Below are 108582 nucleotides of genomic sequence, written 5' to 3' on the forward strand. Positions count from 1 at the left end.
CCAGGAGGCTCCTGGGCTGCATCAGGCTCCCCACATCAGAGAGGCGGCAGCGGTGAGGTTCACAATCATGTCAGTTGGGCAGAAAAAGACATTTGACAAAAATCTACACCTATTCATGCATGACAAGACAGCTACCACTGTGGTCATGGACTTGGTAGGGTTGCAGGATTCAAGCTCAGTATAAAAATCAATTGTACCTCTAAACATCAGTAGAAACACACATATATATGATCTTCATTTTCAACAAGGCACCAAGATAATGAAGAAAGGGATGTCTTTTGGAGGAAGTCCTGACGAGGAGCAAAGGTCGCAAGAGCACCCGCGGTGGGGGCGGTGAGCTTCTCCAGCACCTCGGGCCCGCAACAAGAAGGCCCAACCCACTGTCACATTCCCAAGGTTCCACCCGATGCTGCAAGACCAATAAATAAATAAACAAGGAGAGAATATTAAAAAAAAAAAAAAGGAAAGGAAAAGTAAGTGTGACAATTTGCATGTGATGTAAGGATACATATACACACAAATGTGCACTTACATATGGGATCTTAAAAATCCACCTCATAGAAGAGCAGACCGTGGTCACCAGGGGCTGAGTGAGGGGAACATAGGAGATGTTGATCAAATAGTACAAACATCCAGTTATAAGGTGAGTAAGTTCTGAGGATCTGATGTACAGCATGGTGACTGGTCACCAAGACTATTGTATACTTGGAATTTGCTAACAGAGTAGACCTTAAGTGTTTTACGCACGCGCGCGCGCGCGCGCGCGCACACACACACACACACACACACACACACACACACACACAGTAGCTATGTGAGCTTACTATGGTGATCATTTCACAATACACGTGTGTCAAATCATCACATTGCACCCCTCAAACTTACTAGGTATTATTTGTTCCATCTCAGTAAAGCTGGGGGTAAAGTGATACAGTGACTCGCCTAAGACTGAGATCTAGCAAAGAGTGTCTAGAATGCAAACAGTCTGGCCAACTGCAGAATCAGAGCTTTGAGGCACAAAACTTCCTCAAACACCCAAAAGAATGGACGCAAAGTCAGTAAAGCAAAGGGAGGAAATAACACAACGGATGATAAAGTTAATACAGAAAGCCAATAGCATTCCCAGAGGCCGTTACAGTGGTGAGGATGGGGAGCACATTCAAAGTAGCAACACAATTTCTCTGTTAAATACTTGTGGTTAGTCAAGAAATGTGTACAAAATGTATATTGAAAAAACAGCATATTTTGTAAAAGACTATAAAAAAACTTGAATAAATTGAGAGATGTAAGCATACTATCAAAAGCAGGAACCAGAGATGGGAGGTCTGGTAGGTCTGAGTGCATAAAAATATAAAATGTACAAAAAATACAAAACCCCACCATGCACATGCTTGTAAAGCAGGTGATGACATAAACCACAGTAAGGGTCATAAAAGTGGTGCAGCTAGACAAAGAAACGCTGCTCTCTCCACAGCCCTTTTATTTGTTGAAATGTTTGGTCGGAGATGAACAGGTTGGCTAAAGCAGGGGATCACGGCTGTGACGATGAATCTCAGACGTTTCAACCGCGCGTCCACTGGGGCTCAGGAGGATGTGCATCTACGCCTCGGGCACAGCAGCGAGAAGTGCGACCAGGTCTAAGAGCCCCACGGCAGGCTGCTAGCCACATACATTTTGGTGATTTCCAATGATGAAAAACCACAGAGACTTTAAAATGACGTTTTAGAAGAGTTTTTAGTAAAATTAGGAAATGCTAATGATACTAAGTAAAAAGAGCATGGTACAGAACTGCATGCATAGCAGGAGCACATTTTGTGAAGATCTGCAGTGACGTGACATACATATTTATGCATTTACATATGTATTAAGAGGTCAAGAACCTGTGCTTATCTGTACATAACAGTGCTTATCTCTGGATGAATTTAATTTCCTTGTATTTTTTTAATGGTCTGTAATATACATGAATTAATTTTATAGTTAGAAATTCATTGTAAAAAATATTGTTTGAATTTTGGAATGACATCTTGATATCTTTTCAAATATTTGTACTAATCTCATGCTTTTCAGTGTTAACGCAAATTATGGTGCCACCTTTCCATAGATATTAGATCTGCTCCATAAGGAGACGTCTGGTTATAGTAAGTTTACCTGTAATGGGAAATCACACTAGACTTTAAGTAGGGCTTGCCTGTACTTTTGGAGGATTTTGTTAATAAAATGAGTAGCACAAGACACCAACCTGACGTTTTCTAAATGGTTTTTGTACCCATGTCAAGGGCCCCTGGGGGGAGCTGCAGTTTTCTGTTTTGGCCATTATCCATGTATTTGTTTTCCACATGTTACATGTGTTTTCGTGGAGAAGATGGAGTCACCCACTTCCTTAAGTCCTGGGGCCTGGAGGGTCATACAAAAGGTCTTGGGTGGTAAGTGGATGGGTACTTTCTATTTTAAAGTTACTATTTTATTTCAGTGTATGTAGGATCAGCATAGCCAGTGCTCCAAATGTGTGACTGCACACACACTGTTTCAGGTGGCACTGAATGTATTTAAACTGAAGAGTGGAGTCTTTAATAGATGCATTGGGTAAATAATCATTCAGATGGCACAGATATGGCAAGCTTCTAAGTTAATATGTGGGAGACTGAAATTTGGGAAACATTGCCATGTGAAATAGTGCTTGGGCTTCAAGTCATGAACACAGTGCACTGTATCTTTGTTTTCATAGCTTGTAAATACCTTTTCATAGTACTTTCCATAATATGCACCACTTTCATTTAAGAGACGGTCTTAATTTCTCTCTGCTTAGGTATCTTTTCATCCTTCTTTTTCTTGGTTGCTTTCCATATTATTGTAATAAGATACACTGAAGTTTTGTAGAATTTATTAAGTGCATTGTTACTTCCTAGATTCAATTATAATCATCTTCTAATTACTGCAGTTTTTAAATAGCATAAAACCCCACCTCAGCAACATAAGTGGGGTCTGAAATGTCCAAACGGCAGGTTGTGAGGTCAGATCACCTCGAGGCTGAGTGAGGATGCGAGCTTGGACAGTACGCGGGCCACACCCAGCCGGACCGTCCTGCGGCCGAGACACCAGCTAGCTGACTGGATGTCTGCAGCTTCCAGGAACTCCCGGCAAGCTGGCACCCATTTCATTGCCTGATTCGGGGAGGCTGGACTGGGAAAAGGTGGGTACCCAGGCCTGACCCCTCGTAGGACTGAAGAAGGGGCAGCCGGAGCCAGACCCTGGGTCGCCCCTGCTTGACAGGAAAGGAGGAGATGGGCCCGGACAGGCCTCTCAGGCCTGCTACATTTGAAGCCCCCACTGGGGACATGTGGCAGAAAGGCCATACATGGAAACTCTAATTATTTAACATTTTCCCCAAAGTATTTTCATTTCAAAAGTCTAAGGGATGAATTTCAAATATTCAGGTTATTGCCCTGTGTCTGCTTCTGTCACCTCTTATGTCTGTTTATAAACACCTCTCGTGGCATTCCTATGATCCTTTCCTTATTTAATGTAAAAACTTGTAGCTGCCTGGATTTGGGGGTGGATTGGAACCTTCCTTTTAAAAATGCTTTAGGGCAAGACTCACTGCCCGAAATAGCAATGCCAAGACTCACTTTCAGTTAGGAAAGTTTCCGGAGTTAACTTTTGAATCATTCATTTGCATACTGCTGGTAAGCGGTTGAAAATTCTGTGTTGCCACGTGGCCCTGCTTGCTTATTAATTACGTGATCTTGTACGATATTTGTCTCTGCAAGCCTCAGTCTCCCTCTCTGTACACCTGATGCAAGAATGCCTGCCTCTGGGCACACTGGGAAGACAGTGTGTGCACCAAACATCCGACAGATGGAGTCCCGACCTCACAATCTTCATCACCACCACCGCCCCTGACACAACCACCACGCGTATCTGCAGGTGAGCCTGTGTGATCCATTTTGTCCACGGTTCTGTCTGTACTCTCACCTTTAAGGACGTGTCAGCACTTTGGGAGTGCCACCCACCCTGTGCCTCTGCTGGATGTTTTAGAGCATCTGTGATGATCATGATCTTAGTGCCTGAATCCCTGGGACCCACCTCGCCTTCACAGACATTAACATCTTTCTCTCTCTTTTCAAAACAGTCCATGTACATCCACATATGCCTGAGCAGCAGCCTGGGGGCTCCCAAGTGCCTTTCCCACCTCCCTCTGCAGCCCCAGTGGAGTGGGTCATTGGTCACTGGGCCAGGGATGGCCTTTTTCTCTGACTCTCACCTTGGAGCGCGCCTTGCCAGATGTCGGTCTGCTGTCCTTTCTTGGGGTGCCACTCCCACTGGTCTGGGTTTGCAGCCCAAGGAAAGCTACCTTTGGGTCATCTCCCTGACAGTCTATTTCTTTTGTAAGTGCTACAAAGTGACAGGCTCCGATAAGGCCCTCTAAAGTTACAGACAGGCCCTCTGTTTTTGGAGGTAAGCATATTTGGAATACAGTGAATTTTTCAAAGCTGTATTGTCTGTCCTCCCACCAGAAAGCCAGACAGCCAGGGACTATTGTTTGGAAATTTATGGGGACTCTGCTATAACATGCAAATTCTTTGGCCACTGAGGGCCACCTCATAAGGAAAGTATGCACTGGAACAATGGAGGTGTGGAAAGGATTCACATGATTTCCAGGAATAACATTAATAAGCCAAAAATATTAGTTCTCACTGAAGTTTACTGGTGGGCTGTAGTGATGATCGGCCCTCTGGCACTGGGCACTTCAGCACGTTGAGGCCCTTTTCTGTCTCCTCAGCTGTGCACAGGGAAGGCCCAGGTGAGTTGTTCATCTGCTCTGAAGACAGGAAAGGGCCTCCGCGCGGCCCTGCACAGGTCTGTGGACTCCAGGCCACTGCTTGTCTGCATGAACGGTGAGCATGGTGTGGTGGAGGTAAAACACACAGAAAGCGGAGCCAGACCAACAGCAACCTGCACGCACACGAGCAGAAAATGCATGCAGAGGCCATATCTCTTGGGGAGTTTGCATTGTAAAATGTCATTATAGGAAATCTGGGGGAAACACAAGAGAAAGAAGCAATAATTTGGAGTGCCATCCACTGGACAAAACCATGGTGAACATTTTTGCCATATTTTCTTTGAGAACTTTCTTGGAAAAAGTGTATCGCCTAGGACACCTTACCATGCCTCAGGCGTGGATGGATGAATGTCACTGACCCTGGACAAGCATCACTTGATTTCTTCTCATCCTCCGTCGGGAGAACTTACCACAGCCCACTTGATAATCTCTGTTAGACATGTGAGTTTTATATTTTCACTATTATAAATAATGCTACCCTATAATGAATATTTTTGGGCATAAGGATTTTTTCCACACATTGAATTTCTTCCTTTGGGTAAGTTCCCAGAGATAGATTATTGGAATGAGGGTTGTTTTTAAGACTCCTGATACATATTACCTGGCTCACCTGACACTAGCCCCAGTGCTTTTAGTTAAATAAGATTTATTCAAGTATTGAAACACTTGTGTTTTGTTGAGAGTTTTGGGGAGGAGTTTCTTCTACTTTGCAGAGATGCTAAATAAATAGTACAACACTTGGTGTTTAAGAGTCTGCTGTGAGGGTTATGTTTTTTTCCTGTATTTATGGAAATACTTTGTGCATTCAACACACAGGGTGCTGGGAAAGAGGCTCAGAAAGAAGTGAGCCTAAGTCTCCGTGAGTGAGGGCCAGCCCCCCAGGGGCCCCAAGGCACCAGCCAGGTCAGACCTAATGCTCATGGGGCAGGTGGGAGGGGCACACGGCCCAAATGCATGGTGCAGAAGAGGCACAAAGCATGCCCACCTCGCTGTGGCGGGACAGTGGGCAGCCCTTCATGCCTGCCAGGGCTCACACTGAAGAAACAGAGAGCTCGCAAGAGTTATGACATTTTCCCCAGGAGCTCTGCTCTGGTTTTCAGTGATTCGTTGCTTCCAGGTTGAACAGCTCAATATGTTTTGTTTCCTGAACCAACCCTGCAGGTTCCACAGAGCAGAAGAGAAGCGGGGAGGTGCTGGGGCAGCAGTGGGGGTGCAGGCCCCTGGTGCCAGGCCTGGGCGGATGTCGCCCCACTCCTGCCAAATCGGAGGCCCTGTGATGCCCTGGCGGCTTCCAGCGGGCGGGGTCCCCACTGCTCTGCCCGCGGTCCTTAATCGTGGAAGAGAGGCTTCCATCCTCCTCCAGCCTGTGGGTGGTCATGATGAAGTCCAGTCCTGCCCTGCTAGGGCCCAAGGTCCCATGAGTGAAGATGTGTTCTTGTTCCAGCCCCTTTCAAGTTTGAAATAAGAGCCCCAGGTCCCATGAGCCTCGCGTGGACAGCTCAGAGCACCTGAATCCCTGCTTTGCTGTGAGCACCGAGAACGTAGCTCAGTGCAGGAGAGAATGCTGGGACATGTGCTGCTCAGTTTTGAAGCTGCCCCAGCACTGACCCCTTTCAGGGGCAGCCTCCCGCTAAGGGGTCTCACGCATCTCCCACTGGGGTGACCACGGATCTTGCCTGTAGAAGCTCCGAACCTCAGGCTCCCACACCTGCTCTTTCTTCACAGGCTCTTCCCATGGATTATTCTGAACCACCCCTGGGGCCTCCTGTGCAGGTTTCTCAGGGCTGTAGACACACTACCAGCAGGATGCCATGGACACTCGATCTAGAAAGTGGTCAGGAAATCAGGGCCCCGCACCCTGACTCAGCCTTGGCATGAGCCCCCACCAGCAAACTGGGCATGTGCACACTTGGGTACATCCCTTTCAGCTGCTCTGTGATGGGAGGAGGGCGAGGAGGGCGGTGCAGGAGGCTGGGGGCCACATTTCCTCCTGAGAAATAGAACGTTCCGCAGAATCGCGGTGCACACTGCGGGAAAGGGGCCAGGCTGAGTGCAGATGCCGTCCAGCTCCTCCAAGTTCAAAACCAGGCCAAACTGACCTTTGGTGGAAATGTGGGTGCCTGGCTGCCTCTGGCAGGTGGTTGGGCGTACTGAGCAGGGGCACCCTGTACCTTGTCAGGACTGAGGGTCACACAGGACTCTCAGCTTTGCAAATCGTACAACTTGTTACACGTAAACTTTACCTCCAAAGCCCTACCACCCAGAGGTGGCTTGACCAAAACACCCAACTCAGCCCTGCTAAGAACTTCCAGGGTCTTTCCTCTAGGCTGGCTTCTCGCACCCAAACTAAACTCTGCTTAAAGCTCTAGGGTGTCGGGTGGCTCTTGAAAAACGGTTTCATTCCAAACAGCTTTCCTCTCTTCGCTTCCTGGGCTGGATTGTAAACAATGAAATGGACAGTAACCTCAAAAACAAGCCTGCTAGCCTTCCATCTTTTCCCCTTGATCGTTCGTCTGAAAACAGTCTCTTAACTGCAGGGAAGCAGCGTGTGGGGCCACCCCCAACCCGTCTCCACCCACACAATTCACCACTCTACAAATGTTACACAAACAGGGCCTTGGGTCCGTGCCTCTAAGCCTGGCTTCCTCCCTCAGCCTACAGCTGCTGAGACCCACCTGTGGGTGTAGGCTGGTCCATGGTGTGGATAGACAGGTGTTCTCTACTCAGGGTGAAGGGCATCGGAATTGCTTCCAGTTTTTGCAATTGCAAATAAAGCTTCTACAAACTTATGTGTGAACATGGTTTTATTTTTCCAGATCAAATGCCAAGGAGTGTGACTGCTGTTGTATGGCAAGTGAGAAGCAGCCCCACTCTTCTCCGAGGTGGCCTACCTGCCACTCCACCCGAGGGGCAGAGAGAGGTCTGGTTCATCAGCATCCTCACCTGCATGGTGCTGTCATCGTCTATCTTGGCCATTCTGACAGGTGTGTGTAATCTCTCGTGTTTTTATTTGCATCTCCATCACTGCTGATGATACCCGTGAAGGGGCTGTTCATATGTTCATATCTTTTGCCCATTTCTAGGTAGATTGTCTGTTTTATTGCAGCTGAATTTAGAGAATTTTTCATATATTTTGGATGCAAGTCCTTTGTCAGATCTGATTTGCAAGTATTTTCTCTCAGTCTGTGACCTGTCTTTTCAGCCTCTTAATAGGATCTTTTGCAGAAGTTTTAACACTCACCTATTTCAATGACTTCACCCAGTCACTCAAGCCCACACCACCTGCAGTAAGGCCCACCCCCCATTCTTCATATCCATCCCGTCCTTCCAACATTCAGACCCTTTGCTGAGCACCTACAATGTGAGGGACATGGAGTGTGAAGCCTGGCGAAGTCCACGTGCAGAGAGTAATTGTGACTCAAGGGACCAGCAGGTGGGAGGGACCTGAGTCAGTCCTGGGTGGGGGTGCAGGACAGGGTTCCAGCGGCTGGAGCCCTTCGCTGAGGTTGGAAGGATGGATGGAATGGGGCTGTGGTGGTTGAGTGGGGGAGAGGCCGTGGCAACATCTGAGGGCTGAGGCCCCAGGCTGGCTGCATGGAGACTTCAGTCCAGGCCCTGCCCTACGGCCGCCTGTGGCATCACGGGTCAGAGGCCCCAGCCGCTCATAGACACGGGCCTGGTGGTACCATCCCCTGCTGACTTCCCAGCGGGGGAGCTGTGCGGATCAGGAGAGATGCCCCCGTAGGCCCGGAGGGAAGACTCACTCCTGGTCCATCTGCCGTGCCGACTGCCTCCCTTCCTTCTTCCTTCTCAGCAAAGCACACTGTCCCACCATCAGAGAGTGGGACAAGGGGAGGAATGTACCGGCCACCGGTTCCATCTCTCCACTCTCTGCAGCAGAAACCTTATTTTTTCTTCCAAGTTTTCCCATCTGATAACTGGTGGGAAATTGCCATCTTAAATAGCAATCCGTGATCCTGAGATGAACAGCAGATTCTTGCTAGTGCAGTGTGAAGCCAAATTGGGTGTAGGCTGGAGTGTGTTGGCTCATCCGAGGCAGTTTAGCTGTCTTAGTGCCCCAAAGACATCCCTATAAAACAGGGTCTCATATGAGGCGGCTCCAGAGCCAAGCCACACGTCTTTGCACTGCCAGGCAGCCCCCAGGCCTTTCTTCCAGGAGACACGCTCCCACGGGCCCTTGGCGCGGGCAGGTTGGGTGGTTTACAGCTGGGGAGGGAAAGGAGGTGGGTCATGGGAGTGGCAAACCTGATCTGATTCTACTTTTCAAAGTCTGTGCCGCCCGGAATGACTCACTCAGCTTGACCTTGGACACCTCAGCTGTGGAACAGGAAGAACACTGCTTACGCATAAGGCTTTGTATTGAGGATTCAAAATAAAATACTTAAAAGATAAATTGCTCAACAAATGATATTAGGGCAACCAATTTTCCATTTGGGTAGATCAAAGCTCCTGCTCTGTGCTCTTCACCCCATGTATTACAACACATTTCAGACAGATCAAGGATTTCAGTGTGAAAGAACAAAAAGAGAAACACAACAGAAGGAAATAAGGGCCCAGATTTTTGTGATCTTGGAATGAAGCTGCTCTGAGGAAAATTCAGATACAAAATCCAGGGGCACTGAAGGAAAGGCTGACAACCTTGACTCCATGACACTTTTTAAACTCTTCATGGAAAGAAGCATGATAAAGAACAGAAAATCTGGAGGACGTTCGCTGTACTCGACACAGATGCCATCCCTCCAACATGAAAGGAACCTGGTGAAGTGCAGGCTGGCTCTGCAGGGACCGCCACGAATTCTGGACATGGTACAGAACCAGTGCTCACGGGCACCGGAGGGTCCACAGGCAGGACACGCAGGGGTCCCGGTGGCGACAGGGCTCTGCATGCCCAGCTTTTGGACGTCAGTATCCAGACTCTGACATCCCCCTGGCTTTGCAAATTGTAACCACTGGAGAGAAACTGGGTAAAGAGCAGGGAAAATCTATGTTACTTTTTACAACTGAGTGTGAACCACCAATTATCTCAAAGTAAAAAGATTTAATTAAAAAAATCAATTTTTGTAATTTACAGGATTACAGAATAAAGGATTCATTCACATGATCATCTCAGCAGATGCACAGAAAACATCTGACAAAATTTAACAAAGATTCAAAGATTCATGATTTAAAAAACACCCAGCAAACTACAAGAACCAAAACTAGAAGAATATAACAAAATAGAGGGGAATTATCTCAACCTGATAAAGGGCATTTAAAAATCTACAGGTAATATAATGCTTACCAGTGAATATCAGACCACCCCCACTATTTCTTTCCAGCATGTCCTGGAGGTGACACGCACAGCAATATGGCAAGAAAGACCTCCAGGTAAACAGAAACCTCACACCTACAGCTATGACTCTATGTATCTGGTTCCTTTTATCTGCCGTGTCATATCAGCTCTCAACAAAAAGTTACAAGGCTAACTAAAGGCAAAAACACTGTCTAAACAGATAAAACAAGCATCTGAACCAACTCAGATATGGCAGAGATTTTCAAATGATCAGACCAGGAATTTAAGATTACCACAATTATTAAGCAAAGGGCTGTAATGGGAAAAAAAGGACAATATACAGCAATAGATGGGAAATGTAAACAGAGAGCTGGGACCTCTAAGAAAGAATAAAAAGGAAATGCAAGAAATAAAAAAGCATTCTAACAGAAATGAAGACCTTGATGGACTCACTACTATGAAAGAATCAGTGAGTTTGAAGATATGTCCCAAAATATTTTGAGATTAAACAACACACTAAATAACAAATGGGTCAAAGAAAAAACTTCCAGGGAAACTAAAGAACTATTTTAAACTAAATGAAAATGAAAATGCAGCTTATAAAATCTGTGGGATGCAGCAAAAGCTGAAAGGGACCCTCAGGGCAATGAAGGTCATATTAGACAAAAAGGAAGATCTCAAGTCAATCATCTAAGCTTGCACTGTGAGGAACAAGGAAAAAGATAAGCAAGTTAAAGCCACAGTAAGACTAAAAGAAGTAATAAATCAATGGAATTGAAAACAGGAAAACAATAGAGAACAATCAACAAAACCGAAAGCTAGGTCTTTGAAAAGATCGATGAAATTGATAAACCTCTATCCAGAATCACCAAGAAAAAAAGAGAAGATACAAATTACTAGCATCAGAAATGAAAAGGAGGCCATCAGTACAGATCCTATGAACATTAAAAAAATTATAAAAGAATGTTGTGAACAGATCTATCCCCGCCCATTTGAAAACCTACATAAAATGGACAAATTCCCTGAGAGACACAGGCCACCAGAATGCACACAGGGGGAGATGGATAATGTGAACAGGCTCATATCTACTAAAAAAATAGAATTAATAATTAATGATCTTTCAAAACAGAAAGCACCAGACCCAGATGGTTTCACTGGTGAATTGTACCAAACATTAAAGGAATGAAATATACCAATTATCTGTAATCTGCTATAGAAAATAGAAGCAGAGGTCATGTTTTCTAATTCATTGTATGAGGCCAACATTACACTAATATAAAAATCAGACAAAAACATTATAAGAAATGTGAACATAGATGCAAAAATCCTCAACAAAACATTACCAAATTGAATTCAACAATGTATAAAAGGAACTGTGCACCATGACCAGGTGGGACTTACTCCAGGTGTGCAAGTCTGTTTGACATGTGAAAATCAATTAATGCAGCCGTCACATGGCAGGCTAAAGAGGAAACATCATATGAGCCCATCAGAAGGTACAGAAAAAGGATTTGATAAAACTCCAACACCCATTCATTTGTCATTCAAAAGTCTAATCAAACTAGAAGGGAACTTCTTCAACTTGATAAAGAACATCTACAAAAAAAAGTCAGCTAACATCATACTTCACAGCGAGACACTCAACGCCTTCTTCCTAAGAGCAGGACCAGGAAGACTTGGCATTGCCAAGGTGTCACTTCTCCCCAACTTGATCTGTAGATTCAGTGCAATCCCAGTCAAAATCACAGGGCCCTATTTTGTGATTCTCAATAGACTGATTTTAAAGTTTATATGGACGGGCGAAAGACGCAGAATAGTCAATACGAATGTTGAAAAGAGCAAAGTCAGAGAACAGGTACTACCCGACTTTCAGATCTGCTTTGAAGCCACATTAACCAAGACCATGTGGTATTGGTGAGAAAGCAAATGGATCAATGGATCATAATGGGCAGCCCAGAAATACAGCCACATAAGCACAGCCACCCGATCTCTGACTGAGAAGAAAGGGTGGTCTCTTCAATACATGGAGCTGGAACGACTGGACATCCACATGCAAAAAAAAAAAAAGAATTAGACATGGAATTTAACCTAGGAAATTAAAGATTTTTGCTCTCAGAAAGACATTGTTAAGAATGAAGATAAGCCACATTCTGGGAGAAAATATTCGCAAGCTCACATCTATAAAGGGCTGTCAAACTGTACCAAGAACTCTTAAAATTCAACAGTAAGAAAACAAATCACTGCTTTAAAGTGGGCGAGAGCTCCAGGGCTCTGGCTAGGCAGGGGCCCCTGCTCAAAAAGGAGTGGATTAGACTCAGGAGTGACCGGGGATGACCTGGGACAGTGGCTTCTGAAATGTCTGCTGGCCTCCGTCTGGTCCTGGGTCCAGGGTGGGGCTCACACAGCAGACCTTCCTGGGGGCTGCAGGCCGAGGTCAGGGTATGGTAGGGTCGGTTCAAGGGGCCTCTTCTACACTGTGCCTGCAGGGGGTGAGGACTCCTGCCAGGACACCAGTCCCCCCCGGGTGCCCTCATGACCTCATAAACCCTAGTCCCTCTCAAAGGCCTGCCCCTTGGCTCCGTCACAGAGGCCCCCACATGGACTTGGGGACACATTCAGGCCATGCCACCTATAAGCGCAGATGCTCGGCAGAAGGTTGAGTCTAGGGCTCAGCGTGGTTGAAACCTGAGTGGGGTTGCCAGAGGCCTTCCTGCCTCTCTCTGAAGGTGGCCTACCCTACATCCCTGACCAAGCACCCCCTCATCAGCCCCGAGTGTTGGTGGGGCCCCCCTGAACACTGGGTGAGCCTCAAGGTCCTTCTCCCCAGCCACCCCAGCCCCCAACCCTGTCAGACCCTGGCGCAGGACCCTTCCAGCTTCCCATCCCAGTCCACAGTGAGGACTTTACCACCCAGGTAGCCTCAGGCTATGTGCACCACCACCCGAGACCTCAGAGCAGCCCCCACCCCCCACCTGCGGTCCCAGGCAGGCCCCCCCACTGCTGGGAAGCCCCTGGGTCAGGCATCTGCTTCTCCAGAGCCTCGCTCCTCCTGCAGCCCACTTCCTCTATCCCACACAGGTGTCCCTTTCCCTGGCCAGACCCCCAGAAAGGCAGGAAGGGGCCGCCCTTCCTGGCACATGGGCAGCCAGCTACGTCTCATCCCGCTGTGGGTAGCACACACGAGCCCCGGGTTAAGATCCACCCCGGGGAAGGGTGAACGTGGGGAGGTTCTACGCATGGTTGCATGTGTTTTGCCCCTTGTCTGCAGTCTCTCTCTGGTTCCTGGAAAATCATGTGAACAGAAAGAAAGTCTGAATCCATGAGTGAGCGAGGGAACCGGGAGGGAGTTGAGGCTGAGGGCCAGGGTGGGCCAGCACCTGAGAGGGCGTCCCGCTGCAGGAGCAACTGCGAGCACTGGCTTCCGGGTGCCAGGAGGTCCAAGGGACGGGCCGCCCAAGGCAAGGAGAGGGTGCTGCGCCCCCATCGCAGTGAGGCAATGGCAGCCGTGCGGTTACCCCAAGCCCGGGGACTGACCCCCCACCCCACGCAGCGGCCTCTGCCGGACAGCCCACGACGGATGCCAGGATGTCTGTGTTCTAAAAGCCATTCTCACCTGATGTGCAGGCTTTATTGCGCTATCACTTCTGTGCTTGACAACATTTAGTGGTTCATCTGAGCTTTATTTCAACATGTAAACTACAGCACAACAGAATCCCAGCGCACCATCTGAAGAGAGACCTGGACCTCCCTCCGCCTTGGTAATATGCCTCTCAGATGCACAGTACATATTTTTACGTAGCTCGTGTGGTACCCTAAGTCATCCACATCCAAGGCCCAGAACTGGGGAATATGTCACCTAGTCTGCAAGAGGGACTCTGCAACGGGATTGAGTTTCTGAGATGGGAGGCGACGTCACCATCCAGGTTGGTCAATGCACCCACGGTCCTCACAAGGGGAAGAGGGCAGTGGGCAGTCAGGGCTGCAGTCTGGAAGGCGGTGCACTGCCTGTTTGATAAAGGGGATGAGGCCGCGAGCCCAGGAATGCAGCACCTTCAGGAGCTGGGAAAGGCCGGGAGTGCCTGCTCCCGGAGCCCCGGAGGAAGCAGCCCTGGGACGCCTTTACGTTAGACTCCTGACCTCTGGAATGGTAAGAGTAAATCTGCGCTGTTTTAAGGCCCCCAAAGGCTAATTCTTTCATTCAATAAATGCCACACAAGGGACACGACTGTGAGCCCAACAGCCTAGAGCATGGACGGTGGCTCATGTAGATGTCCCGCCACGGGATTCAGGTCCTAGGCTCATCACGTCATATATGTTCAGGCAGCAGACTGGGCTGATGGTTGTATGGGGCTGGGGTGTTGGGGGCGACACAGTCAGAAACACACAGACCCCAGGGAGAGTGTGCCCAAGCCACGTGGCAGCAGCTGCTCTCAGAACAGCCCAACACTGTGGCCGCCAATGAGGTCAGGTTCCAGCAGGACCTTTAGCGTCCTCTTCACAGGATGTGGCCACTCATGTTAAGAAAACAGCCCAGCCTGGGCACGGGGCCCCTGTGCCCCTCCAGCCCGTACCCCATGCTCACAAAGCCTGCGTCATCTCCGCAGAGCGCCCTGCCCTGCCCATGTGCTATTGCACATAAGGTTCAGATGCTGTCTCAGCTTAACTCGAAGACCTTTTCCAGTAAAGCAAGTGGCTTCTGCCCACAAGAAAGAGGCCTTCAAAAGAGATTTCTATTTATACTTAACACTGTTTATTTAGCAGACAGTATCAATAAATAGACAAATATTCAGAACATGTAACTATTGTTTAAAATAGTCCTGTAATTAATAGCAAATAAATGGTATTAATATCAAACTATTAATAATATTAATGTTAATATTTATGGTGCATGTTATAACTACTTCGTTAATAAAATAACACTTTATTATTACATTTCTGACATATATTAAAATATAAATTACTACATATTTATGTAATATAGTTAATATATAAATGGCCTTAAAGGACATTAACCCATGTTGTAGGTGACCCAGCCACATTCCTCTTTTAATACCTGTGGACATCCAGTTACTTAAATTCTCTTTGAACCATCTTATCAACTTTCTGGTTGCTTCATTAATGAGTTAATAACTCCTGGACACTTGTTCATTCTATATTTGCAAGAGACTCGGGTCTTGAAATTTTTGAAACTATGCTTTGTCATCCCTGTGAGCAGAACCCTCAGCTGCAGGTGGGTCGGGGCAGGACACCCCCAGTGAGGTTGCAGGGCCACAGGCCTGCAGGTCCCATGAAGCCTCTCCCAGCTCTACCCTCCTGCTGCCCAGCACTGGGCCAAATGTGCCCGCGTATCAGTGCTGAAGACCTGCCCGGTCACTCAGAATGACCTCAGGGAGGTTGCAGATGGAATTAGTCAGCATAAGGCCGTACTGGGGTGGGTGGCCCGGCCACGTGGCCGGGTCCTCCTCTGAAGAGAGGTGAAGCTGTGGGGTGCCGTGGAGGCAGAAGCTGGGAGGGGTGTCTCTGGCAAGCACCCCACACATATGCCAGAAGCCACGAACGGGCAGCTCATCCTGGGCCTCTGGAGGGAGCCACCCAGCACCCTGGATCTGGAGTTCACCCCCAGATTGAGGACAGACTCTCATGTCACAAGCCACCTGGCAATGGTCCTGGGTTCCTGCGGCCCCAGGACACAGACACACCCAACAAGCCGGACCTCTAAGGCTGGGCATCTGGCGGGCTGTCCTTGAAGGTCAAAGCCGGCTGTGTGCCGAGCTGGCGGGTGCCTGGTGCTGCTGCGCAGGTCTGGACACTCTCCACGCTGTATTTCCAGACCTCTTCAAGCTCTGTGTCAAACCGTTTTTTTTTAATTAACTGAAGCGAAGCCCATCAGTTGTTTAGAAAGCAAGGCTCAGCGGACAGCGCTTCCAGGAGACGGGATGATTCACAGGACTCCCTGGGAAGAGTTGTGGTGATGCTTCACCAGCACCCAGGATCCAGTGTCTGCCAACACCAGTGGGTGGGCTAGAGCCGAGGTCATCTCCCGGCTCGCTCGTTCACCTCCCACCCCACGCTGTGCTGGCTTATGCGCAGCTGTGAAAGGCCAGTCTACTGCGTCCCCTCTGCTGCCAGACAGAGGGCCAGCCCGTACCCCATCCCGCACCCCCTCCCCAGGTCAGAGGGACCCAGCCTGGGGGACCACTGGCTGGGATTCGCTGAACACCGCCCCTCATCCACAGCGAGGCCTGGAGGGTTTCGGGGACCCGTGGACCTGCTGGGTGACTGTCAGCGACCGAGCAGGCCTCCCGGGCCCGGCCAGGCTCCCCACGAGGATTCTCCCTGAGTGCAGCACAGCCCTTCCACGGCACAGAGCCCAAGGCGAGGCCTGAAGTGACCACAGTCCTGGTGACCTCGGGCTCCCTCACGGCCCTGGGTCTCCGATTGGGGTTCGTCAGCACTTTCTCCAGGAAAAGTCCACGGCCACCTGACTCCTCCCGTGTGAACTGCACAAGCCGCCCCAGTCTTCAGAGACAGTGGCTGGGGAAGATGGCCACTGGTGTGTTTCTAGATGAATAAGCTAACATGTGACCTTTCACAGGGCCTGACAGCCGTTACAGAGCAAGGGAGGAGGTGGTCTGGCCGTGCACCCCAGCAAAGCATCCTGACCCCCTTTGTCATCAGGCCTTTTAACCTGAGGCCCGAATCAGGCCGTGCCCACCAGGGGACCCCAGGGACGTTTTCACAGGAGCGTGTGGCAGGTGGGGTGGGCTGCCTCGTTCTGCCGCAGCCCTCAGGTCCCCACCAAAGTCGTCCTTGTTAAGGGCTCCTGCTCTCCCTTGGGGGGCTGCTTGACCTGTAAATTATATTTGTCATGACAGTGAGATACGCTTACTGTAAGAAAGTCAATAGGCGCAGAAATAAAAAGGGGAACTTTCCCTCCGTTGCCCACAGGCGACTGCTGCCAGCAGTGTCCCCAGGCATGTCTGTGGCCTGACAGTCACCGCTGTAGTGTGTTCTGCACATGTGTGCACTATGGGGCCCCCTGCTTCTTACATTTTTGCCCAGGACGAGCCCCGGAGGCCCCATGCCAACTCGCCCGAGACTCCCCTGGCTCACCACCAGATGGGGCCCTGCCCTAGGGGTGGCATCTCTCGGCTCTGTGAGCCCGGGTGCTCAGGGTCCCCTGCTCTGGCCTGTCTTGGTGACACTTCACAGTCATCCATGTGCTCCAGGGGGCTCCCAGCGCTTCCCAGGCTGGACCACCAGTGGGTGGGATGAGATGGCACAGCAGGCCCACCGCCTGATGCTTGCCTTCTGCTCTGGCATCAAAGCAGAGACCAGAGGCCCCTGGGCTGTGCGGCCATGGCCGAGCTCAGCCAGCCACCACACTCCCCAGGGGATGCGGTATGTGGCTCCCAAGTCCAGATTCTCACCTCCCAGGAAGGCATCTCAGGTGCAAAGTGAAGACTCGTAGCCTATGTCCCAGGACTACCAGGTATGAAGCAGGAACACCACCATGAAACATGCAGCATCCTCAGGAGCTGGCCGGGCGTGAGTTGCTGTCACAGCGGTGGGCGTGCCCCCTCCTCGGTCCCGACCCGGTCACCCCTCCTCTGAAGCCCCTGAGCTTCCGTACATGCTTTCTTCTGGTGCTTGAGGGGGTCAGACAGGGTGATGGAGGAGCCCTAGGCCAGTCTGCTGACCGGCTTCCCTCACGGAGGCCGATTCCAGGGCCTCCTGATTCCAGGGCACCTGATTCCAGGGCTGCTTGTGGTCCGAGGTGGCCTCAGGGCTGGGAAGTGTGCACCTATTGGCCTTAGAGGGTGGTGCTGACGCCTGCATTGTGCAGACAATTCCACATAAATTGCACCCACATAAAATGTCACACGTGCCTCTGTTGATAAACTTGGAACAGGAGAAAAATAGGGAGGAGGGTGGAGGGGTCTGTGCTCCAGCTGGGGCATCTGGCCCTCTCTGGCAGCACGGGGGACACGGGGGCTTCTGAGGCTGAAGCACCATGGGACTACTGTGGTCTGGATGGGACAATCCTTCCAGCCCTGAGCTCAGCCGTGGCCACTCGACCCAGGCCCTAGGAGCCTCTGGTTTCCACCTCGATGCCAAAGCAGAAGACAAGCGTTAGGTGGTGGCTGGGATGCCCTGTGGCTTGGGTCATAACACTTAGACGTTTGGCTCCTGTGACGTCAGGCATAAGGCACCGCTTTGCAGGTCAGAAGCCCCAGAGCATTGCTGTCACCCACTGGGCACCTCTCCCTTCCTTTTCCTAAGGCTGCAAGATAGTGTTTGCGGATGGGCAGCAGGAAAACACGCGAGGGACCTCAGAGCGCAGGACGTCCCTGCCGGGATCCTCGTGAGGATCAAAGTCGCAAAGCCTTGTCACTCGGGGTGTCACTCGACAGCATGCGAGGGCTTGCTCACCACGTTCTGAGGACCAGGTCCCACCCAGCGCCCTGGGCAAGGCAACCTTGGGACCCCATTCCACAGCCAAGCCACAGGCTGACCCGCTTTCAGCGCTGGGCTGGCTGGTGTCTCACCACGGAGACGGTGGTCAGCAGCCCAGGATCTGCTGTCAGATCTTTGCCTGATTCACTGAAGCATCTTTGCCTGTGTCCTCCTCCTCTAAGCAAGGCTTGGCAGCAGAGGCAGGTACATGGCTGCATGGGCAGCATGGCTCTTTTGGGGTGTGGCACGCAGCGCCCCAATGAACATGGTCTCCTGAGTCCGGCCGGCATGGCCTGCCATGCCGGTGTGGCTCCTGGTTAGCTTGTCATCTGTCCACTAGGGAGGATCCCACATCAGGTGTCACCCCTCCCTGTGGCCCAGGTGACTCACAAGGCAGACCACAGGATGGCACATCCGAATGAGTGTGAAAGGGCCATGCACCCCCAGCCTGGCTGCCCACCTCCCAGGGGACAGCCACAGACCCTGGAGCCAATGTACTGGATGGCACACGCGGAGGTGACACAGGTGAGACGGGTGATCGCACGCTGTCTGCGGTCCGACTCTGCGACCCTGGGGTCAGTAGGGTAGGAAGCAGAGGTTGGCAACCACATCTCTGACATCCTGGGATAGCACGTCCCCTTCAGGAAGTCCCGGAAATGTCACTATTTCAGCAAATGGCAACTAAACAGATGGTCGGTATTATGCTAGGACGTCAGGAGCCACAAACATGGAAGAAGGGAGACTGAGGGGGTGAGGAAAACCACACACAAGTGGGTGCACACAGCACCCACCCCGTCCCACGGGCACGAAGGTCCCAGGGCCCCTCCCTTTCACAGGCTCCTCTCAGACGCAGCCCTGCTCCGAGCACCTCGCGCCTCCTGACCGGCTCAGCTGCTTCCCTGCACCTGATTCCACCAGCCCACCGCTCCTGCCCTGGGCCCTAGACCCCGGCCTTCCTGGGGCCAGGCTGCCCTCATAGCCCGGAGAAACAGAAGCTGACCACCCCCAGGCCTTCCCAGGGCCCGGCCGCCAAGGACAAAGGGGGACACCAGCGGCTGTGTCATGGTTACCATGCTTTGCTTTAACATCCAGCTGAAGTGGGTTCAGAGTTACTTAGCTAAGGAAATTCATCTAGGATACTAAATGGATATAAAAAGAATATTTTCTAACAGGTTTGCAAAATATATGTCTTTGTCACAATAATAAATTAGAACCCACCTGCAGTTCGGTGGGGCAGTGGATGGGAAACCCAACACCCCCTGCCTGCCCGCTGAGACGGGGGCACCAGATGTCACAGTCCAGTGCCCAGTAACGTTTCCTATGAGCTGTGGGTGTGCAGCAAAGGGCTTATCAAGCCCTACAAAGCAATTTCAGGGCTTCAGACTTTTCAGACATACTTCTAAGCCAACTTACATACTTTTCTAACAAATAGTTTTATCGGCCAGAAGGGGAAAAAATGTTTTGAATAAAAGTTATTGTTCTGGAAGCTCTATAAACTGTGAACTCTCCAATCACGGCACGGTTATCTACACCTCCAAGACACAAAGCTATTCTTCTAGATAAGGGCCATCTGTTGCATTTGTCTGCCCAGCAACTTTTCCCTTTTGGAGCTCTGCCCACCCCATAGGCCGCTGATCATGCAGCACATTTCAGTGCACACACTCACGTGGCCACAGCTCAGGCGTGGGAGACCAGCTGCACCAGGCCACCCACACTCACACCTGAATTCCAGCCGCCCTGGAATGCATGTGCATCCTCTGGATGTGTGGATATGTGCCATTCCTGTGCTGCCAAAGGAAAGGCTGACTGCAGAAAAGCAGGTCCCTGTAAGTGGAAGCTGAGTCCGGGCACACTGGGTGCTAGGGTCCATGAGGCCTGAACTTTTCCATCACCCCAACAAACACAATCCCATTTGCGCTGGTTTCTGTACATGCGGGACGCACCTGATTAGCCCACAATTGAAATTTGCACATCCAGTCAGTCACCCCTGGCCTCATGCTCTGTCCCAAGTGCAAGTGCACCAGGACAACTGTGGCAATAGTCACGCTCCACAGCACTGCCCCAGTCACCCCTGCTCTCGGCACCCCAAGGCCTGCAAGTCTCAGAGCTTGCTGGAAGCCCAGGTGGCCCCAGCTCTGTCCTGGGCCTGGTACCGTCGAGTGTCTGCCCCCACAGGCTTCCTGTGGGACAGCTCGTCCTTTAGTTCTTGTGTGCAAGACCTGAATATGGGAATGTTCTGGATTGAACTCATACCTGGTAAGTGAACTAAAGACATTTGGAGACATGCAACAGCCGAGAGAAGGCATCACCAACAGGCCTGTGCTAGAGACCCTTGAAGGGCTTTAGGACAGTGACACCAGATGGACTCAGGATCTCCTCAAAGGGACAGCACAGGACATGGTGAGAAGATGGGTAAGCAGAACAGAGTTTTTCTTATTATCTAAGTACTTTTAAAAGAATTTCTTACAGCAAAAACAATGGCAGTGTATTATAAGGCTTCTGCCAAATTCAGGTGCCCACTAAAGTCAGCTGGCAGCGTGAGACAGCACAGCAGTTACAGGGAGTAAGCCAATGACGGAAATAAAATTTGATCACAAAAAATACTCGTTAATCCTAAAAAAGGCAGGAGAAGAAAGGGAAGAATGGACTAGTAGAGAATGAATAATTGGGTAGTAAATTTGGACCCAATCATACCAATAATCGTATTAAGTGAAAATGGTTAAAATACCCCAATTAAAAGGCAGATATTGTCATGCAGGAAAAAAACTCTCTACTGCCTAGTTTTAAAGAAAACACTTTAAAGAGTCAAACAGAGTTAAACAAGGGGAAAGATATGCCATGAAGACACTGATCAAAAAAAAGGTGGCATAGCTTTCTTAATAACCAAATGAATTTCTAAGCAAACAACAGTAAATTCATGAGGATAAAGGGGCCACAAGTATGTAACAATCCTAAGCATCTGTGAACCAAATAAAAGAAGTTCAAAATACATGGAGCAAAGCACAGTGGAACTGTCAGAAGCAGACAAACCCATACTTACAACCGGGGGTTTCAACACTCCATTCTCAGTGATTCGTGGACATGTGGACAGTCAGGGAGCAGGAGACTCGACAGCGTCTGCACCCAGCCTGACCTGGGCACAGCCACGGAGCATTCCATCCCACAGGGGCTCAACACACATTCCTTTGAAGAGCGTGTTTACCAAGATAGGCTCTGCTGTGGCCACAAAACCAGTTTCAATGAGTTAAAAAAGATTCAAGTCATACCAGCATATTTTTTTTCCACAATAAATTAAATTGTCATTTGATAACATAAAGGTATCTGGAAACTTCCCAAATTGTTGGAAACTAAAGAACACATTTCTAAATAACCCACGGGTCAAAGAAAATATCAAAGAAAATTAGTATTTTGAACTGGGTGAAAATGACTGAAACAAACGTGGGATTCAGAATGTGTAGGATGCAGCTATCGGTGTACTGAAGAGAAAGTCATAGCCCCAAACATCTACAGACGGGACAGCACGGGACATGCTAACATAGCAAAGACAATGGCAGTGTATTATGAGTCTCGACTTGGAGGTTTTTCACTTTACCATGGTACAAAAGCAATCTGTGTTCAGTAAAAACCATACTTTGAATTTTGATTTTTATCTTTTCTGGGCTAGCAACATGCAGTAGGACCCTCTCTGTGATGCAGGGAAACAGCAGCACATGGTCATGAGGTCCACAGCCATTCTGTTCTTCACTCCAGGACAGCATTCAATATGTTACATGAGCTGTTCACCATGTATCATGAAATAGGTTTTGTGCTGGATGACTCTGACAAACTGTAGGCTAATGAAGTGTTCTGAGCATGTTTAAGGTGGGCTAGGCTAAGCAGCGGTGTTCAGTAGGTTAGGTGTATTAAATGCATTTTTAATTTATAACATTTTCAACTTGAAATAGGTTTGTCAAGATGGAGAGAAGAAGCTAGACCTCAAGTCAGGTCAGTGACCTCACCTTCCATATTAAGAAACTAGATAAAGCAGAGAAAATGAAATTCAATGTAAACAGAAGAAAATACTATGAAAATTAGACTGCATAGTGATAAAATAAAGAACAGAAAAATAATAGAGAAATATCAATAAATCCAAAAGCTGGGTATTTGGGATCAAGAAGTTTGTTGACTCTCTAGCCAGAGTGATCAGGACGAAAGGAGAAAAGGCACAAACTATCAATATCAGGGCTCAGGGATGAGAGGCATTGCCACTGTGGCTCCACAGATGTTAAAGGGCTATTGTGGGACGAGCTTGTGACAATGTATCCAACGACCTAGGTGAAGAAATAGATAACCTGATAGCCTTACATCTAGTAAAGAAATTGAGTCACAGGTAAAAACCTTCCCAGAAAGAAACCTCCAGGTCTGTATAGCGTCACTGATGAATTCTGCAAGTCACTGAGGAAGAAATTACACAAATTCTATACAAACTCTTCTGTGAAACTGAAAAGGAGGCAATATTTCCAACTCATTCTGCAAGGCCGGCATTTCTTGGATACCGAACCAGATATAGTAGAAGAAAATACCCTCGTAACCACAGGTGCAAAGATTCTTAACAAAATTTTTGCAGATTGAATCAAACAATAATTTAAAAGGGTAATAAATCGTGACCAAGTGGGGTTCATCCCAGGGCAGCAGGGTTGATTTAACATTGGAAAATCAACCAAGGTAATTCACATAGTAATGAATGGAAAACAAAACCATATGATCTTCTCAATAGATGCAGAAAAAGCATTTGATAAAATCCAATATCCATCCCTAATTTTTAAAAAAAGCTCACAAAAATTTGGAAATAGAAGAGAAATGCCTCATCTATGAAAATCCTACAGCTAACATTATACTTAATGGTGTCAGACTGAATTATTTCCACCTGGATCAGGAACAAGACAGGGATATTCACTGCCACCACTTCTGGTCATCACTGCAGCAGGAGGCTGCCAGACAGTCCACAGGGTTAGAGAAGGCGGAAGGAGCTCCCAAGTCACAAAGGAGGAAGTAAAGTGCCTGAAGTGCCTGTATTTACAGACAGCATGATCATCTACGTAAAGACTATTGAGTCTACCAAAAACACGCTGAAACTAGTAATTTAGCAAAGTTAACAAGTTGTAGGATAAATGATAAATATATAAAAATCAAATGTTTAAACAATCAGAAATTGAATTAAAAACATTCACAATAGGATGAAAAAACATGAAATATTTAGGAACAAATTAAAAATGGATCATAGTTCTAAATGCAAAACTCAAATCTACAAAATATCTGAGAGAAAATCTTTGCAATCTTGGGTTAGGCAAATATAACTGAAAAGGCAGAATTCATTTAAAAAAAATAATAAATTGCACTTCAAAATTAAGAACAGAGAGAAAGAACAGAGTTTCATTCTTTAATAGAATGGAAAGACAAGTCATAGACTAGAGGTAAATATTTCCAAATCATACATTTTAATAAAGGACTTATATCCCGAATATTTAAAGAACTCTTAAAACTCAACAAATAACTGGAAAAGCAAACATCCCAAGTGAAAGAGAAAAAGATAAAAAATTTAAACTGACAGTTCACCACAGAATATATTTGAATGGCAATAAGCATATTAGAATTTGCCTGACATTGTAAGTGATTAGGAATCATGTTCAAGCCACAATGAGATGCCAACTATACATCTGCCAGAATGGCTAAAATCATATAGCAGGTGTTGGTGGGGATGTGAAGCAAGCAGAACTCTCATAAACTGCTGCTGGGAAAGTAAAATGGCAAATGGCTTTGAAAAAGTTTGTCAGTTTCTTAAAATGTCAAATACCTATTGTATGGTCCAATGATATTTCCCGGATGTTTCCCCCAAGAGAAATGAAAGCTCATGTACATACAAGAACTTGCACACAAATGTTCAAAACGTTCATCGTTGCTCTACCGGTAATGACCAATTACTGGAAACAAGACAAATGTCCACTGACAGGTAGTGATAGACAACTTGGTGGCATATCCACCCAGCACAACACTACCGAGCAGAGGGGGACGGACTGTGGATACATGCACCAATGTGACGGATCTGAAAATATGCTTACTGAGAGAAGCCAGAGCAAAAAAAGGTACATACCGTATGATTCCTTTTACATAAAGCTCCAGAAAATGCAGCCTATTCTGTAGGGACAGGGAGCTGGCCTGCAGTTTTGGCTGGGGTGGGGCAGGGATGCTCCCATTGGGAGGAATCACCAAAGGGAATGAGGAAATGTGGATGGGTATGTTCTTAACTGGATCACGATGGTGGTTTCACAGGTGTGTACGTACATCATAGATCTATCAGAACTTACGTATGCAGCTTCTTGTATTTCTGTTCTACCTCAATGAAGCTGTTTAAAAAAAAACAAGGAGAAACCAAGTATGAAAGATCCTGCACAGGGTCTTTTGAAGATGAAACAGCAGGTCCTCAGCTCCCATTTATTGAGTGGCTGCATGAATGAAATGCCTTGTAAGTCCTCACCCACCGTCATTACAGAAGAGAGAGAGAACTCTGATTCCCCACGAAGCCCTCGTGTCCCCCACCCCACCTCTCCCCCACACCCGTCACCTTTCCACCTCCTGACCACAGACGGGCTGACTGTTGGTAAAGTGCCAATGCCTGATGTCCAACCTTCCTGTTTCCCCATTGATGTTTCAGGGTTTATAATATAGTGCCTGACAACTCTTGCTAATTTCGGAGCACACTGTCCAAATGGCTTCTTATCCATTTTCCACCTCTGTCTCGGAGCACATTTCCTGCTTTAATAACTAGGTTGAAAATGGAGTTCGCTAGGGTCTGACATTGTCATTGCATTCTGCATTCCATGGGCATCAAAACCAAAATGAGTGAGTGTACGTGAATGCGCTTTACTAAACCGAGTCTCTACATAATAGGCGGTATGGCGGTTACTGGGATACAATCCAGTAGAAGAGGTGAATGGGGAATATGGGGACGGGGAGCAGGTCCAGGGTCCAAAAGGCTCCCTCTGACCAGGGCCCTGCGATGCCCGCTCACGTGGATCAGCCCCAGTGCAGACCCTCCCCAAGGAACCTGGAGCGGCTGTGCCCACTCTCACTTGGGTCAGACGCTGAGAACTGCACAGACTCTACAAACTCTCTTCTCCAGACACAAATAATGCAGGAAATAATTGTAAACAATGCCTAGAGTTCACACACTTCTTGAAATCTACCACGGGCCACCGGTTTAGAACCCCTAGGAAGAATAATAGAAGTAGGATTAACAATTAAAAACAGGTGTAAGCACCAATTTGATAATTTATTGCCCCACCCAGATTTTTTACATCAGTGCCCCTCCAAGAACAAGCTGCAAAATTGATATAATAAATCCTCTTTCCAAGCGCCGCGGCTGCCATCACTTGCTCTTGGAGTGGCTAGGGGACAAGGGGGGCCTCGCGCCTCCAGTTACCGCGTGCAGAGGACCAACCTGTCAAACTGCCCGTTCACGCTGGGCAGCCCTCTCTGGAACATTCGTGCCCGGGACTTAATATGCTGACTCTACTCGCCTCGCCTTCAAACACCGGACCTCAAAGAACCCCCCTGCGGAGACCCCTCCCTCTCCCGCCCGGCAACGAGGCGGGGCCGAGGTCCGCAGTCCGCGCGGAGCCCACCCGGCCCAGCGGCGGCCCGGCCCCTCCGCGCGCGCCTGGCGCGTCCAGCGCGGCTGTCCGCGACGCTCTGGTTTTGTTTGGATTTTGCCCGTGACTTTGCGAAATCTTCCCGGACGAGACAGAAAGGCTTGGTCCCGGCTTGAACTTCAGCTTAAGTATCTAGTGGGAAACCTCAAGATTTTCAATGTCATCATTATGGAAAACAGATGACAAAAGAGAACAATCTCATCCCACTCCCAGGGCTCCGCGGGGACTGGGTTTGACCTCCGTGTACCTTTTCTTTAGTTGTCTTAAACCTTGAGAATGATTAAAGAATGAAAAATCCAAAAAGGATGTAGCAGATTTGGGCGGGGGCCGGCGGCGGCGGGTGGGAGGTTGAACTCGGTAAATGATCGGATGGTACCTGGTCCCGTGGCGCCTGGGGGTCACTTCTTCTGCCCGTTAACCCGTTCTGATTAAACAAACCCAAGCCCTGGCTGGAGGAAACTTCCGGAGGCGCCGGTCTACGCAGGCCCGTCTCGCGGACCCGCCTCTCCCAATTCCTTAGTCTGCCAAGCGAAGACCCGCACGGCGCCCGGTGTCCTGCGAGGAGGGTCCTGCCCGCCCCTCGCCCCTCGTGCGCCCCTCGCCCCTGCGAGGAGGGTCCTGCCCGCCCCTCGCCCCTCGTGCGCCCCTCGCCCCTGCGAGGAGGGTCCTGCCCGTCCGCCGCCCCTCGTGCGCCCCTCGCCCCTGCGAGGAGGGTCCTGCCCGCCCCTCGCCCCTCGTGCGCCCCTCGCCCCTGCGAGGAGGGTCCTGCCCGCCCCTCGCCCCTCGTGCGCCCCTCGCCCCTGCGAGGAGGGTCCTGCCCGTCCGCCGCCCCTCGTGCCCTCCGCACCCCTCGAGCAGGGTCCCGTCCGCCGCGCGCCACCCGGGCCCCCCGCGGCCCCGTCCTGCCCGCCCCGCCCCCGGCCCCGCCCGCGCCCCGCCCCCGGCCCCAGGCCGCGCCGCCGTCTCCGCCCAGACCGGCTGCGAGCGCCGAGGTGCCGCCGCGATGTGACCTTCAGAGCCGCGCGCACGGGATGACCGGAGCCTCCGCCCCGCGGCGCCCGCGGCTCGCCGCGGCCTCCCGGGCGCTCTGACCGCGATCCGCCCCGGCCCGCGCCCCGCCCGCCCCGCCATGCCGCCCGGGCCCGCCGCCGCCCTGGGCGCCGCGCTGGTGCTGGCCCTCCTGGCCTCCGAGTCCGCGCACGGTGAGTCCCGCGCGGGGCCGGGCGCGGGTGGGGCGCGGGGGCCGCAGGCCGGGGCGGGGACGGGGGCGCGGGGCGCGGGCCGCGCTGACGGCCTCCCGCTCTCTCCCGCCGCGACCCCGCCCGCGCCGGGCGGCAGTGGTGCTGCGGGCGCGCGAGGCGGCGCAGTTCCTGCGGCCCAGGCAGCGGCGCGCCTACCAGGTCTTCGAGGAGGCCAAGCAGGGCCACCTGGAGCGGGAGTGCATCGAGGAGCTGTGCAGCCAGGAGGAGGCCCGGGAGGTGTTCGAGAACGACCCCGAGACGGTGAGCGCGGCGGGCCCTGCGGCACCGCGTCCTGGGGACGTGGTCCGTGCGCGCGCTGGCGGGGCCGACCCGGGACCGTGCGTGCGGAGGCGGCGAGTTCGGGAACCCGAAAGGGCAGGGTCACCTGACTGCCCCCCCACCCAGCCCCCTCGGCACCTGCGAGCCCCGGGGGCCCCAGGTCTCCGTCAGCTGTGAGCGGACGCGGGGTCCTGCGGGGACCCCGCCCCTCGCTCCCTTCCGCAGACCTCTGCAGGCGTCCGCACCGGAATGAGGTGGTCCGGGCAGAGCCCTGGCTCCTGCCGGGCCCCCCAGCAGGGTGGGAGCCGGGGGCCCCGGGGCGCCCAGCGGGTCCTCACCAGGGGCAGTGGGAGGTTTGCCTGTCGGAGGAATGGAAAGCGGAGAAATCTGGAATTGCTTGAGGCAGCAGGTCCCAAAATAAGATGACTGGGATGGTGCTGGAGGTGGGGGGACCGGGAGTCAGGGTGAAAAGAAGGCAGAGCCCCTGTGTGCGCCCCGTTCAGCGAGGTGCCCTGCGGAAACGGCTGGTGGCCTCAGGAGCGCCCCTCACTGCCGCAGGGTGGATGTCCGCCGGTAACGGCCCTGGGGACTGCCGGGCACTGGGCAGCGCGCTGCACGGAGCAGCCCAAGCGTGGACCCCCCTCTGTGCCCTGTAGGGGCGGGGAGTTTGCCTGAAAACACTCGGGGTCCCCGGGCGCCTGGGGCCCTGCGTATAATTCTGCCAGGGCAAATGACTCTGGTGGCAGGAGTGGCAGGAATGGGGACAACTTGCGGAGTGTCCCTGGGTACCGCGAGTTCAGGGTGAGGCCCAGGCTGTTTGGGCTCTATTCCCGTTTTTCTTCTAGAGATTTCTGGGATGTAATAGACATGGTATACAATCAACAGACGCTCAATGTGACCCACGTAGGCTTTTATTTTGACATATTTCTGAGGGTTAACAGGACGACCCCTTTTAAGCACCTTTCTGAAACAAGATTTGGAAGATGGCCTGCGTGTGGCTCCCTGTGGCACAGCCTACGCCCGCCAGGCTGAGCTCAGAAAGGGTTCTTTCTCACGGGCACCCAGGTCGGCCGCAGGCTTCAGCCCCACTGCGCGGAGCCGTCTGCTGGTCCTTTCTGGCCTCGCCTCTTTTCCCGGTGTTTAATGAGGAACCGGATGCCCAGTGAGTCATGCCCTGCAGATTTCTGAAAGTCCAGCAGCAGGGCTGTGCGTTTGGCCACCCGGGGTCCCTGGTCCCTGGCCAGCCGAGGGCTGGGCGACAGGTGCAGTGCTCCCAGACCCCGCGGCCCCGTGGCCAGAACGTGCGCTTGTGGGCTGAGAGAGGAGGCTTGCAGGTGACAAGAAAGGGCAGCGTCGCCACCACCCACCGCCTGCCCGCCCAGCCCGTTGCCCAGAGTGCCAGGCCCTGACCTGGCTTTACCTTGCTGCCTAACCACCCTGCTGCTCTGCCCCAAGATCGATTCCCTTCTCTGATTTTAATTACTTTTATGTTTTGATTATAACTATTCACAAAGAAGGAGGAAGCGCTGCTGACTCCCCGGGGCCACTGGTCTCCTGTGTGTTTCTGCGCAGGCACCTCGCACTTCCTGGGGTGTCCCGGCTCCCCTCCCCTTGAGTCCCCCGGTTGGTGCGGGGGGGGGGGGGCCCTCACAGCCCCGTCAGGCGTTCATAAGCTCCTGTTCACATCAAAGCCGGCCATGATTTCCCGTCCCCGCCCCCTACGGGTAATCACATCTCCCTTACCAGCTTCCTCATCGGAGAGGCTGCTTCTGCGTCTTCCCTTTGTTGAATCGCAAGCCCTTCGCTTCAAACGACACGTGCGTCTGTGCGGACCTTTGTACAGACGGTTCGCTCTGTCTGGATGTGGTCCTTGGTCCGCTTTCCTTCTAAAGAGGCAGTGGAACGCTGGGCGGAGCCGGGTTAGGGTCAGGGTATGGGTCAAGGTTAGAGTTCAGGGTTACGTCGGGAGGGTGCTTTGAGCCCAGCTGCTCTGGTAGACCACGTGTCTGTTTTCCCATCCATTCCTGTCCTTTCTTTGGCGAGATTCAGGATCGAAGGGGGTGGAGATCCTCCGAACACAGTTCCCTGCCTCTGTGCTCCAGTGTTAACAGCATCTTTAGAAGACGTAGTAAATTACCATTTAGTAAGTCACCATTAGTTCCTCTGGTCCCAGATGTCTGGTGCTCATGTTTACAACCAATAATCCTTTGCCTTCAAATACAGCTTTTTTTATTGTGTGGGATGAGGCCCCTTGGTGGGTCCGGGTGAGGGGCTCCTGTTAACCTAGTTCAGGAATCCCCCCGGGGCCTGGTCGTGTGGCCGTCACTGGGCCTGCAGGGCCAGAGTTCTGATGGGTGACATGATGTGAGGCCGCCGGCAGAGTCAGCACTTCCTGGGCCTCGATCCTCAGCCGTCTCAAGGGTGCTTATAGGGCGCCCGTCCTCGCCAGCCAGGGCCATCGTCAGGCTGGTCCCATCTTGCTGTCCACCGTGTTAGGACTCTGGAAGCACCGGGCTGCCCTCTGTGTGTCTGGCAGTCACCTGCCTGGGTATGACCCTGCCTCTGCCAGCTGGAGGAGAAGGCTGCTGCCTCTCTGAGGATTCGGAGGGTTCGAGGCCTTGGGAGCAGGTGTAGAGCAAGCCCGGGGAGGGGGGAGCCTGGCTGCCACTGGCTGGTGGGCCTGAGCTCCTGGAGCCAGCTCTGCTGCACCCTGCTCCTGGGATCGGGCTGGCCGCTGGCTGAGCATGACTGTGTGGTAAGGGAGCCCCAGCTTTCAGACCCAAAGTCCTTTTTAGGAGGGAAGGCACCTGTCAGCTCGGACAGTCTGTCAGCACAGGGCTCCTTCCTGACTCCGGGGGCTACCATGCACCTGTGCTGGGAAGGAAGGGAGGGAGGGGCTTCCTGGTCCCCGGGCATCCGCCACCTGCATCTTTCCTGGGGGCAGGTGGTCCTCCCACATTCGTTCAGGCCCCAGGTGGCCCCAGGCTACCCACTGCAGCCACTGCTGACCCACTGTGGCCCGCCTCCCGGCTCCTGGTGTCCTGCTGCACCTTCTCTCTCCCTGGCCTTCCCCTTGGTCTGCTTCTCACTCGGAGGAACTCAGGTGGTCAGCCCCAGGTGTGTCCCCTAAGCTTACCGCAGGCCAGCCCAGCAGACACCTCTCTCCTTAAAGCCTCAGAGGCATCCTTAAAGACGCAGATACCATCTCAGCAATCACCCTTTGCTTCCAGTAAGGATTGTAGGCAAATGACTTATAGCCCACGGCTGCCCAGGTAGCTCCCACCACCCCCCAGCACCTGCTGGCAGGAAAGTAATTCTCGGCCATGGTTCTGAGCCCACCACCTGTTCAGTCTGAGAGACAGACAGCAATATTTGCAGACTGGCTACTAGGTACCCAAGGGTATCACAACAGAGGCACCTGGCGCCCGCCCACAGCTGGTACTCAAGCCCCAGCCCATTTCCATCTCAGTCTGTCTCTGTCTCTCTACATCTCTTGGTCTCTGCCCCTCCATCTCTTTCTCCACTCCCGGCCCCTCAGGCGTGGGGGACCCAGTGGAGGTTGGGTTCCCCACAGTGGGGGTGGGGGTCAGTTTCAGAACCCTGCTGGTCTTCTCCTGAACTGTGTCTGCCCTCCAAGGATCCTGTCTTCCTGAGTCCCAGATTCTTTGGGAACAGCTTTGGGAGGGGCATCCCCTACAGAAGTAAGAGCCCCTCCTTCAAGTCACCCCTTGTTGGGGTGGCCTAAGGGCCTCATGGGGTAGAAGAGGGGTCTCAGCAGGGGGGTGGGAAGGGTGAAGGAGGGGGACCTTGTCACCCCCGTGACTTACCTCTGCAGCATGGGGCCCCTGGCCAGGACCTCTAGGACAGCCTCTGCCCACCGGCTCCTCACGCGCGTCCCTGCCTTGAGAGCCAGGCCTTCGTGCCCAGACACATGCTCACAGGTGGGCGGAGGCTCAGAGGGGCACAGCCACACTCTGATTTGCAGCTGTGAGTCCAGTGACACGGGACACAGGTCCCCTGGTCCCTGCAGGCCCAGCCTCAAACCACAGGGGGCCTTGAGGAAGCCCGCCATGGGTGGGACGCCTTGAATTGTTGTCCGACAGGTTGTACTTCCTCCCATCTTGGCCCCTGCACTGCACAGCCTGCGCTGGTCAGACCAGAGCCAGTATGCGGTTCCCCCCACACCCATGCCTGCCTTCCCCAGGCCGCCTGGCGTTGCCTGTGCGCCCACCTGTGTATCTGTTTTGATCCCAGGAGTCGGAGGGGCTTAGCACCAAGCTGTCTGGTGTAATGACAGGCCAGGCCCCATAAATGGCACCTCACCCTCGAGGTGGGCTCAATGGAAAACCAATTATGGACATTTTGTGAAACACCCAATGTCTGCCTTTGTTATTCAGGAATGAAACAGCCTTGGAAAGAGCTGATGCTGTGGCCTGTTTCTGTAGGTCCCGGGGGGCCAGGACGCCCCAAACCCAGGCTCTCATTCTGCTGTAGCGCTGCTGCGGTGTCAGCAGGTGTCCCGATGTCTTCCTGCTTCGTTTCCCCTTGTTCTTCCAGGTCGAAGTTGGGGGCTGTTTCTCTGTGCAGTAGCTCCTGGTTTGAGGCCAGTCGTTGATGCCTCTTAGCGGACGTTACCGTGTGGTGGTCTCCCTGTGATGTGGTCTCCCCATGAGGCTGGCATGTGTGCCCTGTAAATATGGATCCTGACAGAGTGCAGGTCCCTAAAAGTTTCGTAACAACGGTTGAAGAGGGCTGGGGGTGGAGGGCACAGAGAAGGGCCCCGCCCTGCTGCCCCATGAGGGTGCAGGTCCGGCCTGACTGCGGGTGGACAGCGCTCAGGAGAGGCAGGGGCATGTGGCTGCCCCGCTCTCTAACGACGCACTTGTCTTCTCACACTTTCAAGTTGCATGTGAAATGTGTTTCCTGCCATGTTAGTGCCTCTGATAATAAAACACGTTTTTTTTCCCCTTTTGCCCCCGACCTACAGGCTAAGCCCTGCTTTGTGAGGAAGCCCTGGCACGCTGTGCTCTGTGGCATGGCTCTGCTGGCCAAGGCCAGCCCTGGGGCGGGCTTGCACCCTGGCCACACGGGCCCCAAGCGAGGCGGGCGGGCTTTCCAGGCGCTGGCAGGACCGCCAGCTGCAGCTCCCAGAGACCCTCTGGGTGGACACAGGCTCCCTGAGCCGCGCCCCAGACCGAAACAGAAGCACGTGTGAGGAGGTGGCTGTGGGCAGTTGTCGGGGCCGGCGTGCGGCTTTGTGCCTCCCATTTGCTCCATACCAAACTCCCTCAAGTTCAGACAGACCTGCTGTTTGTGCTGCAGGAATCGCCCGAGTTTGCACGATGGATGGCTGGAGCCACGCCATCCGAGTTACTCCTGACACATGCCACGCCCATCCCATGCCAGACGTGTAGTAAAGCTCAGGCACACACACCTTGGTTTAGCTCAGATCTGGGAACCAAAATGCACTCAAACTTCCCTTCCAGAACAGACCAGACTTCAGCTGCATTGCCACAGATTCTGTCGGAGGGTCTGGCATCACCTCCTTTGGCGGGCACCTTGTGGAACAGGCCCCCCGGGGACCTACTTAGGGACTGTGAGGGTGCTGGGAACTCCTGACCCCGAGCCCCACGTGTACCACTAGCTTGGGCACCTGTGCTCACAGGACCTCGCGGGCTCTTGCAGAAAGGCACCGTTGTCCAGGAGGTGGCCCCAGTACCCACACCATCTTAGCCACCAAATCATTAATCCTATGCTCTGTCAGGTGTTTTGATTTGCTGTTTTGTATGACGGGAAAAGATGTTTTGCTTTTCCCAAAGAAACATGAATGGGCAGCAGGACGAGACGGGCTGGCTGCACTCCGGGCAGAGAGGGGGTGGGGGCCGGCAGAGCCTGTGGGCTGCCGGGGCACCCGCCCCCGACCCACCTCCCTTCTCATCGCCCGTCCGACTCTCTCCACCCGCAGACTGGCTGCCTCCCTCCTTCCCTCTTGCTCAGCGCTGCCGGCACAGCCCTTCTAGAGTCCAGACCCAGAATCTCCTCTGCTCTCAGCACTGCCTGTACGATGGCTGTGTCCCAACGCCTGCAGTTGTCGCCTCTGCCTGTGGCTATCCTTCCATCCTGTCCACACAGCCCCTGACCGGCCACTGTTCCTGGCCACACGGCCAGCAGCCGAGCACAGTCCCTCCCCTGCAGCCACGCACCGGCTGGGCCTGTGGAGGCACCAAGGCCTCTCCCAGCTCTGAACTCAGGGGCCTCTTCCCCGCCTCAGCGCCTCAGCCGCTGGGTCTGCCGCGCCCCCACCTGCCCAGCCAGCTCACAGGCCAAGCCAGGCTGCTGTTTTGTTCTCTTCCATTCCTCTCCACACCAGAGGCCCTGGGGGCACACGGGTCCCTCCTTCACACCAGAGGCCCTGTGGGCACATGCTCTCCACCCCCAGGACAGCAGGCAGCATTTTGAATGCCCTTTGCTATGTAGCCCATGTATGGACAGGTTCTGGGCAATGGGACCTGGACACCTTTGGGGACTGATTTGCTCCAGACAGGGCGTACGAAGGGCTGGGCACCTAGGAATCCCTCCATGCATTAACACCAGGTTGAACAGAGCTCTGTGGGTGGACCTATGGAAATCTCATTTCCCTGAGAGAACGTGGCCGGCCGAGCAGAGCGGGTGCGCCACCCCACCCCTGTGGAGAGGGGGCTCAGTGTTTCCTGAGTTCTTTTCCTCTCCTGCCTGCAAGCATATCCCATCCACTCCAGTGAGCAGGGTAAGAAGAAAGATATTTGCTGATCCCTGCGCTGTTGACAGTGCCATGAGCGCCCAGCGGCCCCGGCAGACCTCTGCCAGGAGGGCACACTAGTCCAGGAAGAGGCCGTTTACAGGGAATCCACTGAAAACAGATCAAATCACATGGAAGTTTAAAAATTAATCTTGACTAATGAAACTAAATTATGAAAACAAACCTGTTCCATCTCAGGCTTTATAAAATTTGGATTAAAAATGCAATTAGGCACTAAAGTTTTAGAACAAAGAAAGATTGAATTGAGAATTGGAGGTCTGGAGCATAGTTTTTCCAAAACAGTAATGATTTTTAGAAAGCCAACATTCTTCCACCATAAATGGAGATATTTTTGCAAATATGTCTGCCAATGTCACCCATCTGCCCAGAGGTTTTCCTAGTCCCTAGGTGATCAGGTTGCTGCCTTTGAAGCGGTAGTTCCGTGCTTCTGTGGCACTTGTGGAATTCTCTGTCACTGTTAACTGACCTAAACCCGTTTGTCAATGCCTTTGCCACGGATGTGGCCTAAAACATTCTCACTGACTAATGAAATCCTGACATTTGGTAGATTTATAATTTTACTTTGCAGGTAATTACAAATCTGTTACACTAATGAATCAAATTCATCTAGCCTGTTATTTTCGACTGCATAAAGTTGAAAAATGCAAACAGGGTTTTAAAAGAGAAGTTTAATTTTCTCTGGTGTAAAAATTTTCTCTGGGAGGCAGGCTGACTAGGGCTGGTCAATCGTGCCAGGGACTCACATTACTTATTTGTCTCCTTAGCACTGGGGTATGGCCTGTCTTCAAGGCCACCTCACATACCAGACAAGATGCTATAACACCAGCCATCACATCTGCATCTAGCAAGGAAGGTGTAGAGTCAAGGTCCTCCCAACTCTTTTTCCTCAGTTCCAATCTGCCTTGTATCTCATTGGCCAGATTTCAGTCACATGACCCCCCCACCCCACCCCCCTTTTGCAAGGGAGGCTGAGAAGTATAATCTTGTTCCTGGGTGTCTGCAACTCTAAGGGCCAGTGTTCTGTGCCTAAGGATGCAGGGAGAACTGGGGCAGCCGGGCAGCGATGAGTCTCTGTGTGTGGGAGCAAACCGGTTCTACAAGGCTAATTCCTGTGAATGTTTTCACTTCTGGTGACCAGTACTGCTCTTAGCCTCATCAGACAATTGCACAACTCACCTTGCACACCGGCCTTTTCAACTCAACAGCCTGTGCCCACCTTGTACCCCAGCCCTCCCCTGCTTCCCACGTGCGTGCCCCATGCTGGGTCTCGTGCAGGTGCAGCAGCTTGGCATCGGGGGTTGAGCTGTGGAGGGACACTTGGGCCTCCTGCATTCGCTGTGCTCTGGAATCACTGCCCAGGGTGGGTGAGAAGCAGGTGATGCGATGGTCAGGTACAGAGCGTGGGCAGAGCAGTTAGGGAGGGACCAGGGCCCTGAGCCTCCAGAAGAGCACGTGTGTACTCGCGTGGCTGGAACCGTTCCCTAAAGTGGCCACAGAAAGGATCTGGCCTGCCAGAGGCCTGGAGCCAGGCCTGTCCCTGCTGCACTGTGCCTGGAGGCGTAGAGCGGGGTGGGGCTGCTGCAGGCACCCTGCCCTGGTCATGCTGTGCTGCAGCCGGCCTGGGCCAGACCCGGGCCCTCCCAGCCTGCACCTCTGCAGGAATGCCCAAGAATTTGTTCCAGCTGGAGTGCTTCCCTGGGTCTTGTGGAATGCTTAAGGAGGCACCCGCTTGGAGAATCTTAGGAAATGAATTTGGTAGAAAGAAAGGAAAGGTGGATTTTGTATGAACAGTGCTCGGATAAAATGCATGGAGCTAAGTAGTCCATCGCCAGGTTAGGGGCCCTTAGTGGCCCATGAGTCAGATGAGGGGGCCTGTGCGTGCCTGTTTGGGGGGCTCTCCACCCTCGGGTTCTTAGTGAGTAAAAGCCGCAGTACTGGAATTCCAAACTGACACGGCTCTGCCCAATTTCTGTCTCAGAAGTCAGGCTTGTCAGTAAGACCACACTGAGGCCAAAAGGTCAGTAAATTGTTTCAGCTGCTTTCCACAGAAAATGTCCTATATACTTCCCAACAAGCAAAGTTATTGTGAGACCTAAGGCTCAGCCTGCTTTGTCAAATAATAAAAATATCCTTGGACACAAAATTTTAGGCAGTTATTTATTAATGGAAGTAATAAATTTGAAAGATAACCATTTGTCATGTATGAGTCCCTGTTACATTTTGTAAATGCAAGATAAAAGTCCTAGATATGCCACACCAAAAACATGTATGCACAGCTGGCCTCGGCATGTCTGCCAAGCAGTGTCCATGTTCATTAACCCAGTGCTGGGAGTGCAGACAAATCCATTCAAGCACCCGGAGCAGGAACCCAGGACACTGTGTAAACAGTGAATGGCAGCATCGACGTGGGAAGCCGATTTGATTCCCTAGGTCTCCCTGGCCCTGCAGGGACATTGCTCAGCATTAACGTAGTTTGAGCAAGAAGGCATTTAGTGACATCAGTTGCCTGGTTCGGGAACCTTCCCAACTGCACATGGCACTTGGAGTCCACTCACACTCCAAGCCCAGGTGATGTTTCCATCTTGATAATGTACATTTGGACAGACTTGGCTCCTGTTGTTTCTGACCATTTTTGGAAGAAGTAGAGCTTAATAGTGAGATCACCCAAATGCTCCCCAAGCCAGGGGAGGCCCAGGAAAGAGCCCCACAGGGTGGCCCTGTTTGGGGCTCCAGAGCAGTGGGCTGGGTGGGCAGCTGGCGAGGAAGGGGGCCCAGATCAGAGTGCAGTGCAGAACAGATCAGAGCAGAGGCTGCATCTGCTGGTGACCATTCCACAGGGACGGGCTCCCAGCCAAGACCAGCACCCTAAGCCCCATGGGGACAGGTGCCCCCAGGACAGGCACTGCTCTCCTCCTGGGCTGTGCCCCCAGCAGTGGCGACAACTTAGTTGTTGACTTACACGCCTGAGTCTGATCACCGCCTGCAAGGCCCTTGGGGTGAACAGAGGAAGGGAAGTTAGGTAAATGGCAGGTAAGCTTGAGGAATCACAGCACTAATACTTCCATATCAGCACTATGAGAGCAAGAAAGAGACAAGCCGAGAGCGTTGGTTTAGATTTTTTTCCCAGGTCCTTACCTATTTTACAAATTAAGATCCAGCGCTTTGTCCAACTAAGTGAAAATTCCCATAGGTGTGGTTAACTTGGGGGAGAGGAACATGGTTTTTCTATCAGTGGTTTTCACAACAGTAGAATTCATTATTAAAACATTATGCATAACCACTAACCAGCCTCAATTTTTGAAAAATCTAATACACCTTTCTGGAAAGTTGTGGTAATGGAAACATTTACATGCAGTCGGGTGCCTTATTCAAAGTTCTCAATTGTTTGCAATCCTTTCTTCCTACAACTCTTGGTTTTCTAAATCTGAATGGACACTTCGCATCCACCCTAAATCTTACGTTTCAGAACCAAAGCCCTTCCTTTTGTGACAAAGCCCCGTGGCCTTTCCTCCTCTAAAGCAGGAGGGTGTCACCCCTGGCTTGCGCCAGCCCCACCTTCTGCCCCGAGGGATGCCCGGAGCGCGGGCCGCCTCCCCCGCCTCTCCTGTTCTCTGAGTTGGCCCGTCTGTGCCTGAAAGCAAAAGGAAGAAGCAGACCAGACCCTCGAGGGCCCCTGAGTGCCAGCAAGGAGGGGCAGCCCCCCGACTCCCAGACCAGGCCTCTGTCACATCTGCAGTGTCACCTCAACTGCCACACAGCTGAGATACCAACTTTTTAAAAAGTTAGATCTTTGCTGGAACATCACCTTCTAAAAATGCATCTGAGTGCATCTCAGCAAGTGTCCGACCTCTGTCGGGGTGGGGGTCCTCTGGCCAAGCGTGCAGGGAAGGGGCCACAGGTACCAGCCAGCCCATGCAGGCGGCGCCACGCGGAGGAGGCGTGGCGCCAGCGTGGGTGTCAGGAGCACCTCCGCTATGGCTCTGCTGCGCTGGCAGCTGCCTCTAGGTCTCAGCGTGCCCTCGGGGGCCCTCCCTGGCTACCAGGCTTCCAGATCTTGCCAGACTCCGCAATTCTGTGATAATGGGGTTAACCTAAAAGGCCTTCCTTGGTGGTGGCTGCGGGGACTGAGCAGAACCACGTGGGCACATGGGATCTGAGCACATGGGATTGCACAGTGTGCAGCCGACACTCAGCATGGCTAGCGGCCCCAGTGACTCAGCCCCTCCGTTCCGTCAGGGAGTGTTTGGGGCCTAGCTGCTCCATCGGACCTAAGCAGGAGGTCAGATTGGACGATGGTGGGCAGCTTTAACCAGCCCACTAGCCTGGCGTCTGTGGCAGCCAAGGGCCCTGCAGAACCCCAGTTCCTGGGGCAGACATGGGGCAGATCTCTGCAGCATGGCCCCCTGTACTCAGAGGTGGGAAGCCACTCGTGGCTTCCAGTCCTCATCCAGCCCCCTGATTTTACAAACAGTGTGCAAATCAGTGCCCACGTGCTGGTGGGCACACAGGCCTCTGCGGTTCCGAGGACCCAGTGTGGACGAGGCCTGAGCCAGCTTGACATGCGGCTCCTCTCCCCCTTCTCCAAGGCCCTGAGCTCCTGCCCGCACGGCCCCGCTGTCCTGGCCGCAGAGTGCCTGATGGCCTTGGTGGCCCTGCAGACCGCCGTTCTGCAGAAGCCGCATCTCAGCCACCCAGGCCACCCCCTGGCCCGGTGCTGGCCCTCTACCCATCCCTGCCCCTTGCTCTCTCTTCACTTGGTGGTCTTTAGGCAGAAAAGGGCTCTCCGGGCGGTCCTGGCCCCACCGTCGCTGAGTCAGCTCTGGGGAATCTCCACCTCCTCAGACCTGCCTCCAAGTTCTTTCCACCCAAAGGGAGCAAAGGCCAGGCCAGGGAAGCTGTGGCCTCGGGGCCCCACTGCAGTAACCGGCGCGTCTCTTTCTCTCTCCGCAGGACTATTTTTACCCTCGATACTTAGGTAAGTCTAAGTAAGGCACTGCTTCCCTGGCTGGTGAAGTGTCAGGCGCCACAGGAGCAGGCGGCCAGCATTCCCTCGCACGCCGCTCCTGGAGGAAGGCCGCGGGCCACACGCGTACGGTCTCTCCAGAGCCGCAGGTCAAGCACTCGTTCGTGACTTTTACGCTGTGACGGCCGTGGAGACCTTGGTCGGAGCCATTTGCAAACCCCTTCTCTGCTCTGATTCCAGGCTGAGCACATTATCTGGAAATGTCTCAAACTCTGGTCTTGGGATCCTGCACGTCTGAAATTAAGGACCCAAAGAGCTGTGTTTATTGAGTTTACCATGATACTAATTAAAACTGAGAGCATTAAAAATGTTTTTGTTTAATCTGAATGACAGGAATGTGCAAAGACTCCCTGGCCAAGGAGCAGAGCTGTCACTGGTGTGGGCCCCTCGGGGACTGGCCTGGCTGTGCTGGTCTCCTTGCAGGCACCCATTGCAGGGAAAGACAGAGGGCTCAGCACCCACTTGGCCCCGGGGTACACGTGCCCAGCAGCTGAGACCCCGCCAGCTCCCAAGGAGAGCGTCCAACGTGCAGGACAGCTTGGAGGGCTTTCTTCAAAACAGACCGACTTTCAGATTAAGTGCAGGGTTTCCAGAGGAGACCAGCTCTGCTCCAGCCATGGTCAGACAGCCTCCTGAACGTTATCAGCGGCAGAGCAAGTCCCCAGCCAGGCCACGGCAATGTGCTGTGACACCCTCTGGATGCACAGCTCTGCCATTTTCTGAAGGCATTTTCCTGTATGTCAGTGTTAAAATGATCTCTATTCTCAAAAGCTCAGATACGTTATTGCTGGGGGATGGTGGCATCGTAGTAAATAGGCTGCTTTCCCATGAGTGTCTGAGAGACCAGTCCTAGTGCTAAGTTCTGTTCCAGCTCCTGGGTCTGAAGGTAACGCTGTCTGTTTCTCTCTTGCAGAGTGCATGAGTAAATATGGTTCTCCGTACACAAAAAACCCCGCTTTCGTTACATGCGTTCAAAGTAAGTGTCTCCTCCCTGTCTTCTCCAAGCCCTCTGAGTTTGGGTGACTTCAGACTTGTCTTGAGTATTTCCATTGTCTTCAGGAGCCACGGCACCTGCTGAGACCTGCCCCCCTCCAATGAAATTTCTTTATTAAGCAAGGAAGGTTGAGTTTTTCCAATAGGAGAGAAATTCACGTGGTATGAAATTTTAACCTTTGCAGGGGTGCAGAGAAAGCAGGTCCCTGCCCTGACTCCCAGTCAGCCAGTTAAGTTCCCTTTCCCAGGAGTAAGATATTCTTGGACCTGTAAAGATATAATGCAGGCTACTGTGTCGTGGATACTTCCACACAGGGACGCACAGGAGAGAAGGTTGGCAGCATGATTCGTTTAATCAACGTGCATTGGCAGACTTCTAGGCTATTTCCAGTTTTTATTATTGCAAACCGAACCAGGCAGTATCTGTGCATCTGTGTGTCTCCTGCAGAATGAGCCTCTAGGAATGGGGCTGTGGGGCCACACGGGCACCACCTGTTCGACACAGGTCCGGCCGCAGCGCCCCAGGAGGTGCCCCTGCCCTACGCCAGCCTAGTGGTCTTTCAGCTGTTCGGTCTTTTCCAATGTAAATGGTGAAAAGTGACACCCCATCATTTCAGTTCATGTTTTTCTTACTAATGATGAAGTTGAGCTCCATGTTTAAGAACCTTTGATTTCCTTTTGTGCACAATTTATTCATATTTGTCTATTTTTCTCAATTTGAAGGAACTGTTGATTAGATTTGCAAATTAGCCATTTGTTCTCAAGATAGAAAAATTGTGCCTCAGCTCATCATTCATCTTTTTTGTTGTTATTAATGTCATGTTTAGTGACCGTGTGGAAAAGCTGCCACTTCTGGTGTCCTGTTGCATGAGTTACCCACACACAGAGCAGCACAGCCCCGTAGCCGAGCCTGGCCCGGGGCCTGGTGCTGGTCTGAGACCTTCTCAGTGTGAGCTGCTGCCACCGCAATACCAGTGTGGCCACTGCCCCTGAGGGCACCAGGCCCTGCGCACAGCCAGGGCACTCCCTGCACGCGGCCAGATCTGAGGGGTGGTAGGAAGGCAGGGAGGACCCAGAGCCAGCCGGGGCTCTGCTGCGTCACGGCTCGTGTGCATGCCAGCTGCAGGCCCATCCGACGCCCCGTCATGGACCCCAGACCCTGCCCAGATGCGCCGAGGACAGGGTCCGTTTAACACAGCAGTTCTGCTGTGACCAGCCTCCCCCCTGGCCCCTGGGCAGCCTCGCAGTAGTGGGTGCAGAGGAGCCGGTTAACTCAGAGCCAGAACCCAGGCCTACGCGTCAGGGCGGCCAGGAGCCAGCCTCGCCACCCCCAGGGGTCAGCCATGCCCCGCTGAGGCCGTGGGCCAGCAAGAGCATCCCAGCTTCGAGTCCTGGCTGTGTTTTAGCAGCTTTCTTGTTAACTTGCTGAACCAATTTCTTTTCTATGTATTCAAACTTATTACATCATTTTAGTTTTGGGTTCTTGAGTCTTCCTTTCCTGAGATTATAAAGGTCCCGTGTGTCCCGTAGTTAAGTGTGTGGTCTACACAGCGTCTCCCTGAGGCTGTGGTGGGGCGAGTCTGGAGCAAATGGTCATTGCTATGAGGGGAGGGGCTAGCTTTTTCCAACGCTTTATTTGAAATCACCAGGTTTGCTCAAAGAGGGCTTCAGAATCCTGGGCCCTTGGGTCCTGTGAGAGACGTCACGATGTCAGATGCCTTCAGTTGATAGCAGAGCTGCCCTGTCGATGGGACAAGGCTTTCTGTCCTTGTGCCGGGCACCCTGGGGGGTCAGGGTCCGGGGCCGTCCCTCAAGCTGGTGTCAGAGGGCAAACCTAGTGCTGTCACGCCAAATGCCTTACACACGGTTGCCAGGGTGCTAGGGGGCTTCCCTGTGCCCAGACTCTGCACCGCCAGGACACTCCCTGTGGACAGGCGTCCACCTGGGAACGTGACCTGGGCACTGTCTGCACCTCAGAGGCTGCCTGGGTGCAACCACATTCAGTAAGCGAGGCCCGAGGTGCTGCAGACACGCCGCTGTCCCGTGAGGGCTGCCGGGGCGATCGGCCGCCCACCCACTGTGCTGGAAGACATGCCCCCGGCCTCAGTGCCACCCCCACACGCTTCCAGGGCTCCTTTCTAGGAACAGGTTGCCGAACGTGTTGGCACCCACATGTTAAATTAAAACAGCACCCCCATCACCTCCCAGCTTGTCTTAGCCACATCCAGCCGGGTGAGCCGGCCGTGGCTCCAGCGCAGGATCTGGGCCGGGTTCCTCCACGTGGCCCAGGCTGTCTCCATGAGCCCCTGGCCCAGCCCCACCCCGGGAGAGGGTCCCTTCGCCCTCTGCTCGGGTCAGCAGGACAGCCCTGCACTGGGGGGCATCCGGGAGGCAGCTTGTTACTGCCTTTGCCCCTGTGCCCCGGGGGGAACAAGGAGAGGAAGGCAGCTGAGAAAGGCATCCTGCTGGCTGCCAACGGGAGCTTCACATCCCAGGACCACGGCCACCCAGGCCCAGATAAACCCCTTTGTTCCTGGGCAGCTGCGCCCCCCTGGAGCCCTGCCCTGGCACGCTCCGCCCCGAAGCTCTCCCTGGGCACAGTGTGGGGTGGTTAACTGGGTGCCCAGGGGTCTGAGAAGCTGGGTCTTTGTCAACGCTTTAAGATTCTGCACACTTCTGGGCACCTGCTGAGGGCCCGACAGATGTAGGCCTTTGTCCTCCTGTCCTACAGAGAAACTTCCCAGCAGGGTGGTAAAAGGAAGTGGTGGTGGGTGTGGCGTGGGACTCCCACGACAATCCCACCCTCAGAAGTTGTTGTCAGACCCTTGTCCTGGGACCCTGAGGGTTTTTTAAGAGGGTGTGGTCAGGCATTCTAGGCCAATTCCAGATGAAGTTGACCAGCCCTGTGTCAAATGTGCAGGCATGTGCTTCTGAAATGAGCTGTGGCAGAGCCTCACGCCGCATGCCCGCCTCCCACCGTGGGGTCCAGGCAGCAGGCCCCTGTCGTCTCTATTCCTGGAGCTGGGCTTGACCTCACCTCCCCGGCCCTTGGTCCCAGTGTCGCCCGCGGTACGGCTGTGCTGTGTGCCCAGAGATGGGGACGGCCCAGAGATGGGGACAGCCCAGTGGCCCCACGGCCGACCCGAACCCCCTTGCCCGTGGCACCCTGCCAAAAACAGCTATGTGAGTGGCTCAGAAACACTTGGAGATGCTGTGCTCAGTTAACACAGCCAGCACACTGTGTGGCACAAGCAGGCTTTGAGCTGTGCCACAGAAAGGTCACAAGAGGAGCCACACAGATTCCCCAGGAAGGTGGGCGCTCCGTCAGGGGCCTGCTGCTGAGAGGGGCCCAGCCTGCGTGGGATGGCAGAGCGACCAGGCACCCTGGCATCTGGAGTCTGTGCCAGTGACGGGCTGACAGAGTCCCCGTGTGGGCAGGAGGAATGCTCGCCTGTGCTGCAGGGCAGGAAATGCTCTGCCGGAAATTCACTGCTGGTGACCACGGCGGGCCCTGGGGGGGAAGCCATGCCCAGCCTTGGCGTCAGGCTGGAAACCTCAGTCGTCCCAAGGGGAAGTGGGACGTCGGAGGTGAGTGCTGCTGACCCGCATGTCCTGCGCGTGTGATGTTGGAGGCCCCGTGGGCTTGGCGTGGGCCTGTCCCCGATTACCACAGTGACCGCAGTGGAGGGCACGGGTGACTCGGGCCTATATGGGACAAAGAGGCAAAGCTGGAGGACCTCCACGGCCTCGTTACCCCTAGTCAGACAGGCCTCTCCCTGGACACCTGCACCGTGCCTAAGGCGTCCTCTCTGTGGCTGCATGGCCCCTGGAAAGGATGCAACACGGTGTGAGATGACTGGGTGCCAGTGCGGCAGAGAACACGGCGTAGCTGTCTGAGCTGGCCCAGGGTGGCACGCCCCCATGTCAGGCTTGCCCCTTGCCTGGGCCCGGGGACCACAGCTTCTGGGCCACTGAGGAAAGGCACCCAGTTGCCCTCAACTGGAAATGACTTCAGAGAAGCAGGATTGGTGTCGGCCATCAGTGCCTCTAACGCCCACACCAGGGGGACAGCTGGACACACCAGCCCCAGGCCTTGGTTTGGCCCTTAGTTGGACCCCCTGTTGCTCAGGCCTGGATAAGGCAAGTGTCCACCTCAGAAGAAGGAGAACAGCAGAGAGTCACGGGGCGGCCATGAGTGTCTGCAGGCTCAAGACAGGAAGGCCATGGGCAGCATGCAACGACAATGGGATTCCTGCAGGGACCAGGGTAGACCTGCAGGCACTCGGGAGCAGGAAGCCAGGGGCGCCTGGACGGCCTGGTGGGTGTGCGGCTGGAGGCCGGCCTGGGCACTGTGCCTTGGTGGGCTGGCTGGGAGTGGCAGGAAGCCGCCCCCCTTGACAGGGAGCAGCTGTGAATGCAGCGTGGCTGGTCCTCTAAGAACAGGTCAATCCTTCACTCCCTGAGCCCTGCCAGCTCGGCTTCTCCAGTCTTCCCGGGATGCCCCAGTCTCCGTGCCGGCCTGCAGACACCAGCCCTCTGCAGCCCTGTGGCGTCCAGCCTCTCCACGGAGCGCTGACAACACCGCAGTGTTTCAGACGGAGTGTTTGCCCCCCTGCCAGTGCCAGTGCCCTCGAGGGCTCCTGAGCTGGGGGACAGCAGGCCTTCTCTCAGTGGCCCAAACCCGGGGGTGCCCATGGCCAAGCATCCCCGCAATGTGGACTCTGCCTGTGAGGAGCTGCTCCCCCCATCAGAGTCCTGGGGAGGCACCTGCTGAGGGTCTCCTAACCACGGGCCCCAAAGCCACCGGGAACTGTGACGGTCACACTGGGCCCAGGAGGGTGGCTCTTGGAGCAAGAGGGCAGAGCAGGCCTGGCCTGGCGTGGCCCTGAGAGGCTGGGGGTGCAGGGGTGGGCGGGAGGTTCCAGCATGGCCTGCAGAGGCTGGTTTCTGGGAAGAGGGGTTGTGTCCGGAGGCCCAGCCCTGTGGGGGGAACCGTGGAGGTCGGCAGGCTGGGATCCGAGCGAACAGCGAGGGACCCAGGAGATAGACATGCCTGGCAGGGCAGGGACCGCCCCTCACCGCCTAGAAGCCCCGGCGCCAGCCAGGGGCCTCAGGACCAGCTGTCTGGGAGGTCAGACTCAGGCTGGGCCCGGTGCTGCTGCCCCTGCCTCCCCCGGCCCCCCGCCCGAGGGCAGGCAGCTGTTTCCTCTGAGCTGCCTCAGTTTCCTGGGACCAGCCAGGCCCTGGCCAGCCCGTTCCATGACCCCGCTTCTGCCCGGAGATGGGGTCCTGTGTGGCCAGCCCCAGCCAGTGGAGGGGCTGCTGGCACCCAGACGTGCCTCAGCATGCAAACCCCAGGCCAGGGCTCCCGGGGCCGACGGGAGGCTGTGCCCCTGCCTGTGACCCTCCTTCCCTCTCCTTCCCTCCCTCTCAGAGCTGCCCGACCAGTGCTCTCCGAACCCCTGCAATAAGGAGGGGGCGCACGTCTGCCAAGACCTCATGGGCAACTTCTATTGCCAGTGCAAGGATGGCTGGGGTGGCCGGCTCTGCGACAGAGGTGAGGCCAGGTGGGCTGCAGAAGAGCAGCCATGGTCCCCTGGAGCAAAGGAAGGGCCCCCCAGGGTTGAGGGAGCCCCATGGGTGCCCCATGGGCCTCAGCACGTTGGATGAAAAGGGGAGCAGAGTCATATCACCTGCAGTTGTGGGGTGCCAGCAAAGAGGCTGCAGGAGAAGCCCCCAGGACCTGGTTAGCACCTTGGGCCCCTGGGGTCTCTTCTGGGGGCAGCTGGGCCGCACTGAGGCCCTGTCTGCCGGAGGCCTGTGCTCAGCTCTGCTCGTGTGTGGCTTGGCCAGGCTGTGTTCAGGCCCCGTGACGGCTCCGCCAAGTCTGTCCTCACCCACCTTCAGCCTCCACCCTCCTCTGCACACTTGGGTGCCCATGGAGCCCGCACCGTGGACCGTCACCACCCACGGCATGGCAGCTCGCCCCTGCCCACCCCACCCACGGTCTGGGGGTTAGGTGTACAGAGGCCGCCTCACTAAGGCAGGCCATGCGTCACTGCTGGGCTCCCCCCGGACCCTCTGTGCCCAGATGTCAACGAGTGCGGCCAGCAGAATGGTGGCTGCAACCAGATTTGCTACAACAAGCCGGGCAGCTTCCATTGTGCCTGCTACAGCGGCTACGTGCTCTCCCCCGACAGCAGGACCTGCCAAGGTAAGGCCTCCGGACCGCAGCTTCCCTGGGCCTCCCTGTCTCCCTGCCTGCCCTCTGCTCCCGCTTTTATTTTTATTTTTGCAATTGCCAAAGTCGGCCGACTGCCAAGGTTGGCAGTCGCGTTTGCTTTTCCGCAAGAGGTGCTGGCCAGGCCTGGTTTCCTGAGGTTCTGGAGCACAGGGTGGGGAGTCCTGCAGGGAACACATGCCCGGGCATGTCAGTGGCCATGGAGCGCTGCCCAGGACAGAGAGACAGGATGATTCACCAGGATCTGGGGGTGAGACCAGCCCAGCAGAGGAGACCCACTCACTGCCCCGGGATGGGAGGTGGCTGCTGGGCCTGCTTCCAGCGCCCTGGAGCCTGCAGACATTTCCGTGCACCTCGGAGCCCAGGACGTCTCTGGGGGCCGTGGGCAGGGAGGAAAGGGCAGAGGCCCCAGTCCCAGAGACCTCGCCTGTCCACACCCACAGTGTCTTCCACCAGCCTCCCTCTCCACCTCCCACCACCACACGGTTGCTGGCCTCCCTCTGGGAAAGGCCTGCTCATGGACAAGAGCCGAACGCAGCTCAGCCCCGCCCCCTCCTGCTTCCAGACAGTCCGTTCCGGGGCTCTGGGCAGCTGGGGTTCCTGAGCACCCCAGAAGGCCCCACATACCCTGGCCGCCTTCTATCTGGCCAAAGTGCCTCACTTTGCAGGGCAGCTGTCCTCCCCCTGCCCACTGGCGTCTGAGTGCCGTGGGCAGCTTGCCAGGGAAGTGGGGCAGATGCTGCCGAGGGGGAAGCAGCGTGGAGGGGCCTTCCCCGCTTGGGAGGTCAGCCTTGTTTGTCCACGACCGTGGCTCGTGCCCTGACGCTGCATCCGGTGGGCAGAGCGACCTTTCCTTCCTGCTGCCTGCTTGACCTGGCCTCTCTCAGGGCTGCTGCAAGGTGCCGTCCAGACCCAGCTGTGTTGTGGCCTGAGGAGGCACTTCGGCCTGCTGGCAGTGTCCTCGTTTCGGGGAGCCAAGCATGCCCCTTTGTCTGGTGGAAGTATTTAACACAGCACCCAGGGACTCGCTGTTACCTGAGAACACCCCTGCTGTCCTCTGCAGACCAGGGCTGACTGGGGACTTGTATCCGGCGCCCCTGCAGTCGCTGGAGGGGGATCCTCGGGGATCCCAAGCCCACTGTCAGGTTCTGCGTGTCCGAGTGCCTCCAGGCAGGGCTGCTGTGCTGTGAGGGGAAGCGCTGCTCTGACCTCCTTGGGAGACCCCAAGGGACTGGATCGTAGGCTACCCTCAACCCTCCCCCAAGTCTGAGAAGTGGGGGGGGACTCCAGGAGTCTAAGAGGGCCCTGGCATCTAGCTGCCTTTTCCCCCAGAATGGCGCACAGGACAGCAAGTCGGGTCTGCACCCGCCTGGGCCAGCGGGCTGCAAGGCACTCATGAGCGTGACTGATGAATAATTAGCATGACAGCAGGAATCCACCCTCGATGCTGGGTTTTGGGGTGTACTTGCAGGTGCCGGCCCCCATGTGCCTGTCTCCTGGCCACCACCACTCCCTTGGGACCTTAGAACCCTAGGCAGGGGGCTGCAGGCAGCAAGGACGCTGTCACTGTGGTAGGAAGAGGCTGTGCTTCCATCATGTCCTGTTGTCAGGCCTGGAGATGCTGGGGAGTCGCTGCACATGCCTCTAGGGTCTCCCGGGCAGCTTGGGGAAAGGGTACTGGGTGGGAGTGTGGGTGCAGGCCTGTCTCTCTACTGGGTGCAGGAAGGGGGGACGGGCTGCCGAAGGCTGGGGGTGCAGGAGGGTGGGCTGGGCCAGCCCCTCTCCTGGGGAAGTAGTAGTGAGAGGCTGGCACCTGTTTGAGGACCCGCTGGCCTCTGCCAGGCGACACAGTGGGGCCAGGCCTGGGCTTTCTGTGTCTGCTGCCAGCACCACCACCTCCCATGTCCAGCCCTCCTGGGTCATCATGCTCTATGGTTAATGGGGAGATGGCGGTGTCTTTGATGGGTAAAGTATCAGGACGTTGAGGATTAGGAAAGGGCATGGAGAAGAACAGGATCTTGGGGACCCCATGGAGGAGTTAGAGTCCTGCGGCCCCCGCCCCCCGAGTTCAGGAGTCTGTGACCACACAGGCCCAGTGCAGAAGGAAGCCGTGGCACAGGACCGCAGGGGTGGCCTGATGTGGGGTCCCCACTGTTTCCCTGAGGTGGGTGGGGCCAGCCTGGCTTGGCTGGGGTACAGCAGGGACAGTTCTGAAAGAGCCAAAGGCCCCAGGCCCGGGCCCCTCTCTGGTGCTGCTGGGCGGCCTGGTTCCCCAGTGTGTTCGGCTCTGCATCTGGGACTGGTGAGAGACGGTCCTGGGCCTCCCAGCCACCCTCGGGAAGTCTGGAGTCATCCGCCCACCAGGCCTACAGGCCCTGAGGGGCTCCAGACCCCATCCAGGGCATCATGGAGTGGCTGGCGGGCCAGCCGTGCCTGCTCTGCCCCCAGTGCCCAGCCGGTCACCTGCCCAGATCATAAGCCTCGTGGAGCCAGTGAAGGCTGGCAAGTCTGCTGGGTAGCCCCAGAGCTTTTCCTGCCATTGTGGAGGGTCTTATCAGCTCTGGTCAGAGGGCTAGTGCTGGCAAAGCTCCTTCGTGCAGGGACCCCACCCGACCCTCTAGGCAGCACGTGGTCCCTGCTCCCGGGCGCTCTGCCTGTGGTCCCCCCACTTCCCCCAGCTCTGCTGCCTGTGCTGAGGGGACGAGGTTTCTCAGATGCAGAGGTGGGGCTGGCCCAGCTGGCTTCCGAGGCGAGGCGTGGGGTCAGGAGCATCACCAGCGATCGTCCTGACACAGGGAGCCCCCCGGGGAAGGTGCGCTGCAACGTGCTAGGCCTTCGCTGTGCAGGCGTGTCGCCCTGAGGAACCCGGGCTGTTTGAAGCAGCAGTCGCACTGTCAAGATGCCCCTTCTGACCCTGTAGGAAATGGGTTTCTAACTGGGATTTTTCTACTTTGCCGAAGTGGAGAATGGGCAGCCGAGCTGGGAGAGAGCCTTGGCGACACCATTACTGTGGTGCGTGGTTTCCAGTGGACAGACAGCGTAGGTGGAGTGAAGTTTGCCGCTAAAGGCAAGAGCCGAGTCCAGGGGCCAGAAAGGTCAGCACAGGGTTCCCAACGCAGGAGGCTCCAGGTAGAGAGGCCCCCGGTGACTTTCTGTCTCCAGTTGTTTAAACTGAGCAACAACTGTGTGCACACCCCTGACCAGGCAGTGCCCCGTCCAGCACCTGAACCCAGCTCCTCAGCTGGGGCTCTGACCAGAAATGCCCCCACAACCTCTGCTCATAGGCCTCAAGCTGCGAAGGCCAGTGGATGGTAGGGAGGGGAGGGGAAGGCAGTGGGGAGGGAGGGCAGAGGGGGAGGGGAGGGAGGCTGTGGGGAGGGTGGCCCCGGGGGAGGGCGGGGAAGCCCTGGCTGGAGGTGCCCAGCACCCTGCCTGCCCTAGGCTCTCCCTGAAGAGCCGGATGCCTCAGGCCTGCGCTCAGCTTGGTGGCTGGGGAGGCCCCTGGTTTCCCGGTCACTGGGTTCCGGCCGCCACATCCTCTGTCAGCACAGGGATGGCGTGGTCCTTTGCTGGCCCCCTTGCAGACATCGACGAGTGTGTGGACACGGGCGCCTGCGGGGAGGCACGCTGCCGGAACCTGCCCGGCTCCTACTCCTGCCTCTGCGACGCGGGCTACGCCTTCAGTCCCCGGGAGAGGGCCTGCCAAGGTACCTCCCAGCCCTGCAGAGCCACATGCTTGGGCCGTGCACCACGCACATGGGGACGTGCGCTCAAGCGTGCGCCCGCACACACATGCACATGCCACCACACATGTGCACACACGTAGCTCTTGGTGCCGGGCCCCTCCTCCAAACTGCCACAGGTGGTGGGGAAAGGGTCACAGGAGATGCACCACGCTCCTGGGCAGGCAGGCTTCTCTCTGACCCTTGGTTCGGCCCACTCTGCAGGGACATGCCCGCGACAGCTCGCAGGCCGACTCCTGCTGTGTCCTGGGGGCACAGAGAGATGCACTCCACCAGCCTTCCACTGGTCACCCCTCCAGAGCAGGACAGGGTGGTCCCAGCCCCCGCACCCTGCTGGTCTGCCCTCCAGGGCCACCCCCGGGCCCCTCAGGCAGCCGCAGGGACACCCACTGGTGGCCCAGCCTGGGCACCATCACATTGTTGGCTGACCTGGCCACATGCAGGGCCTCACTTTTCAGCACCCTGGGCCCTGCTGCTAACACCTCCCCTGGAACAGCAGAGGCGTCCAGGCCTGTGGAGCAGGGCTGGGGTGGGGGTGCCTCCTGAGTCGCACACTAGGGGTCTGTGTCCACAGCCAACGCCCCGCACGTGTGATCAGAGAGAGGGTGTGGTGGCAGAATGAGCTTTGACCCCTCCCCTGTGGCCAGCAGATGTGGACGAGTGTGCCGAGAGCCGCTGCGAGCAGGCCTGCGTCAACTCCCCGGGGAGCTACAGCTGCCACTGCAATGGCCGTGGGGGCCTCAAGCTGTCCCAGGACATGAACACCTGCGAGGTAGGACCCCACCCATGCCAGATGCCCGGCCCATGGACATGCCACTGTGCACTGCGCAGTTATGGGCGAGGGGGAGGTTTACCCAGGTCAGCGCTCCCACAGAAAGTCCTCAAGCGTGCGCCCGCACACACACGCACATGCCACCACACATGTGCACACACGTAGCTCTTGGTGCCGGAGAGGCGCGTGGCCGAGTGGCCAGGGAAGGGGCAGGTCACCCTCCACGACGCTCTAGGTAGCGCAGGGCCAGCATGTGAACACGTGCAGTTCCCATCCCCACCTGCTCAGGCTCTGTGATGCGGGTGCCCGCAGAGCCTCCTGACCGTGGCCCAGCCCACCCCTCAGCACAGTGGAGAAGCTGCATCATAGAGCAGAGAACATTCTAGAAACAAGTCTTCAGGGCCTCCGTGGTTTACCTATGTTACAATGTTTTACCATTTTTTTTAATGTTTTTACTATATCATTATATATTTATTCTTACAGTATTTTATCCTGTGTTGGGAACATTTCATAGCTTAATAATAGCAAGATGGCCATTGGCAGGGCAGGCGGGCAGCAGACACAGGGCAGCGTGGGGACAGGAGCCCCAGGCCCCTGCAGGGACCCGTGAGCCCTGCCCTGAGGCCCCAGGTGGTGGACCAGGTTGTAGTGGCGCCTCGGGTTTCACCAAGAACACAGCCCAGGTCCGTGCTGGAGCCCCTGGGTGGCCGCTGGGCAGCTGAGGGAGAGCTCGCCCAGCGTCCAGATGGGGCCTGTGTGACCAGGAGTGGCTGAGCTGCACCGCCTGATGCCCCTCGCTCCCGTTTGGACAGGACATTCTGCCCTGTGTGCCCTTCAATGTGGCCAAAAGCGTGAAGTCCTTATACCTGGGCCGCATGTTCAGCGGGACACCTGTGATCAGACTGCGCTTCAAAAGGCTGCAGCCCACCAGGTGAGGGGGCAGCTCATGCATGGCACAGCCACGAGCCGCGCAGAGCCCGGGCAGGCCGTCCTCGCCGCTGGCTCTTGGCACAGCTGCAGCACAGCACAGCGCGGGTCTCTGCTCTGTGCCGGCAGCTTGCCTCCAGACTGCTTCTGGTGCTGGGGAGGATTCTGGGGTGCAGAGTGGGGGCCCTGGCCTGCCACCTGCCGCTGCTCCTAATGCCGTTGAGCTCCCACCGGGAAGGAGGCCCCGAGCTGTGAACGACCATTTGTTTCTCCTGCCGGGACCCAGGCTAGTGGCTGAGTTCGACTTCAGGACCTTTGACCCCGAAGGCGTCCTCTTCTTTGCTGGAGGCCCTCAAAACGGCACCTGGATTGTCCTGGGCCTGCGGGCCGGCCGGCTGGAGCTACAGCTCCGCTACCGTGGCATTGGCCGCGTCACCAGCAGTGGGCCCGTCGTCAGCCACGGCATGTGGCAGACGGTGAGTGTGGTGGGCACAGGGCCCTGGCATCCATCTGCTCACACGCTCACCTGCTGTACGGGTGGCGGGCGAGGACAGGCCCTGCCTGGGAGGTCTGCACTCTGACGGGGCGTTTTCTCACCACAGAGTCAGTGTGGCTCCTGCCCGAGTGGGGGTTCTCAGTGGGCGACTCCACCAGGGGACACCTGGCTGTGTCTGGAGACAGTCCCTTTTGTCACGGCTGGGGGTGGGGGCTCCTGGCAGCTGGGTGAGGCCAGGGGCTGCCGGACGCCCTGCAGCACACAGGTGCCCACCTCAGAACTGTCTAGGGCAGACTGTCAGCAGCGTGGGGGCTGAGACCCCTGGACTGGGTCTGGGCGCCTGCCTGGTGTCTGGGCCCAGGAGCTCAGCTTTCAGCATAGGGCAGGTCAGCTGGGATGCTGGCACCACCCTGGGACCTGGCCTCTGGGGCCTGCCCGGCCCTGCTGGACTGCCCACTCACATCAGTGCATCTTGGTGGCGTGAGCTGACCACACGCCTGAACCAGCTGGTGCCAGTTAGACCTGCAGCTGGGGCGGCCGGCTTTGAGGGTCCTGCCCTGCATTCCAGGGCCTGGAGCACTGTAGTCTGGGACACACACCTCCTTCCAGACCCTCGGAGGTCCCAGCGGGAAGTGGCTTTTAGATGTAAACACTAGAAAGAAAAATGGCAAAAGCATCCTTTTGCTTTAGAAATGAAGATAAAATGGAAAATTTCACCTTGGGCTGTGTGAATAAAAACATTCCAGACAGCTACAGACCAATATCCCTGATGAACATCGAGGCAAAAATACTCAACAAAATATTAGCAAACTGAATTAAAAAATACATCAAGAGGATCACACACCATGATCAACTGGGATTCATCCCAGGGATGCAAGGATGGTACAACACTCAAAAATCCATCAACATCATCCACCACTTCAACAAAAAGGACAAAAACCACATCACATGATCATCTCCATAGATGCTGAAAAAGCATTCAACAAAATTCAACATCCATTCATGATAAAAACTCTCAACAAAATGGGCATAGAGGGCAAGTACCTCAACATAATAAAGGCCACATACAACGAACCCACAGCCAACATCATACCTAACAGGGAGAAGCTGAAAGCTTTTCTTCTAAGATCAGGAATAAGACAAGGATGCTCACTCTCTCTGCTTTTATTCAACATAGTACTGGAGTTCCTAGCCACGGCAATCAGACAGCACAAATAAATAAAGTCATCCAGATTGGCTATTGTAAAACAAACAAACAAACATTACAGTCAGTACTTCCATCCTGCAGCTCATTCTTCCAGACTGTTAGGTGAGCCCCTGAGCGGCAGTGTTGCCATCGGCAAGCTGCTGACGGACGCTTAGCCTCGGGGAAGTGGCCTGTGGGCTGAGAAGCAGGCCTCCGCATGTGGAAGCTGGCCCTGGGGCTTGAGGGGCCTGGGTGGGGTGGGTGCCCCTGGTGGGAGGGGGGAGAAGCATGGCCAGGGGCATAGCTGGCCCCACCCTGGACCAGCCGGTCGTCCAGGAGCAGGGCCGGCTCAGAGGTGATGCCCGCCTGCCTTGCTGACCGGAGCCAGCCCCCAGCGGCACCTTGCGCCTTACTTTTCCGCTCAGACTCAGCCAAGCACCTGCCTGTCCCTCCACCTTAGCAGAAAGGACTGGTGGACTTTGGGAGGCTCAGGAAGGCGCATGGTGCACAGAGTGGTCAGTTGTTTTCCCACATGGAGAGGTTTAGGTGAATTTATGTGTTAGTTAGAGGGGCGGAAGCGAGGGACCAGAGTGGGGGTGTGGCTGAGGGGCCGCTGGCGCCAGGGGCCATCTGCTCTCTGGGGCAGCTCCTGGCTGTGGCTTAAGGAGGGCCCAGGAACTCAGGATGAGAAAGGTGGCCCGGGGTTCGCCTGAAGGATGACAAGCAGGGGGAGGAGGCCAGCGCTGGGGGGGGCTGCAGCCTTACCCGAGGCCGCAGGGAGGTCGTGTGGAGTGCACGGGCTATGCCGGGGTCAGTGCCTCCGGCAGAAGGGTCAGTCCCCTCCCAGAACTCCTTCTCCGCAGATCTCTGTTGAGGAGCTGGAGCGGAACCTGGTGATCAAGGTCAACAAGGACGCTGTGATGAAGATCGCAGTGGCCGGGGACCTCTTCCAGCTGGACAGGGGGCTGTACCATCTGACCCTCACTGTCGGGGGCCTTCCCTTCAAGGAGACCGACCTGGTCCAGCCTGTAAGCAAGTCACCGTCTGGGGTCAGGGCCCGGGGCCCCTGTGCGGGCAGTCTGGAGCTGCGATGCCCGTGTTTAGCGCTGACAAGGTCAGCAGAGGCGCCTGATCCCATTATTTGTTTTCATGAGACATTTGAGTTCTCAGCTGAACTGATAATAAATTGTTTATCTTGCAGAGGAGATAAAAACACAATGAAATAATTCTTTAACAAAAAGAACAACCACTTTTTTGGACCATTCCCAAGAACATTTGGGTTGCTGACCCTGTTAGGATTTCCACAGGGAGAGATCTGGGGAGGTCACTGCTGATCGTTTTTCAAAGTCCTGCCACTTGTCACCTCCCCTCACATGTCCCCCGTCTGTGTTCTCCGACCCCCACATGCTGATGTCGGTCGCCAGAATCTCAGCTTTGTGATCATAACTTCCACGCCAAGCACAGAAATGAGTCATGACCCTGTTGAGGTCCGAGGGGTGCGCTCTGTTAGCACCGTCTTCCCTCAGGGGCAGAGGGGACGTCCTGCACATGACCATTAGCACCAGACCCCTTCTCAGGGCTCCTGCACTGTGCATGCCATTTACAGCCCTCATGCCGCCACACTTTATAGTGAGGGCGGAGGTGACCACACAGTGAGCAGGTTGAGTAGCATTGCCAGCCCCTGGGCTCACTCCTGCACTGCACCCCCGGAGGGACCACCAGGCCGACTGCCAGCCAGGCCACCATACCACATGCCCTCTCAGAAGGCGGTCAGCCACCTGCCCTCTGCTTTCTGTGGGCTGGTACAGACAAAGGGATCCCACAGTGAGTCATTTGTCAAGCATGCAGCCATTTTGTGGAATAAACCTGCAGATGATGTTTGTCTGCTCAGCAGCGGATTTCCACATCCTGTGCCAAGGGGCCTGCCCACGGCCAGGGTGGCATCAGCCACATGGCCTCCGCTGTGGCTCCCAGGAAGCCACTGGGATTTCTCTGTCTTTCCAGATAAACCCGCGCCTGGATGGCTGTATGAGGAGCTGGAACTGGTTGAACGGAGAAGACACCACCATCCAAGAAACAGTCAAGGCGAACACAAGGATGCAGTGCTTCTCCGCAGCCGAGAAAGGCTCCTTCTACCCCGGGACTGGGGCTGCCTTCTACCGCCTGCAGTACGGTGGGTCCTGGCTCCCGTGGGCGTGGCTGCGACGGCACTTTCAGCCAGCATTCACTAAAAAACGGACAAGCTAAGAAACCCTTCCTCCCCAGGTCAATAGTGCCCAGGACAGGCTAAGCCCACATCAGGCTCTGGGCCAGTGCAGCTCAGGGAACAGGCCCGGCTCTCAGGGGCCTCAACTCTGAGAGAGCAGGGGTGTAATGCCGCCATGGGGCACGGAGCTGACAGAGCAGGGGGGTAACCCTGCCGTGGGGCAGGGGGCTGATAGAGCAGGGGTGTAACCCCACCGTGGGGCAGGGAGCTGACAGAGCAGGGGGGTAACCCCGCCGTGGGGCAGGGGGCTGACGGAGCAGGGGTGTAACGCCGCCATGGGGCACGGAGCTGACAGAGCAGGGGGGTAACCCCGCCGTGGGGCAGGGAGCTGACGGAGCAGGGGTTGTAACCCCACCGTGGGGCAGGGGGCTGACGGAGCGGGGTTGTAACCCCACCGTGGGGCAGGGAGCTGACGGAGCAGGGGGGTAACCCTGCCATGGGGCAGGGGGCTGACGGAGCAGGGGTGTAACCCCACCGTGGGGCAGGGGGCTGACAGAGCAGGGGTGTAACCCTGCATAGCAGGGGAGTGGGGAGCTGGGATGTAACCCCACCACGGGGCACGGGTCGTGGGAAAGAAGGGTTGACTAGAGCGGGCATGGCGGGCAGAGCCCAGTGACCTGTCCAGACACACTGGCCTGTGCAAGGGCTTGTTGAGGGCTGGGCCTGAGGCTGGCTGGGTGTCACCGTCCACCCTGATGGCTGTCCAGGGAATGAGTGTAGCTGCAGGAGGCAGAGGGTTCGCCCAAAGCCCTCCTGGCTTGTGTAATGCAGGGCCCTTGATTTGTTAACACAACGCTCTTTACTTTTATTATCAAATTTGTGACAATTCACTGTAAAAACAATCATAACATGCTGCTAAATGAGCATTTAAGCATAAATTTCCCAGGACATGAATTAACCTTCCAAGACACACACGTTACCAGATGCCCAGTGATAGAAATGTGCCCTGAGGATGTTGGATCGGTGAGGTGGCTAAGCAATTCAGTTGTCTGATTTTGGTTCTGGACTCGGGGTTTTCCTCCTGGAGCTCACCAGCTCGAGCCGTCGGTCACTGTTACATCTGGGCTCTAGGCTGAGCGGCTCTCGGGCTTGAGAGTCTCAGGAAAGCCACGTGTCCTGCCAGGAAAGGGCACATGCACACAGAGGGGCAAGCGGGCAGGCTCCCAGCCCCTGGGGATGTCCTTGGAGTCCCTGCCAGACCCTTGTCTGTCCAGCAGCTTCCCTGGGTGCCTCCTGGGTCTCTGTGGCTCCTGCAGGCACCCTGATCCAGGGGGTGCTCTGTGCTGACCTTGCACTTCATCTCCTGCCCAGGCTCCAGGGGCCGCTCCTAGCTGTGTCCCCGCTCTGCCCACATCCCCAGCTCATGAGAGTCCCACTAGGCCCCCTCAGTCCCTCTGTTCCTAAGCTCTGAGCCTGTCACGGGGAAACACCACCAGACCATCTTCCCAGCTGGCCAGCCCTGGAGGGCAGGCAGTACCCTCCCACCTGCAGACCTCACTGCCACGTGGTGCCGCCTGCACCCGGCGGGTCTCTGCTCAGCAGTCTCCCCTCCTGGGCAAGACTCACCCCCTATAGCGTGTGCTTAACTACTGAAAACATTGCGCGCCGTTATAGTGTTTCTGAGACAAGAATCACTCACTCTTTATACAACCATTAGTCCTTTAGCCTTCATTTTACACATACAGATCTGGGACATTATTATGGTATTTAAGGTAAGATCGGGTCATATAAACCACTTAATCCTCCTTGTAGTTAGTGTCATACGCATTTTTCCTGTTGTAACACGGACCTCACAGGTGCGTCCCAGTCGCTGCAAACACCCCGTTACTGCACACACCACAGGCCGCTTACCATTCTCACTGTGTGGTCTCTACTTGGAAGTTTGATGCCAGCAAAGGCATTTTTACAGACTTTATACCTCTGGCATCCATTCCGTAGCACAGAGGAGTCTCAAAGGAAAGTCCCGTGCGCTCAGCAGCAGAGCTCCAAGGGCGGGCTCACCAGGTAGGAGGTCAGAGCCCTAGGAAGGCAGCGTGTCGCTGCCCCTCTAGCCCCAAGTGGGCTCCTGAGGATGGCCAGGCGGCCTTGCTGCACTGCTAATGACAGCGCATGTCCGGTCGATCCATCAGAGGAGCCGCTTCCCTCCCTGAAGGCAGTGGCCTTCCTGTTCTGAGTGCATTCAGTTCCCAGAGCCACTACTGAGAACTCAGGGACGGGGACCCACTCGTGGTACAAGGAGCCCACAGCCCAGTGGAGGAAGAGACGCAAGCACACCATTCACTCCTGACAACCGGCTGCTGCCTGCGGCGAGGGCATCCGAGCCCTAAAGTATGCAGACAGCACCCTGGTGTCACCCCACCCTCACTGTCTCCTCTGTACAGACTCTGGGTTCTTAGGGCATAGAAACACGGAAAACCAAGAGGGGCCGGTTTCTTCTGACTTCTCAACAGCAGGGGATTGAAATGGGGTCCAAATACAGGGTGGTGTTTGCTCAGAGGACCAAGATCCAGCCCTTTCTACCAGCGTGTGCTTGGGAACTGTTTGTGTAAGATAAATAGATGCTGAATACATATTTCATTGAGATGGATTTTATATATGACATACCCTTTATATATCATGTATTTATTGAACATGTTACATATAAAATGCATCTAAATGAAAAGCCATCCACTGAGGCTTTAGAATATAAAAATTGCAACTCGGAGTGTGCTCTGTTGGAAAAATGCCACGGCCCCTTCTATTTGCTCTGCATTTTAAACTCTTCAAAGTCCTTCCAACTGTCAGCTGCCCGAAGCCGCAGGTGCTGCCACATTCAGCAGGTGGACGTGCCTGGGTCCGTGTGGCCAGCTGGTCACCTGAGAGAGGCGGCCCCAGGGCCTTTGGGTGGAGGGCCAGAACCTGAACCAAGGGCCCAGGTCTGCCTCTCACTGCCCAGCTGCTGGCTGTTGGCTCAGCAGCGATGGATTCTTAAAAGCTGAGCCGTGAGTTACTGCAGCTTCCCACCTGCTGCCTGCAGCCAGGCCGCATCGCCACCAGCGGGGGCAGGCCCAGGAGCCAGTGGCTGCTGCCCACTCGGCCTTCCTCTGACTTGACAGCCTTGCAATGTGCCGCCTTCGTTGCAGCCCAGACCTCCTCGGATGCTGGGATGGGAGCAACCTGGGAAGTGGAGGTCGTGGCTCGGATCCGCCCCGCCACTGACACCGGGGTGCTGCTTGCACTTGTGGGCGACGACCACACTGTGCTGCTGTCCGTGGCCCTGGTGGACTACCACTCCACCAAGAAGCTTAAAAAGCAGGTACCATGTGCTGCCCCGCCCAACCCAGAGCTGCCTCCCCAGCACCCCACAGAGGCTGCCACCCTTGGGCCCCACACGCCATCCCCCGAGCCCCACCGGGCCACCCCCGCCCCCGGAAGTTCTGTCGTTGGCACGGCTCTCACCAGGGTCTCAGCAGCCACACTTGGCCCGGGGACGTGGTTGATGTGGAGTCACCCGGCACCACTGGGGGTCAAGCTGCTGTGCAGGGCTGCCAGGCCCGAGTCCAGGTGTGCAGCGGGGCTACCCTCCCAGGCCCTGCTGCAATGGGGACCAGCGGGGACAGGCTTGTGGCAGACCCCCTGCACAGGTCCACGCTGTCTGCGCTGCTTTCCCTCCAGCCTCCAGCATTTGGAATGAATTGCTGGGAGCCCCCTGGAAGCTGTGGTGACCGCTCCCCAGGGGGAGGAGACGGGAGAGGCAGGGCTGCGTGATGTGATGCCGGGGCGTGTTTCTGGCCCGTGTCATCAGCGGCGCCTCTGCCTTGCGGAGAGCATTCCAGGCTGCAGGGGTGGCTGCCCCTGAGATGCGTGTTTGCTGGGGCCCCATGCTTTGTGTTGGCGGCTCCCTGGGGGTTCACATGGAGGAATCTGTCACCGAGCACCAACATGCTAGTGGCTTTAGTCCACTCCTGCCCAGGCCCATGCGGGGCATCTGGATGGCTGGAATGTGTGGTCCCCCAACTCCCGGCCCAGGATGGCTTGCTTGTTTGCCCTCCATCTCCCTAGGCCAGCCCCCTGGCTTTACACATACAGAAACTGAGCCCGAGCCCAGCGTCCGCAAGACGCAGCTCCCAGGCCTCTGAGCCCTATCCCAGCCCAGGCCGCAGGAGACCCTGCCCCCCAGGAGGGCGAGGGCATAGGAGACCCTAGGCCAGGCAGGGACCCCACCCCCACTCATGGCTGCCACCGCCCCCACACCTGCGTGCTCAGCGTGCCCCCCCTGCAGCTGGTGGTCCTGGCCATGGGGAGCACCGTGCTGACCCTGATGGAGATCAAGGCCTGTGATGGCCAGGAGCACACAGTGGCCGTCGCCGTGAGGGAGGACGAGGCCACCCTGGCAGTCGACGGCACCCGGGGCCAGAGCGAAGTGAGCCCTGTGGGGCTGCGAGAGAGGCTGGCTGAGCTCGGGGGACACCTGCAGGGCTCTGTGCTCACCTTCGTCGGGGGGCTGCCAGGTAGGCCGCGCGTGGGCTGCCGTGCGGGGGTCCCCCAGCCCGCTTACCACACACGGAGCCTGGGCACCTCTACGGAAATGCACCTTTGCTGGGAAGAAGAGTGCAGGTGGCTTTACGGCCAGTGCCTCTGTGCCCTCAAGTTCAAGTTTATCAGGCCAGGCGGTGGCCCACAGGTGGGGGCTGACAGCACGCATTCTGGGGTGAGGGTGGCCTCAGCCCGTCTCCCCATGTCCTCCAAGGGCACCTGCCCAGGCGTGCCTCTCACTGCAGCTCCAGCCTGGGCCCCCCTCCACCCCCGTGCCCCCGCTGCCTCACCCCCACTCCTGGTGTCTGGCCACTGCAGCAGCAGCAGACGGCCACTGCATGCCACCTCCCATGGATGGGGCGAGTCCTGGTCGGGTGGACAGTGAGCTTGCTTGTGACCATGGGCTGGGTGACCCTGTGGGCCCCTGGCCACAGCCACTGACCAGTGCAGGACCTCACGGGCCGCAGACAGTCTTGGCTTCCAGATGAGAATGCCATTTAGTCTCAATAAACAAAGCTTTGAAAAGGATGAGAGGGTGGGAGGCCCTGCGGTGTGAGTAACTCACTGGGGCCAAGAAGATACTTGTCTAATCTGTTTGGCTAGCTGTGTTGTTCTGGGGTGCAGGAATGGGGTTGGGGGTGTCCTGCCAGAGCCTGACTGAAGGCGGCTGGTGCTGGCCTGGGGCACGTCGCCGGCTGGGGTGGTGATGTTCTGGAAAGAAAGGAATCCGTGCCCCTCAGGAGATGGGCTGGGGACTGAGGCCCCATGGGTGCCCGCGAGTGCTGGGGCAGAGGCGGGGTGCGGCCGTGGCTGGCCCACTGAGACGGTCTGTTCCTGCCCCTCTGCCCAGATGTGCCACTGACCTCGGCCCCCGTCACAGCCTTCTACCGCGGCTGCATGTCGCTGGAGGTCAACAGGCAGGCGCTGGATGTGGACGAGGCCGCCTACAAGCACAGCGACATTACATCGCACTCCTGCCCCCCTGCCATGCAGGCTGCCCCCTAGGCTGGCCACGGGCACAGGTGCCACCAGGCGCCGCCCCCCCTTTCTCTCCAGAAAGAGGGAAGAAGGGAGGGCGTGAGTCACCCCAGCCCCGCACGAGCAGTCCCCGGAGCGGCACCCTCGCGAGCTGAGCTCTGAGACCGTTCTTCACCTTGTAAAATACGTGTACATAGCTGAGAGGACTGGTGTTAACAACCGAAACCATGTCCGCCCCCAGAGCGTCTGAGCGAAGCCAGGCTCCAAGGAGTCGACCTGAGCTTAGAGGCCGGCACGTGCCAGAGCGGACCCAGGAAAATAATTCTCTATTATTTTTATTACCAGATGTTTCTTTCTGACCTAAAAATATGGAAAAATAAAATATTTACAGAAACCTTTTTAACTCTGTTGGCAATCCTGGCTCTTGGCACCTTGCGCACCCTGTAGCTTGGGTCAGAGATCCGGGAGGCAGGACTGCAGCCATGGGTCTTGTGGGAGACCCCTGAGTCCAGACGTGCATGGCCTCTGCACCCCCCGCAATGCCCAGCTGAGTTTCTGGCCCGGGCAGTTCTGGCCTCTGAAGCTGGGCAGCCAACTGCTGCTTGCTCTGCGGTGGGACAGGCCGCTCTGCTCAGCTGGCCCTGGGGCAGTGGGGCTGGTGAGCTCAGGGCAGCCCCCTTGCCTCCCTGGACAGACCCGGTCCCTCAGCCTCACCCACCCTAAAGACATGGTCTGTTTTCTGCCCTGGAGAGGCCGGGAGCAGGGCTGCATGGCATGTAGCCTGTGGGGTTCCAAGTGCGGGGCCCCTGGCCTGGCTCCCAGCCTAGGAGAGGGTGGACCCCCCACTCTCTGTCCCCAAGGAGGAGCTGTAACTATGCCACTAGGCACTTGCCTGAAGGGACAGAAGGGGGCTGGCAATCAAATGCCCAGCAGGAGGGCCCTGGGACGTGCCTACCCGAGATGGCTGGGCTGAGGCCAGGAAGTATGGGGCTGACGCGACGGGGATACACAGTGGCTGGCGTGTTGCAGCCCCATGAGGGTCATGTGGGGCCTCAACACGCTCGCCTATATCCTTGGGTTCCTGATGACCTGAGCCCACCTGTCTGTTACCAGCCACTCCACGGCCCATGTGTGTGTGTGTGCGCGCGCGCGCGCCAGCACCACCCGGTCCGCATGGGAGGCAGCTCGCTCAGGCCATGCTGGCTGTGCCCCTTCTCTTGTTCTTACTAAACATTTGGCAGCACCTGGTGGAAGTCTTGTTGACACAGGACTCAAGAAAACTAGTCTAAGAGGTTCTCCAGGTAATTTTCCACAGCAGCACGTGAGAAACGGGGAGGGAGGGGAAGCCACGAGCACAGAGCATGTGCCAGATGGCGCCTGGGTCGCCCGGCTGACCGTGTCCTCGGGAAACTCCGTCGGTGGCCAGGGCTCGGTGGGAAGCACGGACCTCCTGTGCCCTCTCCCCACGCCCGCGTGTGACTCCAGGACAGGCAGCGTCCTGCTTGGGCTGAGCTGGTCAGGCTGGACTTGGGGCTGTCGGACACGGCCTCAGGTGACCCACCTGGGGTGCGCGAGCCCAGTGCCTGGGAACTTGTGACAGCCCACAGGATCAGGCAAGGGCGCCCCCTGCTCGTAATCGGGTTTAGCCCTGGTGCCGATGGCCCCACAGCCGACTGAGCGCAGCCCTGAGACACACGGCCCCAGGAGCCCCCGTGCTGCCCGCACCAGGCTGTGTGCGGCCCCGGGAGCCCCGCTGCTGCCCTGGGGCCTGGCCCCTTGCTCAGCGCTGTCTTGGCCGTGCTCCCTGGGGGCTCTCTGGTTTTCGTTCACCATGGAGGCGGCTCTGGAATGTTCCGTGGAATGCCGGCCCGGCCAGCCCTGGTTCTCTTGGAAGGCCGGGATGGCCCAGGGCAGAGAGCACGCGCTGAGCTCCGGGACCCCTGAGGACACCCACGACAACGGCCGGCCTCTCGGGCCTTCTGACCACCGTGGGCTCATCTGTCCAAGGAGGGTCAGCACACGGCTCCCTCCTGTGGCTTCCTGAGACGCCTGCTGGGTGCCAGGCATATTCTAACTCCTGCCAAGGAAAGCTCGGAGCCAGTGCTGAGCCAAACACAGCAACACAGGCCCAGCCGTCCCATCCAGGCAGCCGGGCTGCAGAGGCTGAGCCAGATGCAGCGTCCTGGACACTCTGAGTGTGCACTGGGGTTGGCGGTCCCGAGTGTGCACTGGGGAGGTGGGAGGTCCCGAGTGTGCACTGGGGGTGTGAGAGGTCCCGAGTGTGCACTGGGGGTGGGTGGGAGGTCCCGAGTGTGCACTGGGGGTGTGGGTGGTCCCGAGTGTGCACTGGGGAGGTGGGAGGTCCCGAGTGTGCACTGGGGGTGTGGGATGTCCCGAGTGTGCACTGGGGGTGTGGGATGTCCTGAGTGTGCACTGGGGGTTTGGGTGGTCCCGAGTGTGTACTGGGGGTGTGGGTGGTCCTGAGTGTGCACTGGGGGGTGGTCCCGAGTGTGCACTGGAGCGGTGGGAGGTCCCGAGTGTGCACTGGGGGTGTGGGTGGTCCTGAGTGTGCACTGGGTGGGATGGGGGTCTTGGTTCCGAGTGTGCAGTGAGGGGAATGGGAGGTCCCAAGTGTGCACTGAGGGGTGGTCCCGAGTGTGCACTGGGGGTATGGGTGGTCTCGAGTGTGCACTGGGGGTGTGGGTGTTCCCGAGTGTGCAATGGGGGTGTGGGAGGTCCTGAGTGTGTACTGGGGGTGTGGGTGGTCCTGAGTGTGCACTAGGGGGTTGGGTTCTTGGTTCCAAGTGTGCAATGAGGGGTATGGGAGGTCCCGAGTGTGCACTGGGGGGGGGTCCTGCGTGTGCACTGGGGGTGTGGGTGGTCCCGAGTGTGTACTGGGGAGGTGGGTGGTTCTGAGTGTGCAGTGGAGGTTTGGGGGTCTTGGGAGGTCCCGAGTGTGCACTGGGGGGGGTCCTGCGTGTGCACTGGAGCGGTGGGAGGTCCCGAGTGTGCACTGGGGGTGTGGGTGGTCCTGAGTGTGCACTGAGGGGGGTGGGAGGTCCCGAGTGTGCACTGGGGAAGTTGAGTGAGGCGTGGATTTCTTGGATTATGCTGTTGACACACTTCTGGCCTGAATTGATTTCAGAGTCTTGCTTTTCTAAAAGAAAGCACCACACTGGGGAGTGTGCTTGCTGCCCCTTGCGTTTGTGTTTAGGGCACTGCTGACTGAATACTTCCTTGCACGGAAGGCTCCGTGCCTTTAGGGGACTTGGGAGCATCCCTGCCATCTTTAGCCCAGATGCCAGTAGTGCACACGCACACACTTAGGAAAATAAAAAATGTCTGCAGTCTCTGCCACATGTCCCCTGGGTGCAAAATCACCCCTTTGGAAACCATGGCATTGAAGTTAAAGAAAATTTGACTCCTGCTTCACGTAACACAAGAAGTTAATGCCAGGTAGAGTATATTTAAATATAAAAGTGATCTATAAGGCACTTAGAAGATAATGTCAAACTAGTCTGTGGCCCCAGTGAGGTCCCCTGTTTTTATTAATAGGCTTTATTGGTGCACAGTTGCCCATTATCTTACCTTGGTCTACCCCTTCTCTCGTACCACAGTGGCAGACTTGAGTCATCAGTACATACCTCGTAGCTCTCAAAATCTAAAATATTTACTGTCCTTTTACAGAAAAACTTTGCTGACCCTATTGACAGAAGAATATTTCCATGACCCTGGGGTAGAGAAGTATTTCTTAAGTAAAGCACAAATTGCTGTAATGATAAAGAGAAATATTGTAAAATTGGGCTACATTAAAATAGCCTAAAGAAAAACAAAGTTGGAGGACTAATATTACCTGACTTAAGACTTACTACATAAAACCACATTAATCAAGACAGCCCAGTGTTGCCAAAAGAACAGACAAATAGATCCGTTGAACAGAACAGAGCCCAGACACAGGCCCAGACAACATGGTCGCTGACCTTTAAGAGGAGCAAAGAGTCTCAACAAATGGCGCTGGACCGGTGGGCCTCCCCCTGCACGTGAGCCTGGACACAGACCTCACAGCCTCACAGACGTTAAGTCAGAGCGGGTCAGGCACCGACACGTGAAACGCAAAACTAAAGAAGTCCTAGGAGACAACATAGGAGAAAAACTAGCTGACCCTGGGTGGCAGTGATGCTTCAGGCACAGCACCAGGGCACCACCCACAGCAGAAAACACCGATGAGGTTCATCAAAGTTAAACCTTCTGCAAAAGAGACACGTGATAAAGGGCTGCTATCTAGAACACGTGGACTCTCGAAACTCAACAGTAAGCAAACAAACCACCCCATTAAAAATGGGCAGAGACCCTCATAGATACCTCCCCAAAGATACTCAGATTGCAAATACACATGTGCAAAGATGGTCCACGTCATGTGTCACCAGGGAAATGCAAATTATAATGACATGCCCTACACACCTTTGAGAACAGCCAAAACCCGGAACACTGACCGCACTGGGCGCCGGCGAGGACACGGAGCAGCGGGAGTCTCACTTGCTGCTGGGAGCACAGCACAGTGCAGCCACTCTGGAAGATGCTTTCGTGGTTTCTTACAAACCCAAACACCATTCTAGCCTGCAGTCATGCCCCTTGGCATTCACCCAAAGGAGTTGAAAACTTATGTCCACACAGAAATGTTTATAGCAGCTGTGTTCACAATTACCAACACGGGAGCAGCTAAGACGTCCTTCAGGAGGTGACAGATAAACTGGTTCATGTGATGAGGGAATGTTATTCAGGGCTGAAAAGAAAGGAGGTCTCAGCCGTGAGGAGACCTGGAGGAACCTTACTGCACATCACGAAGTGAAAGAAGCCAGTATGAGGAGGCTGCACACTCTCGTGATTCCCACTATATGACCTGAAAAAGGCAGAGCCATAGGGTCAGTGAAAGATCAGCAGGTGCCAGGGACTGCGGGAGGGGAGCACAAGCTCAACATTTGAGGGCAGTGAAACCACTCTGTGTGACACGACACTGGCGCATAGGCATCGGTGTGTATTTGTCCAGGTAGGGCACCAAGGGGAACCTGACGTCCAGTGGGCGTCAATGGGGGCTTGTCAGTCGTGGCAAACGCACCATCCGGTGGGCACACTGAGTGTGGGGACAGGGTAGTGGGAAATCTCTACTGTCCCTTCAGTTTTGCTGTGAACCTAAAACTGATCTAAAAGTTAAAGCATTTTTTAAGAATAAATAAATAAAATCAAGAACTTCTTCTGTTCATCAAGGTGCCACAGAGAGTGAAAAGACAAGCCAGGATGGGTGAAACACAGGAACAGCAGCGGCTCACGGCCAGGGCAGATGCGGCCCCTGCAGGTTGCTGAGGAAGTGTGAGTGCCCGGCAGCAGGGAAGGACCGGTGGCCGGCTGGCCCGCAGGCGGCACTGCACCCCGTCAGCGAGGAGGTGCAACCATAAACAGCGTGAAACACAGACACGAGGAGGTGCCACACACATGGAGGACCCTCAGATCCAGCCGTGCCAGGTCTGGGCAAGTCAGCCGCAGGAGGGCCAGACTCCACAGACGCGACAGTCTGCGGTCAGCCACAGGGACAGGGTGCGTGCGCTGTCCAGGAGCAGTGATGGTGCGTGTCTGCGGAAGGCGGCCTTTCTGCCTGGGCGTGCTCCCCAGACGAGCTCACGTCCCTGTGTTCCTGCTTCCATACGAGGCCACTCAGAGCCTTGGAACCCCAAGAAACCCCAAGGGGGTGACTGTGCGGTGATGCGATCATGAGGGGGAACCGCATGTGTGGGCAGACAGGCCACAGGCCACACGCACGTGTCTTTTAGCAGAATGCTCAGCCGGAGAAGCCAGGACAGAGCCACTCCATTCCACAGGCGGAGGACGGGCAGGGCCATGTGCCAGGAGACACAAGAGCAGGTGGGCGCCTGCCTCACAGCCCCGCACCTGCTCTGCAAGTCACCACATCACAAATCCATTTTAAGCCTTCTTTGTGTGTGTGTGTTAAATTTTGTAGCCAAAAGCTTTAGAAATCTCTGCATATGCAGCGGTTGCCACCTAGGAAGGCGCCGGAGTCTCAAGGGCGCCGCCCGGGGCCAGACAACAGCTCTGCGGAGTGTGGCCCTTAGAATGTGGACAGAGTCTCTGCTCCTTTGGTCCCCACCGCAGGCAGCGTGAGCCGCAGACAGAGGCTGTGTGCTCGGCAAGGACGCTGCAGTGGTTGTGAGTGTGGCTGGGCCCCTGCGAGCACCTGCTTCCTGAGCGCCTGTGCCCCTGTCCTTGAGACACAGCTCACGTGCCAGAATGTTCCCTGTTAGTGGCACACAGCTCAGGGGGTTGGTACGTTCCCAAGGCTGTGCACACATCCCCACTGTCAAGTTCTAGAACCTTTCCATCCCACCCAAAGGGAACCAGATCCTTTGCAGCCTCTGACACATCTGCAGCCCCACCTCCAGCTGGTCTCAAGGGCCGACTAGCACAGTCTGTGCTGGACAGTGAGGTGGGGTGAAGTCAGCAGAGGGGCAGGCTGGGGACACTCCACCAAGGGACACCCGGGGTGGCACCTGGGTGCAGGACCCGGCCCTGGGGACATAGAGTCAGGCAGCCTCTGGCCAGGGTCTATTATCATGAAGGCCAGGCTTTGGCAGAGATGGGTCACCCCACAGAAAGGCACCCAGACTACACTGCCAGCCAGGGTGGGCACAGTCAGTGGGTGGGGGGTTGGCGGCTGTCCTGGAGGCTGGGTACAGGGTGGGCACAGTCAGTGGGGGAGTGGTTGTCCCGGAGGCTGGGGTTCCGGGAGCCACCACCGGGTCGAGAGTTGCATTGCTCACATTCTTTGGCCAGGACAAGAGATAAAGACATTTTTGTGGACAAGAACAAAATTGTTGGCTCAAAACATTTTTATCAGGCCCTGGCTCTGGGCTGGACAATAGACCAGGCAGACTTCAGCGGGTCTGGGCGATGCTGGTGAGAAGGGTTTGGGGAAACACTGACTCCTGCTTGGCCCTGGCCCTGGGCCGTGCCGAGTGGTCTCGTGTTCTGCAGCGCCCGGGGGACTCCCAGGGGCACAGGCTTGTGGCCAGATCTGCAGCTCAGCTTCTGGGCACAGCAGCGACCGAGGTGTGGTCGGTCCCCATGGGGACGGTGGGCGCTCGCTAGGACCCAGCATGAAGCTGCTTTGTACTGTGTTTCTGGCTCCCCGTCTCAACCAGCAGAAGGAGCCCCCTCTTCTCCACACAGCGCTTCCACTTAGGACCGGCAGGCCCTCTGCCCCCGCAGTGGCTGGTGAAGGGCCCCACGGGGGCTCCAGCACCCCCAGACTGGTGTTCCTGGAAACCCTCAGGCTCCTGAGCCTAAGTTCAACCACGTGAACATGGCCCAGCAGACCAGCCACAGGCCTTCCACTCCTGGTCAGTAACCAAGAGCCTTTCGCAGACCAGCTCACCAGGCCCCTGGGGCCTGACTCACTGTGGATTCTCTACATTCCTTGTAGGAACATGTATGTTTGCCTTCTTTGAAGAGAACTTCCTATGACTCAGAAAACAATACTGGGTGTTTCTGCACTGCGCTGGGAGCATTTGATCTGTCAGACAGAACTGGGCTTGCAGCCAGCGAGGGGCAGAAGACCTCGGCCCCCTCAAGCCCCTCTCTTTGCTGTTTCCCCTTTTCTCCTCCTCCCTTGCCCCCTCCAGGCCTGTAATGGAGGGGCTCAGGCTGTCACTCAACCAGGATCCCGTCACCTCAGTCTGCGCACACTTCTCGGTCTGAGCACCAGGTGTGTGCAGGGGGCGGCCCTGGTGGCCTCGGTAGCTGTCGGTCTGTGAGAAGCAGAGCTGCACCCCAGCCTCGGCTCAGAACGGGGACTGCATCTCAGAGGCACCTGCTAGGCAGGTGGGGGGTCCGTACGGGGCCCTGCAGGGTGGACCAGGCATTCTCTCTAGCATCTCCATGACAGATGGCCGGGCAAAGCCCAGACTCTTTAAGTAGGAGACACGCGGCCTCGGCAACAAACCTCTCTTCAGGTGTGGCGGCACAATCGGGACAAACAGCACACAGACGGCGGCCGACGCACAAGCCCTAGAAGCAGCATTTTGTATTTGAGCCGAGCCATCTTTTCATGCGAGCAAATGAAAGCCAAGAGGGCACAGCGCCGAGGACAGGGACCCCGCGCCTTCCTAGGGACACACGCATACGAGTGCATAGACGTGCAGCGTTCCTCAAAACGTGTCTGCGCCGGGGATGCACCGGGCGGCGCTCCCTTTGCAAACCAGTAACAGCTGAGTAGGAGGTGGGACGTTCGGCTCTGTGGTGTCTGGGTCGCACGCTGGGCAAGGCAGCTGAGTGGAGGTGCCACCCAGGCCTCAGTCACCTGGGGCTCTGTCCCCTCCACTGGTCCTGGCCTCTCCTTGCAGAGGATGTGCCTGGGAGGAAAGGAAGGCGTGGACTTCTGGAACGTTCTATTGATTCTATTGATGTCTCTAGGAGGTTGGCCACACAAGCAGGGTTTGCAGAGGCTGCTTTGTTTTTTAAACAAAAACAACTCTTTTTCAGTCGCCCCCTGTCACGGTGCATAGGGGGGCGGCTTTTCCCCCGGGAGGAAATGGACTGGAGCATGGGGAGGCAGGGCACTGAGAGGAAGCCCGCCGTGGCAGCTGGGCTGGGCCGGAGCCACGCGTCCTCGGATGCAGGGGTCAGTGGCAGGCGAGGTGGGGGAGCTGCTGGAGGGCTGCAATTAAACAGAACAGTCAGCACAGAGGTGCACCCACGCCGTATGGGGGCTGTGAGGACACACCAAGCCTCACCGGCACGCTTCATGGAGCCCACAGGGGCTCAGGTCCCTCCAGGTCCAGGGTCACCTGCCTAACTAAGCACATCTAGCAGGAGCCGTTCCCTGACCAGAGTGCACCCCCAAGGAGGGGTGTCTGGTTCAGCCCAGGGGTCCCCTTGGCACAAACTCTGCTGCCTGCGGGGACGAGACGTCCAGGCAGGGGTGCCAAATGTCCACCTGCGGGATTCCTCAGGCTTCCCGGCTCAGGCGCCTGCTGTGCACGAGTCACTGGCCTTTAACCATACTGACACCAGGACACGCACACGTCCGGCAGGCTGCCAGCTCATTTGGGGGACCCTGGGTTCACCCAATACTTCACATTTTAAGGGAAAAAACAAGAGCATCAACATTTTCAACATAGGGTGATGGTTAATTTTATGTGTCCACCTGGCCAGGCCTTAGTGCCAAAGAGTTTGCTCAAATCTCAGTCTGGACAGGGCATTTCGTGGACATGATTAGCATGCACATCAGACTTTGAGTCAAGCCGCTGCCTCCCAGACATGGGTGGGCCTCATCCAATCAGTGGGAGATCTTAAGAGAAAAAGGGAGGAGGGACTTCTGCCCCAAGTGCCTGTGGGCTGCAGCCTGCAGCCTGCCCTGCAGACCCTGGGCTCTGTCTTCACATCTGTGCCATCGTGTGTGTGCGCAGTTCCTGTGGTCCTACTTCTCCGAAGAACCTGATACACGAGGCGAAGTAAAAGGGCCCCTGAGAACACAGCACAGATTGTAAATCCACAGAATTTCCAGGTTTTTTCCACCTGCCAACAAAGTTTTACATTTTTTTCTTTCTTTTTAATTAAGTTCCAAGGGTTAAAAATGCCTACTTAAGACCAATATTTAAATAGATAGGGCAAACTGTCCCTCCTATGAAAGTGGGCAGGGGCTCTGACCACCCAGGGCTCTGTGCGCCAGGTGCCCAGGGCCCCAGAGGCCGGCCTGGCCGGCCCGGCTCTCCACACAGCTGTGCCCTCTGGGGGGCTCAGGGCTCTGAGAGTGTCCCCACGCGTCTCAGGTGTAGCTGCTCAGGGTCCACACCAGGATCCCACGGCCTAGGCCCCTGCCTGCCTGCATTTTCCCTTTCCGACCACAGGGGACCGAGCAGACCCCGACAGAACATTCCCGCCGTCTGCTGGGAGCTCTAGCTGCACACGTCCACTCAGTTCTTCAGGGCAAACGAGCAGCTGAGAGACTCGGAGTGAACCGCCCAGATCACAGAACACCAGCAGGGACCGCGGAGTGAACCGCCCCAGACGGCCTCACAGGGACGGGCCAGGCCACTGGATCTGGGAGCCTCTGTCACCGCTGATGACCAGCAGACGCTGGAAGCACCAGCCCCCTTCCGCTGGCTGAAGAGTCATCAGTTCCGGGTCTTTCTAAGGAAGCACAGGGAACGCCGGTGATCTGCCATCTCCTCGGAGCCTGACCGCCGACATGCACATAGTCATGCTCCTCCAGATCCTGGCCATAAAAGCCAATGAGGCCATCGGGGGGCCCGGGCATCCCCAGGAGGGTAGCAGGAGCACCTGCTGTTTGGGAAGAGCCAGAGGCCGCAGAAGATGGGTGCAGGCAGGTGCGGCTCTGGATGAAGCCATTCCATTCACGTATGTCCACCTAGAGCCTGCAGCCCACTGAGGAGACACCCCTGGTCCCAAGCGCCCCACATGTAACTACACACACAGGACGCAAGCCCAGTGCCCCAAGGTCAGGAGCCATCTGCACCCACCTCTAAGTGAGAGCTGGGGATAAAGCATAGCTGGGGCTTGAGCGTGTCCTCTGGGTGCCCCCTCACAGCCAGGCACACAGGAGGCTGGTGATGAACGGCCCAGAGGCAGATGCACCAGACAGATGGGCTCTACGTGACTGCCTCCTGCCCCCCAGGCACAGCACGGACACACTGCCCCCTCCCCGAGGTCCCATGTGTGGGCACAGCTGTGGGGCCTCTGGATGGGGCCCGTCTGCCTGCTCTCCGTGTGTGCTTCTCTGCACACTGCCTCTCTCTGGACCAGTGTTTGTGACCAGAGGTGGCCACCAGCCACAGGCCCAGCACTGTCCCTGGGCCCAGCACCAGCCGTGGGCCCAGCACCGGCCGTGGGCCCAGCACCAGCTGTGGCCTAGCACTCCTAGAGCTGTGGGTCTCATGTTCTGGGTCTCATGTTCTGGAAATCTGAGAAGATGAGGAGGGCAGAGCAGAGCCCCAGGGCACAGTCCAGCTAAGGTGACATGGTCCCCCGTGGTGGGGACCCACGGTGACGCCCGGGGAGAGAGGATGACGGCTGCCGAGCGGGGCTGCCTGGGCATCTGGGAAGGCCTTGCCTGGGGACACCTGGGAGGCCCCCGCACTCGGGAGTGACTGCCCCAGGGGCTGGTGTCACCTCGCTTCCTGACTCAGGATAATTCCTCCCATGTCCCAACAGTGGGGAGACCAATTCCAAGGCAGGCCCCACCTGATGGGCATGTTGCTCACGGGGGCCCCGGCCCCTGGACTCAGGAGACACCTCCAGGGGCCCGCACGGCCTGGCTGTGCCCACTCAGAGCTTGGTGAGTGGCAACTGGCCAGCCCTCCCCAGCTGGGGGTGTCCCACTGACTGCTGCCCCGCAGAGACCAGAGGTGGCACTCAGGGATGGTCGCGGGGGCTGCAGCAGGGCTCCGTCAGAAATTTGGAGGCCCAGCACCCAGAGAGGACAGCCACCAGCTCCATTTGCAAGGTGAGTGGGGAAACCAAGGCATGAAGAGACAGGAAGGATGCTTAGGGAGACAGAGCCAGGCAGGACCCGGTCACGACAAAACCACGCCCAGCAGGGGGTCCCTGTAGGGCTGCAGCCACAGCCTCCTCGGCACGCCACATCCCATGTCTTGGGCTCCAGAGAGCCCCCCCACTGCTTCCAGCCACACGCACCATCCGATGGGGGGCTCTACAGACCTGGCTGATGCAGGGTGGTGCCCCTGGCCTGTGAGCAGGGCTGGCATGAGGGAGTTCTAAGTCACAAAGCGAGCTTTGCAGAGATGAGGGAGCCTCGTGAGGGCCTCCCCCAAGGCCCCGGGACCCTGGCTGGCTGGGCAGTCACAGGCTTGGACACCCAGCTCTGTCCCGGGCAGGCTTGCATCCTCCTCCCAAATGGCTGTCATCAAAAGAACGTCTTGCTTCCTGTCAATGTCACTCTTCAGTGTGGGTCCCCTTTGGCGGCACGAGGATATGACCTCACAAATCCACCAGGGACCGAGGCCGCAGCCCACGAGCCCAGTGCAGAACACAGAGCTTCTCACGTCTGAGGATCGTTAAGCTTCCCAGGGCTTGGAGGTGCTGCTGTCAGAACCATAGGCACCGAAGCCCACCAGCCGCCCTGGAGCAGACCCTGAGATGGGCTGCCTGCACAGTGGCTTTCACCTTCGCACCCAGGGACACACGCCACGTCTGGGGGCGTTTTCAGTCGTCACGGGGCATGCTTGCAGCTGGCTGAGGAGCTGTGCCACTTGTCCCCCAGCAGGAGCCAGCAGTGCCCTCAGCCATGCAGCACCCCCCTCAGCATGGTTCAGGGCCGGGTCTGGGGTCCATGAGGGCCAGGTCTGTGTGCACCACGGAGGAGGCGCCAGCACATGGAAGGAAGAGTGGACCCCGCGGAGTGGAGCCCAAAGCCAGCACTGCCCTGAGGCCAGGTTCCACCCACCAAGAGCCCCCTCCCCATAGCAGCCCTGAGGCCAGCAGGTTCTACCGGCTTGAATCATGTGAAGCTGCCACTTTGTGTGTAAAGCATGGGTGGGTGTTGGCATGTCCATGTGGCTGCACCGAGCTTCACTGTCCATGGGGCCCAGGCAGCAGGTGGCCTGTCCCCAGAAATTGTGCCCAGGGGGCTGCAGTACAACGAGCTTCTGAGGAACCCATCATGGGTCAGAAAAGCTCAAGGCCTGAAGGTCACTGAAGGCTGGGTCACCCAGAGAGCAAAGGGTAAATGCCAAGGGGCCATGGGCCATCCGCGCAAAGCTGGAGTCACCTGCCCATCTCCCCCAAGATTGTCCTCAACCCCCTTGCCAGTCCCTGCTGGCTGTGCTGCCCTGTCACCTACATCAGGAGAGGGGTCCCCTTCCCTCAGCCCAAACTCCCTCCATGCCTGTCCAATCGACGCTGTTCCCGAGGTCCACCCCAACAATGTGAGCACCCCGCCTCTGCCAGGCGACACTCAGCCTACCTGCAGGGGCAGCGGGCAGGGTGAGCCAGCCGGGAGGGTCCCCGTCGTCTGGCAGAAGCCTGCGTAGGCCAGGATCTGCTGGGCTGGGTTGTAGAGGATGTGAGGTGGTGCAGACAGGCCGTAGGCCAGCGGGGACAGAGCGACCTGCCCCAGAGAAGGGAGGCGTGTCGGTGCGCACCCCAGCACCCCTGCTCCAGCCCTCAGGTGGGGTCCCCTCTGAATTCTGCTGGGGAGCAGTTCTGAGAGCCCAATCGCATGGCTCTCAGACAGGAGCTGCACTCTGCACCTTATTGTTGTTTCTCACTTGCTGTTTCTTGGTCAGAGGGCCCAGAGCTGCCACTGTCCCAGTGGGAGCTCAAACAGCTGCACCCCAGACTTCACTGAGGCAGCAGGAGCCAGGGAACCCCGAGGAATGGGGGTGGGCCCCGCTGGGAAACCGGAAGCAGAGGGAACAGAACCGGCGCCTTGACGCCATATTCATGAGCAGCGCTGAGCACCTCCTGCTGAGCCAGGGCCACCCTGCTGGCCAGAGCTGCGTGCCCAGGGTGTGGTGGTTTGGGGCAGCCTCCTGGCTGAGGCAGCGGCACAGCCGGGGACAGAGCAGGCGTGGTGGGGCTCGAGGCCCACTGAGGGTGTCAGGCCCGAAGGGGCTGCCCTGTGTCTCTCGGCATTCGTGCCATTCTGGGGTTTGGGGAGATGGGGGTGCACAGGGCTCCCCATGAGGGAGATACCCATTTTGGTGCGGGTGGCTTCCCTTGGAGAAATGGGCACTCAGTGGGGACACTGGTGGGCCCATCCCCACACTGTCCACTCCTTCCCCCTGGGCCCAGCCAGAGATCGCAGCTGGGCAGGCGGGACTTGCTGCCTGCCCTCCTTAGTGCGCCTACGGCTCCGCGCAGACCCTTCTCGCCCAGACTGGGCTTAAACGACATGCCTACAGGTGTTACCACGTGGCTGAAACTGCCCAGCCTCAGGAGACCCTATTGCAGGCCCAGATCTGCCTTGTGCTCAGCCTCCAGGGCACAGAAGTGCCTCTGGCACCTGCTTCGTGACCTCATGCGGTGACTGCGGTGGGGAGCCCTCACATGAGGGAGGCCTTGGGGCCGGAAGAGGTTTACCTCCACCTGGTTTGGGTCTGGCTTGTGGGGTGTCTGCACGTGTTTACATGGCCTTTGGTCAGGAGTGGGCATCGGGTGGGTGGCTCCTGTGAGCTGCAGCTCTCCTCAGCTGGATGGGCTGCACCTCCATGTCACGCCTCTGGGGCCGAGGGTGACTTGGGAGGGTGCCACACAGGATATCTAGGCTGGAACAAACAGGTCCTGGGAGACGGCGGGGCAAGGGGACTGGTTGGTGGCCCCAAATGCAAGCCATTTTCTGTAAAAAGAACTTTGATGTGCAGTCTGGAGGAGATGACAGAACGGCTGGTACAGCCGGGACCCTGCTGGCCAGCCCTTCCTGGAGGCCCTGGCCGTTGAGGCTCACACCCATCACCCCCGAGTCGGGGAAAATGCAGACCTGAGCCTGCCCAGATCTGCCAAGTCGGAGGCCCCAGCAAGCCCACGTGCTGCTGGGGGAGAAATGGTGGCACCCCCACCAGGGTGCCCAGTCCTGGTCTCTCGAGCTCAGCTGCTTCCTAAGCGGGATCACGAGGCGCACGCCTCGGACGACGAGGGTGAGCACGCTGGGCTGGCCCTGCCTCCAGAACCTGCCAGCAAGCACTGATGGAGGGTCTCCCAAGCCTCAGTGCCCCCATTTGTGCCGGGGAATTACAGGGAATCTGTGGGCAAGGCGCCCACAGGGCCTGCCTCAGAGAGCACCATCGTGCCAGCGGGCACACTCACCGCGTCCTTGAAGGCCCCCAGGACGGCCGCCGTGACGATGCCCAGGAGCACGCCCAGCACGTTCAGCATTGTCGAGGCCCAGAGCAGCCGGTACAGGTGGAGTGCATCCTGGCAGCTGCTCACGCCCACAAACTCGTAGTAGGTGTGAGGGCGCTCGGGACTGCACGGGGGAGGGACAGAGTGACCCCAGGCCTGCGAGGGGGTGACTTCCCACACGCACAGAGCCGGCTGAGAGGGCTGCAGGCCTCTACTCCCTGTGCCCTGAGGCCACAGCGGGAGGCCGTCCCCAGGGAGTCTGGGTGTCCTTCTGGGGCAGGAGCCCAAGCCTCTGAGAGGGAGGACCCCCAACACCTCCCCCAAGACCAGGCCCAGGCAGGTCAGTGGAACGCCAACCAAGTCACTGCGCAGCGGGCCGCTCACAGCGCCCGGCACAGCCCCACGTCCGCCTGCAGGCTGCCAGTGGCGGCCCCCACAGAGCTGCTCCTCCCATTATCTTGGAAATAGGATGGACCCGCCTCTTGGGGATGGGTTACCGCTTGAACCCCTGGAGTTTTCAGCAGTCCAGTGGAGGGCCCCCCGGGGGCAAGCACTAACCCCCCTGCTGGTCTTCCTGAAGGCATCGGAGCCATTCACGCACAGTGTGGAGGCAGGGGAGGTTCTGGCTCTGTGTGTGAGGAGCGCGGAGGTCGGAAGTCCATCCTAACAGGTGAGGACCTGGCAGGCTGATACACTGACATCCCCTCTGAGGTCCCTAAGACAGGGCGGGCACGGGCTGGCCGCTGCCCCCAACAGAGTCCCGGCTTCCCAGAGCAACCTGGGTGGACGCACAGCAGGAGGCTGTGTGGACATGTCTCAGCGTTAAAAAACTCCAGGGGACCCAGTCATGGGAGCCCGCACAGTGTGACATTCACCTCTGGGAGCCCAGCCGGGGGCCCCACCCTCAACATGAGAGAGCAGGGCCCTCGGCCAGCACTGGGGGAGAGGAGGCAGTCCCTGGTACCCACACTCTGCAGAGGCTGCCTGCAGGGCAGACAAGGGGCAGAGCTGGACCCAAATGCCCCAGAGGTGGGACACCAGCTGCAGCCCCACAGCCAGTCACAGCTGAGGGGACAAGGAAGTGGAGGAACCTATGAGGCTCCCCGTCTGGAGGCACAGACTAGAGACCTGGGCACAGGGCCCTGGGACGCCCACCCCACCACAAGCCAAGCCTCAGTGTCCCCATCTGTGAGGTGGGGCCGCCGCCTGCTCCCCATGGAACCCTGAGACGGCGCAAATGCCAGGCACATGCCCTCCCGCCCCCCACTCACCTCCCGCAGCGGTAGAGGTCACAGCAGTAACAGGTGTTGCTCTTCACCTTCAGCTGGCACCTGCCGTCCAGGGAGGGACAGGAGACCTGCGGGCAGAGATGCCGCTCAGGCGCCAGCATGTCCTCGCCCACGGGGCAGAGGCCTCCTGGGGCCTGGTGGTCAGGCGGCTCCACCCCCAGCCCACGTCTCAGGTGCAGCAGCGCTGGAGGGGGGCAGGAGGAGTTAGACACCCAGGCTTGGCCACGCGGGGGTCCAGGCAGCAGCACCTGCTGGACGAGGAGCGGGAACGGGTTCCAGGCACCATGCCTGTGGCAGGACCCTCCGGGTGGGGACAGGTCGTGATCTGTGGCTGACTGCTGGCACCTCCCATCAGAGTGGGTGCTCAGGAACGCTGGAGCGGTGGACTAGATTAACCTGGTAGGGCAGGCAGTCTAGGCAGCAGGGTCCGGGGGGCGGCCAGTGGAAGATGGCCCGTGTGACTGACTGGTGGGGCTGGGGAAGGAGGTGCAGTAGTGAGAACTGGTGGGCTGGGCAGAGGACCATGGGCAGGCACGGGGCAGCTTTAGGGGTCAGGGCAGGTGAGGAAGGGGCCGGGAAGCCCACGGCTCCTGGGAAGGTCAGAGCCACAGGCCAGGGAGCCGGAGGTCACTGGGTGACCCTTGGGGGGAGACGTCCCTCACAGGGAGCAATAGCAGGGGACAGTGGTCAGCCAGGAGCAGAGTGAGCCCGGAGCCCAGCGCTGCCCGACTGGAGGTGGAGGCCTGTATGGCCAAGCTCTGCTCGCCCACAGCTGTGCCTGCTGTCGCACTGGGGAGTTGAGAAGCTGGGGCAGAGACCATCTCGCCTGTAAATCATAGTGATTACTGACCCTTTATAGAGAAAGCTGCTGGTGCCTGGTGTGGAGCTGTCTGGGCAGCTGTGGCCCCAGCATCCTGGGGGAGCTTTTCAATCTCTCCTCCCTGAAGCTATGCCTGAGATGAGACCCAACATTGGGATTTGCGCCAGCTCCCGGGCTGCCCCATGGGCACGTGGGCCTGTCCTCAGAAGGCCTGACAAGTGGGGTTCGGGAGGGGCTCCTTGCTTCTCCATGATCCCAGGAGCAGAGGGGACATCAGCCTTGGGCTGTCAGGGAGCAAGGAGAGGACATGCGGTGGGCAGCACACCGGGAGGGCAGGGAGCCAGCAACACACGCTGAGCGGCTGGGGCCCGGCTCCCTCCGGCGGCTAGCGCCAAGAGGCCAGAGCCAGCCTTTGGGCGAGAAACATGCTGTCTCCCTGGGAGGGGGCGGGGAGGCCGCTGCAAAGAGAATGCCCTGTTCCTCCTGCGGTGCACACAGCGGTCCACGAGCCACACGGGGTCTCAACCACAGGGCGGGCCGTGACTCCCAGGACCACTGTGTGTCACAGAAGGCAGTCGGCGGCTGATTGCAGATCCATGCGACAGCACAATGTCAGAGCCCAGAGCGGGCCCCAGCTGCCTCACAGGCCACGGTGAACACACGCCGGAGGGCAGGGAGCCCCTGCACCCAGGTTCTGGCAGGAGGCGCACTGGGAGGACCCGCAGTCAGCATGTGAAACCAAGCACATCAAGCGGGGCACCTGCCTACCTCTGCCTGGTACACGTCGGGGGAGTTCCCTTCCGCACTGGAGTAGAGCTGGCACTGCCCTGCGGCAAGGGGCCTCGGCTCCTAGGGGCAAAGCAGGAGTGGATGGACGGCTTTCACCCACCAGGCGTGGTCACAGGCGGCTCCAGCTGGGCCTGCCGGTGGCCCTGAGCCCAGAACATGCCAAGGCCGACTAGGCTCTGCCAGACGGGGGTGCGAAGCCCGATGCCGAGGCTCCTGGGAGCAGTGGCCCTGTGTCGGGGGACACGGCCTCCCACCTGTCAGCATGGCACAGCTGGGGGTCTCTTGGTCTTTTGAGGTGCACCACACGACTCTCAGAAAGGAGACCCCTCAGCTCCTGCCTCTTTCCCTAAAAACAAAACATTTTTTTTTCTGCTAGGAAGAGAGCAAAAAGGATTTCAGGCTAGTCCAATTCACACAGCCAATCATTTGTCTGCTCACCAGCCATGCAGTGAACCGCCTGCCATTCATCTGCGCCTCCCCCCCTCCCTCATCTCTCTACCCCTGCCCTCCCACCCACGGCCCTAGCCAGTCATCCATGCATGGGTCTGTCCCCAGCACTCCTGGAGCAGACATAGGGCCCAGCTCTGAAGGCACCCAGGAAGGACACAGTCCCTGCCCTCGGGGGCCAGTGAGGGAGGCAGGTGACAGGCTGGCGATTACCAAGTGCTGTGATTTCTGTGCTGTAGCTGTGCCGTCTCTAGGGGATGTCGGGCCCCAGGCCTGTATTGTTTTATTAGGGTGTCCGTCCTCTCTCAGAGCAGGGGTGCTCTGACCTGAGAGTGTAAACAGCACAGTGACCCCAGTGGGAGTTGAGGGTGGCTGGGCGCTGGTTTGCTCAGACAGCAGCTCCTGGTGCCCAGAGCCCCATGCCAGGCCTGCTCTGGACGGCACAGCCAGGAGGGAGACGGCGGAACAGGGGACCTACATGGAGTGTGGTGGGAGGTGGGAAGGGCTGGGTGGAGACAGGAGGCTGGGAGGCTGGGGGCTGCCTGCTTGGGCCCCTCGCCCTTGGCAGGCCCGGCAATGACAGGGCACATGGGTCAGGCGCCTGCTCCACTCCTCCCCTTCTGGGTCTCGCTCCCCTGCATCCGCCGCCTGCTCCCAGGAAGCCTGCCAATGGTGGCCACACTCATGCGGGCTCTACAAGCACGGCCACACCAACGTGCCGCGGCAAGCTGTGCATTATGAAGGGTCATCCCCTTTCTTCCTGCCAGTAACCCCATGGGAGTGGCCTTCCAGACTTGGCACGATGTCCTCCTGGTCTGCCGCCAGCCAGCCCACGGCTGCCAGGCTTTGCCATCCACACTGTGCTGGTCTGGCTGGGCTGCCTCGGGGAGCCCGCAGGGTCGGATCCTAGTGAGGCCTCTCCCTGCTCATGGCAGGGTTCTGTCCGCTGACAAGGCCACGATCCCCACATGGGGTCCCACCCTCATGACCTCAGCTAGCCCAAGTCACCTGCAAAGCCTCCCCCAACGAGAGCAGCATACCGAGGGCAGGGCCCAGTGTGCAGACCTGGGGGCACAGACACAGCTGTGGGCCCCCCAGCCCCCACGTCATGTTAAATCAGTAACAAATACCTGGCATAAGACCGGGACCTCTCTGAATCCTTCTAACACAGTTTCACATGCTGTCTAATCTTTACTATTTAATCAGGATACAGTAATTCCTTTTAGTTTGAATTGAACAAAACTGTGACCTCTTAGTTCCAGTAAGTCGCGCAAACTTTGTTTAGTCTACGATGAGACATAGGCTGAGTTCCTGGGGAGAACCCTCACCTCCCACAGAGCCCAGAGTTCTTGCCCCCAGACGGGCATCGGGGTTACAGGCAGACCATTTCACGGACCCCCTTGACCGGTCCACACAAATAACACTAAGACACCCGACACATTCATCGTCAGATCCAAAGTTGTTAAAGCTCATTTAAAATCCTGTGTGTCTCCTATAGGGGCTGTCCAGCTACAGACGTGGGCAAGAGCTGGCCCACTACCTGATTTCACAAATAAAGTGTCATCAGCACACGGCCACGCTCATCGATCCACATACCTGTGGCTGCTTTTGAGCTGCAACGGCTGGGCTGGGCAGCGGCTGGTTCTCTGGCCCTTTCCAGAGAAGCCAGCTGCCCCTGGTCTACCATATGCCTGGCTGGGACCCCAGTAGGTGTCTGTGAGTGAAGGAGTCAGAACTGCCCAGGAGGAGGAGGACGCTGCCCCCTGTGCCGGCCCAGCGTAGCCTGTCGCCGAAGGTGCCCCAAATCAGTCAATAGTTTAAACACATTGGGGCACCCACAAAGTTCCTCTGCCAGAGACAAGTCCACCTGAGCTGACAGAGGCTGAGAGACCACCAGCCCCGCCGAGTGATGGCCAGCCCGGCCAAGTGACCACCAGCCCTGCCGAGTGATGGCCAGCCCGGCCAAGTGACCACCAGCCCCGCCGAGTGACCGCCAGCCCAGCTGAGTGACCGCCAGCCCAGCCGAGTGACCATCAGCCCTGCTGAGTGACCGCCAGCCCCATTAGTCCCATCTCTGCTGTGATGAACCATGAACTCTGTGGGTAGGGAAGTCCAGGTCTGACACACTCATGGGTGAAAAGCTGGGCTAATTCCTGACAAATCTCCTGCCAGCAACGACGTTCTGATTCCCAGGGCGGTGTCCCACTTCACAAGGAGCCCAGAATTATATCTGGTGAGGGTCATACTTCACCTACAAAGCTGAATCGCTTCAGTGAGTCCTATTGGACCATGAGATGAAGCAGGGCCTCTGGGAGAAGCTGCCGCTCACCTTGCGCCCTGGAGGCCGCATGGGTGAGATGCTCCCTCCTGGGGAACAATGGAGTCTGCAGGAAATTTCTCTCCAACCTGAGCAAGTGACAGGCCTGGGAAAGCCGCACATGGCAGGACCGGGCGCCCCTCCAAAACCAAGGGTCCCCAAACTGCCCACCTGACCTAAGCACTCCCCGAGCCTAGCTGAGCAAGCCGGTTACAGGCAGAAGTGGGGGGATGGGGAAGGGAGTGCAGTCCAGACAATACTGCACTGAGCCGTGGGCAGTCGATACACCCCGGGGCCAGGTACCCAGGGCCCGGATCCTTGGGGATGTGTGTAAGCATTTGCCGGGCCCACCGGGGCCTGCCCACTTGATCCCCCAACCATCTTCTCCCTGTCTCCAGCCCCCCAGGACGCCTGGGGCTGAAGACGCCCGTGTTCATGGGCCACGTAAAAGCCTCACAGTTAAGTCCCAGCTGCTGCTGGGCTCTGTACCCAACAGAGGAAAGAGGGCCGAGGGTGTGAGGCCAGCTGTGTTTTCTCACCCCAGGGCCCCTGCTTCTTTCCAAATTTTCTTTATTATTGCTGTCTCGGCCATACACATTCATAATTACCCCACGATTGGCTGTCTCCTGGCCACTGTGATGGGAATGGAGATGAGCCAGCTCACTGTCAGAAAGCGCTTGCAGTGGGAGGGGCGCCCCTGCAAAAGCACCGCTCCAGGGCCACCCAGCCAAGGCAGGATGTCCAGAGCCTCCACGGACCCTCTGGCCCCTCCTGCAGGGCATCCTTGTTACAACACAGGCCAGGCGTCCTGAGGGCCCATAAGGGGCCGGCCTCTAACGGGAACTAAGCCCCCAGCCAGTCGCCATCTCAGATGGGCCACACCACGAAACCAGACACGGTGTGAAGGTCCGGGTCGCATTCCCACAAGTGACAAGCAAGGGGCCTCACGCAGCCATGGGAGCCTCGGAGGGACCGCCTGTGACGGGCGCTCCTCCCAAGGACAAATGGGAGAGGAAGCAGGTCTTTGACAGGCAATCTTAGGCATGAAGTGCGCAGCCCACTGTCAGAATTAATGCGTGAAGACCAACCCCCCTCCTGTAGGATGCGCAAGCCTGGCGCGGTGGAGGGCCGAGGGCACACCAGGGGGTCCATCCAGCCCACCTGCACAGGGGGCCGTGGTCAGAAGACTCACTCCTGAACTTCGCAAGCATCTGACTCTGTCTTGCCATAGCGTACAGACACGTCTGGGGGTTTGTGCAGGACAGGGACACTGTCCATATTATTATGCAGGCCCACGACTGAGTCATTGCTTACCATGCTGTACGTCTAACCGCCTCGGGAGCTCGCGTATGTTTGTGTTCTGCGATTATGGGCCTGCCGCCGCGTGGGCTGCCTGCAGGTCCCGGCACCATCAGCTCCAGGTCCCAGTGCAGGGCGGCGGCCTCTGGGGCTGCCCACCCTCCTGGCCCGCCGGTGCTGACTGGAACATTATGGTTGGAGGCTGGATTCTCATGTTTTCTTCTCACAATAAATCACTCGTGTGCTTTTCAGAGGAAGATAGCACACACTCAGAAGGGCTGTGTTTTGGGGGGCTCCAAGCTCTTCCACAAAGCACGCTCTGAAAGCCTCCATCCGTGGTTCTGGCCTATGGGGCAGGGGTTGCCCACAGAGGCCTGGGGGCAGAGAGCTGGCTCTGGGGGCACAGGCAGGCCCTCCCGTGATCCTGGCTCTGCTTGAAGCACCCCACCATAAAGCCAGCCTCACCCCTTCCTGGCAAGCCCGCATTAGGGGGAATCCTAACTCACTACCTTTTACAACAAGATGCCACTCTGTTAAAGGGGCTCAATATCCAACCATCTCTACCTGGAAATAGTACAACTGGCTGAAAAGACAGGGAGCCAGGTCCAGAAGGACACCGCGCCCTCTGCCTGGCTGGAGCCCCGCGGGACCTACACTTTGAGGGCTGTTCCCCTGGCTGAGTGGTGGACGGGGAGGAACCTGGGGGAGGTATAGGGGCTGTTTCCCTGCACACTGGGGGTGACCCGACTGCAGCTGGCGGGAAAGTGGTGAGAGGGCCTCACGGGCTGGTCTCATCTGTGCGGAGGCAAGTGGGCTGGGCGGCACTGGTGTATGTACGACAGACGCTACTGCTCCTGGTGGCTGTGCCCCACCAGCTCCAGGGGTGTGGCCTTTCGGGGTCCCTGTGATAAGACGGTGCCACCTGAGCAGGGCCACCACTGGCTCAGGGCCTCAGTGTCGCACACAGGCCGTCTGCTGACCTCCAGGTCAATCTGCTAACACTGTGCCCAGCACACGGCCCCCAGGGGGCAACTCATAGAGCAGCGTTCTGAGGGTGGACGTGGCATGTCCTCCTCACAGGACCCTGGACTCCTAGTCCCATGGCTGGCATGACTGGAGCCCCAGGACACGTCTGTCTTTGCACCCCAGCTTGGGCAAACCCCCCAGTGATTTGCCCTCCACCTGCCAATGGGATGACATTTGAGAAAACGCAGTTGTGAGGGCCCAAACCAAAGCGGCCCACTGCCTGCAGGGGACAGACTCGGGCGGGGTCTCATGCACGGCTGCCATTGGCTCCAGCCAGGCTGAGTGCCAGGCCCAAGACACAAACACGGCCAGAATCTCAGGTCAGTGAGCTTTGCAAAGACAAAAACGTGAAGCAAAAGTCTGGGACAAACACACACAAATGACTCAAAGTGGCACAAATGAAAACACTGACTCAAAGGACGATCGGGGTGCTGCTGGGCCTCAGCCACGGGGGTCGGGCCTCTGCCCGGCCAGGTGCCTGCGGCCCACACGCTCTCCTCGCCCCCCCGGGGACCCACCGCCTGCACAGGACCAGCTCTCCTGGAAGCCCCACTATGTTCTGTTCCTCTTCCCACACACCCACCCAAACTGCGCCATGCAGCAGTGGGTGAGGGCTGCCTGCCCTGCTCTTGCCAGGGGCCTTGCTGGGGTGGGAGACCCCTGGCTGGTGGAGCCCCCAGGGAGTGCCCTTTTCTGTCCTACCATTTGGCCACTGTGACCAAACACCATGGTGGCACATTTATAAACAGCAAATGCTTGTTTCCCCTGCCTGAGACGGCTGGCAGAGCAGAGGAGAGGCCTCTTCCTGGCACACAGACAGTGGGGGGGGGCTCTCTGAGGTCTCCACTGGGGCTCCACCTCGTGGCTTCATCCTCCGCCAAAGGCCCCCCCCACACCATCATGTGAATTGGTGACACATTCAGTTGTCGCATGCGGCCTGACCGCAGGTGACATTCTGCGAGGCTGTTGCACATCTGTTGACAATCCCGAGCAGGCAGCCAGCAGCTCACTGCCCACCTCATTAGAACGGGGCTGCCAGGGTGCGTTCAGTAGGCAGGGCCACCCTGGGAGCCAGCCGCTCAGTGAGCAGAGGCGGCGTGCACCAGACCCGACTACCAGCCGACGTCTGACCTCTGAGCGCAGAGGCGCCAAGAGGCAGCAGCAGAACAGGGCACCTGCCGGGACCGTCCACCTCAAAGGCAGCGGGTGACAAGTCAGGCCAGCCCACCGACCAGGCGCCCACACTCGGCCCCTCTCCTAAGCCTGCCTGCAGAGCGACAGGAAGAGCCATTTCCTCGCTTTATGATGAGGGTTTTAAAACACAGGAAAAGCAGGTACATAATTTGACAGCGGATTTACATTTACACGGCCACCTTGATGACTTTAACATGATCTAATATTTTCATATCATCGTCTCGCTGATCTTCCCTTTGCTTGGAACCCACGCTCTGTAATGTTGACCAAGAACAGGGCCGGCTGGTGGCCGTGAGCCGCGGTTCTGGGCGTGTGTCCTGACGCAGTTCTAGCTTCAGTACTGCTGGTGGAGTCTTGCACCACCATGAGACAAATGGTCAGAAAGGATTTCACGGTGACAAGGGTCAAGCTAGAAAATTCTGTCATGATTAGGAAAGATGTATTTGAACCGCAGAAACCTGGGGAGTCGAGAGGCGGCGGATTTCAGGATGCACTTCATCTGAAGTCTGAGGAGAGACCTGAGGAAAGTTACTTGGGAAGCTGAAAAGCCTGATCCTAAATGGTGTGGTGGTACCAGTGTGCGTGAGTGTGTGTACGGGCACGTGGTGTTCTGAGCACAGTCTGCAGGAAATGAGGAAAGGGAGTGGAGACGCAGCAGCTGGCAAACAGCACGAAGAGGGGCTTCCGCAAAATGAGATCCTGTTTGTGTAGATTTTTTTAACCCAGTCAAGCAGTTGAGAGCAAAATTAAAAAGACAGACTCACCATGTGCTGGGCAGCAAACACGCCGTCCACAACGGCACAGCAGAAGGCCGTCACCACACCGAAGCTGATGAACACGATCGCGGCAACCAGCTGGAGGCGGAGTGCAGAGGGCAGGAGCATCAGAGGCCAAGCACACTTCAGATACAAACCAGCCCCGGCCTGATGTTAGGGTCCCCCTGCAGAGCCCGCCTCACCATGCTGGTCCTCAGTGACCCGCAGCCTGGGACAGAGCCCGGCCGAACTGTGCCCCATGCACGGCTCTTTCTGGTGGGGTCACCTTACAACAAGCAGGAGGCTCCAGGGGTGGAGAGCCCGTCAGTGCCCCTGCCGCACATGCTCCTGATGAATGATTGGGTCATCTACCCAGTGCCCATGACGGGCGGGCAAGTGGTGGGCAATTCTCTGCTATCACAAACACTGCTGTAGACCCCACACACGTCTGCAGAAAACATCTGGGTCCAAGTGAGCATCTCTGCAGACATATGGCGAGTCTCTGCACCTCAGGATCCAACAGCACTACAGCGCCAGCAAATGGGCCTCACTGTGCGTCCTCCAAGCTCCTCACACCCGAAAGGACACTTCCTATCACCTGCCCTCTGAGTTCTGCCATGTGATAGGAGGAGGCCCTCACCGTGACCCCCATCTACACCGGTGCTATTGGTGAGGTGGGTTAAGAACTGGTTTTACATTTATTTGCCAGCCATTTCTTTAGATGTTTTTTGTATCTTTTCATGTTATAGGAGTTCAGGTTTAACAAAACGAATAGCCAAAATAGCACAAATAAGTCCTCGTGTCCTTCCCACAAGCCCAGACACCAGCGTGGTGGCCCCGACTGCACTCTGGCCTGGCAGGAGCCCACAGACCAGGCGCACAGGTTGGCTCCGGGGTCACTGGCCCGTACCTGTAAGAGACAAGCCCTAAGCAGAGCGTGTCTGTGTGTCGGCGCCTTTAGCCGCAGGGAACACGGTCGGACCTCCACGCTCCGAGCAGCTGGGCTCAGCGCTGGAGTGCCCCATCTCTGTTAATCTGAATTATGTACTTGTTCAACAAAGTGCAGGAACTTGGTATGAGGCGTTGGCTGGTCTGACACCCCAGAACTATGAGCTTCGTTCTGATGTGAAACTCCCAGGAGCTCCTCCAGGCTCTGTAGGACGTGACTGTGGGCCCCTCCCAGGAAGCAGCCTCGTTCTCTGGGCCGCAGCCGTGGCCCCTGTGGCCCCCGCCCCACATGGTGCCTCTGAGGAGCAGGTCCCTGCCTGCAGGTCAGAGCTGTGGCTGAGTCCTTCCAGGGGCCGCTGACCTGGAGCCCTTTCGCTCCTCGGCACCCGCATCTGGAGAGCGGGGTGCTGGCCGCAGCTCACCCGTGTTCGACTGATGTTTCTGCAGTGCTGCCAGACTCCCAAGCCTGCCCAGGTGCCGCGGGGTAGATACGAGGACACCAGCATGGCCTGGCCTGACCCCAGCACCTGCCACTTCCAACACTGCATGAGACATCGACTAAGGGCGACTTGGGGGCCCTGGGGGCAGCCACGCAGAAAAACAGGCACAGCCTCCATCTGGACGCAGAAACTGTGTCCTCTGGGCTGTGCATGGAGCCACCGTGGCAGAGCCACAGCCACCACCTAAGTTGCTGGTTCAATGCCGGAGCTACGGCAGTGCAGCTCTGCTGGGACGCAAACGGCCGCAGGGACCCCGAGTGTGGCAGGCAGAAGCCAGGGGTTCTGGGGTCAGCAGAGGGAGCTCTCGGGCAGCCCCAGGAGGGCCCCTCAAGCAGGCCCTGGGAAAGAGGCCAGAGGGCCACCTGAGCAAGGCGGGCAGGGGCAGGATGAAGGTCAGACAGCAGCCCCCTTGAAGGTCACCCAAGCTAAAGAAACGTGGCCAAAGGCCAGGCCACGCCCCTCATGCCCGAGACAAAGGGACATCAGTGCAGCTCGCATGTAGCAACTGTGCCCGGCTGCCCTTAGGAAAACACACCCCACATGCAGGAGGATTCAGAGCCCCGTTCACGTTTCCTGGTCGAGAGGCGCCCCCCTCTGCTGGAGGGAAATCAGCAGCCTGCACGGCGCAGCGGGTGGCCCTGCCAGCCCGGAGCTGCCCGGTCCTCGCTCACCCAGGCTCCCAGGCAGCCGAGAGCCTCCCGTGAGGCCTTCGCCCAGCTCAGCCTGGACATCACAGATGCACACGTCTGAGTCCCGTGACGCCACAGGACCGCCTCCAGCGCCTGCGTCCACAGACATGCTCCCACCCGGTTCTGCCCCAACCGTCTGCATGTCCTTCTCAACTTTCAGCTGGTTCTGCGGCTGCCTTTTCTCCCACCAGCCCCAACAGGATGAAGTTCAGTGCCAGCAAGACCAGACACGCGAAGGACCCTGAGGCAACCATGCACGTGACAGGGGCCTAAGGACCTCTGCAGTGGGCAGGCCCCGGGGCCCAGGAGACTGTGCAGGGGAAGGCTCCCTGGGTGGGGCTGTGCACACAGGCCTCGCTGGTGGCCCTGCGGCTCTAGGGGGACCGCAGCCTCTCCACACAGGCCGGAGCCTCTGCCCTCCCTGAGGTGGCAGGAGGGGGGCAGGGGGCAGCCCAGGTCGCTGTCATGAGCGTGGGAGATGGGAACGTCTCTTAGTGCAGAAAGCCCCCGGCAGGCTGGGAATGTACTCCATGGCGTGTGCAGCCTGCCTCTTGGGAGAACGCAACTCTGTCGTCCTAGGGTGAATGTCACCTTTGAGTCTCTGCTGGGCTCACCATTTACATTCCAACAGCTGATAGCAGATTTAAAAGCAAACAGATGAATAAGGCCGTGGAGATAAGAGTGTTGTGGGGGGGGCATGTGGTTAGGGGCACTGGGCAGACGCCCTGAGCTGAGCAGGCGATCCAGGCCAGGCGGCAGGTGCCACAGCCCAAGGCAGGCGCAGGGACAGACGGGGACCAGGGCCCCCAGAGGCCGGGTGGGGAGGGAGTGGTGAGGACCAGCTGGCCTGGCTTGGGGGGCCTGTGGACTCAAGGACCCCTGGCTTCCTTGTGGGCACACAGCATTCTCCGCTGTCCAGGGGCAGCCCCACCAGGCCAGAGGTGACAGCTGTGTGGTGCAAGAGTGGCAAAGGGGTCTGGGGGGGCATTTGTGAGGTTGAGGTGGGCACCACGGCACAGCTGAGGGGGGCTCCATGTGGCACAGGGAGACACCATGTAGACTGGCTGGCAGGGTCACCACCCCCCAGGACGAGTGTCCCCAGGACCAAACCGGAGAGGCCACCGGGACTCCATACCCCCAGGCAGGGAGCCAGGACCCTGCGGTCCCCTCTTCTGCTGAGCAGGTGTTCCGCACACTCAGGTCCCCAGCAGAGCAGCCAGAAGGGACCTCCCAGAATCCTGGTCCCTGCCCTTTGCCAAGCTGCCTCCCCACCCTGCTGAGCAGGGCTGGACGGGCCTCCACCCGGCCACCACCTCCTCCCAGCAGGAGTCAGCGCCTGAGGGCTGGGTGTCACTTGGCCCACCCACCATGTACCCCCTATCAAGTGGGTGGCCACCTCATGGCAGGAAGGCAGGGCCAGCCCTCCCTCACCCGTCTGGCCTACCAGCAGCCCCAGCGCCTCGAAGACCAGCTTCTCATATGGCTGCCCAGATCTGCCGCCCCGCCCACCTGCCCTCCCGAGCCACACACCCAGATGAAGCTCAGGGCACAGGATCATTGCACCTCTACATCCCCATCTGCCTCCTCCACCCACAGCCGGCACCCATCTGTCCACCCACAGGGAGGACGCAGCCAGTCGTGGGCAGTGGGGGGCCAAGATGCTCGCCATAGGGGAAGAACACCCACCAGGGAAAGGGCTGGAGCTCAGACACTGGCACTCCTGCCAGCCACCAGGCTGGGCTGGGGCTGGGGGCGCTCTCCCTTGTTCCAGCCCGTGTCCTCCCAGACCATCCGCCTCCCAGCCAGCCTTGGGATAGGCCCCCAGGACCCTCCTCGGCCCCCACACGTGGCTCCCTGGGTGGGGCTGTGCACACAGGCCTCAGCGCAGAGAGCCGCACACAGGGAGTGTGCCCTGCACGTGCTAGAGACGGAGATGGAGGGGCCCTAAGAACCCCGACGCAAGGAAAAGGGGAGGAAAAAGGGCCCCATGGGCACTGCCAGTGGCTGCTGGCGCTCAGGGTGGCTCTGAGGTGCAAGCAGGGTGGCGTTTTCCTATGAGAGAGGCCGGTGCCCAGCATCTTCCAAGACGCCACAGCCACAGCAGCGCTGCTCCCTGTGGGCGGCTGCAGCTTCATCAGAAAATTCCCAGCCCTTTCTACACAGGGAGGCTTGGAGCTATCCGGAAAACCGATTCGACTTTCCACCCCAGCATCGCGTGGATACAGCTTACGCAGCAGCAGAAACAAGAGTTCCGGGCATTTGTTTCAGACAGGCACCTTTGTGAGCACGTGGCTGTGCATGTGGAGGCCCCGGAGCGGGGATCCCATGTGGTTGTCCCCACGTGGACCTGACGCTCATACTTGCAGATCGTTAGATCAGCGGGTGGAAGCAGGTCCAGCTGCATGAGGAGTGAGGCTCCTGCCCATGCCCACCCCACCCCCACACCATCTCCGAGTGACTCAGGGCTGCTCTCCGACTGGGGGTCACAGACCAGACGACGCCCCAGCCACAAGGCCAGCGGCACCCGAGGCTCAGGTCGGCCAGCTAAAGAGGCTCAGGTCGGGCCACGCCTGGCGCACAGCTCAGGGGACAGGCAGGGGCCTTGCCGGGTGAACTGATACCCACGGGGGAGACTCCCTGTGTGAGTGTGAGTGTGAGTGTGTGTGTGTCTGCCTGTCTGTCTGTGTGTCTGTGTGTCCGTGCGTGCCCCTGTACGTGTTGGGCTTGGCAGTTGACAGACTCTCTGGCCCCAGCCTGCCCTGGCCCCGACCTTCGGGATGGCTCCATCCACGGTTCATGCATCTGTCTGGGAGAGGATGGAAAGACATGGACGCTGGCTCAGTGTGGGGCACTGTTTGGCTATCACTGGAGACAGAGATAATGGTGAAGCCACTTCCAAGGATAAGATTCCACCCCTCAAGTTGAACAGAGTAAAATACTTACACATGAAATGATACAATGTCTGCAATTTGCTTCAAAGGAATATGGGGAGGGAAGAAATGGGCTGGGGGCTGAAGGAAGCTTGGCCACAGGTGGATGCCTGCTGAGATTGGGAGCTGGCACCGGGGGCTCATTACATCTGTGCTTTTGTACATGTTTAAATTTTTCTATGGTAAAACACTAAGAAGTGAGGAAAAGGAAAGAGGTATCCACCTGGATGCATCTGAACGCCGGAGTCTTCTCCACAGCTGACATTCTCCTGGCTGCTACTGTCTCCTTTTGAAACCACTCCATGGTTCCGACCACAGTCCTTAGCGGCTGCCGCCCTCTGAGCACCTGCTCTGGGCCAGCACTGGGCCAGATGCTCTCATGCACATTAGCTTGATGTTCCCAACAGCTTTGGAAACAAAGAAACTGAGGCCACAATGGCCAAATTGAGCACCCCAAGATCACACAGGCAGCATGACCTTACAGATGGAAAACCCTAAGACACCCGCCAAAAAGTGTTGTGACTGTTCAGCGGGTTCCGTGGGGTTGCAGGGTGCAAGATCAACATAAAATCAATTGTATTTTTATATACTTGCACCAAACAGTCCAAAAATGAGGTTAAGAAACAATTCCACTCACCATAGTCTCAAAAAGAATAAAATGCTTTAACAAAAAAGTGCAAAACTTAAGCTCTTAAAACAACTGGAAAAATACCCCACATTCGTGGGTCAGATGCTTAACATTTAAGATGGCAGAATTCCCTGAACTGATGTGTAGTTTCTACACAATCCCTCAGAATTCCAGCTGACTTCTTTGTAGAAACTAACAAGCTGGTTCTGATCCTCATGTGGGATGGGTAAGTGCACGGAATAACCAGGACGATCCCAAGAGAGCGGCACGTGGGGAGGAGCCACGTGGGGAGGAGCCACCTGGGGAGGAGCCATGTGTGCTAATCTCAAACTTAGCACAAAGGAACAGTCACCCAGACAGCGTGTACTGACAGACGACAGACACAGGGATCAGCAGAACAGAACTGAGAGCCCAGAACTAAACACATATCTGTGGCCAGGTGATTATCAGTAAGGGTGTCAAGACCACTGAATGGGAAGGGACAGTCTTTTCACCAGATGGGGGAAAACTGAGCCATGTGCAAACGCTTGAATGTGGACCCCTATCTCCCGCCATACATAAAAACGTACCAAAGACTGAAATGTAAGTGATCAAACCCTTAGAAGCCATAGGGGTAAATCTTCATGACCTTGGAATTTGCATAGGAGTCTTAGAAATAGCAACAAAAAAAATAGTTCAGTTGGGCTTCATCAAAATTGAATACTTTTGTGCCTCAGAGCACACCATCAAGAAGGTGAAAAGACAGCCCGTAGAACAGGAGAGAATATTTGCAGTTTGTGTATCTGATGAGAGACCTGCAGCTAGAATGTGTGAAGGACTCTGACAGCTCAACAGAGAGACAAGTCACCCAAATTAAAAGCAGGCAGAGGACCTGAATAGACATTTGTCCAAAACAAGGTAAAAAAATGGCCAATAAGCACATGACAAGAAGCTCCATGTCATTAGTCATCAAAGAAGTGACATCAAAACCACAGTCCCCCACACTCCATGACCACCAGAATGGCTGGAATGAGAGCGAGACAGTGACACGGGGCAAGGAGGTGGGGGGGCGAGGGGAGCCCCACACACTGCTAGCAGGGAGCCCACTGTGCCCACCTTGGGATGACTTTACGGTGAAACATAGGTGGATCACACGACTGAGCGACCCTGTCCTAGGCACGTGCCCTAGAGTGGTGAGGGCGCTGTCCCCAGAAACCTCGCTGGACATCTGAGCAGCACCACTCACCAAAGCCAAGCCATGGAACACCCCTAACATCCGTCCACCAGGACAGAGGCACCGGGGCCCCGCACACACCACCGGCCGTAAGAAAGCGAGAAGCTCTGACACGCGCACAGGGGCAAACCCTGAATGCACTAGGGGGTCCACTCAGGTTGGAGTCCAGGGCAGGGTGTCTGGGCACAAGGCGCCCAGGGGTTGCTCAGGGAGCAGGTGGGGCGGGGCCCGGGAGCAGCCAGCACAGTTTCTTGTCGAGTAACTGGAATGTCCACATGGCCACGGTGGGAGCTGCATGCATCTGGGGGTACAGTAAATCCATCGGACTGCACACACCGAATGGGTGAACTGTGGCATGGGGATGATCTCAATAAAGCTGGTTTTAAAAAGGGTGCCATCTAGGTATTCAGAAGCCAGACTATGTCCACACCACCCACAAGCGGCAGACCACATGCCACCAGGCACATCACTGTGGCCCCCGCCTCACAGCCATCTGCCACTTTGGGGAGGTTGCACAGAAACTCATGTCGGGAGACCCTCACCCAGTAGGCAGGGGCCCCAAGAACTGCTCTTGGGACAGGACACCCAACCCAGCCGAGGCCCGAGCATGCTGAGAGACCTCAGTCCAGGAGAGCTTAGAAGTTTTCATACCCCAGAGTTAGGACAAGATGCTAGAGCTGTGGGTTCAGAAAGAGGGTGCCCATTCACACATGCTTTTGTCTGAATTTTGTACACCAATTTCATTAATATAATTTAATTTCCAACCCCCAAGCCCCCCCATGTCCCATCCCTGGCTGCCTGACCCCATGGGGAGCTAGTAGGATGCACCCTGCAACACCCACTTAGACTAGGACATGAACGGCACCCACAAAGTGCTGCGTCTAGGGCTGTGCAGAGCACAGCTGGGGAACCTGGGCTCCGATCCTGTAGGCTACTGGGCTGGAGCAGACATTGTCCCAGGAGCACCCACGGTCACTGGGGGCGACTCTCCCCACTCGCCACCCCACCTTCGAGAGAAGTGACGTGCATTCTTACCATCTGCCTTCTGTTCTCCACCAGGTGGATGCCAACGATTCCCAGGAAAGATCCAAAGCCCAGCTGACAACAAAGGGAAACGGGAGGGACCCATGGTCAGCGCTGCTGGTGGCCGATGGCTCCCTGAGCAGCCTGCCCCGCACAGGCCCTGCTGCCCCTGAGAGCATTCTATCCCGCCTCACAGAGGTTCAGCCACACGGGCAGGTGGGTCCCACCTGTTCAGCGTGCAGGGGGCCTCCTGGAACAGTGCGGCTGAAACATGAGCCCCGCGGTCACTATGGTAACTTCTGGGGACGGCACAGAGGGGCACCTTCCGGTCACCAGGGTGCCCTGTGCCAGGTCATCAGGGGGTGCCCACTGCCCATCTCCCCTGCACCAGCGCCAAGTCCCGTAGTGGGAGAGGGCCCCGCAGGTGAGATGGGAAACCAGAGCCAAGGGCAGTGCCGTTGTACAGACACAGCTGAGCCCGCTCGGAAATGGGCTTCTGACCCTGCTGAGCAGGCACACAGGTGATGTTGGGGGAGGGAAGGAGAGGTGGGAAGGGGGCTCCAGGCCGGGCAGGCTCCTGGCCATCAGCCTCTTGTTCCCCAGGAGGCTTGTCCCTGACCCCCGAGAGGAAGGGATGCTGGGACATTGGAGGACACACACGTGGCCGTCCTCACCTCAGAATGAAGGGCCTGAGGGCTGGGACCAGGACTCATACACCTGCGTGTGGGCCCCATGCCCAGGGCGCTCCTTCAGCCAGGACCCCCATGTCCAGGGACCCCCAGGGCCTGCACCACCCCCCACCCAGGGGCCCAGGGCCACACTCTCCTCGGCTCTGGGTGTCTCTCGCCTGGGGGACCCAGCAGGATAATCGCCCCCTTGCCATAAGCCCCCCACGTCCGCAGTCTGGGAAGTGGGCCGAGGGCACCTTTGGGCTCATCACTGTGCTGGCCACACAACCAGCAGAGGTTTCCGTGCCCTGAACCTCCCGCTCCGCCAGCTGGGAGCGGTGTGTGGAGGCAGAGCCCCTCCCTCGGCCACCCCAACCACGTCACTCACTATGATCCCCGGGTAGTAGCCGCCCACGGTCACGTTCTCCGTGCGGGTGGTGGCAGCAAGGCCGACCGTCAGGATGAAGATGGACGTCGCTAGCAGAGACCCCACAAACCAAAGGGAAGTCTTCTTTCTTCTCATGAACCCTTCTGAGGGGAGAAAGAGCAGTTAGTGAGGGGTGGGGGCTCAGTTCCCCAAGGGGTCTCAGCAGAGGCAGGCTGGGATGCGCCCCCTGCTTCCCCAGGGACACTGAGGGCCTCTGGAAGACACCCCCAGCCCCACACGCATGATTTCTTCCCATCCACCTGCTTCTCCAAGCAGTATCCGGAGCCACCCTCGTCGCACTCAGTCTGCCCTACTGAGTGCCTGCTGGGTCCTGGTGACAGTCCCCGCGTGGTTCATCTCCACTTGCCCAACGCCCACAGGCCTCGTCCCTGACCCCCAGCCACCCAGAGGGACCGGTGTTTGCTCCCCCGTGTGTCCCCCAGATAGCCCTGTGGGGGCAGGTGGGCACTGCTTGCTCCCCGAGGCACCCCTCACACCTAAACTGTGCCCACCAGGCAGGGGCACAGCGGCACTGTGGCACTGTGGGCGGCCCCTGCACAGTCCGCACAGTGAAGCCAACCTTTCTTGGGCAGCTGCTCCATGCCAGTGGCTCCAAGCACCCACCCCACGCTGGGACCTTGCCCAGTCTGTGGGCCTGGACACCGGCCACCCTCCAGTCACGGTGCTGCCCGGACCTGGCTGAGAGGCCCCGCACCAGAGTGACATGCTGCCCCTGCCCACAGGCCAGGCTGTCTCACCCAAGGGCACAGAGGGAGTCTGGCTTGTTCCCCATCTCCAGCCAGCTCAGAGCCAAACGCCTGAACAATTGGATGGGGAGGAGGCAGAAAAAAAGCGTCAGTGTGCCAGCATCCCCCTCGCCCACCTCACGTCCATGTCCCCCTCGCCCGAGCAACCTTCCACAGTGCTGGCTGTGCAGACATGCCAGCTGAGCAACTGCGTTCCCAGCAGACCATCACCCACCAGAGCAAAGGATGTTGCTCGGGAGCCTTCGTCCGTCCACGGCCTGGAATACAACCGTAAGGGCAGAGCCCCAGCTGCCACTTTGGGCCATGAAGGAACCTTGAGATGAAAGCTGCATGCAGAATGACAGGGAAGAAAGACAGCCCCGTGTCAGCTACCCCGAACTGTGATTAGGTGGCAAAATAAACGTCTGACTGTAAGGCGCTGCTTTGGACAGCCTGCTCTTCAGAGCCAGACCCAGTTCTGACTGCCACTGAACCCCAGGGAGCAAAGAGAAGGGAAACCCTCCTCCCTCGAGTCCTGGTTTCTGGTTCCCTGTTGGTCTAAGGAAGGGGGGAAGCCTCACTACAAAGACCATCCGCTCTCAGCAACCGCATGACCGAGGCAGGGCAGTCGGCTGGGGAGGGGCGGCTCGGGACTCCACACAGACCCACCCAGCCTGGACACCTGGCCATCTTGTACCTTTTGGCTCCAAAACAAAATAGGAGATGGAAGAAAAACACGGTACTTCTACCTACACTCCAGTTTTCAAATAGACATTGTATGTGCTTAATGAGGGGAGGCAGCCGCATCTGTGCTCACAGCCTCGGCTCACAAGACTGCCCGCGGTGCCACATGCAGACATGTGTCACACCCTAGAAGGCTCCTGTCTGCAGGTGTGCACTTCACAGCCCTAGAGCAAAGCTTCAGGGCGAATCAAGGGTACAACCCCCAAGAACAGAAATAAATCCCACAAAGCCACAAACCAATATGCAAACTCAGAACAACTTGGCTGAGCTGAGAACGCCAGCTGACCCAGCAAGGGCGGATCTCCCAGGAGAGACACTTCATTCTGGGACTGAGTGGGGCCCAGCTGAAGGCCCCCTGCCCCCCGCACTCCCCGTCTCAACACAGCCCCAGCGAAGCCTGCTTCCTCCAGACCCTTGTCCCCGAGAATCCCTCCTCAGTCACCTGCCACCTTCACTCTGGGGAGACGGAACCTGCTCACTCCCTGAGATGCTAAGCCACCAGCTCAGTCCTGGGGTGTCGCAGAGGCAGGCGGCTCCCCTGGAACAGAGGTCCTTCCTCCCACGCTCTCTGCAGGCCCCGCCTGCCCAGCCCCTCTCCAGACTCAGAACCGGGGGTTTGAGATTCGATCCTGCTCACAGGCCCCAGAGCTCCCCGCGCTGAGGGCCCGCCCCGCCTCCCTAACACAGGTGTTCTGGGAGGTGTTCCCTTGTCCTGGGAAAATGCTCTCACCTGCCCCCAGCTGTACCGGATGAGGCTCAGAGGGCTGTGAGCCGAGGAGGCGGCCCCTGGGGATCTCTGATTCCGGAGCGCTGAGGCTGCCTTGTCAAGAGCAAACTACAGGCAGGGCAGCTGGGGAAAATCTGCTCCAGGGGCTCCTGCCGATGAGCTGCCAGCCCGGCCACACAGCGTAAGGCAGAGCCTCCCCCAAGGGGTGCCCATCCGTCCCCACCTCCAGGGCCACCCCCTTAACCACAGAGTCCTGCCCCTCCAGGGCTGCCGTGTGCCCCTGCCGGGGTCACTTTGCTCGTTCAAGCCCTGTGGATGCCCCTGGCCATGGCCTCCCTGTGCCCTGTGGCCTCTGCAGAGTGTATGTTGAAGGGATGAGCAAGGCGTGGCCCCACGAGCAAAGGAACACCCCGGCCCGCACTCCACGTCTCAGCACATGTTCTAAGGGACACCCCACCTCCGTCCAGCCACACACTGGCCGCCCCTGGCTACCATTCCCTGAGGTGCTCCAGCTAGCCAAATGCTGGGCCCTGCGGCCGATGCCAGGGCCACTGTGGGACTCTGGAAGACAGGCCTGCCCGAGGCGAGACCAGAAACCCGTCACTTCCTGTGCCTGCCGCCCTGGTGTGACGGTGGCAAGGGCCGGGCTTGGGGAGAGGTGCCAGGTGGCCGCTGATGCACCCGGCGAGGGGGCTGGTGTCTGCGCCCCAGCGGCCAGTGCAGGCCCTGGGGCTCCAGCGTCTGGAACCAGCCCGCCCACCCCACCCCCCGTGCTTCCTTCCGGCCCTGCAGCCACCCTGGGCCTCTTCCCCTCACCTCTCGTTATGTTTGTGAACTAAACAGCAACACGAACTGGGGCTAGGAGATATTGCCAAAGTGATAGTGACATTTTTACAAGGAAGAGTGTTGTACATTAAAAATGTATGATTTTTATTCTGCTCATAAATGCAATCGTTATGTTTTGTAGAACATTTATAAAGTACAACAAAATTCAAAAGAAAAAATAACATTCACAATAATCCCCTCACCCCAAATTGGCAAGTGGGATATAATCTTATGGTCCTTTTTCAATACACTCATCTACTTTTTAAACCATTCTTCCTTACATTGAGACTGAAATGTTTTAAAACCTGAAGGCTTTTTTTCATTAATGTACTGTTAGCATGTTTCCTCCTTGTCACACACCTTCCCAAACATCTTGCCCACAACCCACGCTCAGTTGGCATCTTACACGCTTTCCCCCACACCTCACATGGTGAGTGCACGTACCACTGACTTACGGATCTTCATGATCTGGGTGGCGTTCATAGTCGGGAGCCTGCGGGGGGCGAGGGGGTGGCCAGTCGAGGGCATATGGGAAATCAACTTACCCTCTATTTTGCTGTAAACCTAAAACTGGTCTAAACAATCAAGTAGATATCCTTAAAATCCCACAAAGTGATAAATGTCTTTGTCTATAAATCTTTCTATCACCTCTAGTTACTTCCGGATGAATTCCTGCAGGGGGGGTTTGGGGCCAAAGGGGAAAGCAGAGGCCCTAAGTGAGACGTGACCTCACAGAACCGGTGGTGACCCTGCACCCTCGCCGTGGAAGGAGCTCTCAGGGGCTCCACGGAATTCTTCCTCTGTGCCCAAGAGTAGGCGCAGCCTCACCTGACTGTAAATCGCCCTTTCAGTCCCTGTCGTCCAGTAGTTTGAATTACAGACATGGGAGAATCACTGAGGATGAAACATTTATAGCGTCTGCAGGAAAACAGCCCCCAGCAGGCAGACGCTGGCTCGCCCTGGACGCTCCACGGGGCTCTGCCCCCCTGCCTACTGGCTGCATCTTCCCTGCAGAGACGTGCCCGCGCACCATGCTCTTTTCATCTCGTGCTTGCTTAAGGCCTGAGACAAGGGTATCTGTCCAGGGTGTTTGGGAGTCTGGAAGGTCGCGGTCAAGGGGGTGCAGCAGCAGGTGGGGTGTCTGTGGGAAGCAGAGGACACCGCAGAGACACTTTCTAGGGTAGGAAAAAGCCACAGGGGTGAAATTCAGCTCTGAGTAACCTCAGAAGGGCAGGTAAATTGGGGGAAATTGACACAAAAGTTAAAAATACACCTTCTTCTACGTGTTGGAAGCTAATGGAACTGCCACTGTGGAAGCTCCGAAAATGGTCACATGCGCACGGCAACACCACGAGGTGGGCAGCACCAGCCTCCCCTGAGGGCTCCTGGTCTCCAGATGCCCTCCCAGCCCCTGCGTACGAACCAGGGGCCTGTGGCTCCCGTCTCCTCTTCAGCTCTCTTCCCAGACCTCTCCCAGGTTCCCGTGCAACCCCGGGATCGTGAAGAGCAGTGAGATGCCAGAACCAGATGCCACAGGACTAAGGGCCTGACAGAACCGCCACAGACGCCCTCCCACTCAGGGGGCCTTGTTCACCACCCTTCCCGACTCAGGGCACCGCACGTCCGTCCTGCCCCAGGTAATTAGCCAAACGCCTCCGCACCCACTGAGCCACGGCTCTCCCCGCGTGGGCCTCGCCTCCCGGGTCCTGGGCCATGGGGCCCCTCGGCTGCCGGCTGGTTGTCGAGGCTCAAGGCTGTTTCTGTGGTCCCTTCGGGGGTGCTAGGGGGAGGGTTGGGGACCCGGCTGCAGCCTCTCGGCTAATGGTTCTGGTTGGCCCGTCAGATCCGGGAGGGACTTCCTGACATGCTGATCACGGAGTGTAAACCTACACACATCTCCTCTGGTATCATGCAAATCTTCCCATGAACCATTTTCAAGAAAACTTTGCCTTCTCACCACTTTCTCCTGAGTCTGACATTCCCACTGAAACTGCTAATGATGCAACCAGCGATGTGAGCAGCCCTTCATGTCGGCTTCCGAGCCGAGGTTCTGAGGCTGATACAAGTTCAGAGGACGCCGGAGGGGATGGCTCTGAGCCACTGCAGTCTGACGACCCAAACTGGGACGCTCCAGCCCCAGAAACAGCAGGGAAATCCTGGCCTTTCCTACTTTGTATGGATATAGGATGTGGCATAAAATTTGCCAACAAGAAATAAACTCAAGAGGAGACAGTAAGATAATTACCATAGCCCTACGTGCTTTTAGGGTGGGTCTGAGAAGAAAGGGCTGCACACTGGAGGGAGAGGACTTTGATCAGCCCGCAGCCCCTGGTCCGTAGCAGGTCTGGTGCTGACGGTCCGCGGGCCTCCAGCTCCTGAGCTGCAGAGGGGGCGGTGACAGCCCCATGCTGTGCCTTCCTCCCACTGATCACGAGCGTCCAGTGAGAGGCCACCTGGCGCAGTTCCCACATGCTGGTGAGGAGTGTGTGTGCCAACTGTGGGTGGCATGGCGCTGGGTGGGCATCATGGCTGCCCCCCCACCAGTCGCTCCCTGGCATTGAGGGGACAGCCAGAGGGGTGATGGTGCCTCCTCCCCCGGCTGTGGCCTGTCCCCTGCCGCCTCCTCTCCAGGCCCTGCAGCTGGTCGGTCGGCCTCCTGCCTGGCTGCTGGCCGCAGAAATGTAGGTAGAAAACACCCATAATCACACCTCCAGCCACACTGATGTTCCGGATTTTTTAATGAGACCAACTCCTAGGATTATTTTTTTAATTTTCAATTCCTTCCTTCTTAGGAAAAAAGGCCGAGCCAGATGGTATTTCTTAAAGCATCAGCCATTCTAGTATAATAATATAATAAAAACTAGCTAATAGCAGATAGTTATTATTGACATGAAGGCCCATGTACAGAAGTTTGCCCTAGAGCACTTTTCATTAGAAAGTGGAGGGTGTGGAATTACTTCTTTGAGGAAGAAACCAGGTTCTCTGATAGCATTTAAAAATCAAACGACATTAACTAATATGATTTTAGAAGACGCTGCAACAGGCTGTGAGGCCCTACAGTTTGGAAGGGGCCAGCGGGGCCCTCTGATGTCCCCCAAGCATCAGGTCAGGAGAACAGCCACATTGTCACGTCCGGCTGCTTCTTGGCAGGGGCCAGACCCCCTGAGAACCAGGTCTCTGCTCCAGGCTGCCCCTGAGCCTGGTTCTGTGGGTCAGAACCAGACACCACACGGGACCTGGGGGAGGGTGTGCGTGGAAAGCACAGCAATGGAGCTTGTCACGTCACAGGGGAAGCAGCTGCCCAGAGGTCCAGACAAGTTTCCCTGGGGTTTCTGGGGACCGGAAAGGGAGTCTGGGCTGGGCCGTCCAGTTCTCAGGTGTGGGTTCTGCTATAGTAATAGAAGAGAGTGGGAAAGAGATGGGGAGAGACAGACACAAAGGCACAGGGAGATGGGGAATGGGGAGGTGGGGCGGGGGGTGAGAGGGTCAGAGGACAGGACAGGGACAGGAGACTAGAGGGTCAGGGGACAGGGAGGACAGGGGAGGGACAGAGCCTGTGCACAAAGGACCCACACAGAGCGAAGCGTCCCAGGTTAAGGCTCCTGGGAGGCAGGAAGGCCCTGCCTGGTGGGAGGCTGGCACTCACCTGTCATGTCCAGCAGGGCCGGGGGCCTCGGCTCAGGCAGCTGCATCCTGGCGGCTCCTGGGGCGCCTCTCGCGGTGTGACAGCGACAGGCCAGGTGCGGCGGCCCCGAGATCAGCTTCCCCAGAGCCCCGCCCCTTCTCCTGGGGTCTGTGCTTCCAGCCACCTGCGTCCCCCACATCTCCCCCCGAGGAAATGACCAAGGGCTGCGGCTCCCACTCAGGCCGCCCTCCACATTCATGGGAACATTGTTTAAATTGCTGCTGTCCTGGACCAAGCAAGTGAGACTCTCTGGTTGGAGTGACTGTCAAGAACCCAGTCACCCTGAAGGGTCCGCTCACCATGACAGAGAAACGTGTTCATGTGCACAAGCTGCCAAGCCGACACACACAGCCCCGTGTGTGGCCGAAGAGCTGGGCACGGCCTGCACACCCGGCGTCGGGATGAGGAGAAAGAAAGGGATGCGATGTGAGTGAACTCAAAATGGGTTAAAGGCCTGAGTGTAAAACCTAAAACTGTAAAACTCAAAAGCCAGGAAACAGAGGCAATAAAGTCTTGGACACGGGCACTAGCAATTTTTTTCTGTGTGTGTCTCCCCAGGCAAGGAAACAAAGCAGAAATGACCATGTGGGGATGCATTAGACTAAAAAGCTTTTCAGAGGACACCACCGACAAAACAAAAAGGTCCCCCCACTGACCGGGGGAAACACTCACAGATGATGAGCCCAGCAAGGGGCTGACATCCAAAATACGTAAAGAACTCATAGGACTCAACACCAAAAATAAATAATAAACAAACAAATAATCTGACTAAAAAATGGGGGAAGGACCTGAGCAGATTTCCTCCAAAGACATACACATGCCAACAGAACATGAAAAGCTGCTCCACGTCATTAATCACCAGGGAAATGCAAATCAAACCCACAAGAAATCACTTCACACCAGTCAGAATGGCCACCTTCCAAAAGACAAGAAATAACAAGTGTTGGCGAGGATGTGGGGAGATGGGAGCCCTCAAGCACTGTTGGTGGGAATGTACATTGGTCCATCCACCATGGAAAGCAGTATGGAGGGTCCTCAGAAAACTAAAAACAGAAATACCATACGGTCTATCAATTCCTTTTTTGGGAATTTACCTGAAGAAAATAAAATCACTGATTCAAATAGGCATCTGCTCCCCTGCGCTCACTGAGGCATTGACAGTAGCCCAGATGTGGAAGCAGCCTGAGTGTCTATCGATGGATGAATGGATAAAGAAGCTGTGGTGCATATACACAGTGGAATATTACTCAGCCACAAAAAGGAAAGAGATACCGCCATTTGTAGCAACACAGAGGGACCCAGAGGGCATCGTGCCAAGGGAAATATGCCAGGCAGAGAAAGACGAATATCTAGAAGACTTTGCTTCTATGTGAAATGTAAAAAAACAAAACAAATGAACAAACAAACCAGAAACAGATTCCTAAACACAGAGAAAGGCTTAGGGGAGGGGCTGGGGACGGGCGGAATGGATGAAGGGGAAACAGAGGCATAAACTTCCAATCATGAAGTAGTTTATCGCGGGGATGGAAAGTGCCGAGGGAAGGCGGTGAACAATGCTGTAACAACGGTATGGTGACGGGGTCGCCACACCCGCCCTGGCGAGCACCTGGATTACACAATTGTCGGATCACTGCATTGCACCCCTGAAACTGTTATGTCAACTACATGTCTATAAAAATATATGCAAGATAAAAAAATCAATGTAGACGTGGTCTACTACACGGTTAAAATGAATGAAAGCTGATCGGACACTGTGAAGGGATCTTCAAAACCCTGTGGGACACGTCCATAGCATTGTAGTGAGTATGATGCCATTTATATAAAGTTCTAAAGAATGAAAACAATGCTATTCATTCACTGATACATTCAAAAGCATCCATGAAGCAGCCACACTCGACTCTAAGCCTTGAACTGGGGGAGCACCAATATGCTGGTGAGCTGGCATTCTCGTGGACAGGAGAGAGTAAGCAATAGACCCTGTGAATGAGAAGGCGTCCACACGCGGGAGGGCAGTCCAGGCTTGGAGAGAGGGACCACCGAGCAGGCAAGCTGCCCAGCCAGGCAAGGGGGGAGGGAGCCGCCATCAGCGCCACAGCCGGACGCCTGGGCGGGTGCATTCCACCCAAATGGGGGCCAGCAGGCAGTTACCATTTGGACACCTGGGCAGAGGGTCCGGGGAGAAGGGACCCCAGCCAGGCCCCGGGGGTGGAGGGGCTGGGATGCTGCTCTAGAGAGCAGATGGCAGAGAGCAGGGCGGAGTCCAGGGGCCTGGTGAGAGGTGATCATGTATTTGGATGGGGTGAGACCCGGCCGTGCAGGCTGCATACTGTGTGTCCTGTGCTGCGGGCAAGTGCACAGATGCCATGGAATTGTGTGTGTAGATGCAGAAATGTCACGTTAGTGCATGTGTAAGTGCACAGATGCCATGACCTTACGTGTGTGGATGCACAGATAGCACGTGAGGGGAGTTCACAGGCATGGAGGCGCCGTGCCAGCCCCAGAGCGGTTTGCGTGGAGAAACAGAGTGGCTTCGGGGACCACCTCTCGGGGGCTTTGTCTGTTTGAAAATCTTATTTCTTTAAAAAGACTTGAAGGAAATGTGGCAAAATGTAGAGACTTCATTAAGGCTACGTGGGGGGCCCAGGGATATTATGTTATTCCCTATACCTCACTCAATGTTTGAAACAGCTTATTAAAATTATTGTTACTTTTTGAGATTTCAAAGTTAAAAAAAAGTAGCAAGTATGGTGCAAGGGGCTCCCGCATGACCCCTTCCCAGATCCACCCCCATTTGTTGCATTTTTAACATAAACAAACAAGATGGTAGGAAGGAGGGGAGGGCTTGGTCCTGCTGGCAGGCCAGTCTGGGGCCCTGAGGGCCACCTGGCGCCTCCTCTGCCTGGAAAGCAGCCCGCTGCTGCTGCTCCTCTCACCCAGCTGGGCTCCCGGGCCTTTGTACACAGGCTGACCCGGGACCAAGGCACAGGTGCCGCCCGAGCCTGCCCGGCGCGTCCTGGAACTAGAAGCCTGCAGTGCTCCTTGGCCGGGTGGACTCCCTCGCACTATCCTCTTTGACATAAAAATTATTTTGAGCTGAAGCAATTAAGAAGCAGGAAATGCAGGCACGTTTCCCCTTTCTGCCTAAAGGCAGGAAATAAATTCTGCTTCTCCTGGAGATGCTCTTCCCAGCCAGAGCCAGTATCAGCGGCCTTGTAAGCACCCTCGGTGGGGCAGTCTCTCCCTGTGCCCGCCTCCCTGCGCCTCTGCCTGGGAAAGCCTGGTGGCCTTCCCGCTGAGCCTGAGGGTGTCGCTCTCTGCAGGATGCAGAGCTGTGCCATGTGCGAGTCTCAGCTAAAAGCTCGGGATGAGAGGGCAGTTCTTCCACCCGCCCTACGAAGCCAGTGTCTCTCCCCAAAGGGGGACGCGTCCGGGTCCCCAAACAGAAGCAATCATGGAAGACGTGGAGCAGGGCGGTGGTGGGCAGGACTGCCAGCGCCAGGCCGTCCCGCGTTCACCCGCTCATCGTGCGCCGCCCGCTCAGCCAGCAGCAGTCCAGCAGCACGAGCTCGTCTGGACGGACACCTTCCTACAGGAGGAGGTCCGGTTTGGTCACTGCTTGCGAGTCAGCACGCCGATGTTTAATGAAGGCCACTGGGCATTCTGCACCAGCCACATGCTGCCACTCTTGCTGTGCTGAGGCGGGGAAACTGAGGCTCAGGGGGTGAACCAGATAACCTGGGTCTCACCCTGGGGTGCGGCAAAGTCAGGCGGGCGGCCGGGCTCACAACCACCCCTGCACAAGTCCCAGCAACCAGTGGGCTTCACGCGCAGTCCCCAGAACTTGCTGCAATGTTCCCGAAGGGGTGTGCGAGCCTGTGAGTGTTTGCATGTGAGCATCGTGGGGGGCGGGTGGGTGTGCAAGGGAGCACGTGAATGGACTGTGTGGGCTGCATGCGTGTGTGCGTGAGCACTGAGTGTGGGGTGAGTGCGTGGGTGTGGGGAGGTGTGGCCAGGAACAATAACCTTTTCCAAGTAGTGAACTGTAGAGAGTTCTAGATGCCAACCTGGAGGGGCAGCTTTGCCCCCTCCAGAGCCGTCTTGGGCCGTGTGCGCGCAGGTGGAGGCAGCAAGGCCGCATCGCGCCTCTGTCTCGTCCCCGCCGGATAAGGGTCCCGGTTCGGGAGGTCACCTGTGCAGCCCAGCGCCAACCCTGAGCCCCCAGCACCCATGTTTAACCACTGGGGGCTCTGCTCCGCGTTGCTCCTGGCCCCCGCCCTGCGCTCAAGACAGCGCACGGCCCCGTGCGAGCTCGGCTCACATCCTGTGGGCCCACCAGCCACCAGTGACCCTGCCTCGCCCTGCGCAGGCCTGTCCAAGCCCAGCTGTGCAGCGGACACCATCTGCAGTCAGGGCATCAAATGTCATTTGACTTGGCTGCCGCAGAGGCTGTCAGGAGATTGGGAGACCTGCCTGCCGGGCCGAAGGTACCGAGGATGGGGTGGCAGTCGCAGCACAGGTGACGCATGTGTGCTGTGCCGCCAGGGCCACCTCCTGCTCCGACGTCGTGGCTCTGCTGCCCCGCAGACACAGGCCCCCAGGCCCTGGAGGGACGTGGAGCCGCCTCGTGGACACCGTCCCCCCATCAGGGGTGCCCCCACTGTCTCGGCCGTGATTGCCGCTCCCCACACGCTGCTTTATTTAGTCTGTGCAGCATGTGACAGATGGAGAGACCGAGACATTGAGAATTTAAATAATTTTCCAAAGCCAAGCAGCTGGTTGGTGGCAGAAACAAGATATGAATCAGGCCAGTCTGACCTCAAGCATAACCACATCTACCAGGGGAGGGGCGTTTACCTGACTAGAGACTGATGTGATCCTTAATTCACGCAACCAGCACATACTCACTGCGTTTCCTCTATGCACAAGATACTCAAGGGCAAACACACTGGGTTGGCCTTGGTTCCAGTGAGGGCAGCGCTACGTCCCAGTGTCCCCTGCCAAGCTCAGGTGGCCTTTCATGGCCAGCATGCCTCTGCAGCTTCCAGGCCTGCCTCCCAGGTGGGAGGGTTGGGGTCCGGGCAGCCCTGCTGCACAGCTGGCCCGGGACACCCCTCTTCTGCCTGTGTCACCTCTGGGTTCTCTGGGACTGGGCTTTGAAGAAAACAAAGATGGACAGACCTGCAGGGACTCTGCCCCACCCCCGCCAAGGCCTCCCTCCCGGAAGCCATGAATCTCAGGCTCTGGCTTGAGCTGGGGAGAGGAAGCAGAATCTAGAATTAAATAGATGGCCAGGGATGCTGCCCAGGAAGGGAGTATGTGTGGCCCCTGGTGCGCGCAGGGGCAGGGGCCTCCCGGGGGCTCTTAGAACAGGGAGCTTGGCATCTTTTGGATCAAGCAGGCGGTGAGGGGTGGGCCGGCATGAGACCCAGCACACGTTCAGTTCTGTCCCAGAACAGGCCTCTCGAGGGCAGGGACCGCTGTCACTCTGTTCTCTGCTTAGAACCACGTCTGGCTCATGGCAGGTGGTGGATAAACATCTGTTGACGGAAGATTGAATAATCTGGACTCACAAGCGCTCAGCCCAGGGCCCTGACCGGCTCAGCATGGGCGGGCACATAATCGCTCTGATTGCTGTGCCTTCCAGGCCCCACGGCTGGAGAGCTCGCTGGGGACCCAGCACTGCAGCCTGACTGGTTTGACGGGCAGGTAGGGGTGAAAGGGCTGGGGCAGGGTGCGGTGGTACCAGCTCCAAGGAAAGCGATGGAGAGAACCACAGAATTCAGTGTCCAGCCCCAGCTTCTCCGGTCTCCCCGGAAGCGCAGGCCTCCCGTCCCCAGGCAGCCCGGATCACCACAGGGGCGCCCGTGCGGGCGGCACCTGGCCTCTCAGCTCCAGGGCCCGTGGAGCGTGGGCGGTGGAACACGATGCCCCTGTAACCAAGCAGCCCCCGAAATGGAGCTCGGGGATGAATAATGCAGGCGCCCCAGGAGGCGGCAGGTGGCTGCCAGCGTCCCTGCGGAGAGGTGCTGGGCAGCAGGACGGCGTGTTGCACAAAGGCCTCGTAACCACCATCCGGCGGGACGGCTGCTGTGTTCCTGATGTCTCACCTTTAGCGGCTCCTTTGTCCACAGACCCCCCTGGAATCCCAAAGCCCCTCATGACTCCTGGGAGCAAGAGCACCCCCCCAGCCTCCAACGCGGCCACCGCGGGCTTGTCCTGCATCTCCGGCTTTCGCTGAGCCACCTGCAGACAGCGTCTGGGCGGCCT

General features: G+C 56.9%; 2 protein-coding genes and 2 long non-coding RNA genes across 14 annotated transcripts; 2 read left to right on the plus strand and 2 right to left on the minus strand.

Annotated features, from left to right (window-relative positions):
- Positions 1-4594: 4594 nt before the first annotated feature.
- On the plus strand, positions 4595-22151 carry LOC140843331 (uncharacterized). Its single transcript, XR_012120955.1, has 3 exons — positions 4595-5281; positions 7657-7824; positions 18417-22151. It is a non-coding gene; the product is annotated as an uncharacterized lncRNA (long non-coding RNA).
- Positions 22152-25885: 3734 nt separating this feature from the next.
- On the minus strand, positions 25886-27180 carry LOC140843480 (uncharacterized). The gene is made up of 3 exons (XR_012121303.1): positions 27126-27180; positions 26526-26702; positions 25886-26410 (listed from the first exon to the last, which is right to left on the minus strand). It is a non-coding gene; the product is annotated as an uncharacterized lncRNA (long non-coding RNA).
- Positions 27181-27256: 76 nt separating this feature from the next.
- GAS6 (growth arrest specific 6) lies at positions 27257-62140 on the plus strand. Of its 6 annotated transcripts, none has more exons than XR_012120957.1 (15): positions 27257-27480; positions 27617-27780; positions 39548-39572; positions 40534-40596; positions 46048-46170; positions 46705-46827; positions 50439-50561; positions 51248-51369; positions 52182-52300; positions 52583-52772; positions 54842-55006; positions 55983-56151; positions 59340-59539; positions 60490-60734; positions 61610-62140. XR_012120957.1 is itself a non-coding variant. In XM_037024777.2 (15 exons), exons 1-15 carry the CDS (start codon positions 27408-27410, stop codon positions 61762-61764), a joined length of 2043 nt encoding a protein of 680 aa, XP_036880672.2. In that variant the 5' UTR covers positions 27263-27407; the 3' UTR covers positions 61765-62140. The 6 variants fall into 6 exon arrangements, 5 of the variants coding, with proteins under 5 accessions (XP_036880672.2, XP_036880674.2, XP_073068394.1 ...); XM_037024777.2 differs by having other exon boundaries at positions 27263-27480; positions 60506-60734; XM_037024779.2 differs by having other exon boundaries at positions 27265-27480; positions 59367-59539; positions 60506-60734.
- Positions 62141-70279: 8139 nt separating this feature from the next.
- TMEM255B (transmembrane protein 255B) lies at positions 70280-98369 on the minus strand. Of its 6 annotated transcripts, none has more exons than XM_037024975.2 (11): positions 97809-98369; positions 96570-96681; positions 95550-95692; positions 94506-94568; positions 86572-86661; positions 79504-79584; positions 77898-77983; positions 77185-77254; positions 76591-76750; positions 74750-74893; positions 70280-70462 (listed from the first exon to the last, which is right to left on the minus strand). In XM_037024975.2, the coding sequence occupies exons 2-11, from the start codon at positions 96658-96660 to the stop codon at positions 70428-70430; spliced, it is 963 nt and encodes a 320-aa protein (XP_036880870.2). In that variant the 5' UTR covers positions 96661-96681; positions 97809-98369; the 3' UTR covers positions 70280-70427. The 6 variants fall into 6 exon arrangements, with proteins under 6 accessions (XP_036880870.2, XP_036880869.2, XP_036880866.2 ...); XM_037024971.2 differs by having other exon boundaries at positions 70324-71270; XM_037024974.2 differs by lacking the exon at positions 77185-77254 and having other exon boundaries at positions 70283-70462.
- Positions 98370-108582: the final 10213 nt, after the last annotated feature.

This window comes from Manis javanica, chromosome 9 (genome assembly GCF_040802235.1).
Source record: "Manis javanica isolate MJ-LG chromosome 9, MJ_LKY, whole genome shotgun sequence".
NCBI lineage: Eukaryota > Metazoa > Chordata > Mammalia > Pholidota > Manidae > Manis > Manis javanica.

What these genes read in the sequence shown, in the direction of transcription:
- GAS6 (XM_037024777.2), top strand. Translation starts at nt 27,408, where the DNA reads ATGCCGCCCGGGCCCGCCGCCGCCCTGGGCGCCGCGCTGGTGCTGGCC. An exon ending in CCGGGAGAGGGCCTGCCAAG is followed by an intron (nt 50,562 to 51,247) that starts GTACCTCCCAGC and finishes TGTGGCCAGCAG; the next exon opens with ATGTGGACGAGTGTGCCGAG. An exon ending in CTTCTACCGCCTGCAGTACG is followed by an intron (nt 56,152 to 59,339) that starts GTGGGTCCTGGC and finishes CTGACTTGACAG; the next exon opens with CCTTGCAATGTGCCGCCTTC.
- TMEM255B (XM_037024971.2), bottom strand. Translation starts at nt 96,660, where the DNA reads ATGGCCCAAAGTGGCAGCTGGGGCTCTGCCCTTACGGTTGTATTCCAG. An exon ending in GAGCAACATCCTTTGCTCTG is followed by an intron (nt 95,693 to 96,569) that starts GTGGGTGATGGT and finishes TTCTCCCCTCAG; the next exon opens with AAGGGTTCATGAGAAGAAAG. An exon ending in TGTTTGCTGCCCAGCACATG is followed by an intron (nt 79,585 to 86,571) that starts GTGAGTCTGTCT and finishes CTTTGCCCCTAG; the next exon opens with GAGCCGAGGCCCCTTGCCGC.